Here is a 118,827-nt window from a genome sequence, read left to right as displayed (position 1 = left end):
TAGGATGGTATTTTTCTCAAATACTCCAACTCTCTTCTTCATTCTAAAATATCCTTAAAGACCCTGGCTTTTAATAGATTATCACACAAAATCAACCAAACTATACAAATGTTCTATTGAAAATGGAGATCAATCTTCCAGAAATTCTTGCTGTGCAGTAGCATTATGAACCTGTCATCCCTAGATCGACTGAATTCATTCTCACTTAGGCTATATGGGATGATCAGCAGAGTCCATTCCAACAGTAGGGGATGACAGGTGCTGTTAAGTTTGTATGAATACTTCTAGTTGTTAGTGATTTTTTTTCTTTTATTTCTATTCTTATATATTTATTTTATGATTCCACACTATATTTGTATAATTGTGCTGTCCTAAAACCCCTCTTATCGTAAAATGAGCTGACTTCAGTGCTTATTGTATAGCTTTGTTCAGGTCAATTCTGAATAGATGTAAGCCAGTGATGGAATTTGGATCAAGGAAATTCTTGGTAAAATTCCAGTTCACAGAAGTCTGGCGAAGGATTGTAGCTATTACACGACTAGTACCTACATGTATATAATTATGATTCTTTAGAAAAATAATAATATTTTGCTATAGATAGTGCAAATATTCTAAGATTTTTTCCTGGAATGAAATATATGTAGGAAAAAAAACCTTTGACTGATCATTAAGGAAGTTTGATTTTCGGGATGTTTTTCCTAACTCATTCCTCCAACAAAATTATGTATTAATTATTTTCTTAATTTTTTTTTAACCAGTTGCAACATTTTTAAGAAACAGCACCCCAAAATATATTTAGAGAAATTATTGGATTCGGGAAAGGATTTGTTATTCACTTAAAGTTCTTATTATGACAAGTCATGATCATAGTAATAGCTCTTGTAGGACAAGGTCAGAGTAATAGCACTTGTTCTTGTATCACAGCTATTGCTTTTATTGTGACTGGTCAAGGTCAGAGTAATAGCTCTTGTTGTGACAGGTCAAGGTCAGAGTAATAGCTCTTATTGTGACAGGTCAAGGTCACAGTAAATAGCTCTTATTGTGACAGGTCAAGGTCACAGTAAATAGCTCTTATTGTGACAGGTCAAGGTCAAGGAAGTAGCTGTTGTTGTGACAGGTCAAGGTCACAGTGAATAGCTTTTATTGTGACAGGTCAAGGTCACAGAAGTAGCTGTTGTGACAGGCCAAGGTCACAACTATAGCTCTTGCTCTGACAGGCCAAGGTCACAGGAATAGCTCTGTCACCAATCACAGGGTTAACAGCTTCTTTTTTACAAAATATTTGAATTGTTTTGTCTTTGTGGATGCTAGTTGTATATATTGTTGCTTATCCTAACTGATTATTGATAATCTGAGTATATATCCTGGGAATAATTTGCTGTAGAGTAGTAAAAACATTACAATGATATTTCTTGGTCTTGGAATTGCCTAGTTAAGAGGATCTCTGTTTGAGGTCATTTCAATATCGTAGAAATGTTGGGTAAGAATGATTACATAGCTAAGTAAACCCATGCATTACATTGTTAGAAACGATGTTTAAGGATGTATAGCCTTTATTGATTTAGAGATGTACAAAGTTATAGTGTTATAAACCCGTACCATTGTTCTAAGTGTCCTTTAAAAGGATTTTCATGTTAACATATGTACATTTTACAGGGTTTGCTGTATGAAGATGGTTCACTAAACTAAAGCATTACAGGAAAGGGCTGTTGGCAATTAGTGTTTGATAAGGGTAGGGGTACAAGGCTTATAGGGTTGGGGTCTACAGGAAGGGTAGGGGTACACAGCTTGTAGGGTTATAGGGGCTACAGGAAAAGGATTACAAAGGTCGGAGGTATTCACTAATTTCATTAGGGTAGCAGGGGTTGTGTTTAAGCTGTCCCCATATCCTTTTTAAGCACAGAAAGTGAAAAATGGACCTCATCTTCTTGCTGAAAGTCCATAAAGTATACTAGGCTAGGCTGTTAGGGATTAGAGTAGGGTAGGGATAGCTAGTAATGGGTTACCAAGGGGATAGTAGGGATATGACTGATATATGATATAGGTATAGAATTACTAACAGTAACTAAAGGGATGGGTTACTAGGGACTATAATAGGGGTCCTGTCAGATGTGTTGTTTATCAGGATTTTAGTGTTATATAGATAAAGAGAATACATTTGTAAAAAAAAATATGTGATCAACAGCCTCCATGTCCTATGCGTGGATAAAGGATTCTTGATGATATAATTACCATGCAAACTGAACCATATTTAGACTGTGTCCCATTTGTAAGAAAGGGAGATAACTGAAGAAGAAATAATTGTTTTTGTAAGACAGTCCTGTTGTTTCTCTGTCCACTCTGCTCTGTTTTTGTTGTTCTGTCGTCTGTCCCTCTAACCAGTATTATCCTCTATTAGCTGGTAACTATGGCTACATCCAAACCAAGTCCCATACTTTGTTTCCATGGTAACGTTCATTTCTACAAACCAATGATTCCTTTTGTTTAGAAATTCCTCACTCTGTTTTCACTCTAGTCTGTGCTGAAAAATGTGCAATTACCAATACATTATCTTATCCACGACATCACAGTATTGTTGGTAATATCTATTATTGTTTACCTTCTGTCTGTCACCAATGGCATCCCTCGTAGTCATTTATCTTTCAACATTGTGATCATTTATCTGTCACCATCGGCAACCTTGTGATCATTTATCATGTAATCATTGGCAACCCTTGTGATCATTTATCTGTCACCATTGGCAACCCTTGTGATCATTTATCTGTCACCATTGGCAACCCTTGTGATCATTTATCTGTCATCATTGGCAACCCTTGTGATCATTTATCTGTCACCATTGGCAACCCTTGTGATCATTTATCTGTCACCATTGGCAACCCTTGTGATCATTTATCTGTCATCATTGGCTACCATTGTGATCATTCATCTGTCACCATTGGCAACCCTTGTGATCATTTATCTGTCACCATTGGCAACCCTTGTGATCATTTTTCTGTCACCATTGGCAACCCTTGTGATCATTTATCTGTCACCATTGGCAACCTTGTGATCATTTATCTGTCACTATTGGCAACCCTTGTGATCATTTATCTGTCACCATTGGCAACCTTGTGATCATTTATCTGTTATCTGTCACCATTGGCAACCTTGTGATCATTTATCTGTTACTATTGGAAATAGTGTCAACCATTTACTGTTGTTATTGACATCCATATTAATACTATGATCATTTATATGTTGCTATAGACAACTTGTTCAAACATTTTTCGTCGCTTGTTTTTACATTTCTTTTTCTTGATATTACGCAACCTATGTATTCTGACATTTCTACTAAGTTTCAATAAAACCCTTCATTTTTCTATGTCCCCATTAACTACAAAACCTTTGTATTCTTACGTGAACTGCATCTCACCCCCATTTATGACAGAACTTCCATGCACCATTTCTACTCCATCTTCCAATGTTTGAGTATAATTCTAACACTAGACCGTTCACAGTGAACATCCATTTTCTGGTTAATGATATTTGTACAGTCTTGCTTCATATTATAAAATTACAATGACTATATGTAACATAACAGGACTGGATTGGCTATCAGAGTATGCTCTGTTGGTATAGAGCCTCAGTATAAAATGGAGGATCTAAGTTTTAACCTGGGCTAGCTACTCCTCTTAAACACTCCAGAAATATAATCATTGAATTATTCTTTCCACATATTCCATGGTAGTAATTGTCAGACTGGTGAGCCAATTCTGCTATATGTTGTATTGTTTTGTTTCCATCAGGACAGTGTTTCCTGTTAGATGTGTAACCATGGATACAGTAGATATAAATATATATATATATATATATAAGTTGCTTTTACGGTCACAGCTTACTTTATTTTATGTCATTTCAATCTATTTTGCTTAAATGAAATATTTTATTGAAGATTACTATCTTGTCATGCCATTCTCAGTTTAGATGGAATGGACTATTATATCCAACATGCGGACCATTCCATTTGTGATATTAGGGAGATGTAGCTCTATGTACTCATACTTGATGATATTATGAGGAAGAGATTATTCTGACTTCTTCATTACTGCATAGAAATAAAATATTTTATGATATTTGTTTGTGTCGTGTTATCAATCCATCACATCTCGGAATTTGAACAATTAAAGCTGGCCCTGATTTCTCGAAACAAACTGAAGTCAAAAATGGACTTAAGTCAATTTTTTTAATGAGAAAAATTAAATTTTGAAGTAAGTTGGTGCTTTTTGTTTCGGGGAAATCGGGATCAGAAAACAAATGTGGAAACTGAACAGTGCAAAAGGAATATAGGTGAAAACATCAAAGGTTCAGGGATTGTTGAGGACATAAAAGCCATGTGAAAAGGACCACATTCTTTTATCTATTGCAGGAAACATTATGTGTTCATGATAATTGTTCATGTAATGTTATTCTATCGTCTTTCCCTATTTTGACATCCATGGTTTAGCTGATACAATGTATATGCAGGACACCGTTCAAAGGCTACTGGCCTTTACAAGAAGTTGTTTTCTTTTAGATCTGCGTTTCATGATCACGTCATCATTACTAGAGTTACTCCATCCAGAGAATGATAGCACAGTATCAATGAGCATTCACAAGCCCAATACTGGGGCCGAATTCATGTCCATCTAGTACATGCATCCTTTGGGTGAGCGATTGGCTTTCCACATGCCCTTGAATACCTCCGTTACTATCTAATACCCCTGGGATGACTCCAGTATAATGTAGCCGATGGATGCCTCGGTGATTATCCCTGCCCCACAGGGAGACTTCGTAACCATTGACAACCCCAGGGGTTCGATAGCGTCCTCTCCCCGGTAGATACCCCCATCCTCTGTCCGGGCCTGGCCTGTAATTAGGGTACGGTGGGTTGGCACAGAACAACTGTATACACCGTAGGTGTTGTATACGCATACAGAAGGCACACCAAAAATCACCGTAACTGGTACCCGTCAAGGAAGTAGGCTGACTCGGAATGGAAGGTGCTGAAACAATAAGATAAAAATAATTGTAGAGAATATGGATTTCTCATCACTGCACTTCATGTGGGGAATTTGTCTATAGCGCGAGAGAGAACTTTCAGTATAAAATACAGAAGATTGAATGAAATGCTTGATATCAAATTTGTCATTGACCAGCAACGCCGTCGACATTGCAGAGCCCAGGGCCCATTTCTCAAGTTGGTAGCGTCATTAGATACATGTACGGTTTTCGAAGTCATGAAATAAAAAATATACTATATTCTTATTCTTATATAACATCATATGACAGAAGACCACTTAGTCTGAATTCATATTACAATTGTACATCTTCGTTCTATCAGAAAACAACGTTATTTAGATAGACGTCTAAAATTATGAATACTCTAAAAACAAACTGATTTTGGAAATGAAGAATCCTCATAACTGCAATTTCTGTGGGCAGTTATAGTCTAAAACTATTTAAATAAAAGTCGTAAGGACACGCGTGTATAAAGAATGTCCTTCCGTTATCTTTCTATGACTTCATAACCCCAAAAGATAATGAGAATAATGCTTATTATCCCCCGCCAACTTCGTTGGGCGGGGGATATACAAATGGGTTCCGTCCGTCCATCTGTCCGTCCGTACGAATGGTTTCCGGAGCATAACTCTAAAACCAGTAGAGATATTTCCACGAAACTTCATAGACACATTGATCTTATGGTTTAGTAGTGCCTTTTGCTATTTTAAGGTTTTCACTTTTTGTACTTTTTTCTGTAACCATGGAAACATTGCTGAAAATGGCAGATTTTTGTGTAAGAATCGTTTCCGGAGCACAACTCTAAAACCAGCAGAGATATTTCCATGAAACTTCATAGACACATTGTTCTTATGGTCTAGTTGTGCCTTTTGCTATTTTTAGGTTTTCATTTTTTGCACTTTTTCCGTAACCATGGAAACATTGCTGAAAATATCATATTTTTGTACCAGGTTCGTTTCCGCAGCATAACTGGAAAACCGGTTGAGATATATGCACGGAACTCCAAAGGCACATTAGTCTTATGGTCTAGCAGTGCCTTTTGCTATTTTAAGGTTTTCACTTTTTGTACTTTTTTCTGTAACCATGGAAACATTGCTGAAAATGGCAGATTTTTGTGTAAGAATCGTTTTCGGAGCATAACTCTAAAACCAGCAGAGATATTTCCATGAAACTTCATAGACACATTTTATGTAGGACTTATAATTTTGTATTATGCTTTACTTTTTATTTAATATGCATGCAGTAAAACTCAGATATATCAAACTCAATTACTATGAACATTCACTTAATTCCTATGTAACTCGTCGCTGTTTACAGCGCTGTAAAACAAATCAAAATCACACTGTTAGCTGCTGAACTTTGTTAAAGCTAAGATCAATTCTGGTATTTTTCAAAGAAGCAAATGTTTTCAAAGTTGGTTTCACTTTGTTAGAAAAAAACATAAATATGTTTTGTATATATTCTTCAATTGCAGTTGGGTTTTAAAATACTTTCCCTATACTCTTACATGCATTAATTGATTTAGCTCTCCATTGGCGGGGGATCTGAATGACTATGTCCTTGTAATTGAATTCAAAGAACTCAAGCGAGTACTAATTCGGCATAAATTTCCGTGATTTTACTTACTTTTTTACAATAAAACAAATTGAGTTGTGGTGCATTGATATCTTATCCAATAATTCAGTTTGGCCAATGACTGTGTCGCTTTTAAAATTCCCCGCGAAAACGTTCTTTATGTATGATGTCATAATACTTGACGTACAATTCTTTAGGTCTATGGAAAAATAACCTCAAAGATCTAACCAGTAGAAATGAGTGTAACATATGAAATTAAATTACAGTAGGTTGATTCTTTTGAACTTTGACGTACGCACGCTGCATGCTACGGTCCACTTCGTCACTGTTACATGTTTGGAACACTGGTGTTTACCTAATGTGACAGACAGTTTTGCCATCACCGATTAATTTCGTTATCTAAGTGTTAAAATCAGATCATGACACTTTCATAATGTGTGGTTGTTTTTTTGTTTTTTTTTTCAACTCCAGCCTTATTATCGGTAATTCCAACATATTAACTCGGAATCCAAACCATTATTTATCTTTTTGCAAGTGGACATACCTTTTTGTTCATTTTTTTTTTATTTCTGATCAGCGTCGAATACAATATCTGACATAGTGTGATATAGTATCTGACTTAGTGCGATATAGTGTCTATACATGTTTCCCAAACACACGTTTCTCCCAATGTACCATATAATTCTCTTTGAAATATACCAAAACTAACAAAATAATTATTTGGAGATTAACAATTTAAAATTGTGCATATCATAGTCAACCCTCAGTAACTTGAAGTACATTGTGTGTAATGCAAAACAGTTGATCGGGGCCAGCAAATTACGTAACACTAAAATCGAGTTTCCTGAAGGAGGTCTTTCGTGTTCGAGTCAAGGAGGTTGAACTGATACTTCAGAACTGAATTGTGACACTTACCGTAGTTATTGGGATAACCATCACGTTCCCCTAAAAGACAAGCTAGCACCAGAAAGATGGTGATGCTAAAAGAAGCCATGCCTCTTCCCAGGCATCCACTTCCTGTCAAAGATTCCCAACGTTTTGGACAGTCAAGTATTTTATTTTATTTATATCCATTATCACTGTCGTTTGGCATTTGAATTTAAGGGGTAGTTTCCCGGAATCTTGAACATCGTTCATTTATGATGAAGTTTATTTATCTTATTCCAATTGGTTATAGGCGAATTCCTGCTTTCCGACAGGTACTGTAGATGTATGATCGGTAAGAACGTCTCTAAAGCACAGATACATCACTCCGATATTAAAACGATATTTAATTGGTCTGAAACTAGGTGAACTGAACTATATGTGGATGTTTTCCCGGAACAAGTTACAACCGTGGATGATTTATAACGAATAATAACCCCTTGTTTTCGTGTACTGCAAATAAATCAAGACTTATCTTATTGTGGATTCAATTGCTAAAATGCAGTTTGTTACTTTCTTGTGGGTAAGCTTCGAATAAATTATACTTTATAAGTTCTAGAACCAGGACGTTTTGTCATCTCCCTTGACAGGAATATAAGTCTTCTTTGTTCTATTCTACCAATAAAGATTATAAACCGTGTTTTATGACGTCATTTTTGATTGACTAATGTTTTTTGTTGTTGTTGCTAGGGTTATTTACGCGATCTGCTATTTTATTGTCGTTATTTCGAAGTTGTCGTTATTTCGAAGTTGTCGTTAATTCGAAGTTGTCGTTATTTCGAAGTTGTCGTTATTTCGAAGTTGTCGTTAATTCGAAGTTGTCGTTATTTCGAAGTTGTCGTTAATTCGAAGTTGTCGTTATTTCGAAGTTGCTGCTGCTTATGTACCTTAATCGCTGTTTATGTTGTTGTTTTGGCGTTTGTGGTTGATGGCGATGATGCTGCAGTGCAATTACCGATTCGACTGCTATGTGTTGTTGCTGCTGTTGTTTATATTGCTGTGCGCTGTTGTTTTCATGGCTGCAGCCACCGTATACGTCGTCCTTGTAGACACTGCATGTTGTTGATGTGGGTCACGATCATGAACATAAAAACGTCACATATTTATGGACACTCCATTATCTAAATAAACATGGAGCACATTTATTATCCTATAGATGTTGATAGTGCTCGACTTTTGTACATAAACTTAGAAATCACTTGATACCTATTATATATCTTTATATACCGTTGTATCGTAGTGGGAAAGGTCAAACACTTACAGTCGTCACTGTCAGATTGTAACCGCAAGTCGTAATGATATAAGAATCGAGTAGCGACTAGAAAGTAGGCCGAAAATTGGATAGAATAGATAATATAACGGAATATACATGAAAATGTTCATGATAAGACAATATTTCGAACTTCTTGGAACTAACAAAACATTATAATTATATATGTGGAATAATATAATTTGTCTAAAAATTAATTTTGTATATTGATTAAACAAAATATTGAAACATCGCAATCAATTACATTCATTATCGGAAATTGCCTCATTGTCAGTGCTATAGACTTTGCAGCAGGTTGCTGTCGATGAAAAGAGTTTTCTATCTAACGTCAGAATTAATGAAGGTGCATATTTCTTATTCTAAGACCCACGAAGTTAAAATTATCAAGACTGAATCAGACACATAGCTATTCAAATCTCTGACTGAATGAAACACGTGAATGAATGAATGAATGAATGAATCATGATTATGAATGAATGAAATGAATAAATGAACTAATAACTGATTTAATGTTGGATATCCCTGTGAAATATGAAATGACCTACTGTTGTGTCATGATAATGATATGACAATGACTTAATCTATCTACGGTAATCCCATGGGTTCTACTTTCGTTTCTCTCACTTCCCGAGAGGTCAGGAAATACCACCTGAGTCATACGTACTTTCGAGGTGTCAACTAATGTGCTAATCAGATTTTAAGTGTGTCTTATCACAGCGACATAGATAGTAAAGTAAAATAGATAGGAGCCGAATATTTTACTTGTAATATCGATATTTCGTTAGAAAGATAATAGAGATCTAAGCAGTATGTTACAATGTATTTTAAGAAATTTATTTTAATGAATATACACATGTGTATCAGTAAACGATATTTTTCACATGCGCTATTCGTATTATGGCTTTTTGGTGAAGTTGTTTTGACAAGATTATACATTGTATATGTACATCACAGTTTTGATAAAACAATTGTATATCTGTCGGTATTATTATGTGAAACCACAAGAATTTTGGTATATATTGTTAGAGAAGAGAAGATCTAATGTAAACTTCCATTTTTTGTATTGATCGGTACTGCTAGCACTGGCTGACGTCACTTCATTGTTGTATTATTGGGTGCAGTGAACTATTAAATCACGTGATCACCTCTACTTACAATTTACAAACACACACAGGAAAACCCGGAATTACATCCCCTCAGTCGGAAGTCAAGGAAGACTAAATACAGGTGTCTGAAATGTGGAGAGGGATCACCATCCATAACACTGTGTAACCCCCGGGACTCAGGATGTTTGTGACCCCCGGGATACTTCGTACTAGTATTCTAGTACTGGTGTTGTATATAGGTAAATTTACCTGTACAGGTGAGTCGGTATACACTACACAGGTGTGTATTATTTACTGTTAGCCGATCGCAACTTGTAACATTTCAACGGATTGGTAACATGACGCCATACTACTGTACATAAAGGTACAAGTGATGGAGCCGACAAAACAAATCAGACAACAATATAATTACATTGTATCTAATGTTTATACCTTTCTCTGCCCTAGTTTATAGGTATGAGGACGAGTATACATGTAAACACATACTATATTTATTTATGTATGTATACACTGCACTGATTATAATGATACACGGCACACACTTGCCTAACTGAAGGGGAACACTTGCTACAAAATGTAAAGAAGTATATATGCATGCATGCTGACCACAGGATATCATGCATCTTTTTATACTGATTTTCTGTTTTCTTTTATACTGTAACCACATATACTGGCATACATTACTGAACATGTCTGTACTTTTCATCATAATTCCTTACAGACCCAAGTTGTGACATAATCCACAATCGATTTGTTCATAATTTCTTTAATGTTTATTTATCATCATTTACACCTGTGGTAAAATGTCACCATGTCTTCATAATCACAGGTCCCTGTGATCATACAGCCATGTGTTCATATATCACATATACATGTCAACCTACATCACAGGTCCCTGTGATCATACATCACATGTTTCTGTGGCAATACATAACAGGTCCCTGTGGTCCTACATCACCATTCTCTGTAGTCATACATCACAGGCCCATGTTGTCATACATCACAGGTCTTTTTTTCCCTACATCACTGGTCCCTGTGACCATATATCCCACATTTCTGTGGCAATACATTACAGGTTCCTGTGGCTTTACATTCACATGTCCCTGTGGTCAATCATCACATGTTCCTGTGGTCATAAATCACAGGTCTCTGTTGGTATACATCTAAGGTCTATGTGGTCATACATCACAGGTCCCTGTAGCTATACATCTCATGTCCCTGTGGTTATACATCTTAGGTCTCTGAGGTCATACATTAAAGGGTCACTACCTTTCCGAAACGGCTTTTAATTTTTAAAATAGGAATGTAAAATGAGATCAATAATTTTGTAGAGTCGCAGAAGTTATTAACTATACGTTTACTAGCACACTTATCATCACCTTCAGAACTGTTTAATTAGAATAAATAAAATGTTAATTTTCATAACGCGGGTCGTTTTATGTTTCCCGCCGTCGTCCTAAATGCCGCGCGGTAGTTGACTATCACTGCGCCGGACGGCAAAACAGCGAAATGAATCTCCACTGTTATCGTACATTAGACAGGAAATCTTGCATATGTTTGGTGCTGTAACCTCATCTTAAGCCATCGATATATATTTTCTTTTGTTATTAATGTTTTTAAGAAACCTTTAAATTTTTCTCCGGAAAGGTATTGGGCCTTTAAAAAACCATGTGATCATACAGACATGTGGTCATACATCACAGATATCTGGCCCTAGATTATAGATCCCTATGGCAATACATCACAGGTCCCTGTGGTCCTACATCACAATTCTCTGTAGTCATACACCACAGGTCTTTGTGGTCCTACATCACAGGTCCCTGTGGTCATACATCACAGGTCTCTGTTGGTATACATTACATGTCCCTGTGGTCAAACATCACATGTCTCTGTGGTCATAAATAACAGGTCCCTGTTGTCATACATTACAGATCCCTGTTGTCATACATCACATGTTTCTGTGGCAATACACCACAGGTCTCTGTGGTCCTATATCACAATTCTCTGTAGTCATACATCACAGGTCTTTGTGGTCATACATCACAGGTCCCTGTGGCCATACATCACATGTCGCTATGGCCATACATCACATGTCTCTGTAGTCATATATCACAGGCCCCTGTGGCCATACATCACATGTCCCTGTGGCCATATTACCCAGGACCTCATGTCTTCATCACATGTCCCTGTGGTCAAACATCACAGGTCCCTGTGGTCCAACATTACACGTCCCTGTGGTCCAACATTACACGTCTCTGTTGGTATACATTTAAGGTCTATGTGGTATACATTTAAGGTCTATGTGGTCATACATCACAGGTCCCTGTGGTCATACAAGTCACAGGTCAACAGATTTAGTGTCCTGGCAACACCTGTTTGTGATACATTAACAGACCCTTGTGTCTTACATGAACTGACCCCTGTGTCATACATCAACACTCTTTTCAAAATTATACAAGAAAGTCTAGGACATCTTCTTAAAGATGCTCCATCGCTGACAGAGCATGAATGATATTCATCATATGAACAATAATTGGTATTTAATCATGTATATATATATTTCTAAATTAACACAAAAAATAATATAAAATGATATATTTTGGCTTTTGTGCATGCACAATCAGTAGTGTTATGGAATTTTTTTTGGGATGCAATTAATTATTTGTTATATTTTTAACTTGAAGTAAAATTAGAAGCTCAGACTTTTCAATGGTGGTCATAGTGTAAAGTAAGTAATTTTTGTAACCGAAGAAAAATAATAAATCGTCTGCTTTTGTTTTTGATAGTAAAAAAAAACATTTGTCAGTGGTGGAGCATCTTTAAGTATTTTAGCTATGCATGCATCTGCAAATGTAAAATCAATAATTTTCAAATTTTAAATCTCTGTGATGACTGAAAGTTAATGTGGCTGGTTTTATGTAGGACTTGTTTATTGGTATCCATTAAAACATTTATAGCATTTTATTTATATACTGGGACTGACACACTTGTCAGGAGAAACATTGTAAAATCCTCTAATGTAAACTAATACATGCTGAGACCATTAAAGTCAGGTATATGGTCCCACCATAGTCTGCAGGTCACAGGATTATATCTGTATATATTCTCTTGTCACTTCTTGTGTATAAACAAACCAAGACAAAATGAAGTCTATGTGGGTATAACTGGCACCCAAAACATGACCAATATGACGTCAATATATGAATGTTGACATGGTAATGTCAACTGATCACTATAAAATGACTGTTCCATCTTGTGGATTACATCATTGTTGATAAACGCTTTTCCTGGTCTAACGTAATATTAATACAGATACCCCCCAAAATAAGTTTAGAATAAAAAATAAAGGTATTAAGTGGAGTGTAAGATTTACTTGGTATATGTGATACCTAGGTAACAGGCTGTTTATTAACAACAAGGTCACAGGGACCTGGTTTGTATATACAAGACCACAATGGCTTTTTTAGTTACAGCAAGATCACAGGGACAAGGTTTATGTTTACAAGGTCACATTGGATTAGCTGTTTATTTAAAATAAGAGCGATGAGTGTTGTCCACAAACAACCAGATATCACACAAGTTTTGTTCATAAAAACACAATCACACAGGGGCTTGATTGATTTATTTACAAGATCACATAATATTTGGCTTGTTTTACATACATCAAGATCACAAGAGCTTAATGGTTTATAAACAAACTTCTTAGACCACAGAGGTCTTGATTATATATAAACTTCTTAGATCACAGGGGTTTGGTTTATATACAAACTTCTTAGACCACAGGGGTTTGGTTTATATACAAAGTTCTTAAACCACAGAGGTTTTGTTTATATATAAACTTCTTAGACCACAGGGGTTTGGTTTATATACAAACTTCTTAGACCACAGGGGTTTGGTTTACGACTTTGTGTACAAGATCACAGTGGCAGCCGGCTTGGTTAATACACAAACATAAAACTAAATCACACTAGTGATTTAATCTACAAGAATACAGTGAATTGGTTTCTATACAATAAATCTCAAGTTAGATTATACACCACATGATCGAAGATCACAGGGACTGGATTTGTATACTATTATAATGCATCATCCATCCTAGATCATGGATATGAAGTAAAATGTGACGTCGTGTGACGTCAACTAAAATGCGCTTAAGATTAAAACTTCAATTCCACAATTTGCTTTCGATCCTTATAATTAAATTCCATGTTGTCCGTGTTGGTAGTAATTAAACATTGTCGTTTACAGTACCAATGAAGTCGTCTGAATTGTACAGATGTCCGACGGGGTTGTCTGGTACGATGCACACACACGACGGTCATTGTTACCGTTACATGGATACCAGAGTTACCTGGGACGCAGCAAGTGCAGACTGTTCCTCTACAAATGGCGGCCATCTTGTTGTAATACTTGATCAGTCTACCAACAATTTCATTTCATCGTTACCATTTTCTTCAACAACGTACCAGATTTGGATAGGGTTCACCGACAAGGATCAGGAACAACTTTGGAAGTGGGTCACAGGTAAAGGAATTGATTGATGAAGTAAATATCTACGTCAAAAAGGTTAAGCTTATTATAAATAGAGTTTTATACTAAATGTAGTCATAAATGATTTTGCAATTTTCTATAAAAATGATAAAGTTGAATTTCAAATTTTCAATGGATTGATTTCATATTCTGACTTTAAGAACATAATATAATGACCTAATAAAATTACATGTATTAATTAATTTCATTTCATTTTAAGGATTCGTTAAATAAGTGCATTCATGTCAAGGAAAAAATTGCGAAAATGACATTAGTATGAAAACCCTTTAAAGAGTTTTTATATCAAATAAAAACATGTTTTTATTTCGGAATGTTAAAAGCTAGAAATAATTATTGTTATCTTAATTATAACCCTAACTGCTAAACTGATGGTTTTCTGTGTTTGTCACTAAGGAGCTTCCTCCAGGTATGATTCCTGGAGTTTGGGTTACCCAGAACTATGTTATGGAGGAAACAGTGTTTGTCCTGAAGACTGTGCGTACATGCGAACATCAGACGGGAAATGGAGAGAAGATCATTGTAACAATAACAATGTGAAATACCAGTATGTTTGTCAGTACGGTAGGTATAATTGATCCTATAGTCAAATTAAAGAGTTTTAAATGAAACACAGGTTTTGAGTTAAATAAGTTAAGTTTACAAAGGTTGAATGTACATGTGTATATATTTATTTAGAGGAAGTTATAGCCATATAATAGGGAGTGTACTGGATTCAAGTTGTCCATCTTTAGACACAGTGATCAACCAACCACTCCTCCTCCTACTGGAACGATTTTAATGAAACTTTATGACAATAATTCTCTCTAGTGTAGATGTGCATTATCTATATTAGAAGATACCTACACCTTTTTCAGAGTTATGCCCCTTTGTTGCAAAACACTATAACTACACTTCATAAATAACCAGAGGGATTCTTATACAGTGAAGATGTGTGTAATTTGTATTGGAACAAATTAAAACCCAAACACACCCCCACTCCCTCCTTACACTCTCAACAGAGTTGTGCCCCCTTATTTATATAGGATCAAGTTACCTCTCTCTTTTATAGCCCTTCGTTACAAAGCAATCGACCGACTACATGTACTGTACTACTAATAGAGTTATAATCCTTATTCACATTTCTTATACACTGGTAAAACATGACATACCAAAATGATATCAATTTGTTTTGTTGTTTTCGATTAAAAATCAACTTTTAATTAGAAATTATTTTATATTAAATCATTGGCATGTTTGAGAGTGGGTGGGGCGGGGAGGAGGTGTTAATGTTATGATTAATTATGTATTTTATAAGAGTGTGAAACAGTGAAAAAAAAGTCATTCAAACAATATATCATCATGAAAGATAAGGTTAGATACTGAAACAAAACTCATGTACACATTTTTTCAGACATGGGACCAACTACTGCTTCAACAACGACACCAACAACGACACCAACAACTACAACGACTACGACACCAACAACTACGACTACAACACCAACAACTACAACCACCACACCAACAACTACAACCACAACTCCATCACCAACAACTAAAACCACTCCAACTACAACTTCAACATCTACTACAACAACGACAACCACAACTACAACGAGCACAGCTGCTGCATCTGTAACCTTGACAACACAAGTGACAACGACAACCCAGCAAACTGTCGTTGGAATGGGTGAGTACAATGTAACATATTATATATACTTTATATAACCGGTATTATAACCGAAAGGCCTAGGCCTGTATCATGCTGGGATGAAGGGCTACCAAGTTTGTTCAAATGAATGAACCTGACAGCCATTCAAGGTCACAGGGGTCAAATAGGCTAAAACTTTTAAGCGACTTCTTGTGAATAACAAAGAGGCATAGAGACCTGATATTGGGCCTGTAGCATGCTGGGATGAAGGGCTACCAAGTTTGTTCAAATAAATGGCATTGCCTCAATTGTTTGCCACTACTATATACATTGAGATGTTGTATTGTGCCAATAGTCAGATGACTAATACCAAGTCTTTTTCAACTAAAATATATTCACATAACCATGGGTAGTTTATAATTGTGTCTCCGTTACCATGAACGTTTTTTAGATCTGTATCTGTATTAATAACCCACTTTGAACTTTCCAGGTCAGTTACAGAAAGAAGACAAAGTATTATCAGCAGGTAGGTTTGGACTCTGGTAAATATGGCGGCCCCGATTGGCAATAACTCAGAACTTAACATTTTATATACAATATATCACTTGTATCTTTTAACCATAAATGTAAATATAACTTTACATCTAAACAAGCCCATAGGTTTTCTATTGATGTTAAACTGGTGAGTTACTGGGTCATGGCATAAACTGGTGAGATACTGGGTCATGGCATTTGTTTTTGTTCATCCATCCAACTGGCCATATCACAAAGGTATAAATATGTATCTTTACAAAATTAATCTGGGTTACTATCTTAAATATGTACTGGAACAGATTTTCTTTAATGAGGTCAAATGTCGTAATTAAGGTCATAGTGACCTAGTTTTGGTCCATCACACACATTTCATCTTCTTAGATTCATATACCAGGTATGACGTTCTATAAGTGCCTTAATATAATAAAGGAGATTGAACCTGGACAAGTGTTTTCTTAATTTGATGTCAAGGTCAAAATACTGGTCACAGTGACCTAATTATGGTGTCTTAAACACGCCATCTTGCTATAACGGTAGATAAAGCCATATGACAAGTATGAAGTTCTAAAGCCTAATTGTAGGAATTAGAGCACGGACAAAATAATGTGCAGAAGGACAAGCGAATGAACATAATGCAAACCTTCAGTCCCCCATCCTATATCAGCGGAAGACTACAGAAATAATATAATAATGATATTGGGATGATACAGGGTGATTCTTTCTAAGTCCCTGTTTTATTATCACAGGTGGTCTAGCAGGACTGGTCGTTACTCTGATCATTCTCATCCTGCTGATCCTCGCTGTCCTGCTCCTGATTATCAGACGACGGTAAGTTATTATAATATGGTATTTTGCTTAATGACACTCCACCGCTGACAAATGGTATTTTTTCACTATTAAAAACAGGAGCAGACGATTTAGTATTTTTCTTCAGTTACAAAAGTTACTTACTTTACACCATTACCACCATTGAAAAGTTTGAGCTCCTAATTTTACTTCAAGTTAAAAATATGAAAAATAATTAATTGCATCCCGAAAAAAATCCGTACCACTATATCCTATATGAAATGAACTACTGAATGCGCATGTACCAAAAGCAATCTAAATTATTTTATATTATTTTTTGTGTTAATCAGACTATTATACACACGGTTAAACACTAATTATTGTTCTAATGATGAATACCATTTTTGGTCTGTCGGCGGTGGAATATGTATTTTGCTTAATGACACCAGAGGGTTGATGTCTTACAGATTTTTCTTGTTTCTATTTGCTAAAAATTCCAATTTCATTTCAAGTTCCTTTACATGTTGATTGACTTCACAAGTAAAAACTTCAACATGTTTTGTTTTTGTGGAGTAAAACCAATTTGATTTAACTTTTTAATCTCAGAAACAGAAAGAAGAGGTTTGAAGCAGAGGAATTTCAAGTTAGATTCCAGAACCATACTTATGATACAAATCGACTTCCCAATTCTTTTGTCGATGAACAAATGGAGACTAGTAACATTCAACATACCGTCGAAAATATTTACGAAACACCAGGACCAAAAGCGTGCAATGGAGACAGCTTCCATGATTTTAGTTACGAAAAACCAGTCAACCGTGACACTTTAGACTGCATGGGTCCAGATCCAATGACCCATGACCCTGTAGCTTGTAAAGGAGCGGACAGTTACTACGATTCAATGAAAGAGGCTGATATGGTTGACCTACCTGACAAACATTATTCTGAGGTGGATTTTGCAGGATGTGACGATACTCAGAGTTGCGATGCAAGCAGTGTAATGTCTGATCCTACTTACTCTAACGTACCTCAGAAAGAGGCTAGTCACCATGTTGTGGAAAATCGCAGTAATGAAGAACTTTTAAGATATTTTGAGGAGTTCAACAAAGCTCCGACAGGATACGACAACAATTTGTATGTCTGTGATAAAAACAAGTCCCTGTGATAAAGTTGATACATTGTGGGTTTACTCCTGCCAGATTAATTATATTGTGATTCATGTTTAAGGATACATTCCTGCCAGAATTGAAATTTGAGGATATATATTTTTTTAAGTGTATACTAGTACAAAAGAATTGCCTATATTGCCACATCAATAATGCATATTACTGTAGAATTCTCAAGAGACAATTACTCTGTATATAATATTGTCAAATAAATACATCTAGAGGTAATTGAACATCACTACAAAATATATTTATAGACTACCCTTCACTACACTATAAATGATTTTCCATGACTGTGGAAAGATGGCCGATCATGATATGGGATGTGTTGTTACCAGGTAGACCAACGGTAACCATGGTTACCATTCTCAGATCCATAGTGCTAGATGATCAACCATGATAATTCATCGCAACAATCATATTTCATGTTGATCATGGTCAATATTGGTCAGTATCTGGATGCAATATTGTAATAGTGTATGTTTTTGTAACCATGATTTCAATATGTATTTGTACCATTTCAATTCTTATGTAGTAGCAATATTTACAAAAACCATGCATATTGATGGAGATTAATTGAAGAAAGAGAGGGTTTCAATATACATGGATACCAGTATACTTTACTAGGAATTGTAATTAAGCACTTTAACTTATAATATAGTATAAAATATTTCCAAAATTATGTTGGAATTTTCGAAAATATATTTTATACATTGTTCATCGAAAAATAAGAGATGCAACTCCTGAGCCAGGTACTAAATGGTATATTCTAGGTTCATCTGGTGCTGCTGGTTGCCCAGCAATATAAAATATATACCATTTAGTATCTGGCTCAGGAGTTGCATCTCTTATTTTTCGATGATCCTACTATGTTTTTAAGAGGGCTCTGTATTCATTAGGATCCTCCCGATGACCAGAAGATGAACCACAACACACATGAACTTATAGCAGGATGTTGGTTCTTAAGAATTTCTTCTTCTGGAGTTTTTCTTTTTGTTCACCTTTATACATTGTTGTTCTCATTTTCTCTCCATACATGTATTTCTAACATTTCTTCTTAGGAAATAATTTGGAATCTCTAAACCATAAAGGAAAGTACTTGTTGTGGCCAACTTAAGGCCAAGTAGTTTTGATGTCTTGATCGACATATTACCACAAGCCCTTCACCTCTGGGTTGCAAGTTCGAAAACTATCTGTGGCAGTTGCCAAGTCCTGACCGCAGGTAACAAGTGGTTTTTCTCGAGGTTCCTCGCCACTCCTTCACCTCCTAAAACTGGTTTGTCCTTAAATGGTCCTGGCTGTTACTAGGATGTTAAACGCTTCACAATTCTGAATCAGTAATGTAATTACTGAATATGTATATTATTATCTCGTATTTATATCTGATGTGTTTGGTATATCACTTAAGTGTTACATGGAATTTACATAAACCATTATAAATCCAATAGAATGTCACATTAGATATATAAGTCCTTGTGTTCAGATTCTCATATACATGTATAATTATAAGCAATGAAATGTATTCAGCTAGCAGTTACCGAATGATAATAGAATGCCAACTGGACAATTTGAAAACAAGGATAAATCCAACTTGAATATTATTTCTTATCATAAGGGATTTCGCATTCCTCATGAATAAACATGTCATTATTGTCCAAAACAGAACTTTCAACAGCCATCATCAATGTTTGTTTATTTGAGTGGTCTCACAATTATACTGACTTTATATGATAAAAAATTGAATGGCATTCATGCACTGATAACTGCCACATTGTGTTTGGCAAGGCTCCATAATAAGGCAGTCTAGAATCCCTGGATATTCCAGGGGCTACTTTCACTGTTGTAATGTCCACACCTGGATTATGTCATTGTGTAAGTGAAGGCTCTGTGTGAGACAACAGATGAGACAGGTAGTTTTCTCATTTGATGTACATGCATGTACATTAAAGGAAATCAGGTAACAGTGGACTGTATGGCTTTGAAGGTGGGCAGTCACTGTCTGTAATTTTCAAACAAAGTTTCTGCTGCCCAAAGATTGATCAGTTTTTATCTCCTGATCATGAAATGCCTTAATTTTAGTTTCACTATGACATAGTCCAGGAGTAGATTGGCTACTGTTGTAGCGGAAAAGATATCACCTTCTGAATGACTTAAAAATGTTATATCTTTTCCGCTACAACAGTAGCTAGGAGTGGATATGTAACGACACTGAGAGTAACCCCTGGAGTTTTGAGGATGATAGTAGAGTTATGTAATAATGATATTCATGACACCATGCCCCTATATAGTTATTACACAATACTATTGTGTCACCACCCACTCTACGGTACATACAGCTGTACTGACCAACCATCCTCATACGTATGATCAGGACATCATGAATAACTTATATATATTTTTGTAAAATTAAATTTAAATTCAATGAATCAAAGCATGACTTATCGAGTTTTTATTCATAAAAAAATACTATTTTATACATCTTCACATATTATTACTGTATTAAGCAGTAACATTAACCAGATGGATTTTTATCACACATGCTTATTCAACTGACCTATTTCTAAGCAAAACATTCTTTGAAAGATCGACAAAATTTTTAACATTTCATGACTATTCTGAAGTACATGTACTACATGATAAATCTTTATGACCTGGTTTCTTTTCGCGAAATGAAAGACAGAGGTAACTTTTAACTGCGACTCTTGTCTTTCTTACTTGCGAAGTACGTACTGAGTTACGTCCAGTCACCATGGAAACAAAAAAAAGAGTTCAGAGGTCTCCCAAGATGAACCTTGCTAGCAAGTTAGGTTAACGACAGTGTATGACAAACAAGAGAAAATGTACTATTTATAGTACACTAAAAACTATAATCATTAAACAATATGGCTGCCAGATATTGCCATCAGTAATGTTATGACTTCAAATTTAATATATCTAGTGTACACGGACCGTGTATACATATGTAATATACTGCATAGCCAGTAATTTTTGTGGCTCAATATTTTTGTGATTTGGACTAAAAACTAGAAAATTAATTTCAGCAGATTTGACATTTCGCAATTGGACTGCAAGAGTATATACCCATAATTCATCTATTTCTTAAAGTTTTGTGAATAATATTTTTGCGATCATATCATTGTCTTATGGGACCCCAAAAATATCAATCCTGTGGAAATTAAATTGGCTATTCAGTAAAACATTTCAAAGAAGAAAAGATGTTTTTTTTTAAAGAGAAAATCCATCCAAGAATGAAACCTGGTACAATACTGCAGAAGGACTCCACTTCCAACTTCACATTCTTAATGAAATACTTATGTATTACTAAACAGTATTCTTACATAAGGTACGTGATCCAAGGTAAGTAATAATCCACAATGCTTCATTATGGTAATACATGAGCAACACTCTCACATTATATACTCGATAGATTATATACATAATGTATAACATTCACATGTTGATGATTTAGATATAAATTTGTAATTTTGGTATCAATTTATCATACATAAATAACACATAAAATCATAATCATCAGTTTTTAAGTTCTGACATATTGAATCTATTTAACACCATGAAAAAAAATCTTTTTAACACCATGAAGAAAACAAAGGAAAGGTTTGAATGACTATGAGACTACGGTATATACAATTTGTCCTTGAAATCAGATGATTTTTTTAAACTCTGGATCTTGGATATCCAGACCTTCAAAATTGCGACCATGGTAATCAATGTCTCCCAAAACCCTAGTATACCAATATACACTAAAATCTAATGATTCCTTTCTGAATCATGGCGGCCATATTGAATTTCACAGGAAATCCCTACTGCACATCTACATACCACCAGCTATTACCATGTACAATACCAAACCAATTTGCCAAACGGTATTAACTCTCTGGAGATTATTTATGAGCAGACAGACAGAGATTATTTTAGAACTCCCACATCTAAGATGTGGGCCTTAAGATTATATAATTATTGATGAGCATATTACATTAGATTTGGTGTACAAATAAATGACGACAAGATTTCATTGCTACAACTACTGGTAAAATGACAGATATCAAACTACACAAGATTTCACTGATACAACTACTGGTAAAATGACAGATATCAAACTACACAAGATTTCACTGATACAACTACTGGTAAAATGACAGATATCAAACTACACAAGATTTCACTGATACAACTACTGGTAAAATGACAGACATCAAACTATTTCACTGATACAACTACTGGTAAAATGACAGACATCAAACTATTTCACTGATACAACTACTGGTAAAATGACAGACATCAAACTATTTCACTGATACAACTACTGGTAAAATGACAGACATCAAACTACACAAGATTTCACTGATACAACTACTGGTAAAATGACAGATATCAAACTACACAAGATTTCACTGATACAACTACTGGTAAAATGACAGATATCAAACTACACAAGATTTCACTGATACAACTACTGGTAAAATGACAGACATCAAACTATTTCACTGATACAACTACTGGTAAAATGACAGACATCAAACTACACAAGATTTCACTGATACAACTACTGGTAAAATGACAGACATCAAACTACACAAGATTTCACTGATACAACTACTGGTAAAATGACAGATATCAAACTACACAAGATTTCTTGCTACAACTACTGGTAAAATGACAGATATCAAATTAAAGTACTCAACACTTCACTGATACAACTACTGGTAAAATGACAGATATCAAACTACACAAGATTTTACTGATACAACTACTGGTAAAATGACAGATATCAAACTACACAAGATTTCATTGCTACAACTACTGGTAAAATGACAGATATCAAATTAAAGTACTCAACACTTCACTGATACAACTACTGGTAAAATGACAGATATCAAACTACACAAGATTTCACTGATACAACTACTGGTAAAATGACAGACATCAAACTACACAAGACTTCACTGATACAACTACTGGTAAAATGACAGATATCAAACTACACAAGATTTTACTGATACAACTACTGGTAAAATGACAGATATCAAACTACACAAGATTTTACTGATACAACTACTGGTAAAATGACAGATATCAAACTACACAAGATTTCACTGATACAACTACTGGTAAAATGACAGATATCAAACTACACAAGATTTCACTGATACAACTACTGGTAAAATGACAGACATCAAACTACACAAGATTTCACTGATACAACTACTGGTAAAATGACAGATATCAAACTACACAAGATTTCACTGATACAACTACTGGTAAAATGACAGACATCAAACTATTTCACTGATAAGACTTCACAACTACTGGTAAAATGACAGACATCAAACTATTTCACTGATACAACTACTGGTAAAATGACAGACATCAAACTATTTCACTGATACAACTACTGGTAAAATAACAGACATCAAACTATAAATTGTGGGTACAGTTACTATGGGAGATAACTTTGAAAATGGATATAACTGAAATTGTAGAGAAGTGTGTGAACTGTGGCTAGAGCTAAAAAAGACGACAACTTTGTGAAATATTTGTAAAGTGGTATACCTCTGAATTACAATAAGAAATAAAATGGGAGATAACTCTAAATTTTAGCTATAACTGCATGTATAATGGGATACCGTATTCGACCTAATAGGCGCACATGTCCCTATAAGCGCCCCTCCCCCTTTTTTGAGACCTCGATTTCATTTGTCCATGCATAAACAAAGACCAAAACTATACAATACTGTAAAGATTTGCAACAATTTCGTCTTTTTAGCACCTTTTCATTTTTCGATTTTTCAAACGCCCTGGGCACTTATTGGGTCGAATACAGTTTGCTAAAATTGACAATAGTAACAAAAAACATGAATTTAACAAACATTAAGCATGCTAAAATATTATAATAAAATATTATTTAAAACAAAACAAAGTGAATGCATCTAAATTGATTTACATTGATAGGAAAAGCACTTTAAGTCTGCTTCAAGTTTTCACCAAAAATATTTGTGCCTGCACCACCTGTCCGCCTATACACTATTTGTGTCTGTTCCTGAGTTTTTTCTGCTCCATTTTTCCATCAAAACTATTGTGTCTGCTCCAGAGGTATTTGTGTCTGCATGCTCCAGAGGTATTTGTGTCTGCTCCAGAGGTATTTGTGTCTGCTCCAGAGCTATATGTGTCTGCTCCAGAACTCTTTTTGTCTGCCCTAGAACTATTTGTGTCTGCTCCAGAGCTATTTTTGTCTGCTCAAGAACTATTTGATTCCGCTCCAGAGCTATTTGTGTCTGCTCCAGAGCTATTTGCGTCTGCTCAAGAACTATTTGATTCAGCTCCACGGCTTTTCGTGTCTGCTCCAGAACTATTTGTGTCTGCTCCAGAACTATTTGTGTCTGCCCCAGAAATATTTGTGTTGCTCCAGAACTTTTGAGTCTGCTCCTAGCTATTTGTGTCTGCTCCAGAACTATTTGTCTCTGCTCTAGAGCTATTTGTGTCTGATCCAGAGCTTTTTGTTTCTGCTCCAACTTTCTACCTATTTGTGTATGTTCCAGCTTTCAAAGAATTCATTGTCCCTGCTGAGGTGGGTTGAAGAACCACTGTCGAGTTAAAGTATTGGAAGGTGACGGCATTTGAACTTCTAATGAACTGGGATCATAATCACTGGCGACACGACGGTTTACCTAGAGGGAAAATTATATTCATTTAATACTGCATTTTCTTCTCTCCAACACTTGACAAGTTTATCCCGCAGTTGCTTGGGAAAAAGTTATCTCTGTCTTTTACCAGGGTAGAGAAAAGACAGCTCACATGCGCTTGACAATGATGTCATCGATACTTGTGGAGACTACTGTCAAGGACATCATCATTTTTTGAAGATGCATTGCGACATCTCTGTGATGTTGACACTATAGAAATAACTCTAAATAACTGAATTTTTCTTCAAAACATGGGAGAAAAAAAATTAAACATGGGTTTATCAGTGGACAGGGATATCTCAACCCGAGTGAAAAATGTTGGCTGGTCAACTCGGAGCTTGCCGAGGGTTGGCAGCCAAAATCTTTCAAAATAGTCCCATGTACGAGTCTATTAATCTATAAGTCCTTTGTCACGTGCCATTGTATAATTATATGTATGTTAGTTTGTAATTTGGATTTCGCGCCATTTAAGTTTCTCTAAAGAGTCCGAAAGGTAAGTCACACATGCACACAGGTGTGAGTTGAAAGCAGAGGACACAGGTAAAACGGTAGCGAACAATAGCAGGGTTGGAATTCAGAGCGCGAAATACAGCTTGCGGTAAGTAAATACATTTATATGTCCTTGTCATAGTATTAATTATAATGAGGTTTCATATATATAGGTATTTGCTATAGTTTATAAGTTATGGTTAGGTGTAATTCACCCGGCGTTTGTGCTTGCGTACACGGTAACGTGTGTGCACGGGCCATGTGTATATGCGTGAGTATGAGGCCGGGTGTGTTTTGTAAAGCATTGTTAGGTTGTTAAGTCAGCATACGTGATATTATTTACCATAAATGCTTAGAAATGAGATGATTATCTTAGTATTAGTGATATAGCTATATAGTATGCCTTTGAGATAGTCAATATTAAGATAAATAGCATTTATTTGTATAGAGCAAACATATAATTGTTAATTGGTGTTATATCATAACATACGTATATTATAGCTTTCCACCCATGGAGAACTAGAGAACTATCCAGAAACTGATGGATACATATGCCATTAAGCCATATCGTCGCTAGCCAATGTGACCTCTACATATACCAGAAGATCTGTGTGACCTCTACGACAAGTCGCGGGTCTGTATGACCTCTACATTTATCAGAAGGTCTGTGTGGCCTCTACGACTACTAGCGGGTCTGTGTGACCTCTACATTCACCAGTGACGGGTCTGTGTGACCTTCACCTAGTTATTTCCGAACAGTGGATTGTACCAATGGAAAGCAACCATATGATGATCATTTTTATATCGTTGTAAATAAACATCTGTACATAATATATCATGATAACGTTAGATGGAGAGAGCCTGTTGTATGAGTGTGTGTTATGTGCTGCTATGACTGTAATTAGTATTATTTGTTATAAATAAACTTGTAAATATTGTATTCTGGGAGTCTGACTGATGTTTAAAGGAAGGTTGAACAATTTCATTCGGTTCTCGTTACATCCTTTATCAGGAGTGACTAGAGTGTTGGTCTCTGTCTGTCCAGATACTGGGTTTACTGATGACAACTTGAGAAAGGATTTGGGCCAAAGGTCATTATTGCAAAAATAAAAAATAAAATTTCATCAAATTTTGGTTTCCAGATGATATCATATAGCCCGTTATTTTTGCAAGTCAAAATATTTGCAATTTGAAATGAAAATTTTAGCACGTCATTGCACTTCATTTAAGTACAGCGCTAAAATTTGTCTGAGCGTAATTGTGTATACCAATTACATCGAACATTTGAGTGAGCTAATACAGTATGAGATAAAAATTTGTAGATAGTTAGATATAATGCAAACCTCTCTCATCATTATATCTATTTCATAAAGTGAGGCTTCTTCCTTGAAGACTTCTACAAGTTTTTGTATAAACCAACTGCCGTCCTCACTATCAAGGTAGGAAACATGTCCTAAAAAGATGAAAAAGAAGAAAAAAATCTTAAGTAAACATGACCGCCGAAGACAGATGCATGATGTTATCAGTGCAAAATCATAACTGATAATTGAAACATGCACTTTTAATTTTTCTGAAACATTAATATCTAAAAGCATTATTGTACTTTTAAAAGAAGATGTATACAACAATCCTATAACTCTAAACTGCTAAATTACATATTTGTAAATCGCTGTGAAAGAATCGTTAGACATGAAAATATTAATTTATGTTGCACTAAAATAAGTCAGTTTACAGATAATGTCATGGATACACAGTAGAAATAGTTCAGATTAAATCTGGTCTTGAGCCAAATTGAGTCATCAAAGAGGTTCAACTGTCTGTCAATAATAAACTAAAATTTTCACTATTTTGGGTCATCAAGAGAAATATTTTGCTAGTATGACGGATACCTTGGAATGTGGAGTAGGCTATGTAGAGATCCTTGAAGGAAGGGTTAGTCTCTGGTAGTGTTAACTGGGTGGTGGGACGGACGTCTGGTACATTGGAAGGGGGGTGAAGTGTGACGTCTGCCTGTGCTACTGTAGGCTGCAACTCAACAGTACTGAAGTGACTGCCAAAATCTCGCTCACCTGTGGAGAAAGAAACAACGACTTACCGGTTTTACTGGCGACAATTCAATAGAAGTTTACAGCTCATGTTTGATACATGTATTACAATGTATAAATATCAATATGAAACAGGGTTTCAATTACTCAGTTTGTTTTATTCTGATGATGGATTGCAGAAAACCTACATCAATGTCACTGATTATACACGCTTCCTGCTAGGTGGTTACACGTACCATAGTGGCAAACCATGATCATACATATTTATATTATTACAAGAATTCCACGGAAGTGGATGTGTCGCCTGGACAGCATCACAAAAAAACTTATTTACAGTTGAAAATATTGTTAATAATTAGGTGAAGTTAACAGGTCTGTAACTCTTGCAAATATTGATGGATTTTTACCAGTATCAAATCCATCTAAGATCTCATTGATATAAAGCAATATATCAAATTTAGTTGAAATCAGACAATGAATACTAAAGTTATTGAGCGGAAACCATGTTTTGACGATTTTAAAGTCCCATAACTCTTGCAATATTGACGGATGTTGACCAATATCAAACTCATTCGAGATCTCATTGATATAAAGCAATATACCAAATTTGGTTGAAATCGGACAATAATTACTAAAGTTATCGAGCGGAAACCATGGATTTATCTATTTTGACAATTTTAAAGTCCTGTAACTCTTGCAAATATTGACGGATTTTGACCATTATCGAACTCATGCGAGATCTCATTGATATAAAGCAACATACCAAATTTGGTTGAAATTGAACGATAGATACTTAAGTTATCGCATGGAAACCATTTCCCATACGCCGTCACCAATGCCGACGCCTGACTTAGTGATACCTAAGTGTCGCCCTTGCGTTGCAGGCGATACAAAAAGTGGTCAAAATATTATACACTCACGCCCTCTACAGGAATTCAAAACAAATAATTTTGGTTTTCCAATCATAGGTTGGCATGTTTGAGGGCCAAATATCTTGAAGACGTCACTGAGAAGATTAACTGCCTCGCCGTCTATTCCATACACATTGTCGCTATCGCCATGGCACAGGAGGCACACGACAAGGGAGTCCACTATCGTCAAACCTTCATATCGGGTTAATTCTGATAATATGCTCTTCATTTCCTAAAACAATAAAGAAAAGTAAACTGCCACACCTTCATGTCAGGTTTAATCTGGGTTTTTTTTAATTCCATACACACTGAAGATAAATATCATGGAACCCCTTTAGATCCAGTGAAATTGCCATTTGCTTTAAATAATTCAATTTTGCTTGCTACGAGCATTTTCATTGGCTTAAAAATTTACTTTATCAGCCCATAAAGGAAAAAATAACGTTGCTTCTGATTGGCTGAGATGACGGCGTAATGATTTCATAGACAAAAGAGTCCCAAAATGAATCTTGAATATTGAAGAGATTATCTTTAGTAAATTGAATTATAAGGATTAACTTGAATAGATTTTTTATGTTATGGAGATATAACACAAAAATCTGAGTGTACTCTCATCATAAACCGCTTCGCGGATTATTTAGAGTACTCTCAGATTTTTGTGTTATATCTCCATAACATAAAAAATCTATTCAAGTTAATCCTTAAATATTGTATCTATTCAAGTTAATCCTTAAATATTGTATTAAGATTAACAGGATACTGAATCTAATAAGTGCACGCCTACCTTCCTGTTGAAATGTTTAGGGGCTAAATGTGAGAGAATTATTTTTGAGATATGTAGTTGCTTCTGAATATTTATCAGTTAATTCTTAATTACATGAAAATTGCATGATATTTTCAACCTAGTGGAGAAAATTGTTAAAATTGTACCTTAATTTTTTTGTTTTGTTAACACTGTGATGTCATGAGGTTTTATTGTATGGGTAGCGATGCAATACAGCCTCAGGCGACATGAGTGTATTGCCCTGGACCAGCCAGTACTACATATGTAGGTATGACAGACCAGCCAGTATTACACGTGTAGGTATGAGAGATCAGCCAGTATTACATGTGTAGGTATGAGAGAAAATATAATCATGATTCCAGACACAGACAGATTATAGACAATAATATTTCACAAATTACATTCAAACCTTAACCAATGCAGAGGATGAGACCATTGCCAAGGTCATTCTTTTCTTCAAAAGACGTGCTAAAAAGTGGTATCACTGTTAGATAGAAGGGTTTCGAAATATAAATATGACATGGGTAAAGGATGATTTACCGTCGATTAGTCCCACCTTCTGGTGATTGTGACTTTACAAAAATCTCATCAAAATATGATGTGACAATCACTGGAACCTCGGATTAATCAACAGTAATTCGTACGTTACCCACATCGTTATAGTATCTTGATATTGACGTATTGTCTTTTCATTCTACTTACTGCTCCTGTTAAATCATTCTTGGTCTCTACTCCAAAACTGAGAGAAGTAAACAGATCACTGAGTTGGTCCCGATTCACATCAGTCCCTTCACAAATAGGCATGTTCACATAGTTTTTGTTGTTGATAATGAAACACAGGCCCCTGGGAGTGGATTCCATTTTGTATCGCTGAAAAAACAAGAAGCCCAGAGGGCCTGTATCGTTCACCTGGTTTTTTTTTAGTAATTATCACAAAGACTCTTACAATTAGAAAAATTAGCAAAATTGACTCTAAAATTTGTTCAATTTTAAATCACAGCCATATAATGATGCTATAGATACCATACAAATATGCTATCCAATACATAGGTTCAGAGCAGAAGTAATTCATATGAAAATAGAAGCCCAATTGACCTTTTTGGCCCCGCATCTAAGGCCCCGGGGGGTCAACCCTATCATTTGTACAATTTCAAATCCCCACCCTATAAGGATATTACCATTGCATTATGAGTGCTCTTCCATGCTTAGTTGCAGAGAAGAAGTAGTTTATATGGAAATAGCCAAATTGACCCCTTTTGATCCCGCCCCTGAGGTTCCTGGGAGGTCTGCCCCATCATTTGCACAATTTTTAATCCCCACCCTATAAGGATGCTACCATTGCATTATGAGCCAATTCCCATGTTTAGTTGCAGAGAAGAAGTCGTTTATATGGAAATAGTCTAATTGACCACTTTCGACCCAGCCCTTCAGACCCCGGGAGTCAGCCCTATCATTTGCACAATTCTGAATCCCCACCCTACAAGGATGCTACCATTGCATTATGGCTGATATCCCTACATGCTTACTTTCAAAGAAGAAGTCATTTATATGGAAATAGCCAAATTGAGCCCTTTTGACCCCGCCCTTCAGGCCCCTAGGTGGTCAGCCTCATCATTTGTACAATTTTGAATCCCCACCCTATAAGGAAGCTACCATTGCATTAAAAGTGCTATCCCATGCTTAGTTGCAAAAAAGAAGTCGTTTACATGGGAATAGCCAAATTAACCCCTTTTGACCCCGCCCCTCAGGCCACCAGGGGTCAGCCCCATCATTTGTACAATTTTGAATTCGCATCCTTTAACAATGCTACCATTGCATTAAAAGTGCTATCCCATGCTTAGATTCAGAAAAGAAATTGTTTATATGGAAATAGCCAAATTGACCCCTTTTGACCCCGCCCCTCAGGCCCCCAGGGGGGTCAGCCCAATCATTTGTACAATTTTGAATCCCCACACTATAAGGATGCTACCATTGCATTATGGGTGCTATCCCATGCTTAGTTGCTAGCCAAATTGACTTCTTTTGACCCCGCCCCTCAGACCCCTGGGGGGTCAGTCCCATCATTTGTACATTTTCAGGTAGTAGCACACAAGGATGCTACCAGTCAAATTTTGTCGACATGCGAGCAGTGATTATGGAGAAGAAGTCGATTGTTGACGGACGACAGAGGCCGGACGACAGACACCGGACGCCGGACGCCGCGGTATCCCATAAGCTCACCGAGCTCGGTCCTTCGGACCAGGTGAGCTAAAAAATGGACCAATGCTTGATGATTTTTTTTTGCATTGACAAATGTTTTGCAAACACTCTCAGATATCAACAAGGGGACCCATGTGGGGCAGTAACTAACTTCCTCACTTTGGTTTTTAAACAATTTATAGTTTCTGTAATTTCAGTCCCTTTTACATACCCTATTTTCTGGAGCCATCTGATATGCACTCATGACAGGTTCTACAATAAACAAACATGGATCTTAAATTATTTACCACCTGAATGTACTTAAGTATAGTATTTGCTTACATGCACAAAATATGAAATGTAATGTATTGTGTATTTGCGGTAAATTTTGGTTTTTCATCAGCTAATTCATTTTTTTATATACCGTATTTGTCCTCAGTTATAAAAATCACGAATTTTGTGTTTATACCAAATTTGTAAAGTAATTGGTAGTCTGTATCAGTATACGTAATTATCAAAGAATTGATTTTCTTTATCTAATGTGGGTTGGAAATAATTCTGAGAGAGATATGTACATGTATCCTTGAATAACTTCAATTGCAATATTTTACTTGATGAATTTGGTATTGATGCAAATGGAACTACAACTTAAGAAAAATACAAAAAAATCTGCCTCAGTGACCACCTCTGTATATATAGACCACCTGTTTATTATTTAAGACCACTCTCTTAGGGTATCAAATGACCGCTTATGGCCAAATTTGACCTGTGTATAAAGGCCACTTGGTTATAGGGACCACATTTTCCCTGTCCCTTAGGTGGTCTTTATAGACAGATTTGGCTGTGTTTAATGAGGATAAAAATGGTCAATGCACTTTCTTTTACTCCCATTACAGTAATTACTGTTGCTTACCAGCTGTTGTCTGGGGCTCACCTCCATCGACAACTTCCATCACATTTTCACTCCTCTGACCTGGGGTCACATGACTCATATCTGACCCCTGATTGGCTAACTGTTGAGACATGCTGGCACCAGAAGGTGCGAACATACTACTATATGGGTTGTTGTCATCTGACGGCTGATGTGGCATGGTCTGATATTCCTGTGGCTGTACACCAGAAGGTTGTGAAGGTTGGATCCCGTTGTTTACAGGGTTTACCGCTGGCCCTTGCTCACGGGTGTAGATCGTCGTAGGTGTCGATATAACAGAAGCACCTTCGCTATGACGCTCTAACCTGACAGGGGGAGGTATCCCTCGTAGTTCATACTCTTTGTCCTCCACACTATTGGCCAAATCCTCATGTCCCGACTCCCGTAAACATTTCAGAAATACTGAGTAAGCCCTTGGTCCTCTCCTCACCAAATCATCTAATAGTCTTCTCACCCTATCTGATCGTGTCCTTTCAGCCTGGAATCAACCATGATATCCAAACATATAATTTGGTGATATGTTCCTTCATTAACATCTCAAGCTTTGAAAAATAATTCTGCATTGGGGGACAACAATATTGTATCATGTCATCTTAGTTCTTTGGACCAGGTGAGCAACAAGAAGCCAAGGGCCTTAATTGTTAAAATTATTAAGACCAAACAAGTGAAAACAAATACAAAACCTACAAGTACAATGTATATAAAGTTTGAGAAATAATGTCAACAACATTTCGTTACAAACAGTGACAGATATGCAGATGATGGACCATGGAAGAAACAAATTCAATCTGATATTGGTGAGCATGGGTTATCAATCAAGGTATATCAATCCAGTAATTACCTGTATATATTCTAGCATTATCGGAGTGAATATGTGTTCAGACACCAACTGGTCCTGTAGTTCGCAACTGGGGTCAAGGTCACGAACGAGTTTAGTCCGCGTCTTCTGTAAAGCTTTCCTGTGAATTTCTTCCATTATAGCCAGCTATAAGTTATTGGTTAACACCTGAAGTAAGGAACAAGAACATAAGGTTTGGGGTTAATAAAAGGATGCTGCATATACTGATCTCATCAAAATACTATACACTTGTTTAATAGCAAATTGAATATACTAGTCAGAACCCTTTTTGCAGAATTGTTAAGATAATACAAGAGTGGGAATCACAACAAAGTGGAGAACTACCGTCCAATAAGTCTGACTTCAATCCCAGGCAAAATTCTCCAAAGAATCATTAGGGACAAGCTCGTAGACCATATGGACAGGAATCATCTCTTCACAGAACATCAACATGGCTTTAGATCTGGTAAATCCTGTACTACCAATCTATTGGAGGTCCTTGAACACTGGGCAGAAGCCATAGACAAAGGGAGTAATGTCAATTCGATTTATATAGACTTCAGTAAAGCTTTCGACAAAGTCCCTCACAAACATCTACTTAAAAACCTAAAGGGTTATGGTATCACCGGAAAAGTACTGAAGTGGATTGAAGACTTCTTATCCAACCTACAACAACGAGTTGTTATTCATGGTGAAACTTCTGGACTTGTAGATGTGACTAGTGGTGTACCACAAGGTAGTGTCTTAGGTCCTGTTCTATTTCTGATATATATCAATGACCTACCCGAAGTAGTCCAACATAGCACAATAGAATTATTTGCTGACGACTCTAAAATTTTTAGAAACAACAATAACCCTACTGAGTCTCAAGAACTTCAAGCAGACATAGACAGTGTAGTCACTTGGACTAGAGACTGGAAAATGGCCTTGAACACTAAAAAATGCAAACACCTCAATATAGGTAATCTAGAACAAGATACGCATTATTCCTTCCCACAAAATGAACAAATAGAGAAGGTACAGTGTGAGAAAGATTTAGGTGTACTTTTCGACAACAAACTTAAATTTAGTCAGCATGTTAGTCAAGCAGTTAACAAAGGAAATCGCATACTGGGGCTAATATTCAGGACATTTGTCTATATAGATATTATTAGTTATATAGTCAGTTACTGACCCCCTATAAAGGCATAGAGGGTCAGTAAGATTTATAGGGGGCGAGGGCGTAGCCCGAGCCTCCTATACTTCTTACTGACCCTCTATGCCTTTATAGGGGGTCAGTAACTGACTATATAACGAATTTATCGCATCGAGGACCATTTATTTGTTTCATTAGATCTTTGTTTCCTATTTGTTTTCTCAGGAATCCGATATCAAACCTGAACCATGCTGGCGAAGTATACAACATCGCCGCATTTTTAAATATTTGGCATACAGTAGGCCTACGTATTTATTTACATGTATGTATTTCTTTCCGGAATCTGCAAATAACTGTATAAGGAACCTGAAGAACAATAATTCGACATTCCTAGTGCACAATAGGCCTACCTCAATGCGACATCAGACTGGTTGTATATTGAAAGCATCACAAACAAAAGTGACACAAACATCCATCCAACATTTATAGCGCAGACACATGATCATCTCTGCATTCTCGCTGAGATAATCACTTAAAGTAATGCCGATAAATTAGCTGAAGAGTGAGGGTTGATAGATCTAAAGATACGAACCCCTCCATTTGTTTATGGTCGCAGTCAAGAAAACGCTTGAATTCTTACGTTTGACTTTCACCGCGTCATCAACTTTCAAACTGGCGTAGGGGAAGCAACTCGTATTTAAAAAAAATGCGTTTCATTTATTTTGAAGTATAGAAACGATTTTAAATGAATTTTACATAAAAAATAAAAAGTAAAATATATTTTTACGGTAAAGAAATGGTATATTTAGTTGAAGAGAATGTGTTAAAATTTTGAAGCGAGGGCGACAGCCGCCATATTGCACCATAATAAAATTTACTGACCCCCTATAAAGTATTAGGGGGTCACCACGTGACGGCTCTCCGCCAATCATTTGGGGACATTTCTGTCCGAGGTGCGATAAAACTATGTTCTTAACCCTGTACCAAAGCCTAATTTTAGACCTAACTTAGAATATGCAACCCAGGTATGGTCTCCACTGCTAAAAAAAGATCAGATCGCTCTTGAAAACGTCCAACGAAGAGCTTCTAAAAGAGTTCACTCTATTGAAGATCTACCATACCATTCAAGACTTAAAAAGTTGGGACTTCTCACCTTAGAATATAGACGTAAAAGGAACGATGTGATCGAAGTCTATAAAATTCTGAATGGAATAGATAAACTAGATAAAGACAAGCTATTTACAATGTCTTCAGCTAGTACTAGAGGTAATAGTTTAAAACTCTTTAAGAAACAGAGCAGGACTAAAGTCACACAAAGTATATTTAGTCGGCGAGTGGTAGATTCGTGGAACTCCCTTCCAAACTTCGTAGTAGAAGCCCCTACTCTGAACTCGTTTAAAAACCGACTTAACACTCACTGGAATTCAGCACCATGTAAATTTTACCCCAGTTTTTATATGGCACAACCGGACAATAACTTAGTAAATGAACAAAACGCGCCACAACTAGCTGGAACCAGCTAACTACGGTGTCTAAGAAGAGGTAACAGGTAACAGATAATTTTGCTACAAAATAAAAAAAAATATACTGGTACTTACTTTGTATATTCATTCAGACTCTTGATAATAAATTATCTGTTCTGTTTTACAGCCATTTTTCACTGCAATCACAATAAAAGATTGATAAGATACATTTGTATAAGGTGACAATCATGGACTCTGTTCACACTTTCCTAGCTTTTATCATATTCAAACTAAACCTAGAACTGTAAGCCAATGGCTAATTATACCCCTCGCTATCTCTCCTTTGAGATCATGACATTTAAATGACATAATTCTTTACCATATTTTGCTTCTATGGTAAAAATAAATCTCCCTGGTTACAATCGCTATCGCAATCTCCACTCCTGGAATATTTCATAGCAGAACTGCAAGCATTTCAGGAGATAAAAACTGAACAATCACAGGCCTGCAAAGGCTAACTTCAAAGCCACACAGTCGACCAGTGTATTGTTATTCGATTCTTTTGATGTACGCACATGTATGTATATCAAATGACCAAAACTACCTTTTGATCTGTGGTAGGAAACAGAACCTTCAGTTTTGTCATGAAATATTCCAGGGGTGGATATAATGACAGTGATAGTAACCCCTGGAGTATCGAGAATGGTAGACTAGTACAATAGGCGAGATCCTATGACTCAAAAATAGAATTAACAATAGTTTAATGAGAAAATAACAGATTTAATTGCGGCCAAGACACAACGTGCTTATGTAGAACAGCAAAACATTGAATTATCTAGACTATATGATTAATCTAAGGGTTTGTGTGAATTTGAATTACTTACCTCGTATCGGTATGTACGTCGTGTATGTTGATCCAGTACCGTTAACGTTTCCTACATATAACAAGCTGGTCGAAACGGTACGTCAAGTGCTACGTGCATGTGGTTTCATGATAATTCCTAGGCAGGGGGAATCTACACTGTAATATAACTCGTAAGTAACCGTACAGTATTCTAGCGTAAAAAAATATTAATTTAATAGTAACTGTAGCTGAGCCAGTTATGAACAAATAAAATCAGATTGGTAGCTGCCGAATAAATCATCACACTAGACTAACCACCATAATGAGCAGCTGGATTTCCCAGAATTGTTTTTGACAGTCATAGTTATTGATACGCTTGATAAAGGAAACACAGTCCTGTTCATTACAAACATCTTAGCGACTTTTCTACTTTCGTTTTGGTAGATTGGATTTTCCGAGAATGTAAATACAACTGTAGATGCACCACATTGAAAAACTCCTTAAAGACAGTGTCGTTAGACATGACGTAATTACCTTACATTGTTGAAGTAGCGATAAAAACTACTTGTAGATCTAGAGGTAAGTTATGTGAAACGAGGATTTTCTATCAAAATACACTGATATTTAGCAGTTCATGATAATTAATCTATAAGTACAAATTAAATTAAAGGAAGCGAATATATTTTAGTCTGTTAAACGTGTAAAATACAAACAAAGTTGCTATAAAAATTACAATGAGTACATTTACAATGTAGCTGATAGTGATAGTAAATACTTGGGTGTCACCATGTACCTCCTCTGATCTTCACATAAGCTTTAAAGGATTTGTGCAGTCAAAAATGATAATTTCAGTTTATGCTGGAAATGGCTTTATTAGCACATGTAGAAACCTCTCATGTGTATGTTGTGTTTTCCCCAACCTGATATAATGATATATAATATCAACACTGTTTTTCATTATAAAGGATGTATAGCTGACACCAATTAGAATATGGAGAAGATTCATAAAGATGCGTTACGGAAGACTCGGATCAGACTCGTAGGTGACCTTCACCCTGATGCCGAACTATGGGACATGTTGGTGGCAGAGGGTATTTTTACCCCTATAATGATGGAGTACATACAGGTTCAGTATCATTTATACTGAAGGTTAATTATTTTTGCTGACAAATAGTATTTTTTCTCAATAAAAAAGAAGTACTTATAGCGCATGCTCCAAAAGCAAAATAAATTATTTTATATAATTTTTTTGTGTTAATTAGACATATGTACATGAGTAAGCGCCAAATCTTGTTCAAATGATGAGAATATTTTATGCTCTGTTGGCGGTGGAACATCTTTAAGGTTCAACTATATTTTTAAACTTTTATAGCCATGTCTGTAAGTTGCCTCTTATTATACAAAATGAATATTTACTTTTTGTTAACTTTTAGGCTGAAAAAACAAGAGCAGATAAAGTACGGAAACTTTTAGATGATTTAGTGAGGCGTGGCCCAAAAGCTTATCAGAAGTTCATGAAATGTCTACGCAGCTCTGGACATGAGGATTTAGCAAATGCGTTGGAGGACAATGAACTTACATTGAGGGGCCTGCCTGTCCCTTTCAGGGCAGAGGTGCCACCAAGACATTGTGAAGTAGTACCACCAGTCCAGACATCTAGTCAGTCCAGTGTTAACAGAGGACCAACTACTGCCCAGGTACAGAGTCTCATGAATCTCTATTTTAGGTTAGCCTCTGATGTTTACCTCCAGCAAATAATGTTTTGTTGGCAATATGTCTAGCCAGTATCAATAGATTTTGATAGAGTTACAATATGCATACATTACAATTTGCTAACTTTATACTTTTTACAATCAAATATGTTTTGTATGCTTAATTTAGCTGTTCTGTTCCAATACAGATTAAGTTCTCACCAAATTACTTCCTTATCATACCAGAGTTTGTGGTAGTTTTAGTCCTAATTACATTTGTAGCTACCAGAGGAAAGCAGTGGGACACATCAGCCTTCAGCAGAAGATCAATCAGGTCCAGCAAGTCTGGCCTATAGTTTGGTGATCCCTTCAGGAGCTGAAACAGTACCAATGGTTAATCTATTAGGGAATTCTTCTTCACAACCAGGGGGTCACATAGCAACAGCCCCACAATCAGGGGGTCACATAGCAACGGCCTCACAATCAGGGGGTCACATAGCGATGGCCCCACAACCAGGGGGTCACATAGCAATGGCTCCACAACCAGGAGGTCACATAGAAATGACCTCACAACTAGGGAATCCCATAGCAACAACCTCACAACCAGAGGATCACATAGCAACAACCTCACAATCAGGCAGTCCTATAGCATCAGGGAATACAGCTGGCCTGTGTGGAGATGATGATGTTGCTATGGAGACAGCTGATGCCCAAGTCCCAGAAACTGGTGGGTATAGCTGGTAATTTGTGACCATTTTTCTACAGGTACATGATTTGTGTGTTACAGGTATATTACTAAGAATTATATGTACACATATGTAGTTATCTTTGTAAAAAGACATCTTTACATTAACTCTCTTTGCATCCTCTAGTATTATACACAGGACAATGATATTGATCAAGTAGTTATATAAAACATTATTTATATTGAATGAATTCATCACTAGATATTTTGCAAGTCTAGATTTCCAGTTTGCTAGTAGAAATTTTTGCCACTCACAGTGAATTGCTTTAGTGAATAAAGAAGTTAATTTCGACCCTTGTAATAAGATTTATATCTAACTTGCCTAAAATAATTCTGACTGATTATATTTATTACAGTCTTTCTATGTGTTTTGTTTTAACAGCATACCAAAGAGCGTTTGCAGAAAGACCTGTAAGTGAAAACTGCTAGTATTATATCATACAACTCGGGGAGGGAGCCAGAGAACTATATTAGGGTTTACAAATTCCCTTAAAGTCCCATTAGGTTTTTGCAATATATTTAATCGTAGAAATTACAGAGTTGATATCCTTATGGTGATATTTCTTAATTAAAAATGTCCTAGTTAATCCGGATTGTAGCAATGATGGGGGAATACCAGGGGATCCCGTTGTTACGCTTTGTTGGTGCCACAGTCCACACGTGGGTAAACATCACACATGAGAACTGCTTTGTATAACCTTTGACTCAAGGTATGTTTGTCAACTAATAGATGACGCTAATGCATTGTCATCTTATTTTCGTCATTTTTATAAATGAGTCTCTATGAGCATTAATTAAAATCCTACTTTAAATCATCAAATCCTTTAAAAACTATTATCAGAGATTGTTCATATGAAAACAGTTAGAGAGTTAACCATGGAAAGTCAATTACTTGGGAATAAGCAAGTATTAAGTGAACAACCACTTTTGTATGAGAACATAAAATGCACCCTACACAGGTACATTGTAAGAGCGAAGCGGGTACATGCACTCGCTTAAGAGGCATCTGAGGGGTATTCTCTACTTAGTAATACTTCACTCTATTGTAGTTTTAGCGTACAAGTGCATGTTTAAAGTCATCAGAATGGAGTATATAGTTCTACTGAAGTATTGTGTTTTTATTTTGGAAAGAAGAACCAAGAACTTTTATAAGGATGATCATTGTAAAACATTTAATATATCTAAACTTGTTCTAAATTTCCCCGTGGTGTCGCTGGGATTTACCTGGTGATCATCCGGGTACGTACAAGCACATAGGCTATTTTCAGACATACACATTTACGTGTTCTATCTATATATATTTTTAATATGCATTTTTGTCGAAGCTGTACATATTTGAACAAAATTAAGTAAAGATAAATTCATCAGGATCATCGATATTTAATTTGTAGAGCATTCATAAAAACATAATGGGACTTTAAGGGATTCCAGGAGTGTAATATTAAGGAAATTATCGAAAAATACATAATGTTTTTAAGAAAATTCTTACAGATAGGAAGTTTCTTGAAGCCCAAAAAATCACCCTGGATTCCCCACTACAACTCACAGTTCATAACTGCCTAAACGAATAATTACTGTATCTTTTTGGTATTTCTTTTAACTACCTGTTATAAGCATTGATTAATTTGTGGAATTGATGTTTTAGCTCTGCTCTAAATGGAGTATTTTACTTGTAAGTGGGATGAAGTCATTATAATTTCTTTGCATTGATCCTACCAGCATTTTGATTGCTTAGGACTTGGTATGATTTTGTTAATGCCATACAGTAGCAAACACTTTTGTTTACCTGCATAATTAGACATTGTCCATGGGGTCCCAAGTAGCCCATTTTAACACAATTTCACCTGCGTATAAAGACCACTTGGCTATATCGACATCTCTTTATTGACAGGTTTAACTATAATTAAGTTTGTGAAATTCAGTACATTTTGTGTATATGATTAAACAGATTTAGTTCATTGAAATATGTAATAATGACTGACATAATTTGCAGACTTACAAAATGGAGTCAAACCCTCGTGGATACTGTCTCATAATTAACAACAGGGACTATACTCTGGAATCTCTGATGGATCCAAGAGTCGGTACGGACGTTAACAGGGACGAACTATGGAGTCTTTTTAACTTTCTAGGCTTTGAAGTCGACGCAAAAAATAACTTGACAGGAGAGGTAAGATAATTGTGCAATCTTTGATTTCTGAATCATATCTGAACGTTTTCTTTTTTGTTGTGAATGTTTATGTATATAAGCATCTCTATCACATAGTCCAACTTTTGTAGTTGAGTGCCGTGTCTTTGTATCATAATAAAGCCATATTGTGTGTGACCTACACTTGGAGAAGTGTCTGATCTAGATCTGTTGACTAAATTCAGTGCCTATTACATAGAAATAGTGTACAAGTTCTAAAATAGATTTTTAGGCACATGTCTCAAAATGAAGAGATATAGAATGTTTCCCATGCCTGTCCCAACGCTTCTCATTACATCCCGTTTTGGTGTATGTGGTCTAGCATTTACACTAATACAGATATTTCTAGAGTTTTTTTCTCAATATTTAGGAGATGAAAACTACTTTAAAGCAATTTGCTGCTTATGGTGGATTGCCAGCTGTCGACTCTGTGGTGGTGGCGTTCCTTTGCCATGGTAACAGTGAGAAGTTGTATGGGGTGGATGGGATACCTGTGTATGTACAGAATGATGTATTTAAGGTGTTCAGTCCACGGGAGTGTCCAGTCATGAAGGGAAAGCCCAAGTTATTTCTGATGAACTCATGTAGGGGAGGTAACTATACAAATCTTACTTCTTCAACTCAAAGAATTTTGTTTGTCTCAGAGTTTACTCTAAACCTCTTCACTCATTTAGTATCCAGATAAATTCAAGGTAATTAAGGATTTATTTTTTTTTTCTGTTTCACACAGACCAAAGAGACGTTGGATGTCCAGCTGATAGTACCAACGGAGGAAGTACAGAATCTGATGCGGTTGAAGTTGATACTAGACCATTGACTGCACGTTCTCAAGATAAATCACAACTAATCCCAAACTTTCAGGACCTGTATCTCGCCTATTCTACTTTCCACGGTAACGTTTTATTGATTACTATTGGTTTATGGGCATATCTAAGCCATCATCAGAGACTTACAGGTGATTGCACTACACTATACTTCACTTATCTAGTGTATGGGTATAGTGTGGTACAATCACTCGTGAGTCTCCGATGATGATCTAAGCATGTGAGATGCTATTAATTAGTTACTGGTTAACCACCTACATAACTCTGTCTCTTACTTGTCAACCACCTACCTAACTCTGCCTATTACTAGTCAGAGAGAAATACAACTTTATGGCACATACAAAGAGGACTTTAATTCACCAAAGTATTTTGAGATTCATTCATCATATTGCAGGCCATGTTTCCTACCGGAACAGAAATGAAGGAAGCTGGTATATCCAGAAATTTGTGGAGGTCTTCCGGGAGCAAGCAGCTTTGTGTGACATCAACGCTATGATGACACAGGTTTGTATTGAGCTGGTGGTAATGAACGGAATTGTAAATCTTCTCCTTACAAATATATGCCATTTTGTGTTCATTTTTCTTGTTTATTCTAATTTGACATACAAATTGTATAACGTGTAGCATATATATATATATATAAAGTAATGCCACCGCATCTACTTCTCAAAATGGCCATGACAACCAATAATAACCAATATGCAGATTAGCCACATAAAACATAGATATATATTATCTTGTATATATAAAGTTTGTACATCACTATTAAAACACTGATCATTGAAAATTGAAATACCTGGCGATAGTTTGTTTGTGTCACATTTCAAAGGACAAACGCTTTTTGGAAACCCAGAAACACCACTCTATTTGTCTTTGACACAAACAATAGAGCTGGGTCTTAATGATCTAAGACAATATGTAATTCTAAATTTATTTCAGCTATATACAACTACTTCCATGAATTTTCACTAAACTTATACTTACTTGGTAGCGTGATTTACTAGGACAGCCTCCCTATATATACGATGTGTTATGTGGTATGTGTAGTATATGTTCTGAGATGCTGCAATCTGATTATAAAATCAGCTGTTTGTTTTTCTGCTTACTTCATGCTACGCAATAAGGTTGTAGCCTAGCAAGAAGTAAGAGGAGAAACAAGCAGCTAATTTTAATCAGATTGGTGAAGCTGTGGACGGTGGTATATTTGTGTTGTGTCTCTATGTGATAGTGGGCTTTATAGTGCTCTCTCACTGAAGCACCTTACCCAGTCACATTATAATGACAACCAGTCCTCCCACTTCGTTGGAACTAACACTTTCACCAGTATACTTTTTGTTCAAGTTTAATATAAGTACTTTTTTATTTGGATGAAAAATTTTACAGTGTCAATATCATTAAAAAGAAAATGATTTACCCTTGATTAATTGTTGTTTTTTTCCCCAGGTAAATCGGCGAGTAGCTGGTATGTACGATCCACAATCTATGGAGGTTCAGGTACCGGCCCCTTCAAACACACTGACCAAGGACTGGTATTTTAACCCTCCAACAAATATTTGAGGTTCATCATTTTTTTAACCAGTACAGTATGTTACCTGTACAAAGTTAATAATAATGATTCATAGTGTGTGTAAGTTTCTACAGCATATTCAAATTACATGCGAGTTTGTACGTTTTATAATGCAACAGGCTTGGACATGAACTGAATTATTTATTCCTGCATCAAGTGACTGAATTTCATCTGTGAAAGAATTATGTTATGAATTACATACAGACTTTGTGATACAGTTGATTATGATAACTGCTGAAGGTGAAATTTAGTTAGCAAAACACAGCACAGTGTCATCTTGGATGACGTGAGATCTAGATCCTCCATGAATGAAGTGATAATTGGGATATGTTTATCAGCCACGAATGTGAGACATAGATACAGAATGGATTGTTTTCAAACCTTTGTCAAATGCTACACCAACGCAATGTGATTGATACTGATGAAAGGTTTGTCTACAAGATTTAAAATAGTTTCATGAAACATGTTGACGTCGGATACATGGAGTTAGTTTTAGTATTACGGTGTATCTTTTTACTGGACCTAATCCAAGACATATGTATGTTGTCAAATCATTACTCTTCTTACTATTTATATGAATTATTAGGTCACCTGAGACGAAGTCTCAAGTGACCTATTCTAATCGCCTTTTGTCCGTCGCCGTGCGTCGTCCATCGTATGTCCGTAAACAATTTACATTTTCGACTTCTTCTCCAAAACAGCTGAAGCAATTTCAATAAAATTTTGCACAAACCTTCTAAGGCATAAGGCCAATCAAAATTGTGAATTATATGGTCCCCACCCCCCAGGGAGCTATGGGAGGGTCCAAAAGGGGTAAAATTGACTAAAATTTCAAAAATCTTCTTCTCCACTCACAGATGTGATGGAATTAAATACTCTTTATAGATAGAAAGGTCCTAAGGTCCTTTACAAAAATTGTGAATTATATGACCCTGGGGTCTCAGGTTTCCCCCCTGGGGAGGGGGTAAAGTTTACTATAGTTTATATAGGGAAAACACATTTTTGAGTATTGTTTGATCATTTGTAATAGGAAATGAGTCAAATATTGTCAGAATTATCAGTAAGAGATGGCCATTGAATCCTATTAACCAATTTTCCATGACTGACCCCCAGGGGCTTTAGGGGCGGGGTCAAAAGGGGTCAAATAGGCTATAACTTCAAAAATCTTCTTCTGAAATTCTGGAAATGGTAGAATCACATACTCTTCATAGATGGAAAGGTCTTGAGGTCCTTTACAAAAATTGTGAATTATATGACCCTGGGGTCTCACGTTTCCCCCTGGGGAGGGGGTCAAGTTTACTATAGTTTATATAGGGAAAACACATTTATGAGCATTTTTTGCTCAATTTTCATAGGAAATGAGTCAAACTTGTTTAGAATTATTAGCCTGAGATAGCATTTTAATATCATATCTATATTGGTCCTGGTCAATATCCTCTGGGCAGAGGGGCGTGGCCAAAAGGTGCAAATAGGCTAAAGCTTTAAAAATCTTCTTCTTAGATACTGGAAATGGTAGAATCAAATACTCTTCATAGATGGACAGGTCTTAAGGTGTTTTATGAAAATTGTGAATTATATGACCCTGGGGTCTCACGTTTCCCCCTGGGGAGGGGGTCAAGTTTACTATAGTTTATATAGGGAAAACACATTTATGAGCATTTTTTGCTCAATTTTCATAGGAAATGAGTCAAACTTGTTTAGAATTATTAGCCTGAGATAACATTTTAATATTGTATCTATATTGGTCCTGGTCAACCCCCTCGGGGCTGAGGGGCGTGGCCAAAAGGGGCAAATAGGCTAAAACTTTAAAAATCTTCTTCTTAAATACTGGAAATGGTAGAATCAAATACTCGTCATAGGTGGACAGGTCTTAAGGTGTTTTATGAAATTATGAATTATATGACCCTTGGGTCTCAGGTTTCCCCCTGGGGAGGGGGTTAAGTTGACTGTAGTTTATATAGGGAAAACCCATTTTTGAGTATTATTTAGTCATTATAATAGGGAATTAGTCATTACCCCTATGTGATGGCCATTGAATCTTATTACCAAATTTTCCATGACTGATCCCCAGGGGCCTTAGGGGCGGGGCCAAAACGGGTCAAATAGGCTAAAACTTCAAAAATCTTCTTCTGAATTTCTGGAACTGGTAGAATCAAATACTCTGCATAGATGGGAAGGTCTTAAAGTCCTTTACAAAAATTGTAAATAATATGACCCTGGGGTCTCATGTTTCCCTCTGGGAAGGAGGTCAAGTTTACTTTAGTTTATATAGGAAAAACACATTTAGGAATATTATTTGCTTAGTTTTCATAGGAAATTAGTCAATCTGGGTTAGAATTATTAGCCTGAGATAGCATTTTAACATCATATCCATATTGGTCCTGGTCGCCCCCCAGGGGCCAGAGGGGTGGAGCCAAAATGGATAACATTTCAAAAATCCTTGTTCTGAATTCACAGATTTGATGGAACCAAATAATCTTCACAGATTAAAAAGTCAAATTTATAAAATCACTGACTGACTTCAAGGGCCTGATGAGCAAATATATAGGGTTTATATGCATGTCTTTGTTTCATTCTGTATCTGCATGAACTCAGGTGACCGTTAAGGCCCATGGGCCTCTTGTAATATGATGAGACTCTGTGTATGTCAACAAACATACAATCATTGTGTTATGTGTACAGAAGTAATTCCTAAATACAAACTTTATGTCCACATTATCATTGTTTCATGATGAAATAAATACTGGTATGTCAGACAATGTTGTTATGGCCTTTTTATCACACACATTGGAATCGATGACCAGCTTATCAGGGCAACTATATTTGCTCACTTCAACACTTGTTTTTGTATTTTGCATCATTTAGAAAAAGTCAATTAATTGTGCTTTATTTAACTCATTCATGCTTTTTGTTTTTAATTGCAAGTCATAATTAGGATTGATGACATCACAACACCAAGTGTAGTTATATCCTGATGAAGCACCTTATATGTTGTCTGAGAACTCTGTTTATAGCTGTGGTCCAATCAGGACAGCCCCCCCCCCCCCCTGTATGTGGTCCAATCAGGACAGCCTCCCCTGTATGTGATGTGCTGCATGCATCTGTGGGGATTGCATGTTGTTTGAGGCTAAAGTATATATGTTGTTTCTCTTGGATGGTACTGATGCGTCATGGTCCTGTCTTCGGGTGAGGTTTCCGTTATTGGTTGTTTCAGCTCTGTTAACTATAATGTCCGGAGGTCCTCCGACTGGGGTGACCAGGTCCCAGCCCGGAACCACTCAGCTGTCAGCTAGTATATTGCAACAATGTTATTCTGATAGTTAATGTTCATACACAACTTGGTGTTTCTGGTGTTGCCTTCTCCACTGCTCATTTCTCTCCTTTCATAGCACATTGATGCCACATAGCTTCTCTGCACAGCCACCTTATCAATCTCCTTTTCTCTATGCCAGTGATGCCAATGATCCGCAGGACCCTCTACATAGACTGGCAACGAAACCACGACAACCAACCTCTACAGGAAAACGCCAGAGTCTTCCCCTTCGTTGCGGGCAGTCTGATACCAACTCATAGGCGTTGTTGATACAGTCCTCCCATCTATGCCATTATCAGCTCCACCAGCACAGCCTACTTGGACGATAAAGACCAAATTACTATGTCTGGCTTTTAATTGGTGACTGCTATTTTTGATGGAAACGTCATCCGGCCATTCAGATTTGCCCTCAACTGCCAATCTCCTGATGTACCTAGCACTCCACTGCCTTCCACATTGCCTTTCACACTCTGTTCCCCAGTCTTGACGAAATTGATAAATTTCAAGCCGCTTTTGTCCCTCCTTAGTCTCATTCTGCTGCTCTCCAGGGTGTCTAAAAGTACATTAAGAACCTTGTCATGACGCCAGATGTATCGTCCATCGTAAAAACATTTCCCCAGGCACTTAACTGGCTTCTCAGAAATTGTTGGAATGGCTTCCTCTGCAGTCTTGAATGCTTCGTTCTTGATCTTTCCCTTCTTCAGAACTATGCTTCTGGATGGTTTTATCTGCATATGGGCCCAAACTACGATATTTTCAATTTTCTGGTTCCATCTTGCCTTTATGGCTGTCTTGGTGCTGATGGTCATGTCATCCATAAATGCCCTTACTGGGGGTTGTCTAACTGCAGCTCTCATCCATGGTTCCCTGCTCATCTTCTCCACTGATTTTACCATCAGGATCATGACTGCAACAAACAGAATCACTGTAACCGGACAGCCAGTGACTATCCCGAATTCTATACGTTGCCTCGATATATGCTCTAAATAGCTTTCCAGCAGATGTCGTGTCTTCTCCAGAACGTGATACCGTTCTAGTGTAAGTTGGACCAGCTTGTGTGGCATTGAACCTTATGCATTTGCTAGATGTAGCCAACTGACAGCACGCTCCCCTTTCATCACCTTTGCTTATCTGATTAACTGTCTCAAGACGAAGGGAGGTTCCACACATTCTGACACACCAGGAATCCCTCCTTTCTATACAGAGATGTCGATGTAGTTGTGCAGCATGTAATCGGTCATTCTCTTCGCTTTAGTTCGATCACAAGCTATAGTCACCGTAGTAAAACTAAAGTGTGATCGAACTTACTTTAGTTTCATGTTGTGCACATGTGCACAGAAACAAAAAATTGTAATGCGCATGTCTTATCGACTAGAGCTCAACCACCGATTTCCTTTAGTCGTTCAACGTTAACTAAACTTCTTTTGCGCATGCGTCATTTTTTGAAAACATGGCAGTGATTGGTTGTGGCTTACACGCATGTGTAATCTCAATAAATAGAACAGCATGGCCATAGTCATTAGTCAGTGATCGAACTCGCTGATATCATTACTTCTTTGAGGTTAAATAAGGATATGACCCGAAATTGCTACAGCGTCTCAGATTGTTCCTCGTTTGATATGAAACATCCCTCTGTCTGGTACCAACAGTTAACAAGCTTTCCTCCTCTCCATACTATCCTAATGAGCTGCCATAGTCGCTTTGTCAATCTCGGACATTTCTTATATACTATATAATGTATGCTGTTGGGACCAGGTGATGATGCTGTTCTTGCTTTCCTGATGACATCTTTTATTTCCTTTAACTTTTGGTTCAGACTCATCAAAGAAATGTTCTGGTTCATATGGCCGAATGAGCTTTTAGTTGTGCTCCAGCACCTCATCCCTCTTAGGATCGCTGTGTCTCCCTCTCTGCTTTCAGTGTTGCAGACCCTTTGCTACCAAGGATGTGTACGTTGGAAAGTGATGGATATGAATCTTGCACGTGCGCTTTCTCTATCCGTCCTTCTTCGTCTACTCCTTTGATCTCTTCTTAAAAGTTTCATCCTTTCTCTGATGTTTCTGCGAAGTTCTGACAATGCAGGTCTCTCTTCTTCACTTGCAAATCTGAATGATTTTGCTAGCCGTCTCAGATCTTTCCTCATGACTGTTATTTCCTTCTGCCTCCTATTCTTAGTGATAGTCTTCTTTGGTTTTTTTCTCTCTTCTGCACCATATTTATCAAGACTCACAATATACATTACTGATGTCATGCCTTCGATCTTCCTATCGACTCCTCCTGTCAAATATGTATTTAGGATTGTATTCACATCCACATCAAACTTCTGTCGTTCTGCTTTGTTTGCACTTGATGACCACTTGATCTTTGCTTTCCTGCTATCAGCCAGGTTTGGTTCCTGTAACCTGACCTCGGGGATATGTTGACTGCTGCTGTTTTCTAACTACCTCCTCCTCCACGTCTCACTAGGTTTAATACCCTGCGCGTTTTGTCAACGCATAATAGGTGCTCACCCAGTGTTGTAATATAAAGACTTTTTTATGTACTGTATAATGTATGAAATTATCCGCGCGTGAACTAACAAGAAGTCAATTCGACTCAACTGGTCCCACGTTTCCGTATAATATTCGGAACAAGAAGAACTGAGGAAAAACAAGAGGATGCTAGAAAGGCGGATCAATGGTAGTCAAGATTAAATAGAATACAACCGTAGATTCTACTAGAAAATTGATGTTGATATAAAAAGAAAAATGTGAAGATGATTAAAATAAACAACAAGATATAGAAACTAAACCACAAAATACATTATATTAATATAAACCTTGACACTTCTAACGAATGGAAGGATTACAATACATGTACCTACATGTTAATAACTTACAGATTCTAAACAGCTACGCAATGTGTTTTATAGGGTAAAATATTGGTCTTATCTTATTTAAGTACATAAACTTTTAATCGTCAGTTTTGTTAAGCAGGCTAGTCTTTTCTCACAAAAAAGCATTAACCATGCTGCTCCATAATGCTATGGTCCTATGACACAAAACAAGGTCATACAGACCTACATTACTTTCGTTTACTATATATATAGATTCTCTATATTATTTTACTGCTTCCGTTTCCGCCGATAGAACTAATTAGGTGTAACTATTTTTACTTAACTGGAAAAACCAATCTCCAGATTTTATTTTCAAAGCGACTGCAGGCACTTTTTATTTGTTGCTATTTACTTTGGAACCACTGAAAGGTAATGAACATCCAATTACACACTGTATATAATGTACATTTACTATTTGTAAAACAAATATTTTTAATGTAAACCTTTTGTATTTCATAGTTACTTTCGTTTTTGTTTCACAGGTAATACCGGTAAATATAAGATGTTGATTATCCTAACTTCGCCATTTCAAAGGAAACTCATGATCATTGATAGGGCTTTATCTCAAACAAAATAACATGATCACACAGTACGTAGTTACCTATGTCATATTTATATGTATGTGAATGAATTATGGCAACTGTCATTATGTGATTACACTCAACACAGCAATCTGATTGGAATACTGATGATCTTTATTGTCACTCCGTTTATTGAGGATCTGACAACACGCTCAGGTATTTCGGATTGACCAATCAACTGACAACCCACAAATTTCATTAATAGTTTGCAAGAACTGTCAGAATCATCTTTGTTCATGAAGCAATAATGTATCCTGGTACGAAATGTAGCAGCAATATTGTAGCTCAAAAGACTTTAAGACAGATGATGGTGTCGTCCGGCCGAAAGATCAGAAACATATATACATTTGTACATAGAGATTGGAAACTCCTTCTTTGTCTTTGTTGACAGGCAGCGGGACCTCCGGTTTATAGGCATTTTCCCTTGGCTAACTTCTTTCAAGTGTATTCTTTTAAACATGATATTTTTGCATCAATACAAAGTTTAAACATTATATCATGGTTTGATGTGACCAGTTTTTCCAAAAGATGTTATTTAATATGTTTTTTGAAAGCATGAAAATCGGCAATTTTACCTGGTTTTTCGAAAATCAGACATTCAAAACCGAAAGTGCATTTTGTTTTATTAATATATAAGTTAAAATATTATTTTTTCTTTCCAAAATCATCCTCAAACTTTTATAACATTTCAAAGTTATTCTGCTGTGTTAAACTATTTAAAAGTTTATCTAAAAACCCCTAAGCACATACAGAGGTACATCTGCTGATCGTAAAAATGGCGGAGTTGCCAGTCTCTATGTATATGTTTCTGGAAGATATAGTAGGTCGGGTAGGTATATTCGTTCTAGGACGAAATGATGAACTGATGTAGTACCGAGCTCATCAGAATGTGATGGGATATCTCTGCGGAGTGGTGATAACGATCTGTATTTCAACCAGATAGTGAAGGCAGCTGCAAATATTGCATCATGATCAATTTTATCATTCTATTTTATCATCACAACAGTCAAAACATTATAACAATATTCATTCAAAAAGTCGAACTCTCAATTAACGTAAGCACTGTCAAACATTTTCAGTATGGTATATCAAAAATGACGTGTCGCAAAGAAAATGGACAAACTACACAACAAGGCACTTCAAAAACTTCGGTCACATCTTGTCAAAAGTATCAATCCAGATATGGAACTGAATGATCAAATGGCCGACGAACGCATCTTCACAAAACAAATGATTGAAAAAATCCAGGTAATTCTTGTTTTTATTGCTTCTCTAGTGTTTAATTCGATTTAATTGATTTTATGTGTCATGTAATATCTCGTTATAACAAGATGTATTTCGTTGTAACAAGATAACGTATATCGATCTCGTTATAACAAGATGTCACTGAGGTCGTTTAAAAGTTTTCAGAAATACAGGTGGAATTACTTACTGAGCGCTAATAAGTTTTCGGGTTTGTATTTTTCTATGTTTCGATTTATGAATTATTTATAATTGAGGAGGCAGAAGAGTTTTGATTGATGATGAGGGTTATGATAGAAAAGTAGGGCGATCATTAACAGTTTTGATGAGGAAGATGAATGCTCCGAAAACGAGGTATCTGACTATAGCTAGACTTTTAGTAAGTAGTGTAGATATCTACCTCGAAATCATGTCTTCCGGTGACCATTTTCGAAATAGTATTGGAATACTTAAGGTAACCGATATAAAAAACAGAATCACAATTTTGTATCGTAATCCGAATTTATTACAGAGTGGGCAAACGCAGAGTGCCAGATGTCGTATAATGCTCGACATGTTACCTCAACGTGGACCGAATGCTTATCGGATATTCCTTGAATATCTGCGTGAATCTGGACATAAGTTTGTGGCAGACACAATTGAACAAAAAGAGCGGGAACTTAGATACCCAAATATGGTATGCTCAGGACCAAGTACACAGGGTACTACTCAGGGACAAAACCAAGGCGCTAGTATAGATGTCGCCGACATTAGTTCAACCCAGAAATCCGAAGAAGACTCTGCTGTAGACAATGACAAGAATAATCAAAGAAAGGTTTCCATCGTTTCCCCACAACAGCACCAGTAAAATTTGTCCACAAAAAGGTCAAAGTTCAAAGACGTTGAAATCAATGACGGTAATTGCATGGGATCAAAAAGAACTTTAATCGTTTACAAGCGATGATGGCGTTTTCAATCTACTTATCTAAATGTGTCATAATCTAGGGGTGTAGAGATCGTAACCCATGAAAATCCAGGATGATATTAGTTGCCAATTTTCAAATCTACATTAAAAAAAAAATAATGTCTATATTGTAATGAACTATTAAAGGTATGTATATTAATATTATTGGAGTTACCCACATTTATTCATGACATTTAAAGTGTCACTAGAAGGTCATTCCGTCTGATATTGAAGCAATAAAATAGCATTTGCAATCAAAGCTTCAGTAAACATTAGTCATAACGAACCTCAGAAGACCAACAGAATCACTTCGTTAAAAACACCATCTAGGAATTCACCCTGCAAGACAAAGGTGATAAGTCCCATCATCCTCTGGTATAGTATGTCCTGAATGGTGTATCAAATACAATTTTTTCTCTTTGTTTCATTATTCTGTGACTCCTTTATCAACATAAACTAATACCACACCAGGTACAAATGTATAATAAATGTTTTATTTCTGAAAAATACATTTGTTCAGGGATAGTATGCGCCCCTGATTTATTACAAAAAGGTATCACAGAAGAAATGGAACAATCTGATCACATTAATTACTTAAGGCATTCTAATGGACATTCACAATCATATATTACTGCTTACACACACACATATATATACACTATTTACAAATGTAACTGGAGATAAAAAATAACAAGTCGAGAGACTTACTTTTGCACAATCAAATTTTACACATAACTTGTTAATCATATTTCAGTGTTTTGTGCCAAAAAAAAACCCAACTTAGGCTTAAAAATAAAATAGACTTTACACCAGTTACATTTACATATGTTGATGATAGAGCAATTACTACAAATGTACTAATTCATCATTGCAGTTATCTCTTCAAAATCACTTTTGCACTCATGAACATATGATTCCACTACAACAACATTTTTAAGAAACTAATTCAGTATTAATTCTATTGTAACAACATTACAGAAAAGAAACTATTGGCTCTGAATTTTCTCTGATATGCTGAAATTATGAAAGTTAACATTTTCAATCTTGTACCTGTACATAACATACCTACATACTACATAACACATATATATACCTACAAATAAATACTAAGACATATGACAGTTTAAAGCATACTTTGATTGTCTTGTTAAACGATGATGAACAATGTCATGGTGAACAGGAATGAGTTGTGAAACATAACAAACACACATACTGTATTTAATTAAAACAGCAAACAGTTAGCAAATTATTGCCAAAAACAGTAAGGTAATGAACACTAAGGAAATGAACACTGAAGTTAAGATATTTTGTAATTCAATATATTGAAGTGACAAATCTTTGCCTTAAATTAAATCATATTATCATATATATTAACATTGTGATTAGCATAAGACACTTTACACACAATAAATATACAAAAATGTTATTTTAAATCATTATTACCACCAGTGGGCGTCTTGCCCTATATATAAAACAGAGTTCATATGACATGAGACTGAAATAAGGTATTATATACATATTAGAACTTGAGTAGTCCATGTTTCTGTATGAGTTTATATTGGTCCGGTATTTCCATCAATGCATGTAGAGCAAACGCTGCCTGAGGATTTCTCGAGGACACCATCACACTGTTAAAGTCTACAAACTGGAAATTATCAAATTTTCTGTGAGGAATTTTATCATCGAACTCTTTCATAACTTCCCAGGGTCCATCCCCTACGCCAACCATCACGATGGAGAGTGGCCATCTTGAAGCTTCCACAATAGCGTTTATTGTGTCCTGTTCGTTGGTCACCTGACCGTCTGCTACAATCACCAGAATGTGATACTGTAATAAAGAAACACTCATAATCCATCTCCCCTTAGTGCCAAAGTAAAACCATCAATGTTCTTGTCTAAACTCTCATATAAAGTATTATGTAAGAGACAAGGAAAAATGAACCTAGTTATCTCCCTTTAATTGCATATGCCTAGAAAATGCTCATATAGTTGTCTCCCTTACTGATAAAGATTCAATTCAAAATATTTCATTGATCAACAAAAGGATTGGATAACAGGCAGTGTCTATATTGATTCTTTCCTTATACTGTTCAAGATCGATTATTATCAATTATTTCATGTACCAAGTATATTTTTATGTTACTTTTGATCAAGTTTTGTAGACAGTTGTAGATATAGGATGCTGTTATAAATGAGTCTAGCTGTCTACTCTGGGATAAAGGGGCCATGCTAGCTTAATGAGGTGATCAAGTGACAATATCCCATTAGACTCACTTTCCTTCATCAGCAAATTCTTGGAAGTTTTGTTTCACGATTAATGTTCAAATGTTCACATTGCAATCCACTATCAGACAAAACTAGAGTACTTACAGACTTTGTTTTCTTTACAATGTCGATAGCTTGTCGAATAAGAGGAGCGAAGTTTGTTGGACCACTCATTCTCACGTTTGGTGTTATCTGGTTGTAAGCTTCCAGGACGTCATGGAACCCATTACAATATCCCTGAAAATAAAAAAAAACAAAAGGTTAAGGTAAAATAAAACAGAAAAGTATTCTTTTACTTATAAACCAGCAAATGTTAACTACTTTTTTTGTTTTGTTTGTTTTCTGCACAAAGCTTTTCGATTAAAATATTCAAAAGACTCAAGATTCTCTAAGATTGATTACGTCTTGAAAACTTTCGAGAGTCAAGACATTTAAAAATTGTACGAGCATGTACTTTTTAAGCAAATGAATGGATATCCTATTCATACATTACATTACTATCTGTATACATACTTCAGTCCGAAAAGCAAATACACCATGGCCTCTAGTGGACACATCTCCAAAGCCAAACGCAGGGATGATACCATCATCATCAAATGGTTCTAACGTCTCTCCGAGGATACAAATAACCTGTGGAAGGAAGGAGTAATATATTTAATATACAAATCTATTCATATCAAATATTAATATTTAATTAATGTTTTATTAAATCTTTAACCACAAACAGCTCAATTTTTTTATACAAATATACAAAGTTTTACTTTGACTCATTAAAAAAGAATATATATATTTGCTTTAGAAGAATTATACAGGATTGAGTCACGTCAGATATACATTTCAGATAAAGAGTTATAAGTAAGTATAATAATAATGTACTTCATTTTCTGTTCATTACAAACACAGCTTACATTAAGTACCTGAAAATATGTATTATTGTTAGTAAAAATAGATTTACCATTGTAAATAATATATTATGGATTATAAATGGTGACCGCGATATACAGATAGAAATTTTAAAGAACTATACAAGCATACAAAGTTAATTTGAGTTTCCTCTTTCCATATATACAATATCATATTTCACCACAAATAAGACTCCTGTTGTAAGTAAGACGGTTAGGTCCACCACCTGTTTTCATAACCTTTCATAATTAGGGGATTTGTCTGCAAAAAAGACCCCCCACCACTTTTGACCTTTATTTATTCCATGGGTGGGGTGTGGGTGTCTTATTTGAAGTGAAATATGATATAATCAAGTTTGATTAACTTGTACTTTGTCCTGTAAAGAATAATAGGTTATCAGTGTTTACTGTTAAGCCAGATTTATTGATATACAAAAATGTATGCGATTTTATTTTGAAAATTCAAAATAATGCTGGACAACTCAGATGAACATAGATACAATTGGTATGTTAAGTAGAATGAGAAGATTTGAAATGATTCAAGTGGCCAGACTTGTGTTCTTCACTACGGTTATTGTAATAGGACAGATTATTGAGGAAAGTTTCTTTGTGTTAGCTGATGGCTATCTGGGTGGATCACATACAGGAAGACTGCATCACATGCTTTACAAAGCATTCTAATTGCTGGGGGAAGTGTATGTCAAAACCATGACAGTAAAGACCAGTTTGTTTCTCACACAGAAAACACAAACCATCACGAGTAGGAAGCATCAAACCATGTACCTCAGATTTACAACTCTTGATAACAGAGCCAACACTTTAATATTTCAACTGACTAAAATATTGCATTAAATTCAGTACATTTTACTCTTAATAATTTTTTCCTAGAATATTTGAAATAGATAGGATACTGTCAGTATTATCATTTAATTTCAGTGTAATTTTTGACAATTTTGTCTGCAGTATAAGTTAGTTTGGTAAAATATATAAATGATATAACCATTCATCATTATAAGACACAGTTTGACTATTCAAAACAATCCAGTGTGACTATTCAGGAATGATCAAGGTACAATGTTAGGTCATACACTTCAAAAACTTAGGCTTTGTAACTAATGAACTACAGGTAAATAATGAACAGCTAGATTATTTGAGTCATGAAATTGAGCAAAGTACTTTATTTTCTCCTGACCATGCATGTTCATGAATTTCTGCTAGGAAATTGAATGTAAAGCAGAAAAAAGATATTCTCACCTGCTGGTAGGGGTTCATGAACATTGGTCCTATGGCATGAAGACTTTTACCACCAAATGACATTTGACCCGAGTGCATATTACTGACGGTGTAGTCTATGCCTGTGAAGGTCAAGAAGACAAAGGTCAAAGGTCACAGTTCTAACTTAGAATTATATGAAAATATATACTTTTTCTGCACTCATGAAGAGGATGACTTCATGCAGCACACAGCAGGTAAACAATCTGTAATGCTACAAGTGTAACAAAGTTTAGAAAACTATGAAGCTCAAATTGGACATGCAGCGTTGATTGCGATCATATAACGTACCCTACTAGTACTTAATTCCTTTGTTTATCAACAGCCTAAATTTTACAGTAAAGCCAAACCGTCAGCAGCCAGTTACAGTCACAATATTCTTTCATAATGATCAAGCAATGCCCAAAAATGCAACTATCAAGTGACAGACCCCCAATGTGTGAATTAAATATATTGCCACTGCCTACCCATCCACTAAGAGCCATACTTATAACACTTCCTATATCATAATTGCAAACATTTCCCCTGTTATGCATGCCAACATTGACTACAAATCCTCTTTTTAATATCAATATGTTTGTCTATCAGAGTTACTTCCCTTCGTTTTACTCTGTCAGTACTGATGAAGCTAGTGAAATGAAGGGAAGTAAGTCTGATAGACCAGAATGTGATTGCCATCTATGAACAATCTCACTGCCACTGTCATTATTGCCAACACTGTGGAAGGTGTTTTGTTTTGGACTGGGGCTTACTAAGGACTGAGGAAAACCTATGAAACATTGTAATGTTTAAAACAGATGAGAAACTTTACTGTTCCAATAGCTAACCAACTCCTTTCTTTTTTTATCCGGTACATACAGGTATATTTGATAGCAATATTAACGGAACTTTGTTACGAAAACTTTCAAATGAGGCCACTTGATCAGGTTGTTGAAAAAATGAAAGCAGAAAGCAGAAGAAAATATATATATCTATCCAAATTAGCGAAAGTAACTGGATTCCATAACTATACATTACTACTCTGTTTACATATTTTGTTGAGGTTTAGTACTAATGCCGTCTTATATTACATATTGTCTTACTTAAGAAATGAAAATCCTAGCTAATATAACAATGGCTACAAATTACAAGATCCTTCTTAAACAAGAGCTGTTGGAGAACAGCAAAGCTCGCCTATTCAGAAGAAGTTGATGTTCAAGTATTTACTATTTAAACATGGAAATATGACAAATTAACAGACTCAAAAAACCCCTAAAAGCCCCCAAACTGGTTGTATTATCACGTTCATGCATCCATACACATTAGGAAATAGGAAAATAAAATCATAAACATTTATGATGACTTATGCTTAAACAATAGATAAAATAGAAACTTGCTCAAAAACTTTAACATGGAAATATGACAAATTAACAGACTCAAAAAACCCTAAAGGGCCCCAAATTGGTTGTATTATCACGTCAGCATCCATACACATTAGGAAAATAAAATCATAAACATGTATGATGACTTAAGCTTAAACAATTGACGAAACAGAAACTTGCTCAAAAACTTAACGTGAAATGGGACGCCAACACTGACGCCGGGGTGACAACATTACTCAATAGGCGAGCTAAAAATGTGATATGCTTTTTTATATCAATGATAAATACTTCTTATATAGAGTGAAGATTTTCTTAATATAATAAGTATTGATTTTTTTTTTTTATCAACGGATGACATTTGATGATTTAAACATGATGTCAGATGATTTATAAATATCTATAGTACGTTTTGAAAATTTAACAATTTCTAATTATGGAATCCTTTTTCATGCTTCATATATAAAACATACAAACTGAACTGACACAACACTAATTGATGGTTTATGAGTATGGTAGCCCATAAACAAGCAAAGACAAAGAAAATCCACATGCACAGTACAGTGTATCAAAGTATAAGCATTCTAAAACGGGAACTGAAAATTGAGATGAGTATTGTTTGTATCAGTAACTAGTCAAGCCGTCAGAATTAGTTTAGGTATAGGCTATAAACAAACCAGCATGTATACATTAAAACACATCTATAGCTGCATACTCTTTGATAAGGATTTGGAGTTCCAGAGAAAGTGTCATGCAAGGACCGGCCGCCAAACGTTTGTATGCCTTGCTGCAAATTACTGGCCGTATAATCAACCCCTACAAAGCAGATTGGTTATTAAACAACAGAAAAATATGGTAGCATCTAATGGCATGAGCAATTGACATCTGGGAACTTCTGAAAAACAATTTAACAATATTTTGTTTTTATAATGACTTCAAATACCTGTTTCTACTGTCAGCTTATAATTAACACTGTCTTTTATACAGCTATACTGCAGGTTATGGTTTTCACTCAGTTACATGTATTTAATTAACTGAAGCTGTTTCAGTATTCAGCATCCCTAGATCGGGGCTTGAATAATGAATTATTATGAATATCAATTCAATTCAATTCAATACTTTTATTACACTCAGATACACATTGTGTATAACAATGGTCAAGCTAGGAAACATTCATTTTTTTTCTGCAAGCTTGGTAGTACCGAGTAAATATATATATAGCAGCGCCTTGTCAACATGTCAGATTACCTTGACATATAGACAATTCAAACAGGTATGCTAAATATTTACTATATATAAGTAACTAACCCTGAATAACATTTACCTGTAATTGATAAACCAATAACACATTTACCTGCAATTGATAAACTTATAACATAATTACCAAATATCAGATTGCATGATTCTAGTCCGGCTTTCCTTATGGCTGTCTGTACCTCCTCTAACGTACTGAACTTGTCAAGGATAGCTTCATAACTACCTCCGCCAAAAAGGTTAAATATACTGTTGTTCTGGAGCTGGCTAAGGTCAGGGTAAAGGTTACTCTGAGTGCAGCTCGTCTTCTCTCTCGATGACATTGATGCTGTGGAATATGTCTTTTTACTGCTGCTGCCACCACAACAAGTCCACAGTATGTATACAATAATACCAAATATTATCAGACTGATTATTTCCATTGTTGTTCAGATATTAGACTCAGCTCCTCTGTGAATGTGTTTGTTGTTCAGATATTAGACTCAACTTCTTCTTGAATGTGTAGTGTTTATCTGAAAGTAAACAAACATTTTATTGATAAATAATTTACATGATAGCTGATCTCACTATATCTTGTGTTATAACAATGTCTGTGGTTAGCTGAAATGGTCCACATACATGTATTTGAGAAATAAAAAAGTTCCCATGAAGATAATAAAACACACCAAATATCCTAACACCAGGTGTCCCTGTTGCACCACCTCTTCATTTCATATTCAGAGCTTGGAACATAACAATGTGTAAGATACAGTACCTGCATAGTGTATCATTACTACCTGCAACATGTTAATTAACTTGGTTGGACGAAAATGTCAAAATGAAACCCAACTTCAAAGCTACATAGTCAACTTCAGTGTATGTGTACAATACAATTCTTTTGATATATATAGCGTTTAGTCTGTTATACGGTTAACAAAGAACCAAACTGAAACAACCTGTCTCATCTGTTGTCGCATACAACAGCACAAATCTTTCAGTTTTGCTATGGCATGTTACAGTGGTGGATATAATGGCAGTGATGGCAGAAATCAAGATACTAGGCTATCCAAATCCCTTGTGATAGTAAACCCTGGAATATCGAGGATGAAAGCACCCGTGATCTGACAACAAGACCATAGGGATGCTAGATCTAGGCCTACTCAGCTACTTTTAAAATGTTACCGAGTGTGTTACGGAAGAGATAATCTACATCATGACTCCAAATCAACCATGACAATTATTTTGTTTTACAGCTTACATATGTGTATCACTAACTTAAATATACTTACATTATATGTTTCCAACAAGCAGGCGCTAAATTCTATGGAAAATCATCAACAGAATCTCGAATATATACAGAGCATTTGACTCATCGCTTGTTGTGATTGCAGCATTTACAATCCACGTCAATGCAACGCTCGATAATAACTCTCAAACCCTGTTTATGACAAACGCAGCAATAACTCGTGATCAGAAATTTTTTGGAAGCTCTCTATATTTATCCACCTCATGTATGTTAACAACCGAGGACGAAGGAAACCCTCGTGGGTGTATTTTGGTGTAAGGACACGTCAGTGTTAAAATGTCAAAATCTTTGTTTTTCAAGAGATTCTGTGTTCAACTTATTAGAAAGTGTCAATTTGAAAAATTCAGCACAGTTCATTGTAAGTAATAACTGCTAATTGTTAGCACCAATTTCCATATTTTCCTGTGCAGGGGTTCGGACCACTTTCACAGGGGATCGTTACAGTAATGTACAGACCTTTTACAGTACCGAATCCATTATATTATATAACGGTTAGTTTCGATAGAGACTGATACGACAGTGACTTAAACTTAATCGTTTATCATATGGTTTCTTATCACAGTCAGGGGTTAATATCATAACAGAGTTATAGTACTATTCATTACCGCAGTACGGGTCCGTTCGAGGCTTGTACCCATTCTCTTATCACAGGGATTCGATAGATCATAGAGTATTTTTAATACCGAGTCTCGTATCACAGGGGTTCGTTTGATATTTGTACGCATCTATTATCATGTTATCACATTGTCAGCTCTTTGTAATTTATAAAATGTATCAGAGAGAAATGCCATGCAGTGGCGTAGGAAGATGAAACGTAATGGGGGGGCAAAGGTCCTCCATATTTCGTAACACCACCCCCCCCCCCCCCCTCGCGCGCCCCGCACCCACAGGAAAATACTTGATATACTTTTTTTTTTCATTTATCATTACATATAATCCTTGTAATCATCTACAGACAGTCACGGGGTCTCCTCCCCCCTCCCGAGAAAAAAATATTATGATTTTGTATCTTGATAATTTTTAAGCGTTCTTAACACGTTAATGTTTCCTGCATTTAGAAATGATAATTGTGAGTGTTATCTTATTATGCAACCCTGCGCGATCTGAACATACCGGATTCACACCATCGGCACATTGTTGTGTAACTCAAAATAATAATGAATTATTGATTGTCTTACAAAGACATATATTAACAAATTCAAATGTGCATTTCACTCGACGAAAATGGGGGGGGGGGTGCAAAAAGACATGTTTGCCCCCCCCCCCCCCCCGCCCTGGGGAACAGGGGGGGGCAATTTCCTACGCCGTTTCCTACGCCCCTGCCATGCCTCTTATACTGCTCCAATAATGTAAGTGGTATACACATATATAAAGCACGACGAGACACTTGATCGTTACGTCGTGCCCATCAGATGTTTCTCTCAATATCGACGTGGAACATTATTGGATTACCTCTTTTATAAGACCAATTCAGACTGTAAAATAAACACTTGTGTGCCGTGATCTCTTCTGTCTGCAGGCCGGTCACCTTGGTCAGAATGCTCAGTATATATGAAGAGTCATAAAGATACAGAAACCATAAACCAGACCCTGCTACATTTTATAGGAAAGCTTCGTTTTTACTCGACATCACTGCTAATGTTTTCTAGTAGTACTAGTAATACTTACTTATGTGATTTTGTTGTCTTTAAAGACTTTTGTTTCAATTTACAGACAGACAATTGCATGTATCTTATGTAGTTAATGCTAAGAAAAGTGACGTGAATCCCTACCACCATGGTCTGGATACAGAATCTCAAGATACACGTATAGAGGGACATAACAACAAATTAAAGGTATATATGAAATGTATTTGTCTAACAGCCAACCACGCCCCAGGGGTTGTGTAATTTTGTGAAAGTACTGTAGTAATGAAGGCGTGTAACTTTGTGAAAGTACTGTAGTAATGAAGGCGTGTAATTTTGTGAAAGTACTGTAGTAATGAAGGCTGTTTAACAGTAATTTATTATTTGTTAGGTAGACTATGATATATTATGTATCTGCTATGTATATATGCTAACATGGGTATAACTTACTAGAGTAATTTTATTTTGATTATTTATTTTTCATTTATAAAAACGGTACATTCAGTTTATTACATTGTTATAAAAAAATAGCAAATGATATTAAAGGGGCTCATACACTTGTAGAACAATTAAATGAAATTACAAAAAGTGAATTAACTTCCACTTATTTTACAGAAGAAACAAGTGAGCTTGCGAGAGTTGTGGAGTTCTGAGGAATCCTTTCCTTCTGTTCATGAATTAGGGAAGAAAAAGAAACGAAAAAGGGAAAAGAGGACAGAAAATGTCGATATACAAACAGAAAATCAAAGTGATCATAATGATAATGAAATGACAATACATAGCAAAGCTAAATCAAAAATAAGTGATACAGCACGCGGAGGTGATCGTTTCTCACACGGCGAAGACTTAAGATCTGATAAGTTTGCAAATAGAAGTGAATTTCCTGGTCTTGGTACTTCCGGGTTCAGCCGCCTGTCTTTACTGGAGAAAGAGGATGATTTGTGGACAGATCTGGACAGTACTGAACATTGGAGACAAAGAAATCGTATTTATACAGAGGACTATCCGCGACCAGACGTTCACATGTCACTGAGTAGACGCTCTGATAGGAACAAGGAATGGTTACAACAACTTGATAAATTTAATAGGAATTTTAATAATAATAATAAAAAGACAAAAAAGTAATGTTTGAAATAAAAGTGCTTTGTTTATTTTTAGTTATTGAAGTGATTTATTACTTATACCAGTATCATAGTCTCTCCATTCTGGTCTGTATCAGTCACTTCAGTGAAACGAAAGGAAGTAGCTCTTGATAAACAAGAATGCAGCCGCCCAAATTTACTTGCGCAATATATCAACACATTGTTTATGAAAGGCATTCCACAGATTGAGCCATAAATCAATTAAAAAGCAAAAGAAATCAAATATAGAAACCTACACAGGTATTATATTTTCAATCTACAATTAATTTGAGGTAATTGAAATTGAGGCTTTAAAAAAGGATAAGTGCTTGAAATTGAGGCTTCAAAAAAAGGAGGTACTTATATGGAGGCGTTTATCGTATTCGACCCAATAAACGAGGATCCTAATTAAGAACTAAATAATGCGCATTTAAATGAGACGAAATACACTTTATACTGATTCTAAGTTGGAGTTGACAGAATCGCTCTTGCCTACATGCGTCATGTCATATTTAACTATCCATAGCTGCGACGCGACAATAAATGGCTCTACAAAGTTATCGAAAACTTACTCATTTAAACCTGCCCATATTATTAAGCTATTTTTTGGCCTAATATATGTTAAGCAAAAAAGATGAAAATAAGAAAACCTAATAATATAGGCAGGTTTAGCGGACTATCGAAAACTATCCTAAGAACCTACTTCAGTTGCTACAGACGTTTGGGTTTAATCTCCAATATGTGAGCCGATGGTACATGTACAGTATATCATTGATGAGAAAGGGGTTTTTAGACATGGAATATCGAATTCAGCATGTAATAAGAACATCCTTACCAAATTTTCCCATGTCCGTAGTGAGAAGTTCCCAAAAACTCTAGATCTATGACAGACCAATCTAATTAGAATTTGATGTTCATTACCGTATGAACATCTAACCACATCCCATTGGGGGTCACGTCAGGGTTAAAATTTCCCACATAAATTAGAAAAAAAGACAAACCAATCATCTTTCGGAAAATCTGTCCTGTTCATACGGAGTAGATAATGAACATCGAATTTTAATAAGGTTGTATGACAGACATAATGTGCTACAACAGACTCCGAAAAACGCCTCAGGATACATTTGATTTGATTACGAGATTACTCACCGAAACTTTTCGCGTTCATCAGATTACAGGGATCTGAGAATTAGTTACTGTTTATATCAATTTGACCCACCAGAGTACCTATTGACAATTTTTAGACGATTTAAGAGTCTATGTAAAAAAAAATCGGTAAAATTTGAATACGCATAGTAAATAAATAATCCTTGGTAGGCTAGCCTACTACAGGGATCAATCTAGGTTTGGCCGGAAACTACCCTTGTTCAAAACAGGGGAAAAGTTTGGCGAAATATAGGGGAATTTGAATCTTCTTACTATGGTCCAAAATCGTACTCATTTTGAAGAAAAAGAACTGTAAAACAACTAATTTTATTTTGATATTTTATAAATCAAAATTTGAAAAATTTGAGTTAATCATAAAATATGCAGTAACTGTATGATAAATATGAAGAAATCTGCAAACAAAAGTCTAAAAACATTTACGAAAAAAGTCACAGAGGAAATTGTGTTACAAAAACGGTCATTTTTTTAGCTTCAAATGGTGAATTTTTACATCTTCAGGGGAATTTTAGGCCAGAGGGGAATTCATTCCTTGAGGGGAAATTTACTCATGAAACGGTAATAAATCAGAGCTAGATTGAATCCTTTCTGGTGGTGTCCATATTGATTATAATTTTAATTCTCAGATGGATCCCTGTGGGTCAGATGACTAGAGTTGAGAAGACAATCATTATCAATAAATATTGTTAAAGGGTCAAGTAAAAACGACAGAAAATATATGTTCAATGTTCCTAGTTTTAATAAATAAATGTTTTCAACATATATATTTATTGCAAGTGTTACGAATTTCGATCAAGCTGTCTTTTGTGACTAGCTTTGGCGTATGTTACTTTCATCCATCCTGGCAGGTATGAGCGAATTGTCTTTTAATGACGAATCAAATTAAAAAATACACTGTAGAATCTTTCAACGGCGGGACCGACAATGAAGTCGTGCTCTCGGAATTCCATACATGAGATAATCATGAGAAGGGAGACAACTCTCACTACCAGTTTGTTTAGGGAACTCTCCTATATCTGAGATAAAATCACACCCTTTAGTGTGGGAAACGGAGAATTCTGTCTCTCGAAAATCACCAACACACTGATCTCCCTTCAGAATATTGTCCGATATCTGTTTGTTTAGCTCAATCCTCCACCCGATCCACTTCCGCTCATGACTGCAACATAAACAATCCTTGTGGCCGGACACGATCACCGGAAATGACGAGTCCTGTGCGAAATATCGTCTATGTGTCAGATTTAATGCCTGGATACCCCTGCTAAGACACTGAAAGTCAACATCGTTGTAATCTATGCTTTCTAAGTCAGGCGATGTTGTTCTGTGCACCTTTCTCGCGAGAAATTTAACTTCCGGTAATTTTGAAGAACTTCCGGTTCCAGTGTCTGACCCACAAACTGACTGTATAGTAGCATAATGTGGCTCTTCGTTGTCCTCATAGTAATTACTCATTCTGTAATATAAAACATTCACGATTAACAGTATAGTTCATTACCCATTAAGATATTTTCCTTGTCCCTAAATGTAAGACATTACCTTGAGTAACACCTCTTTAAATGAGCACTAACTTCTTTGAATTATTATTTTTTTTTTTTTTTTGGGGGGGGGGGCATGCCTATAGATGGTATAACTTTGGCTGAACTTTGGCTGAAAACTGCATCAAAAGGAAGCCTGTCTTGGCTTGTAAAGATGCCTCTTGAATGTCATGGCTCATAGTAGATATGGTTGTCCCTTAGTGGATAACTTCTATACTTATAGATACTTCTTCCGGTGTGACGTATATATACATTAGCATCCTAATTTGTTAACCTAATATTGATAGTTCTTCTCATATTTTTTTTTTTTTTTTTTTTTTTTTTTTGATAAAATATATAGACACTATGCCTCACTTGTAGCTGAAATATATTGGTACCTTAGATGCACTTGATCGAACTTGTCCTTTCGTTACTTATATGAGAAAAAAGTAAACGAAAAAAAATATTTACATAATTTCGATAAGGGGATATTGAACCGTTAATTGTCTCTTGGTCAATATTTAGCACATATGATCCTGTACATAATGTAATGATGGTTAGAATTAATTGGGATGGTCCTACCAATAATTTATTAGACAGATATTGAGTCTTTCCAATGGTTGTTTAGGGGATATTGAACCGTTAAATGTCTCTTGGTCCATATTAACCACATTTTGATCCTTTACATATTAAAATGATGGTGTGAATTTATTGGGATGGTCTTTCCAATGATTGTTTAGGCGGCTTTTGAAACTATTGGTCGTTGGCGCCGATACAACTGATTCTGGTAGTGAGTTCCATTGTGTAATGACTCTGTTACTGAACACATTTTTGCTGGTATTAAGTCTAACTTGTCTCTTGTATAGTTTTTTTGAGTGTCCTCTGGTAGATCCATATCGTGCGAAGGAAAACATTCTTTGATGGTCTACAATATCTATATTGTTGATGATTTTGAACACCTCCACCATGTCTAATCTAATCCTCCTGTACTCTAGAGTTGGTAGGCCGAGACGTTTTAGTCGTTCACTATACGGCAAGTCTTGCAATGAGTTCACTCGTTTGGTTGCCCTTCTTTGGACTTATAAGACTTAAAAGGAGCTGTATGTTTTAAGGTTTTAGAGAAAATAAACAATCGAATTATGTTGATGTATTTAAAGATATCATTCAAAACAAAAATGAATTTTATATAGAACCCGCCTAAGGTGAAGATTATATGGGGATCACTGTCGATGGAAAGAAATCAATTTTATTTTTCGTGAACGCATTTTAATGTTTGCCACATTAATTTAGACTCTGTACGATCTGCGCGAAGTACCGTTAGACATTCCTAGTTCAAAAGAAATAAGCAGAATTCGTTTGCCATTTCACGATTTGCCGACAGAAATTGTAAGTTGTAATAGATTAGAGCGAAATCAAAGACTTTATTATGTGATTTGCTACCATATTTTATCTGATAATGTGCCTTCACAAGAAATGTAATGCAATATTATAGTAAACAAACAGTATCTAAAGTCTATAGTGTCTGGAGAAAACACCATTTTATGAAATAATAAAACATATTTATAGGCTGCATCAAGGATTTAGAAGTGGTATACGTCCTTAGCCTGTATGTATGCAATTATATGACCCTATAACTGTTACTAGGACCTTATACTTACAAACCAAACAAAGACACATTCACTTCTGATCATTGTAATATACTTGGTAGAAAAACGAACTTTATTCTGGAAACTACAAGCAAAATTACTGCAATGCACACAATAAGCTATCATTTAAGTAAATGGAATTTGAAAATTATAAATAACAGTATTTCTCTACATATTTATAATTGCACAAAAAAGGTTTATTTACATACTAAAATGTTTTATACTAGAAATCAATTAATTGGTTCTCACCTGAACAGGTCAAGATTTTCGCTGATGGTCCTTCGTGTAAAAAGGAAACTATGATGAGTTTAGCTCCGACTTGTTATACACCTGACTCTTCGATACCCAGTGAAATATACAGGTAATTAAATGACACACAAATTACCCGTCATGGATGCAATATACAGGTGTGTCAGATTCCTAGGTATCTGACAGGTGCGATAAGATGTTAGTTGCATCTCCCCGGTATCTACCCAGACGACTAACGTCCCGGCCCATGACAGGTGTGAAAATTTATACCCGTCCCTCACCAAACTTCCGCGTGCCCAAACCTCATTGTTAGCTTTACCTAAAACAATTGAAACATCACAAGTAACTATAGCAATAGCATAGATATAAAAATCAAGTTTCAAACCATTTTTAGCAATTTCTAAAATGTATGCATTCTTATCTTTACTTAAACTTAAATAAAGATAACAAAAAAAGAAAAAGCTTCAATGATTAAAGAGAAGTGGCGATAGCTTTGTAACAAAGCTAACTATGCTTTTTATCACAGTTCTGATGGATTACCTCCCTTTCAGCCCTCAGATAGATAAGCAAACATTAGGACATATTGACTGTCTGTATGTAATGTCTGATCGTTTCTATTGTTTTGGACTTTACAGTAAAAACAACAAATAGACTCCCCATCAGCTAAGCTGGCGAAGTCAACACATACCCAGGTACTTATCCCGAAACCATTATGGTTAGGCTAAAAGTTGAATAAACATTCGACGAAGGCAGATTTTAGTCAGGTTTGTTGATAACGTAACCTTAAGATGTGGTTGTATGTAAATAGTCATTAACAGGTCATGTAGACATTAGTGATCTCACGCGCGTTATTCAATTTGTATATATCAACATTTTTCTACTTTTTTTATTGTACTGCGAATTTAATGTTTAACAATGATATCTAACTGTATATGGTGGTGAGTCAAGCTCTGACCTATTTGATTACAGTGCTGATTCTAAAATACGAAGTCTAGTTGATATTAAATACATTAAAATGTTTAATCAATTACGTTCTTGTCATTTTGGTATGAGGAATTCGGAGGACAACTTTTTAGGAATAGGATTAAAGTTGTATTTTACTACATAACAAAAAAAAAAAAAAAAAAATAGCCATAATAAAAGTTGCTCTAATCTGCTCTAAAAAGTTGATTTTGATAAGAAAAAAATCGTAGCAAACATCGCAAATCGCATGCATTGCGGCCACTACCATTCCCAATCGGCTTTTAGTTTTAAATTGAGATGTAAAGCGAGATTGCAATTGGTAGTTTTGTAGAGTCCCAAAAGTAATCGTTAATACGACACTCATCATCACCTTCTGAACGATTCAATTAAAATAAGTAGCATATTAATTTTCATAACGCGGGTCGTCTCACGTTTCCCACGTGAGTTGATTATCACTGCGGTAGACCGCAAAACAGTTAAATCAAAAGTGTTATATAAATATTAATCATTTGTTTGGTGTTGGATCATCGATATATATATTCTTATGATATTATATTTTAAAAAAATCCCTTTAAATTGCAGTTTAGAACAGATGCCAAAATTATTGACGAGCGAGTTTGATTAGCGCATAAATTCAACATAATTAACAAAACAAGTAATAAGCTACATATATGTAACTGTTTTTCGAATTACCAGTTTGACTAAACATCCTTTTTAGAATACCGTATTTTATTTATCAAAATAATTACAATACTTTGTACCACAGGGACTTGATACGTCTTCCAAGACCAGCCCATAGTTAATTCATTTCACATACTGGCGCTATTCTAATATCATTCTTTGGACTGTGGTTTATATCGATTTGTGTCTGTAGTATCTGTATTCTTATGCTTCGGAGTTTGTCGAAGATTTCTAATACACTGTATTAGATACAGTTGCCTTGAATGCGACGTTTTCCTGGGCCTGTATCGTCAATATTACGTCTCACTTCGGGAAATATCATTATTAAACTATATATACATTTGTATATATATATGAAAAGGTTACAGATATTAGAAGGTTCCTTCACTTAATTTGGCTCATATACTCCGTATTGCTTTCCTTTGGGTGAATTTTAACTAAGGAACGTTGACGAAAAAGAAGCCTGCGGTGCTATAAAGAACAAAGTTTTTGACAACCTTTATAAATACTAATACATAAAATCGGTGCCGTATTCTTCCCTCTTATCTTGTCTACAAAGTTAAACCTGCTCCGGGGGACGGGCGAGCTGACGTGCAATTTGTGACAGATACATTTATATGATATCACCCCGGGGTGAAAGGATCAGGAAGTGTGATTGATATACCCGAATATATACCCAGACGACGAAAACTCCCACACGAGGAACAGAATACTGTACGAGAAACCGGTACAGTTCAACATCGAAGGCTTGGCTCGGCACCACGTATACAGTAGTCTGGGATTTATTGTGCTTCTCATCCGAGATACAAATAAGGTGTGCTTTTTTAATTCAAAATCAAAAATGGGATTCGTAAGAAAGAAGAAAGAAAAGAAGGATCCGAACAGACCTGTGTATAGTTTATTGATAAGAAACTTTTCATCGTCGGAGGGAAGCGATGAAAGTGAAGAGGAAGAAGTGCAGGATGAAATACCCAAGGAGGATCAAAATAATACAAAACATCCGGATCCGGATGTAGAAAATTCTGTAAAAGATCCGGATCAAAGTCAGAGACCACCTGTTTTACGGACTGCAGGTCATGCTCATTCCCACAAAGGTCACGGCCATAGCCATGGTCACGGAGAAGGGTGCCCGATTCATGATCACGATTTTGACTATTTTAAGAAAAAGGTTGAAGAAGAGCAATTGCGAAAGAAGAAGAAGAAGAGCTTCCAAAGTTGGAAGAAGCAAGTAAATGTATGTATTATACAAAAACTTTTTTTTAATTGTTAATTTCAATGTGTTAAAATCAAGTTTATGTTATGTTTTAGCTATTTTACAATACTAGAAAAATCGACGGAATGTTTACCTCCTTACGGTTGTACTCTGAATTCTGATATCCTTCTACTTATTAAATTTAAAAACATATATCAAGTTATTATCCGTATTTTTACGTGGATAGGTTTCTTGACCGCTTCTCTTTATCATCAACCAATATGTTTGTTACATCTAAGAAAATATATGAAACCGGTGTGTTTCATTCATTGAATCAAGACTAACTAGCCAAATTATGAACACAATATTGTAACTGATTCCCATGCCCCTGTGATTTGTGTAGCAACGTGAACTCTTCAAAACCATGTGGAGATATGTACTTGTTACCACAGTAACTTCACATGAATTTCAAGTCTATAATATATATTTGTTTTTCTCTACCACATATCTTTTGGATTGATATATCTAGAAAGCCATTCCGATCCATCAGAGTTACTTCCCTTTCGTTCAAGTATTCATGCAGGAATGAATATCCACAGTGGATGAAACGAAGGGAAGTAACTCTAGGGGAATATTGTAACGGGTTCTTGGGTCCCTTAGACAAAAAGAGATCTAAATTATTATGTCTATGTATATGCCGTGTAACTCATAATGTCAGTTTGAATTGTCACCAGGAAAGATCAAATACATGTAGCTAATCCACTGTTCATTTGTGGCTATTGAAACGTTCCGAATTTCCCATATGCATATGACTATGGTAGGTAGCATTTAGACATGAACCTAAAATAAGTTGTTCTGTATGCTTAGATATGGTTTTCAGATGTTTATTGAATAAAACAACAGGAAAACGTGGGAAATACCTACCCCAAAAATGATAAAAATAGACCGTAATATTTCATTTTTGGAACACAAAACGAAAGCTGGTCGAAAGCGAGGTTATAATGAACAACAAACTGAATGACACGACAAGGAATATTAGTTTTCCACATTTTAACATGATTTTCTAATGACATATGAAGTAGAAGCCATGTTTGTTAAGATTCGTAATAAAACAATTTGTATTTAGCGTACTTGAATGATAAGTCAGTTAAGTCGAACGAGACTTTTAATTCGGACTTTCCCAATCGCGCATGTTACTGACTCTTGTCGTAATCCGTTTTCTATCGCAATTCGTTTGTGTTCGCTTCACCCACGTTTTCGATCTAGCATTTTGTTTACGTCCATTAAATTCATGCAGTGTATTTCTAAAGTTCAGCGCTTCTATTTTTATCACACTGCACAGTCTGCAAAATTCGACCGGGCCGGTTCAAAACACAGAAAGATGGAATTTCAATTATAATTATTTTATTTGACACATTTGCAAAATAGCTGATATATTTTACTTAGTAAGGTATCTGACATGTCTTAAATATGTATTTTACTCAATTTTACAATTTATTTAGGTTCATGTCCCTTTAACTCTAATTTCCATGTTCCTATTACTAGAATAAACTCCATATCTATAATCTTGATGCAATAAACTGATTCCCATGTCCCTATGACGAGGAACTCATTCATAAACAGGCTTATGACAAAATTCAACGGTAGACATTGGTTATGATTAGATATTTTTTATACGTTTGTAATTTGAAATTATCTGATCTAGAAGAGGCGGAGTTAATATCCGTATACAATATACATGCACGTACATATATTTCTGGAAATGTAGGACTTTTTATGATTTTTTATTGTAAATCACGCCTTCAAATTTAAAAATCAAAATCATATAGAGCTCCTCTGCCTTCATGGGTTTCAAAACAATATTTTGCGTATAAATGTAAATATCGAGCGTCGTGGAAGCTGCTTCGGATTTTTAATGTCGCAATCATTTCTTATTGGACCTTAGAATTGGTGACTGCTTGTGGATTCTTATGGATTTTAATTCGAATGAAATAATTTGTTTTAGCATAAAGACGGTATTAGATGCTTATATATATTTCAGAAAAAAAAAGAAGAAAAAAAACACATGAAGATAAAGAAAGTTGTGACAATTCGGGCGTAATGGGGCTTATCGTGGTTGTTAAAGGAGAATGGGTATTGCGTATTTTCGAGCGTTATAGTTTTTGGATGTTCGAACACAGGGAGGTTGGGTTGCGTATTTTCGAGTGTATAATGGAGCTTTTGAGACATGTGTGTGGCTCTAAAAAGAGCCTTTAGGGGCCGAAGCCCTGTGGTACTGACAGGATCAGACATTCTAGATGAGGTCGATGCTATCGTCGTGACCTTCGTCGCCGGAGGAGTGATGATCATCTTCATCATTGCCGAATATCTCTGTCCTGAGTTTGGTGACTTGGATGGCTTGCCAGTGAGCGTAGTCGTGGTACATGTTCCTCATCCCCTCCACGACGGCCAGCCTAAGTCTCAGGGAGTAGCGGAAGGCGCGTCGGTTCTGTTCCTTGGCCATGTCGTATCGGTCTTGCAGTCCCTGTAGTTTCGAGTTGAGGAGAACGATCTGCTCGCAGGCTCTTCGGAACTTTCTCTCGGCGTCGACCAAAGTGAAGCGCATGTCCAGTCGTCCAGGACTCTCTTCCATCAGGCTCTGAAGTCCGGCGGCGTACAAGTCTCCGTGGCTGTCAGACATCTTCCGAAGGCTTTGCGAATATTCTTCAAGTATAATCTCGGAGATACCTTGTAAAGTATAGTTGAAGAATGTATTTGCTTAGATAGTATTCTATCTAAGATGGTATTCTTAGAGATATATCTTGTATAATGTAGTTGAAGAATGGCTCGGGTAGTTGTAGTCGATTGGAAGGCGATGAGTGGAATGAAGATCTGAAGGCATGGTGCCGTTTTATATAAGTAAACCAAACATCTCTCAAAATGTCAAAGATGTTCGGGGTGTCAGGTGGATTTCTGCTAACTCGTGGTGTCACATCGAGTACCATATAACGGTCAGTCGTTCTTGACCACTCAGTAACGGTCTAGAGCTTGGTATGGTCACCCGTCGTTCAATACACGCTGGGTGATGTAGGTAATTAGCGATGGGTCTTCGCTACGCGCGTGACACGTACTAATGAACAATGGGCCTTGTGTAAACAACATCCACGTGTCGTACCTTGAAAAAATCACTTCCGAGAAAAATAATTACAATTCAATACAGAATGACACACTTAAAGCTGTTGCAAAAGAAATATACATACATACCTAATATATGTAATACACCAGCATTATATATGTATCTAATGTATATATTTCATAACATTAGTCAAACAAAAAGAAAGTAATTTGTTTTCCTGGTTTTGAAGTTTCCATGCATACATGAATCAATTGGTTAGTTGAAATTTTAAATCAACTTTTTTTTTTTTTTTTTTTTTTGACATGGGGAAATTTCGATCTATATTCTACTTTATTTCCTGACACTATATATTTTTCTGGTATTGTGTTTACACATATATACATTTTTGATGCACATGATCATTTTATATATAAATTTGGCATTTGTAGCCCAAAACCCTTCTTATTTCTTGATATGTTTGTAGTTTTACAAATATTGCTTTTACACGCAAAAACTAGACACTACAAGTATAACTACGTTATTTGCTTTAAATAATGATTGTGTTTCCGTCGTGTGACATTAAAACTAATAGCACGAAGACGCAAAACAGAAAATAACACAAGTGTAACAAACATAATTTGTAATTTATCCTCTTCAAAATCACAGAGGGGGACATGTTACATACAATGACAACTATATGCTATATTAACTCAATTAAATTGGTCCTTATTGTATCTAAAGAGAGTCGATTAATTAATTTGGAATTATCTATGTAAATACTATTTAATAGATTGATAGATCATACACATATCATTAAATTTATTATTGTATATTTTGGAAATGAGGTCCGAGGAGGGGAGGAGGAAGAGGGGTGGAGGAGGAAGAGGGGTGCTGGCATTTTGTAACGCTGTCACGAAGACGTCGTCAGATCATACGTATCTAATTCACTTATTTCATACAGATATTTACATAATCTGTGTCTCTGTTTCATAACTATTTACCTGTCTATACCCGCTTAACGAAAACAAAACGATTGAGATACATATATTTACTATTGAATACATATATACACATAGTGTTTATATATGGAATATAATTATGAAATCCTAATGCAACTTTTGATATAAGTATCTACAACACACCATCATCCTCATCATCTGCAGCATCAGCGTCACAACATCATCCACCAAAAACACCACATCAAAGTATATAACATCCAAATACACCTCGTCATGTTAGTGGGACTGTGTGTGTTTAACATAAACAATTCATTTCTAACATTTTTTTCTTGTTACGATTTCCAGACAGAAAATATTTTTTTCTTTAAATGGACACAGGAGCAGACATATTTTGTAGTATATCAGAAACGATGTTATATAAAAAAAAATCAGGATGAGACTCAAATAAAACATCTGTGTATCAGCTGATTACAATTACAGTAAATAACTTCATTTATAATCAAAATGCATTTGCCCTTATATGTAAAAAAAAACAAATATGTTTTATAGAAAATAACGAAAGACAGAGCAACTTATATAATCATATATAGTGATTCATGTACATTTTTATACCTTAGAAATCATCTCTATCAAAGTGGATTTATTTTATTTTATGAAACCTGATGTAAAATGTACATTACGCTATAGATAGGCATTGCTTTTTAAAGGTTTAATGTGAGAATGCAGACTTTATGATAAAGATACTCCACCGCAGGCCAAGGATTTCTCATATACGTCCTTGCACATGGGAATGGTATTTTTTCTCTATCAAAAACAGGAACAGACGAATTAGTATTTTTCTTCAATTACAAAAGTTACTTACTTTACACCATTACCATCATTGAAAAGTTTTGGATTCTAATTTTACTTCAAAATAAAAATATTAAAAATAATTAATTGCGTCCCGAAAAAAATCAATTGCACTATGCCTTATATAGAATGAAGTACTGATTGCGCATGTACCAAAAGCAAAATAAATTATTTTATATGCATTTTTGTGTTAATTAGGCACATATAAACACAATTAAACATCAGTTATTGTTCAAATCATGGGTATCGGTTATTCTCTGTCGGCGGTGAAGCATCTTTAATGTTGATTGTTGATACAGTGGTTTTATTTTTTAATGTTGATTGCCGATAAAGTGGTTTTATTTTTTCTTAAAAAGTCTAACTATAAAAAAGAGAAGCCAGATATGTCTATGTTTTTACATAGTGTCAATAAATGACACTTTCATAAACAAATCCGAATCTATCAGTTAACATTTATTGGTCAAGAGGTAATTAATCTGTCGATTATTTAATGCCGTACAGAACTATTAAACTTCTCAATTCAATTCAATTTGTTTATTTCCGTAAGCCTTGCGAAAGGGGCCGCGGTGGCCGAGTGGTTAGATGTCCCGACGTATAACCACAAGCCCTCCACCTCTGGGATGCGGGTTCGAATCCCATGTGGGGCAGTTGCCAGGTACTGACCGCTGACCGGTGGTTTTTCTCCGGGTACTCCGGCTTTCCTCCACCAACAAACCTGGCACGTCCTTACATGACCCTGGCTGTTAATAGGACGTAAAACTAAACAAACAAAAAAAAGTAAGCCTTGCGGCTTATAAGACACAAAGTACAATTTTAATACATATTGAACAATTTAAACATGTACAGGAGAGTGATTGTATACAATAAAACACAAACATTAGTACACAATTATCATACATCAGATACTATACAGTTACGGTGTATTAAGAGACTGAGAACGTTTCTGGAATGCAAGTTTTAAGAATTTTCCGAGATTATTTAAAACTTTAACATTATTTACACTGAGTAATTGAACAAGTTTGAACACACTTGGATGATAAAAATAATAAGGTTTCAGATATCTAACTCGTAGTTATGAAGCTTCAAGATTATTAATAAACCGAATGGCAATTCTAAGTACCATAATAGTAAAATGCCATTCTGTATTGAATAGTGATTATTTTTTCACGGAAGTGATCTTTACCTATAGACCAAGGTGTGACATGTTTACGGGTGACGTGGATGTTGTTTACACAAGGTGCAGACTGACCGTTACTGGACCACTGTTTTTATTAGCACGTGTCACGCGCGTGGCGATGACCACCCTAATAACTCTCAGCGTGTATTGAGCGACGGGTGACCGTGTCAAGCTGAGAGCGTGCATGTAGACCGCTACTGAGTGGTCAAGAACGACTGACCGTTATATGGTACTTGATGTGACACCACGAGTTAGCAGAAATCCACCTGACACCCCGAACATCTTTGACATTTTGAGAGATGTTTGGTTTACTTATATAAAACGGCACCATGACCTCAGATCTTCATTCCACTCATCGCCTTCCAATCGACTACAACTACCCGAGCCATTCTTCAACAACATTATACAAGATATATCTCTAAGAATACCATCTTAGATAGAACACTATCTAAGCAACTACTCAAGCCATTCTTACTACACTATATAAGGTATCTCCGAGATTGTCTTTGAAGAATTTCGTAAAGCCTTACGAAGATGTCCGACAGCCACGGAGACATGTACGCCGCCGGACTTCAGAGCCTGATGGAAGAGAGTCCTGGACGACTGGACATGCGCTTCACTTTGGTCGACGCTGAGAGAAAGTTCCGAAGAGCCTGCGAGCAGATCGTTCTCCTCAACTCGAAACTGCAAGGACTGCAAGACCGATACGACATGGCCAAAGAACAGAACCGACGCGCCTTCCGCTACTCCCTGAGACTGAGGCTGGCCGTCGTGGAGGGGATGAGGAACATGTACCACGACTACGCTCACTGGCAAGCCATCCAAGTCACCAAACTCAGGACAGAGATATTCGGCAATGATCAAGATGATCATCACTCCTCCAGCGACGAAGGTCACGACGATAGCATCGACCTCATCTAGAATGTCTGATCCTGTCAGTACCACAGGGCTTCGGCCCCTAAAGGCTCTTTTTAGAGCCACACACATGTCTCAAAAAGCTCCATTATACGTTCGAAAATACGCAATACCCCATCTCCTTGTGTTCCAACGTCCAAAATCCCATTACGCTCAAAAATACGCAATACCCAATTGCTCTCTGATCCAACATCCAAAAATCAATTACGTTCGAAATAGAGCAATACCCGGGAATATAGTTTTTTCTTACGAAAACCCCGGTGTTTTTTTACGAAGCACAATTACACGTTTAAAACTATAATTTTTAACAACCACCAAAATCCCATTACGCTCGAAATAACGCAATAGTATTTTTATACCTAATAATTGTCTTCTTGTGATACGAAACACATTACATCTCAAACATAGACAAAAAAACACCTGCTACGCTCTAAATTATAATTTATTCCGTTTGAAATGAAACACTTTATTGTATTTTTTACATGTGGACTACTATAACATAAGCGACAAAATAACATGCTTTTCTTAAAATAAGCTAGTATATATAAATTTACCATATTACTTCCATATTACACCTAACTTATTAACAATAATTCTTTCTTCTGATGTTGAGCCTGTAATTTTTTCGGGTTATTTCGATCAAAGTAATCGTTTTAATCGTTCACGGTATCTATTTGTCTATTGGATGGGTTATTAAATGTAATAATATGATAATTTCAAATCTTGTGGGTTTTTGAAAAAAAAAATTAATGTGTCTTTCACTCTAAAACAATGGCCGGAACCGGAGTCTGAGATCGAAATCCCGAATTTTATTTTATTTTTTTTCTTAGAAAAGTGGAAAAAAAATAGGGTCGGTCGGGTAACCCTATAGAGACATATTTTTTTGGCCTAACATTAAAAACATACAATATTTTAATACCATAACACCTCTTATTTAAATCTAATAAATATTAAAATATGTCATATGCAAGGATAAGCTTAATAAGCGATACTACGTCCTTGATAATTTATGTTTCTGTTTATATTCAACATTTATTTATTTTATCGTTTTTATTCAATTCGTGGTTTTTTATTAGCTCTTCATCGCTGCATAACAATATATTAATGTTAAACAAAATAAATTTCATATAAAAAAATCTGCCTGTTGTCGGTTTCGAACCCATGTCTTTTTTTCGAGTCCATTGAAGCCATGAATCTTTATCACAAAAGTGCTTTGGTGCTAATCACATAGCGCCCATTGTTCGCAAGCGTTTGCCCGCTGTCCACGTAAACATGGCGGACAAACGGAGAACAAGAAAGCGAACAGAGAAGGTATACATATTTTACCCAAATTTTAAATTATATTGGTGAACGAGGGCTATCAGAACATATCATTGCAATACAATTCACATATGTATTTCAAATTTGTTCAAATCTTGTGGCGAAATTTCAAGTATTGCGGGAAAATCTGCTACAAACCGAGACACCTCATTTCCGATGTTTTCTCAGCAGATATTTCATCTTCAGTGTGTTGAATATACTGTCAGAAATTACGTCAGAAAATGAATGATGATGTGAATTGTCTATCTCCAATATTGGTTTCCTGTATCAATTGTCACCTCAGATTCAACACGTAAAATCAAAATACCAAGATTTTCTTCGGACTCGTCTGGATTTTAATATCTGCAGACAGTGGTAGAGTTACTACAGACTGCACTATACTTAACAGTAACGGTACTAGCTATGGTCAGTGTACTGAGTACTCCAACAATGTTAGAAATACCAGAGACATAGATAGTATCTTTTGAATCAATATTTCGTGTCTAACAATGTCGAAATATTGGCTATCATTCAAACTTTCTTGATATCTTCCATCTAATATTAGGCCTATTGGATTATGGCCAGTGCAGACATAATCATTCAGGCTATAAGTAATAATCATTCAATGTATTAAGACATTTTTATGTTACTAAATAAACGTTCATGTGTATTTCTCACTTTCTTAAAGATGATTTCGTGATGCCTGATATTTATATACCAAATATAATTATTTTCTTTGTCATAATTTCTAAAGTTGTAGATTTATTGATTTTACAGGACAATGAGAAACCTTGTACTAAAGAAGAATATGCCATTGCAAAGCATTTACGATTCAACTGTCCTAACCGAGATGCTAAATTTATTCCGATGGGAACTGTTGTCAAGACTTTTGTTGGTAATTATATATATTATACACTATCTTAACTGATGCAAAGAGCAAGTTTGTGTAAATGGAAATTGTTATCAGTTGTGATTGGAAGAGAGTAGACTATATATACAGTGTTCAAAATTAACGCCTGTCCGCCAGCCGTAACCGTCAAATTTATAGTCGGGCAGACAATTTATACTGTGTAACTGGTCCTTTGATCGTGAACTTTTGGTCTAGATCAAGGATATACAAAACAAAAATGGCAGTAGAAATGTAGAAAGGTCAAAAATCAAAAATCAAACTGTACAAAACAAATTTTCCTAAGTAACACTATTAAATGTAACTTCGTAAGGACCATTAACTTTCAGTTAGGACCGGTAACATTTAGGGTTAGCCGTCATTAAGGACCAGCAGGAATAAAACCTTAGGGAGAACACTGACTATATATGGTAAGATAATGTGGGTAACCTATAACTTTAATATGTGTATCTCTAAACACTTCTAGATAGAAAATGATGTTGTCAATGGTGTCAGCAAAAATGTGTAGTAGGCCGGATGTGGGATGGGAACAAATATTAGTTATAGGTAATAACCTGAAGATAAAGCAAAAATGTGTAGTAGGCTGGATGTGGGATGGGAACAAATATTAGTTATAGGTAATAACCTGAAGATAAAGCAAAAATGTGTAGTAGGCTGGATGTGGGATGGGAACAAATATTAGTTATAGGTAATAACCTGAAGATAAAGCAAAAATGTGTAGTAGGCTGGATGTGGGATGGGAACAAATATTAATTATAGGTAATAACCTGAAGTTAAAATCAGGTTATATACTATCTATACTGATTGTGGATTCTGTAAATTACACTATCTTATTTGTTGTGTAGACAGAACTGGGTATGGATCTATATTGAAGGCTATTACCAATTGAACCTGCATCCTTTAATTGCTCCTTTAAATTAAATAGTGATATACATGTCACTAATTCCAGTTAAATACAATAAACTACTATATGACTGTAGCCTTCAGGGAAATGTAACACAAGGTCAATTGTTTTTCACAGTCTTGCACTATATACAGGAACCACTGATTTCTTGAGTCAGTTGCTACTTATCATTAGCCAATAGCCCAAGGATAAAACATGTACATCATAAATGTCGGCGCATTGCATCACATCTTCTACCTGTAACTGTAACCTGAGGGCACAAGCACGACAGATCTTCAAGACAGTCTAGATCTCCACATATATATCCTGGTGTTATGTACAATATTAGGCACCGTTAGTTAGCTGACTGCAGCTAATTGAAGTGTATCATAATTAACAGTAATGTACTATATAATGTGCATTTCTTATGTAGATGAAACATTTGCATTGTGTATCTGACCAATGCCTTTTTCTGTATTTGTGGAAAAAAAATATTATCATTTATACAGTTTTAATAATGATAATACATATACATGATGCCCCCTTCTCAACTTTATAATAATTCATGAAACAACAAATTAAGTAAGACAATATATATATATATGGAATAAATCAGTTTTAATACCTGCATAGTAATATTTTGTTATTTGGTGCCATCCTAAGATTTTTTTTGACAACAAAATAATGTGTCAACCAAATGGTCCTCAAATATAACAAGAATGACCAACTGAGTTTCATTTCAATTTTATTCTTCCTTTTATATCCTTTTACATGATATCTAGCACAGAAAATAAAAAAAAAATACTTGTAGATTTGATATCAATCATGCTGTTAATTTATTAGTACAAATAATCTTATCCTGTCTCCTTTGTTCCAACTGACAGGATACAATGCATAAAACATTCTCAGTAAGGCTATGTTATCACAGACAGTTATGTATATATAATGAAAATCTGCTTATTTCAGCATCAGATGCAATTGACTTGTTGCTGAAATCAAAATGGGCCCAACCTAGTAAGAGTGATATTCTGTTATCAGATAGGAAGTCATGTGAACGATTCTGTGAAAGGTAAGTCAATACTGATGTGATGTACCATAATTTCCTGTGTATTCCCCGCGAGCTATACAATTTTTTACATAAAAAGATGTCTAATGTGGGTTATCTGCTGATGCGGGCTTTTTATGGAAATTGTTACAAAAATAAAAAAAAAAGCAGTCTATACATTGTAAGCTATTTTTAACAGGTGAATATACTCAATGGCTAAGGTACGCTCCTACTATATTACAATATTTTCACATGCACTATCAAACAAATACTATACTAATGAATTTACATTTTAAAATTTTTACTTTAAAAAAAAACCATGTTCCCCTCTCCAAATGAAAGCATTATAGCATATAGACTCGCATGCCATTGTTAATACAGTGTACAAACTTTAAAAGGAATACATCAATGTATAATCCGCGGGCAATCTGCCCGTGCAGGTTATCTGGAATTTATTTTACAAAATCATAGAAAATGCATGATTTTGCTTCCTGTGCGCTATACCCCGGTGCGGGTGATATGCAGGAAAATTACAGTATATCAAATTTATGATTGACAGTTTCATCATGTTAACACCTGTTTAGCAAGGAATGAGATTTTTTCGGGTTTTTTTAATATGCTGTATGCAGTGTCATGAAATAGAATATTAAATCTGTGTATATACTTAATTTTATAAAGCAAACATATAATGTATTCCAGAAGTCTTGTTCTTTAAAAACAAATCTTAAGTCACTATCTAGGCACAAATTATATTAGGTATAGATTATACGGTATACAGGACATTATGATTAACTTTAAGCATGCTTAAATTGTAGCCCCACAATAATCTTTTCAGCATAAAATGGAAAATACACCATAGATATATCTAGGTACAGCTGTATGTATTTTATGTTGTTAAATTAATCTTATCTTAGTTACAAATAAAGATTATCTCTGATAGCACCTGTTTGGTATACCGGTATTTGATGATAATTTTAAGTATTTTTATCTGTCATTTCAGATTGCTACAGAAGGGACTGTTTCACAGAGCACTCAAGTTAGAGAGACGGAAAGATAAAATTCTTGACAAAAAGAAGAAAAAGAAGAAGACAGATGAAGTGGAAACTGAGGAAGATAAGGTAAAGAAGAAGAAATAAATCAAGCAAAACCAAGAAATATTGATGTACATATACTTGGTTTTGAAGTGGTACATGTAACTAAATAGTGATTTTTTTGTGTCTCTGCATGATGTCTAACTCATGAATAAAATGATCACAATTTAAAGTTTTTGTAAATATGTAATCATATTTTATCTTATATGTATAAAACTGGACCTCAATAGCAAAGTTGCCATATATAACTTTGTCAAATTTATTTGCCCAAAGATAGATATGAAAAAATTCATTATGGTATTTAAAGGATAAAAAGAACACGAAAAAAGACAAAAAAAGTAAGAAAGACAAAGCAATAGAGGAGAAAGAAACAGATGAAAAAGAGGAAGAAAAGAGTGATGACAAAGACAAAAGTAAACAGGATGAAAAGAAGGTATGAGATAGTATATATCTGATATTTGATGACAGGTGGATTGAGAGATATTAACTGGAATCTATTGCTGAGTTTGTAAAATGTCTGACATTCTACTATAGCTCTAGCCTCCACCTCTGGGTTGTGTTGAATGTGTAAAATGTCTGACATTAATGGGTAAAATTTCTGACATTCTACCACTATCTCACCACTTCTGGATCTCTCTGGCTGTCTCCAATTTGCATTCATATTAAATGCAATTCACCAATTAATATCGTTAAATGCTCACAAATATATATTAAGGTACACAAGACAACACCATCATTGTAATACCTGGTATGTATTTAGGAACAACATAACAGCATCACAACCAATGGTTCTATTTTATAAGAGAAATTACATAAATGTCTCCCACTAACTCATCTGATCTTACAGAATTCTTAAACTTCTTTTAAGTGCTGTTTCTTTTATTTTTTTTAAGGATGAGGAAAAGAAAAAGGATGAGGAAAAGAAAAAAGATGATGAAAAGAAAAAGAAGGAAAGAAAATTAAAAGTGGACATGCATGATGACCAGGTTTTCTTAGATGGAAATGATGTAAGTTAGATTGGAAGTCTTTTTGGCTGTATTTAATTAAACTAAATCTAATTATAATAGAAATAATTAACATACCTTGGTAATTTTTATGGTAAAGGCAGGTAAACTTTGGTATTTGTAGAGGTAAAATGAATAGTCTAGTTCCAAAGTAAGAATGATTCCAAAGTAAATTACATGTCTAGGTATGGAGTGGTAAGCCATCATTGGCTGGACATATATCTTACATTATATTGATTGATTTGTATTTTAGTTTGAAGGGAGGATAAGATATTCAAAAATATAGTTAATTATGTTTTTGAAACACAACATTTAGATTTATTAATACCATGATGATATGAAAAATAGAATATACTGGTCTATCTTTATTGTTTATAGAAAACAGAAATTACCAACCATTTTATCCTCTACCAAAGACATTACATTCATTTAGGTTGACATTTTTCTTACCTGTGTAAGGTGAAATATTGTATTGATTGATTTATTAATTACAGGTATACGTCTGGATCTATGACCCGGTTCCTGCAAAGACCTTTGTTATCGGGCTTTTAATGGGTATGTTTGCGATGTACGGTATATGAATACAAATGAAAATGAAAATTTGTCTTACAAATACACCTGGCCTTAATTTCTCAAAGCAATAGTGATGACTTAAGTCCATATCTAGGTTATTTCTGATATGTAATCTATGTTAATAATTCTATACTCAAGATCATCTTTGACTGAAGTTTGTTTTGAGAAATCGAGGCTTGGTCTCTATGTTCCAAACATTGGCCAAATGGTAGGAACAAGCATTTGCTTCAACCATCAGCCAATCTATTTATGATGAAAAGGAGTCATAACTATTGAGTATGAGAAAGGTCTACCACTACTTGTATTTTACAAACAATTTAAACTGTTTTAAAAGAAGGCCATTTACACTTTCCCCTTCTTGAATGTGCATTTTTTTTTCATCATTTATGTCTTTAAGTTGTTGGAGATGAAGCCCTCTATATTTATTTTCTATTGTTCATGCCTTTCAGTGGTTGGTGCAACAGTCCTGTATATATATATTTTATCGTTAATGTTTTTCAGTTGTTGGAGCGGCAGCCCTGTATATATATTTACTATCATTCATGTCTTTAGCAGTCTTGCATATATATTTTTTATCGTTCATGTTTTTCAGTTGTTGGAGCAGCAGTCCTGTATATATATATTTTATCGTTCATGCCTTTCAGTGGTTGGAGCAGCAGTCCTGTATATATATATTTTATCGTTCATGTCTTTCAGTTGTTGGAGCAGCAGCCCTTTGTGTCTTCCCTCTATGGCCAGACGAGTTGAGAGTCGGTGTATACTACTGTAGTTTAGCTGGGGCCAGTTTTGTTGGCTTTATTTTATTCCTCGTATTAGGTAAGAAACATAGAGATGAAACGACCTGGGCTTTTCCAGAATAACCAAATGGAAGATGGGCAATGCCAGTTGTTCATGGATTGTATACAAACAGCATTATTAATAATTATTGATGGCAATTGAACTATAAGACAGCTACAAAGTTTTTGGGGCCGCGGTGGTCGAGTGGTTAAGATGTCCCGACATATTACCACAAGCCCTCCACCTCTGGGATGCGGGTTCGAATCCCATGTGGGGCAGTTGCCAGGTACTGACCGCTGGTCGGTGGTTTTTCTCCGGGTACTCCGGCTTTCCTCCACCAACAAACCTGGCACGTCCTTACATGACCCTGGCTGTTAATAGGACGTAAAAAAAAATAAACAAACAAAGTCACAATTAAATTTTCAACTTGACAAAGGTAGAATAAAAACAACACAAAAAGCAGCCTTAATATATGCAAGTGTGCCTGAAAACATGCCTAAGTTAAATAATGTTTATTTCCTCCGCTGTTACATCTACCCATTATGAAATACCTACAGGATGTTGAAAATCATTTTTGCTAATGTTTGATCGGATGAATCATGCTGTTAAATATATTTGTATGATTTATTGCAAGGTTTATCCAATTTTTAGTGTTTATACAATGTATCATGTTGGCAAAGAACGTTGTACATTACGTAAATATGCTGATATAAGAAAAAGTACATGTCAGTCAGTTGTCTAATGATAACTTTTCTCTTACAGTTCGCTTCTTACTATTTTGTGCTATTTGGATGTTGACCATTGGAAAAGTTCATTTTTGGTTTTTACCAAACTTGACGGAGGATGTTGGATTTTTCGATTCATTCAAACCTTTGTATAAATGTGACATGTATACTGGAAAAGAAGATGAAGATGAAGATAAAAAGAAAAAGAAAGATAAGAAACAGAAAAAGGAAAAAGCAGTAAAGGAGAAACAAGAGGCACAGGAACAGGGCTTTGAATTAGTACAAAAAGAAGATATAGAAGAAAATGGAGATGAGAAGAAAATATCAGAGGATGAAAAAGATGTGGATGAAGATGAAGAAATGAATGAAGATGAAGAAATGAATGAAGATGAAGAGGAGGAAATTGATGAAGAATATGTTGATGAACATGAATATGAAAGTAAAAAAGAAAAATAATTCTTCGTTGCTACAACATGTTTTAGAATGTTAAAAAATTAAGTTTTTAAAGATTTAAAAAACACTGTGCTATATGGTCATTTTACAAATAGTTGTAGTTAAATCAAAAAGTCTAGTCAGCATTCAGTAATTCATAACAAATACAGGAGTTTGGAGGATATAAAATGTCTATATTATAGAATGGAACTTACTTTTCTGAAGTCATTTGGACTTTTAAAAGTCATCAAGATATTCCAAGCATTAATGATTTATTCAAACTCAATGTTTTCCGCTGTAGTTTGACTCTACGTTGTACACATATGTATTTAGATAGCATTTGTTTACTCATAAACATATCATACTTTGCTTTCTGTATATTTGAGTCAATTACATCATACATTTCACCTAAATTTTCTAAAAGCTTTCCAAACAAAGTTATCTACCTTGCATTGTATCAGAAAGTCTTGCAAAATATAATTACCTCCCCTGTATTACTTAAACTCAAGCTTAGATATTTATTTTTGTAAAAAAAATACCCAACTCTATTCATGTTTATTTTATTACTACAGGGATTACATAACTTAGCATTGGTAAGTAAGATCTACACATCGTATTTACCAGGCTATGTTTAATAATATCTATACCGTATTTTCAGTTTGAATTGAAGGACAATTTAGCTAAGGACATATATAAGGGGTTGTACATCTTGTTGATATTGGTCTCGTGAAAAACATAACCATCTTCCATGTTCCAGGGGTTTCTATCACTGTTGTTACATAACAGTAATTCACATAAAATATTTCTTGTAATAGAGGCCTACATTATACAACGGACATTTACTTGTCCTATTTTCCTTCCTTATTTCAGTGTAACAAAATTTGTCTTTTTTTTTGTTTTGCCTAAAATAAGATTTTATACGCTATGCTAAACTAGACTTTTGCAGTACTGTGATCTGAAACACCAAAGGAGATTTCTTTCCACATTCAAATTTTGCAGAGTTACTTGCCTTCACTTTACTCTATCAAAAATTCTCATGGAATGGTAGTCAACGGGGAGGAGAATGCAACATACTATGTAGTGTGTCATGACTTGTGGTGGTTATTTTCAATATACATCCATATAATGTAAACCTAACGGGCATTATAGTGGTGGACTGAATAAAGCCTTAAAGCCATGATGTGTTCAAAAGTTCTCGTTGATAGATATCATTACAGGGGCTTGATATGAATTGAAAATTACAGTTCAAACTTTATAGAAATACTTCATTTAATTTGTGACTGGAGAATTTTTGCCAAACCCTTGTATCTATCATGGCAATTTTTGTTTTGTATTTATTGTTGTCTGTTACAACTTGTAACGTTGTATTTGAAGTCGTGGCGATATGGAAGAGATGTTTTGTTTATATTGAAGATGTTTAGCGACAGGTGCTTTAATGACACATGAAGTTAAAGTGAAAGTGAAAGCAGATACATCATAGACTCTGTATCAAAATACTAGTGCCTGTGCTCTAGAGTTCTTGTTAACAGACAGTTCTTTAAATGTGTAATTGATTTATTTTTCTCTGTCAAATATTAAATTTAGTGTTACTTAAGTTTCATCAAGTGCAATATCAGGGCTTAAAATGTATAACATATTAACTGTTAGATGTGTGGAAAAGAGTAAGCCCAAGTTTCCTCTGGACCTGACACCGGACTTTTACATTTTAAAAATATCTATAAATATGACATAGGCTTTTGTTAGGGTAAGAAGAAACTCAGAATATTAAATATTCCTCTATTCTTTATAAAAAAAACTCCTTTGTAATTTTTTAATCATTATTTGGATTAATAATATAAGTTACTGTTGGTAGGGATAGCATCAGGTCTTGTAATGACCTAAAATAATTCAATGGCCATTAAATACTGTACAAATAGACCAAGGAGAATACCATGCGGTATATATGGTTTAGCATTGTCATTTTTAAAATCATTGTTTAATGTTTTTGTCATGTTGTCGTATCACAGACGATTAAATTTCATTTTATGTTAAGGAATCTATTAAAGAGTATGTTATTGGAAAATCGTTTTTGTTTTTGACTTTTCACTGTACCTAACAGAAATACATAATTTCATGGTTTATGAGTTCTTGATGACCTGTGGGACCACAGTGGCGAGTTGTTAAGATGTCCCTATATATTACAACAAGCCCTCTCCACTTCTGGGTCACAAGCTTGAATTACATGTGGGGCAGTTGCGAGGTACTGACCACTAATCAGTGTTTTTTCTCAGGGTACCAGTCTTTCCGCCACCTCCTTAACCTGGCACATCCTTAATTGACCCTGGCGATATTTTGGCACATGATGGCAGACTTGATTGTCTTTGGTCTATTTTGGACAACATGTACACATTTAGTAGCCAATGTAAATATAAAGGTGAATCTGTCCGAAATAATTTAGCTAACCACGAGGTACATGCACTTTGAAAGCTCGAAACCATGAAACATCCTCAATTTTCGAGTGGTTACTACCACTGTCAATATCAACCACTAGACTGTCAGGCTAAAGTGAAGGCTCTGTGTGCGTTAACAGATGAGATCGGTACTTTTACATCAAAAGAATTGAATCATGGTACACTGGTTGACTGCATGGCTTTGACGTTCAGCGTCATTCTCTACAAATGTAATCTTTAAAGGAAGACTCTTTGGGCCAGTGATGGGTCAATATTTCTCTCCTGAAGTGCCGTTTGGTTATGATACATTCCAATAGATATTACGACAGTGATAGTAACCCCCTGGAATATTGAAGATGACCATGAATTAATTTACCATCAAACACTTTATGTTGTACAGCACACTGCCATTAGTAGTATTTTCAATGATGAAAAGACAAAATATTTCATTTTATATTTTATTGATGAGCACACACAAGGTCGGGTATATATATTTCATTCACTAATACTTGTAATCTTTACACAAGGCACAACCGACAACAGATAGCAATCAAAGATGTGATACTATAGTTATAATGACAATAAATAGCTGACACACATTCTACATCCAAATGGTGGTAACTCTATAACAATACTACAAACAATCCAACACAGAAACTCAACAAAGGGTGAAAACATAATACCGTCAGTGAAAAGTAAGGTGACTTTGAATTTTTTTTTGATTTTCATTAAATGCCTTTTACATGAAGTCAGTATTAATAATTCAAAGACAAAAATGATATAAATTAAAGATGTTTCTAAGTGTTAATAAAGAAATAATTCAATTTTGCTTGTTACGAGCATTTTCATTGGCTTAAAAATTTACTTTATCAGCCCATAAAGGAAAAAATGATGTCGCCGTTTGTAACGTCGCTTCTGATTGGATGAGATGACGGCGTAATAATTTCATAGACAAAAGAGTCCCAAAATGAATTTTAAATGTTGAAGAGAATATCTTTAGTAAATTGAATTATAAGGATTAATTTGAATAGATTTTTTATGTTATGGAGATATAACACAAAAATCTGAGTGTACTCTCATCATAAACCGCTTCGCGGTTTATTTAGAGTACACTCAGATTTTTGTGTTATATCTCCATAACATAAAAAATCTATTCAAGTTAATCCTTAAATAACCTTGGAAGAAAATGCTGAACACTTTGCTATTATGATATATAGATGAATATTTACAAAGAGGTTTTGTGTTTTTGACATTTAAGCACAGATTATGTCATGGTGGTATTGTTATTTAAAGATGCTCCACCATCGACAGAGCATAAATGAAACTCATCAATTTAATGATAATTGTTGTTTAATGGTGTATATAAATGTCTAATGAACACAAAAAATTATGAAACTTTTTTTTTTTGCTTTTGGTTCATGTGCAATCAATACCTCATTCCATATAAGACATAGTGCCACAGAAATTTTTGGGATGCAAGTAATTATTTTTGATATTTTTGTCTTGAAGTATAATTAGAAGCTCAAACATTTCAATGGTGGTAATGGTGTAAAGAAAAATAACTTTTGTAACTGAAGAAAAAATACTAATTTGTCTGCTCTCGTTTTTCATAGCGAACAAATGCCATTCGTCAGCGGTGGAGCATCTTTAATAAACAAAAAACTGTATTAATTGTATCTATAATGTAGTACAGACAGTACAGATCCACAGCATACATAGACAATATATAAATTGTTTAGATACGCCCCTATGGAAAGATATACTTTGGATATCCATTAATAGTTTTCTCCTTAAATGTGATTTATACGCCCCTATGGAAAGATATACTTCAGGTATGCACTAATAGTTTTCTCCTTAAATGCGATTTATGATAATTTTCGAATTTTCGAATTGTGAGCAAGAAACCTTCATTTTCTCATGTATTATCATAATTGGAATTTTCGAATGGTGAGCAAGAAACCTTCATTTTCTCATGTATTATCATAATTATAGATTATTTCATAGTTTCTTTAAAAATGACAATATATACAGATGGTATATATAGTAGGGTTTTAAAAATATAAATGACATTTTATAAATAGACAAAAATTTGTACAACTTCCCTCTAGATTTTGTGATATATACAGACAAAGATATGTACCTCTGTGTCACATTATACTTTAGTAGAATACATTAACTGGCACAATCTAGCTAAACCAGCACCAAAGTGAAACTACAAATGCTTCAAAATTTTGACAATGTTGCTCCAAAAGTACTAGTGAAGAATGAGTAGGACACAATCACTCTTGGTTAAGATTATAGGCAGAATGTCACCATGAATTAATGTTGATTGGTTTCAGTCTCCGAGGAAAAGGAGAAATGTACTGGTCTGTGCGTCCATTAAGGTAACTACCAGGCGCTACCAGGGAACCCTGATCAAAATGTTTTAAAATAGTGATACAACTCATACTAAAATTGTTAAATAACTTTCAGTGTGTTTCTTAATTTTACTTTTAATAAAGCCAAAATATATCCTTGTTTAATAGATATCAGGATTACCGCGTAAGTCGTGACCTATACTCCAGAAAATGTGGTACTAAAAGTGCTGAAATACGTGTTTGTTTTTGGTAAACATGTATCATTATTTAACTTCTTATATTTTATATCCAAATCTTTTTTTATATTTTTTTAATTTTTTTTTTAAATTTCTATTTTGTCATATTTACATGCTTGCAAATCTAATCTGTGGACACATCATTAATTCCTAGCTATAACACAACATACTATACGACTGGCTCAGGTTATTAAGGAGGTGATCAGGTGCTCACATAGACATTTAAATTCATTCACAAAAACTTTCCTCACATACAGGAAGATATTTTTTTTTTATATTTTAAAACACTCAAATTTAAAAAAAACAAAAACAAGATGAAATTGAAAGCGTTAACAAAATTTATGTCACTTCTTTTCCGTCCTTCTTCCACAATGAATAAGTCTAGTGATGTTTAAATAATTTTCTGAACATTGGCAAAAAATCTTTTAGCACTGATAAATTATAAAAATCCTCAAAGAAATAATGCATGTACAGTGTGCAATGTAATACGAAACATTTGCCGTCAAGGAAGCCTGTTGATACAGACAAAATAATATATTAATGCAATATTGTATAATGGATTCTTAAAACATCATGTACAAAGCTGCACTTCAAGAAAATAAATGGAAGATTTACTAACGCCATAACCATTCAAATTACTATATACATTAGCACTGAAACTTAATTAAAATTTGTACAAAATAAGAAAAAGCACTAAATAAAACTGACAGACATAATTTTGAAAAGCAAACAAATTCAGCACCTTTAACTTCAGTTCAAAAATCTAATTTGCATAAATTCTTAAAAAACAATTCATTAAAATCAAATAGGTCGAATTGAAATTAAACTTAAAGTAAAATTATTTAATCCTTAAAATTTAACAGAAGTTAAAATTATTAATAAATATAAAAAAAGATGTAGCAATACTATCTTAACTCATAGTTGGTCCAGATGAAATTACCCAGAAATCTTACTAAACATTTACAACAAACACAATATTAACACATTCACACATTCAAACATTCAAGAGATATTTCAGTAATTTTGTTTCATCTGATCAACAGACACTTTCTCTTTCAATTTATATAGAATTTGAAAAAAGAAAATCAACAAATAACCATAAAAATTAAGATGTACATAAAAGTTTCTTTCCAAAGTAAAAATACAGTAGTTTTGTCAAAGTTCACTTAACACCAATTGCACAATTTCTACGTACATTTAATTTTCCAATATTAAAATTTCTCATAAACTATTGACTTGAAGATGCTCCACTGCCGACAGAGCATAAATGATATTCATCATTTGAACAATAATTGGTGTTTAATCGTGTATATATATGTCTAATTAACACAAAAAATAATATAAAATAATTTATTTCGCCTTTGGTGCATGCGCAATCAGTACTTAATTCCATATAGGATATAGTGACACGGAATTTTTTCGGGACACAATTAATTATTTTTTATATTTTTAACTTGAAATAAAATTAGAAGCTCAAACTTTTCAATGGTGGTAATGGTGTAAAGTAAGTAACTTTTTTAACTGAAGAAAAATACTAAATCGTCTGCTACTGTTTTTGATAGTGAAAAAATACCATTTGTCAGCGGTGGAGCATCTTTAAAAGGTTATAATTTTGTAAGACCATATTCTTAAGTATATTAACAATATATCTGTATTACAATGATATATGCCCTAGTATTAAAAATGACTTTTTTATGTAAATGATAACATTCAAGTTCCCTCATTAATTCCTACATCCATCATGATATATCTAATAAACTTCAATAACAACCACGTTTAAAAATGGGAAAATCATTCATGCCATGAGCATTACATTATTCACAAATATCCCACAATTTAGTATTACCTAAAATCGACTATATGTAACTTCACAAATATCTCACAATTTAGTATTACCCAAAATCTACTTTATGTAACTTTGCAATAAGTGAATACCTAACAGTCCTACTATCCAAAATAATAATCAAATACCCCCTCACATTTGAAAATTAGAATAAGATGTAATATGTGTTTATTTTTTTTGTCCCTACCTAGTTATAGAAAGTGGAAGTATACATTTACCAGTGTTTGTCCTATCGTGTCCCATTCTCTTAAATGACCCTGACTGTTAAAAGGACTTTAATTTAATAACCCAAAACCAAATGTCGCATTCTAATTTCATCAGGGTCGCCGGGTCGGGTATTTAAGTTCAAGACAATATATTTTTTTGTAGCCATAACTTTTGATGGAAACAATATGGTACATCGTGACATATATAGCACAAATATCGGCACATATGGACATAAACAAAACAGGACTTTTTGTTCTGATCTGCATTGATTAGCTTAAAATCATTTAAATATCTACAATCCATGACTACCCTTTGTTTACATAAACAATGAAACTTAACATACATGTTTATATAAAATAATACACACCATGCATTGATAAATGAGGTCGTTGAAAATAATAGAATGCAACTCTTCCTAACATTGCGGCATGTTACGACAATTCCAAGGAAATTATGACTTAATTTTATCATTCTTATAGAGTATGCCAATCTATAACAATAGTAACTTGACATATTTCTACATGCCAATCTTTAACAAACAAAAAAGAGAGAATTTTATTATTTTATCTATAGTTCATCAATCTTAAAACTTGATATAAAGTCATAAATAAACAGTTACTTTTACAGTCATCTATTAAAATCTTAATGTCACACTCACCAATTAAAATTTTAATAATTCACTAATACAACAATAATTATTCTATAGAGAATCATAGAGTATTAAAAACATTACAGCACTTTTAGGGGTATATAACTGTATAATTATCCCAGTACAATCATAGCACTAGTAGAAAATTTAACACTAATCCTGGCCAGATCCAACCACAAACAGAAATACCACACCGTGTGATCTCATAAACACATCTCAAGGGATTATCATTTTGTGGGTGACAATATATTAATAAAGAGCCATGTTAAGGGGGTGAAGGAAAGCCAGAGTACCAGAGGAAAACCACAACTTATTGTCAGTACCTAGCAACTGCCTTATGAGGGTTTGAAACTTGAAAATAAAGAAATATGGACACATTTATTACCACTTTGCCACTGCAACTTCATAAATGGAATTCAATCATGCTCTGAACAGTAAACCTATCTTTTATCATTCAAAGTACTTGTCACTCTTGTTACATTTCAAATAGTGTAAAACCCTAGAGTAAAAAATATAATGGCCACAATTGCAAGAATTAAGAAAAATACATTTTAACATACATACTGTACCATTAAATTTTTTTTTTAAAAAGAAATTTCATGGAGATTTTTAAAATCCACATTGATCTGATTATTTGTTATTAGAATTCTAATATCATTACAATAATTTCTTGTCTTTATCTTCTTAAATGAAAAAAAAAAAGTTTAAAAAGTTTAAATGTACATGTATTGTTTTGAAATGATGAGGCCACACTTAATTAACGATTTGTTGCCTGTTCTCAGACAAAACAATCTACATTCTGCTATGAACATAAGGTTTAACCATTCTTCCACTTAATAATTAATGCATAGCATAAAGGAGTGATCTCTACAAACCGAAGCGTGGCAATAATTGAGATACTTGTGCACCGAATGTATATAAAAACATGTGTAATTTTGAATTTTTTTTTCTTCTAATAAATATACAAGCTTCAAAAATATACTGCCCAAAATAAAGATATATCAAAATAAATTGATGACTAGAATTTAAAATACAGTAGGACAATAAAATAATTCCTGAGCATCTTTCATGTAGAGGCCTCTAAAAATATACTCTTGCTTAAAGTTAACATATATAAGAAACAATTATACATAAAGCAATACAATAATAATTTTCTGAATTTTCCGTCATAACTTTTTTTTCCAAATAAATTTCTTAAACGATTATTTTGAAGTTTGTTTCTTAAAATTATTTTTATTTGGTTTTCTCTTTTTTCGATTTTTTTTTTAAACTTTTTATATCCACATTAAACTTTATGGTTTATGCAAAACAGATCATTTCATATTTCACAATACAATGCTGTTAAAGTGTATCTTCTTAATTGAACTTGCAATTTGTGTAATCTTTTTACAGAATTATCTAGATTACTTTTGGTTCATTGTGGGCTTCTGTGGGTTTTTCTTAGAAGCGTGCACTGACAAATCACAGAGTAAAAGATTACATTATAATTATTGTATAAATTCCATTCATATCAAGAGCAAACACATCTTAAAAATCTCCTAATAAATTGATCATCAATAAAAAATTGCTCTATTATATTCTTTTGTAAAACAGAAATATTGTCTGTCATACGCAAGAATGATTTTGTTAAAGAAATCTGTTCTTGAGAGTAAAAATAATAATTTCTGATCAAATAACTTCAACTTTCTGATACAAAGAAATGATATAACAATCAACATCTACTCACAAGGGGAGATAACTACCCCCAAGGGTAGATAACTGCTACAACAGGCAGATGACTCTTTGTAATGAATGAATTCAACAATATACTGTAAACACAAGTTTTACAGCACTTCTCTCTTAAAGTCTCTTGGTCATGTACATGTATTGCATCTTTTAGAGATTCAAGTTCCAAAAGCACATATTGTCTTAATTCCTGCAGTGACTTAAGCCATTCCAAAACATGTGATGTGTAACATGTCCATGAATGACATTATTATGCATTAGGCCATGTTTGTTGTACTTACATACTACAATAGCAGTAACTCAAACATAAACAGCTTCAATGTCAAAATCTAAAGTTTGTGTTGAAGAAATTGACCCTGGAGTGATTTGGTTTCTCGAGAAGCCAAGACCACCTACTAGCTGTTTTATGCTGAATTAATGGTGTCCTTTGGTGAGAAACTTTGCCCTTATTTTATAAGATACCAAAGGACATGCCTCCGGTACATTTTGTAGTATAGACTAAACATAAAGTAGCCTCTCTTACTACTGTAATAGAGATCAAGGCTTCAAAATGAACTCTGTCAATGACTAAGCAACAAAATTTAGCAAATAGTTGATAAATTACTTGTGGGTAGCTACAACAATAAACACATCCTGTAAGGATAGTTAAGTTCTTCTTTTATAACAGATAATTGACTCTTAACAATAAGTAAAATTTTGGCTTAAGTAATTTGAAAATTAGATTACCTGGTACATATATAACCACTTAGCAACATATATGAACAAAATCAATATACACTTTGTATATCAGTAATATTTGTCCTAACTCCCCCGTCAAGAGAAAATTGCTAAATTAGCACAATAGATACAACTATCTAAACCAATAAAACATGCCGCCTAATTAATTACAATCCTTAAGTCTTCATGCTATTGAGTTCCTGTCCCTCGTCCTGGTCATATGCTAGTCCTTTCTGGCCGCGACCTACGCCGATCTGTGCCACGATCTCATCAAATGTCCTATTCTTTGTTTCTGGCACCATGATTATGATGAAGATGATGGCGAGCACAAGAATCACGATGAATGGGAGGTACACATATCCCTGCATGGCAGCCTGTAAAAAAGAAAAGCATTGTACAAGTCTCTGTATATATGTCATAAATGTACAAGTCTCTGTATATATGTCATGAATGTGTGTTTACTTTCTGAAGGACATATCCATTGTTAAACTCGATTTCACCATGGAATTCAAGTTTTTGTTTAGGATCAGTTCAATAAAACATCAAAATACTTTTTGCTTGCTACATAGTTTGATCCCACTGACTCGTACATGTCCTCATATGATCACATTATACATGTACTAACAACAGGTTGAGAAGTCCCAGTTGTAATATGGTAAATGTTAACCACCAGTCTTGGCCGGGGAATGAATCCTAGAAATTTTCTCTTATTGGTAAATGCTCAATTAAAGTTAAGGTGTGAGTGAAAATTTCAAATACCATTAAAATAAGACTACCATTAAAATTTGAACATTTTTGCGGTATATTACAGCGTTTTCTTACCTGCATGAACCTGAATACCAACATCAGTGTGAAGTTGCAGACCCAGTTAAAAGCCAGTGATATACTCATGGCTGCTGCTCTAGGCTCCTGTCTGAAGATCTCATTCACAATGATAAATGGGATAGGACCTACAACAAATACACACTGTATGTTATTTCAATGACAATTATTGTAAGCAACAATCTTTGAGCTATTTCGAAATGTATTTCAATCTACCTGAACATAAAAACATCAAATCCTTACAAAACTATAACCATTTTCGATCTTAAATATGACAGTATGAATAAAAGTGGCTTAGGAAGAAACTTGATAGCAAAACAGACATAGGTAGAACTGGATGGCGAGGGTTAGCAGTCGGCAAACCCGGTAAAACTTAAATAAATCTCGTCTTTACTTACCCAAACCGAGAGCAAAACCAATAACGTAGGTGTGCATAGCTGCGATACCTACATAGGCAAATGTCGCATGGTTATCCTGCAAATATTGGTAAAGAAATATTAGGTTATAGCAGTAGTATATAATGGTAGCATTCAAAGTAGTAAAATCTGCTTACATAATCTCCCAACCTCCAAAAAAAAAAACTGTGATGTCAAGCGACAAGTGTCAAGTTGACAAAATCAACTTTTATTTGATTGATGGTTGATATTTATTATTATTTCAAAAATTATTTGATCAGACTTTTGATGTTTGAATTGCCATAAAGAATTTTTAAACTAACTTGTATCATCATATCTTAATGAGCAGCAAACAAAAGTTTCAGATTTGTCTTTTAAAAATTACGAATTGATGTATGAAAACATATGTTAATACTCTTAACACATGCATAGCCTCAAAACTGCAAATTTTATACTTTTTGAAACAGGAACAGTCTTAAACCGATGTTTGGCTTTAGCACATCTCATAAGTCGTATTTAAACAAAGAACTTACAACAAGGTTGGGATCATTCTGGAGATTGTGGAAGATTGTTAGGACGATGAATGACAAGGCCATTCCCATCATAGGGTAAATCATTAGTGGACGACGTCCGAGTTTCTCCATCAGAGGTACGGCCACGATGGTGGTGAGAACATTGATTGTGGAGGTACCACATACTACCCATTCAATGACATTTGTTGGTACACCCGCGTTCTTGTACATAAAGCTCGAGAAGGACATTACCTACAAAGGGAGACAATCATATTTATATAGATTGCTGATTATGATGCACCAATTAATCGTCATGGTCAATATGCAAGGGTACTTGTACATGAAGCTATTGAAGGTTTATTATCAGCTAAAACAAATGTTATGACATACAATCTCTATTTGCAGGAAATAAATTTTACTTTATTAAACAGATAAAAAAATTCACTTGTTTCCATAAAAACCTGCATGAAGCATCAATATTGACACTAAATCTAGATTCAACAACCATCAGTAGAAAATATTTTTCACTCTCCTTTTCAAAGAAAATTGGTAAACATAATGTTATTGGTCATGATACAGACAATATGCCATCCTCTCCTAGGTATCGACTATCTTAACTCTGACTTACAGCATTGATACCAGACCACTGTTGTGAGATCTGTAATACACAGGCCATGATGACTGGGATTCTCAGGTCGGGGGTAGTCAGCAGTTTCTTGATAGAGAAGCTCTCCACACTCTGACTCTTACGAGCCTCAACCTTCATCTCATCTATCTCCTCCTCTACATCTGAATAGCCTCGCAAGCTCTTCAGGGCTGGTAACAAAACAGGCAAACTGATTTATCTTTTATAATGGATGATTCATACTGCATAACCTTAAACCTGCAGTTAAATGTATATTGACAAATCACATCTTTATTTGTAACTAGAATTCAGTATAGATAAAGATGAACATGTCTAAATTTGAAAGATGGCAAATAAAAAGTTATCTTCATCTCCCTTGTACTACAGTTATCTCCCTTGTACTAAGGTTGTCTCACTTGTATAAGAGTTATCTCCCTTGTACTTGCACAACAGAAGATATTAATAATCTCACCATCTCTTGCTTCCTGTTCCTTGCCTTGCTTAATCAACATGTAACGGGGACTTTCCGGGCAGAAAGGCAGTCCAACAAGACAGACAAATGAAGGAATGGCATTGAAAACGAACACCAACGGCCATAAATCAGCAGTACCTGGAATATACAGAATAGTCAGGTATAAATTCAAGTTTCTGCAAATTACATATCCAAGTTCTGAGAGGAATACAATTTCTGGCAAGTATTTTCTATGAGAAGAATTTTCAAAACATTCTTTTTGATCATATTCTCATTACATCACCTCACAATGATTATCAAGAACACATGTTGTGACACTTTTCCTGAAATACCTAGATATAAATGATATTTGATAGCACATTGCCCCTCACTAGAAGACTGTGTATACCTACCACAGAGCTTGGACACTCCCATGATGTTACTCCATAAGATTCCAACCGTGATAAAAAGCTGATGACAGGTGCCCACAGCGCCACGGATACTGCGGGGAGAGATCTCGGCCAGGTACATTGATGCCAAACTTATATTGATACCTTCAAAATGTTCAACATACACGTTTACTTTCCAAGAAACAACTGTTTTGTATCACCACAAACTTTATTCCACATCATTTGAATATGATAATTGTTATAGAAAGAAGCTAAATTTGAAATTTATGTTATTAAATTTTTTCTCTCTGTGAAAACATGGTTACAAAAAATTCTTATCAAATTACAGTAAATGCTTGATTTTCGTTAAATGTGCCAAATTGTACCATGTAGGATAATCAGCAATAAAACATTAACTTGAAAATTCTTATCTGGAGTTCATGGGGCAAGGGCATAAAATCTTAAATCAAAGTTCTCTTACCACAATGAAGCCCAACAAGGGCTCTGTGAACGATCAACATCTCAAATGATCCAGCAATAATCGGGATTCCACCAAAGAGTGCCGCCAGGAACATAATCACAGTGATCAGCAACATACCCTTCTTCCTGTACGCCATTGGAAAAATAAGGTAAGTATATATATTACATCATATTCCGAAAGGATAAAAGATCCCATTTTCACCTTTCAGAGAAATTACACATATGGATTATGCTTTTTCATGAAATTAATCAAAATTAACTGAAATTAAATGAAATTGATTGTATGAAGCCATTTTGTTAGATTTTTTTCTTAGACTTTACTGTCCTTTTGCTTTTATATTTCAGGTAAATTCAAATCATTAACTAGACTTGTAATGTGAACTAAATTATAATCTCCCTTTGGAAATGGCCATGGTTGTATTTACCTCTATTTTAAATTACAATGTAAAATAATTCCAATGGCACTGTAAAACCCAGTATTTATTTCACCTTAACATCAAGGTTACAAAACTTTTAAAAACACCAGTGCACTAAGCATTGACTTTAGGTAATGTAGGTATCCTCCATATTCCATCAATATTTCTTCAAAGTTCAAAATAGTTTGCCAAGATTTATTTTGATAATTTGCTTGATAATTTGCTTCAATGTTTTTGGCAGATGCTGAAGACTTGCACGGACAAAGATACAGGATTGACCTTTTGTAATAATTGTTGTCAGATTTCAATCCTAATAAGAAGCTGTTTTCCCTACAGTATCCTGAGCTTACCTGCCAAAATGATCTGCCACACTTCCGGACACAAAAGCTCCAATCATTCCAAACAAGACAAAAATAGCAACAGTGACGGACCACAGGATCTCAATGACTGGTTCATTGTCTACCATCTTCTTTATAATCTGCATTTCTATTTGTTCTAAACTCATGTTGGACATAGCGGCCATGCCTCCAGATGAACTGTTAGCACCATATTCTGGCCCTTTGCTGGCAAGGTCGGCAATAAAAGTCGCAGACTCATTAGGTGAGAGCTCTGCCAGAGGGAAAAATCCTTTTCTTTCTAAGAGTACCCTAGCGTAAAACTCACGTATAACCTGCAAGATGGAATTTTTAAAATTAAGAATTATGTTATTTGCTAAATCATACTTTTTATGTAATTAATTTCATTAGTGAACATTCAAGTCAACGAAACAGTAAATTAACAATTTTTTTTTTATTTGTATTTATTTCCTTTTTTTTTGTTAACCTTAACCATATTCTAAAAACTTCCAAGTACAACCCAAAGAAACCTTTCACAAGATCAATTCCAATCTCCCCATTATGCAAGAGTCTTGACCACTTGGTAAACCGACCTAAATATCTCTATTATATTACCATTTGGTTTCTATGGTAACGACCTGGTGGTAAATGAAGTAACCTTCCAATAAGACCCCCTGTTGGTTTCTGTGGTATTTTTATTGGAACATGGTTACCTACATGGTTTCAACGACTTAACAGAATCTTTGTGTTACTAAGGTCCTCTTTCGGTAACTTATTTAGATTCCCAGGTAATAGCTTTCTTTGCATGCTAAATAACATATGTTGTGGTACTTACTGGAGCAGGGTTGTTCACATCTCCTATGTTGTACCCGTATAAAAAACTGTTTCCAAATACTGTGAAGAATATACTCATCAGTAGCTTCAAGGTCATCTTTGCTTCTCGCTGTAAAACAAAAACAAACTGTCTTAGAAATTAAAACATAAAATTGATTCATACCAAGTAGGTATTTTTGAAATTTTCCATAGATGTAGGACATTAATTGGACTTCTTCGATTAACATTCTTGTAAGAACCAAGGAATGGTGTCAAAGACATGAATACCCAGGGAAACGTATTTCAGACCATGCAAAGTATCCAAAGAGTATGTATACCCATAAAGCGACTCAATAATTGTCACTTTATGATAATGAAATGCTGAATAAAGAAAAGGCCCATGACACATGTTCCACTCACTTGGATATTTAGTTCCATCTATCCCCCTCACACGATGGTGATTTTAGTTAAAATTAATCATTCTGTGCTTTATGATCTATAATGGATTTACTATCTTTCCAATTGAACAAGGAAAGAAACAACATCTAATGCAAAGATTTTCTTACCCAAATAATATTTCTTACTAAGGTTGCAGACCACTCATTACTTAAATAGTAAGTAAATACTCTATGATCACAGAACATACATTATCAATTTATCATAAACTAAGCAGGCTTTTAGAAGTTTTTGGACAGAACAGTTTTAAACAATCCCATGAAACTTTTTCCTTCAAATTTTGTAATTCAAAGGGGTTAAAAGATGCATGTCAGATCTAATAAATTAAATGCAAGTATGAACACTGCAGCATTTACACCTATCTAATCCTCTTTTTATTGCATTTCTAACCATGATCCAGACACTGTTTTATCCTCGACAGTTCATGGTCTCATTCTACACACAGCATTACTACGGTAAACCGAAATCTCCTGTGGCATTCTAAACAAAGAGCGTTCTGAAATGTCAGAAAGGTTTGTTTGTGAAAGTGTTACATCATACCATGGGAAAGTTTGTCCATAACCGTGTGACCTTTTATCAATAGCTGGCTTTTCATGAGTGTTTACTATAGGTGTTAGTGAACTACTGGTTTAGTACCAGGACTTTACTGAATGTGTTTAGGGATAAACAGGAGCTACTACTGTCACATGGATAGATTTTGTTATTTGTATCTATAGCATGAAGCCTGCTGTATATTTCCGATTTTCTGGAAGAAATTGCAGTAGTAATTTAAGATGGCCATATTTAGAAGTATCAAATTAATATATACTAATGTAAGATGGTCATATTGTAAGATGGCCATAATTAAAAGTATTAAATTAACATAGTAAGGTATGATGGTCATATTTGGAAGTATTAAATAAATAAACTTTAGGAATTTTGACTACACTTTTGATGATTAGAATTGGGTTCATAACAGCCAAAACAATACCATACATCTGATTTTGTGATACTCTGTAAACATAATGATGCCCTTTGATAAAAAAATACATGTGGAAGGAACTTTTGAAGCATTAATATCACAGGTTTACGACGCACAAAAAAATTAAAATACTAAAAATATTTTTAGTATTTTTTTTTTTGGCGTGTCGTAAACCTGTGTTCATATACATGTAAAACATAGAAGGATGTTCATACATATATATATATCAAGGTTTACGTAACCCAGACCATATTTTACACTGTCATTAATGTCCATATATGATACGTACATTTCTGACACTGGTTTTTACCAGGATTACGGGTACTTTAATAGAGGTATAAGAATGCCTCCTACCCCCATCAAACCAATGATTTGATTTAACCGATCTAAATGTATTAAAATGCGAAAATATGCGAACAGAGTAAGCTAGAATACTTATAAAATTATAAGTACATATTATATGCAGATCAATTTTTCAATGGTAAAGACAAGATTTGAATATGTGGCAATAACTTTCAAGGATAAATTTACGTTTACGAAAATCTAAATGATTCTCTTCATGATTGAAGGTTTTTTATGACGACTACCTTGGCTACATGTATAAGAAGCTCTAATACCCAAAAGACATTTTCATTACATTTAAATATCAATCTGGCCACATCTTGTGTGGATTCAATATGTGTAACTTGTACAGAAACTTCCATTAAACATATGTTACCCTTCTGGTGGCCCCAATTTTTTTATCATTAAGAATAGATTTCAATTCTTTCCTTCTTTATAGAGCAATATAAAATATAAATTCCTAAGATCCTGTGATAACTGGGACGCTTTTCAGTGAAGAATTCTATCATTTTTTTTAGTATACCAGTTGTATGCCCGAATTTCCAAAACTTTTCACGGATGTGATTAATAATTGTATATGAATAGTCGACTCGATCTTCTAGTCGTTATCAGACCATGATCAGCTTAGGACCTTAAGTACCTGTTCTAGTCATCTTTTCAATTTAAATTTTATATAGAAGCGACACTAAATTAACATAAGTACACAGGTCAGCAAAAAACTGAGGACGACATTTCACTTCAATGGAGAAGAAAATAGCTAATACATGTAGGTCTCAACTTTATTGAATTTCAGAAACTTGATTTTAAAATTTCAAAGCAGAGCATCACTCAAAAAATATTTATGCTTATACAATGAACAATGACTAAATCAAGTTTGCATCATAAAAGACATATATACTGCACAGATCTGGATTGACATTGCCATTTCACAGAATTTTTAATAAAACTTCAGGTCCTTGAATACTGATTAACAATTCATCTTTTTTTACTGCAAATACATGTGTATTCATATTAAATGATTTTAAACTTTCTTAATTGTATTGCTTTGATGTTGTGAATAAAGTTTGAACAATCTATACTCTTTGACCATGATTAATTTATGATTGGTCAAAGTTTACAGGTCAAGAGTCAATTTACTTTCCCCGAGTCAATGGAAGCCTCCAGCCTGTCTACTGCCTAACTCTGGCTATTACCTTGTAGGTAAAATGTCTCTTGTGTAGAACTGTTACTAATCATAAGAACATAAAAACAGTAAACGATATCATGTTTTAAACATTTATGAGTCTTAAGTACTGTTCCAATAAGCTATTGTAAAAACAAACATTTCTAGACAAGAAGAAATTACGAAGTCACAAACCGTGAAAGTACAAACCTCATACAGTTCATGTTATAGTACACTATAGTGTATGAAAGCTCACAACAAAAGATCACCGCTCTCAAGACCAAGATCAATACAGTTTCATCAGAATTATTTATTGAATGGAGCACATAGTCTACAAACAGATCAATGACTACCGTTTATATAGGACGACAGTTCAAACTAAGTGTAACATGTGTGTGTATGATTGATTTTCCACGTCACCTAAGTGCATCCTGGGTCAATGGCCAATGGGGGTGTGTACAGTTGGAACGATCTGATTGGACAGACAGACACACCTTCAACATGACGTCAGTGCAATTTGCTTTTATCAATACATTACGCAAGAAGCAGGCACCTGTATCAAATTATACTTTTCAAATTAGCTTTTCAAATTGAGTTGGTGTTAGATTTCAGATAGCTCAAAATGGAATCTCATGGAATTTTAATTCTTTACATTTTTTGTCATCATGTTTAGGTAACTTTATGGGTAATATCATATCAATGTCCTTTAACGTCACGACTACCAAGGCCTTCATTTGTTAAGAAAATATACATTTGCCCACACATTTATATAACCTGCATACGAGTCTCAACATAATAACATTAATTGCAATACATGGAAGGTATTTACCAACAATTTGTTCAACTGGAGGTAACTAATTCATATAAACCGTCTGGCCTTAAACGAGCTCCCTATAATTATGTATTTTTAATAAAATTTTAATTAACCTCTCTAGCGAATTCATTATAGTTGAATCTCTAATACAACGTGTATTGGTAACAGGTAATGCACCCTATGACTCGAGTGAAATGTGTACCTGGTATCTAGGTACCTGGTATAGTAAAGTACATGTCCCTCAGGCTGCCAATCGTCCTATCTGATGTAATCATGTGTTCTGTTGCCTTATCTGCAACTCTCTCCTATATGGAACACTTTCAGAGTATGTATATTTGGTTAATCCAGGGAGGAGGTTGGGTAGTATGGGGAAGTTGTAGGTGATGGGGTGGGGGTGGGGGTGGGGATTAACTTGTCATAAACATTCCATCAAGAGGGAGGCTGGGTGAGGGATGGGGGTAAACTTACTTTAAAAGAGGATGTGTAGGGGTGGGGGTAAATTGTCATAGACGATGCATTGAGAGAGCGGAGAAAGGGAGGGGTAAACTTGTCAAATTGTTGAATACTTCAAGTAGGATTAATCATTGTTATGCAAGTCTGATATTTTACTATTTTATTTATAGTTTGTCCCTAGTCTATGTAACATTAATCATGTACATATATATCTGATATAAAGTTCTACCTTTTCCCTCCACACTACAATCTATATGTGTATACAGCACTAAACTGTGCACAACTTGTGAGAATTTAATTAATTAGCTTTGAGGTTTATACACCTGTGGACAGGTGAAAAAATGTCTGTTCCTTACCTACAGTATACACAGTCACATGTATCTGCTACGGCTTCATGTAGACGACTACAACTCTACCGTATTTGACTTAAAGGCCCACTACTTTTCCGAAACGGCTTTTTATCTTTAAGATGGGAATATAAAACGAGATTGGTAATTTTGTAGAGTCGCAAAAGTTATTTACTTACCGTTAATACTACACATATCATTACCTTCTAAACAATTTGATTAAAATAAATAAAATGTTAATTTTCATAACGCGGGTCGTCTTATGTTTCCCACCGTCGTCCTAAATACCGAGCGGTAGCTATAGCTGATTATCACTACGTCAGACGGCAAAACAGCGAAATTGCTCTCCACGGTTATCATATATTATGCAGAAAATCTTGCAAATGTTTTATGTTGTAACCTCATCTTAGGCCTTCGGTATATATTTTCTGATGTTATTAATGTTTTTTAAGAAACCTTTATGTTTTGCTCCCGAAAGCTAGTGGGCCTTTAATGAATTATTTCAGCAAATATTTTGCACACTTAGAATAATTTGCTGACAAGTTGAGTCTGACAAGTTAATTAAGACATTTACATGCATCATGAATGATAAAGTCAATGGATTACACGCTTCTTTTGATAATTTACATGAATATGTTATCCAGGTTACAAATTTATGTTACAGAAAATTTCTAAAATCACTGTTTTAATTGAATAATTTGATTTATTGAAAGAGGATATAATTTTCAATACAATTTTTTTGTGAATACTTATATGCTAGATTATCTCTCCTTTTCTTTGTAAATGTGAGCCATCTCCAAAAGAATCCTGAATATTTACATAATATTTTATGCAAATTAACCAAAATCATGATTCTCCATTTCACAACATTCAAACAGTCAAAGACTGTCCTAATAAAAAGAGTTGATTATCTAGAGGAAATATTGTTGTTTTTTTTTTCTTCTTTGGCACATTGATACAAAACATTGAATGATATCCCCTGAGAAGCGAGATTACATAACATTAAACTAATTTGATCAAACCAGATGGGGAGCGATGGTAATTAACTAGTTCTTTATCAGAAACTACTACAGCTTTTTCTAGTCAATATCAAAAGGCCATTCATATACAGTGTACAACCACCATCAATCCATTAGCTAATGCTGGGTAACCAAAAGTGCATCATCTATCACTGAACTTACACAGCACATTATTTAATGTATCACATTTGTTAGATCTGCCTACGGGGTGTTTAATGAACGACATGTAAACTTGATAGGGTTCATGTTTAACCAGATCTGTTATGCGAAACACAATTTATTTCTGTTCCCATGAAGTCATTATTGTTAAATGTGTGATTGAGTTTCAAAGAATCAACAACGTGAAAGTCTGCAGGCAACATCTCCAGTAAAATAGCGGCTCTAGATCCAGTACTCCATACATCACACTAAAATGTCAAAGCCACAAACTACATGTAGTAAAACATTTGTTATTGCTTCCAATTGTACAGTGAATTATTTTTCATACTTAAATTTCCGGGTCTTTCATGCTTTTAAAATTAAAGATGATAAGGTTTCATACTTTTTAATTAAAGCATAAAAATAATCTCTTGTACTAAATGTATATGTTGGACTCATTTATTAAGGATGAAATAGTACTTTCAGACCAGGATAATTTTAATGATATAACATATTTTGATCAAAGTACACTAAAACACTTACCAGGTTTTACATATTTCTGATCACATACGTCAGCTATAGCAAAATTAGCTGTCATTGTAACTTATTATTTGTTTCGAACAATAAAAGGAACCCACATAATACCATGATAAATCAATAATACTGTACACCAACAACACAAATCACTTTTAACGAGTCGTTACGACACTAATACTCATACTAAATACTGATGCAGGTGTTGCTCTCTACAAAAAAAAAAAAAAAAAAATTCCAAACAGATAGTATTATAAATCTGAACTTTAATATCCGGTACAAAAAAAACCTAAACATATATATACCTATAATGGTATGTATTTGTTATTAAGAGCAAAATGTCAAAAGGTTTGATTTTGATTTTTATCACTATCTCTAACTTTTGATTCCTGTCAGGACTTGATAACCTATCTTTTAATTACAAAATGAAACATATAGAATATGTACATATTAATTGTTAAAAGTAGAGATATCTTCAAATAATTAAAAGGCCCTGCATGACCGAGGTCCAATTAAACTTTTAACAAATTAAAGATAATTCTAAGTACAAGAATTAAATTATGAGAGTACTGAAGACGCTGTGTAAATAATTATGTCATCTTGACCTTATGTATATACACAAGAACTTATAAGTATGTAAATAAAATATCTTCAATTTAATGTGCTAAATATCAAAACATCATTAAAAGCAACTCCTTAACATTATATTCAATCAAAATATTATCTCATTTGACAAAAGATTCATTTAGACTTCAGAGCTAAAAATTTTCACTCATGTGTCCCTCAAAAGTGTCAAATGAAACCTTACTAAATAGTTTAAGTTCTTTTGCGATATTTATGTACAGGAAAAGCAGTGTGAACCAGTACATATGATGTACACAGTTAAAACTGAAAGTCTGATGTCAGTACATTCAGGTCTGTTGGCAATATAAAAACAGCTTGGTAATAAAAATCTGAATTTCACATAAGGATATAAAAATGAATTGCATAACTTCAAATAAATAAGTAACACAGATCATCATACCAGTTAGAATTTAATGCTATGGGAGATAACTCATTGAAATAAAGGGAAGTAACTTGTGTAAATAAAAGGTAAAATGTATAAGGGATTGTGTATCAAAATAATTGAGATTAGGTGTTAATCTGAATGAATACAATCTATAAAGGTGAAATTCCCTGATACATTCTCTGTTCTCAATATTGTTTTCATGCATATCCTTTGGAAATATGACCGTACAAATGAAGTCAGTGTTTCCATGGTATTTAGATGTGAAGTGTGATAAATATACAAATACAGAACAGACATACTAGATGACGCAACAGATCAAGTCCCTAACACATGGCACAGCATTGTATCACCTGTACTTCATCAATAATAAAGCTCTCTATTGCTGAATCACAAAATCAATATGATGCAATGCTTTTCGTTTTTTCTTAATGAAGATCAGTTTAATGTGTCATGCTTTGTTGTTCATGCACATCATTAAATACACTGTGGTCAGTATACCACCTACGGGAAATCAGGGTGCATGCCTATTATCATAATGATCATATCATCGTAATTCAAGTTTTTGCATTTATAAAAAAAATCCATAAACATTTAATTAAAATGATTTAGTACAAACCTTATAAGTTGGAAAATCATGATAATATGCTGATCATGGTAATATGCACGTACCCGGCTGTAAAAGTCATAAGATAAAGACTGTTAAAAACCAAGTTCTGATAAAACCTATAATGACATTACATTTGGTTCAAACTCCAGATGAGTCGAATTATTTTCGTTGGTCCGATAAATTTCGAGATTGTAAATGAGTTGGGACTGTAACATGATTGGTATCAGTTAACAATCATATTTCCACTGAATCTGAATTCCTTAACACATTATTTTTCAGCCAATTACTATAGATCTACAGAGGGCAAATGTAAAAAAAAAAAAAAAAAGATTCTATCTCCAAATTATAAAAGAGAATACAGTAATACACTGGTAGTTTATTTTGGGAGACTGGTATATTTGTCTCCTTGTGATAGTGTGTGTGTTTTGATAGACTGGTATGTTTTGGGAGACTCTGGTTTGTTTGTCTCCTTGTAATAGTGTGTGTGTTTTGGGAGACTGTGGTATGTTTGTATCCTTGTGATAGTGTGTGTGTTTTGGGAGACTGTGGTATGTTTGTATCCTTGTAATAGTGTGTGTGTTTTGGGAGACTCTGGTTTGTTTGTCTCCTTGTAATAGTGTGTGTGTTTTGGGAGACTGTGGTATGTTTGTATCCTTGTAATAGTGTGTGTGTTTTGGGAGACTGTGGTAGGTTAGTATCCTTGTGATAGTGTGTATGTTTTGGGAGACTGTGGTATGTTTGTATCCTTGTGATAGTGTGTGTCTTTTGGGAGACTGTGGTATGTTTGTATCCTTGTGATAGTGTGTGTGTTTTGGGAGACTGTTGTATGTTTGTATCCTTGTGATTGTGTGTATATTTTGGGAGACTGTGGTATATTTGTCTCCTCCTGATAGTGTGTATGTTTGTTTTAAGCGAAGGTTTGTTTGCGTCTCACAGACACTAATACAAATGTAGTAAGTATCTTAAGGTCATGTAAAAAATAATCAGTATCATGTTTAAAGAAATATTCTTGACTCCAAGTAGTTTTTTCTTGACAATGCCATAAATTCTGGATATAACTGCCACAGACTCTCCTTTATTCACATTTTCTATAAAAAAATATATATAAACACATACTCATGTGTCTTTATATTTGACATTACTCATTTGTTGTGGACATGACACACATGGCTAGTTTGTTTACATCATAAACAAATCAGAGACAGATGGGACTTTCATAGACCTAAGGTGAATATAATTAAGGACTGTTTGCTATAGGTAGGTTGTAGAGGCCTCATACTTTCACAGAACAAGTTTCAGCATATCAAAAAACAACTTTTGTTTGGGTTAAGTGCCTTACCTTTTAACTTCAATAAAATTATAGCTTAAGTTATAATCTGCATGTTGTGTAGGTCATACTGTCATAGACATTGGACCTTAATATGCTATACACATAGGGTTTTGTTGTATTGGACTTCTGCAAAAATACCTATAAAAAGCATAGTCATCTTTGAGAATAAATGCATTTGTTTTTATTACATACCTTTGACAACAAATATTTCATTTCAATATATACGTTGAACAGCACAATATGTTATATTAATGCTTCGCTATGATCTAGCGAAAATGTTTTTTTATGTTTTGAAATCTTTTTCATTTTCAAAGCTTAAGGTTTAAGATAAATATAAAAGAAACAAATTTCAATAACGCCAAAAATGCCTATTAGAGTTACAGGTTAAGAAACAGGACCAAGAAGAAATACAAAACACTGCATATTTTGAACACAAGGTCGTAAAATACTAGGTGGACAATCTTATCCATTGATTTATTTACTAACGGGTCGCTGACTACAAATATCCTTGAGTGTCTACTACACCGCGAAGTAGTAGTACGCCTCAATTCAGGTCAGTAGTACATGTACTATAGCCCAGTATATTAATACAACTTAGTACCACAGTGCTAAGTCGAATAATTACATAAAGTATTTAATTTATTGTCATTACATGTACAGATATGAAGGTTATACATATTCCATTTAAATAATCTAAATAATCTAGTCCTGCAAATTTTTTCAAAACTTTTCAAAGAAAAGGTTGTGAAATATTATTCAAATTTCTACAGTATTTGAAGACAAATTATGGTTATATTCAGAACTTATCAGAAAAAATGAAGAATCCATATTAATATCAAATGATTGGGACAGAAAAAGCAAAATTATGGTCCCCTTTAAAATATCAAGTTGCAAGCTAATTGAATGTATTCATAATTTAAGCTAAAATCTACTTGAAGTAATAAAGTTCTTATACAGTAATGAGTATAAATGTTTTAGCAGATTGTGTAGATAGTATCCTATATCATTATTGAATGACTATAAATTTAGGCTCATGTAGCTGTATTTAGTCCATGTTTTCTTTTTACACTGAGAAATCTAATTCTGATCCTGTTCAATTCTAATTTAATTCAGAATATGTCTGTAAATCACCCTGGATACATTTAACAAGTTTGATCTCTGTACGATTACACGATCCTATAACTAAACTTACAATTATAGCTAATCAAGCAATTAATCAGAAACATATTACATCAGACTGTATTTTGTAGATTTAGATATGACATGAACATGTGTATGGAGGAATGGAAACTTTTCAAATTACATAATCCTTTATTCCAGTTATAAGTTCTCAGGCTGATGTGAATAAGGATACACAAACTTAAATGATTCTATAATTAAATATCTTGAAATTGGAAATTATTAATTCCATAAGACAATACAATATTAATGTGAAGGTCATTTTTTATTTAGTCACATGACACCTAAAGTATGTTACAAATTATATCTTGATTGCACGATAAGTAAAATTAATAATGGAACTAATTCAAAACCATTCAATGTATTGAAGCAGACCAATCTTTTTCATCTGTGCCAATGATATGTTTCAGTCGACTTAGACCTGTGCCAAAAATTGCCACAATGACAAAATATTGCATCAGTTCTTCAAAATTCTGAAGATTTTAAGGATGTTTGGAATTTAGCCTTTATTTATAATACCTCACATTAACATTGCAGGGATCCCCAGATTGATCTGTATAATTATAGGAATGAGAACATCAGTAATAGATCGATCAAGTTGAAAGTTACGTAAATTTTGATCAATATTTCCTGCACTTTAAGTGGGTCTAGGGAATTCTTAAATTCAAAATATCATTAATGTTTTTCTTAGAATCTTTGGGAAAGTTTAATGATTTGTTGAGTTACAGAGCCCTATCTCCAACATACCATATTCTAAATCATAATATAATGATACACGAAACCCCAGTCATTAATGTTAATAATCAACTGTGAAACATTGACAGAAAAATTCTAATCGTTATAATTATCCTGACTACTAATGAATTATAACACATCAAGGTGAATCTCGTTACTTCTCATTAAAATACTAATTAATAGTAGATGTAACAGAACCTAATTATGAATTAGCCACATCAAACAATGTTTCTCCCACTATCTGTTTCATCAAAATCAATTATCTGCCCTTTGTAAACATGCCAGGCTGCTCCGGCAGCTGGTAGACTGTATAATAATCGTAGAATATTGATCTGGTTTGCTCAGACAATCTGAAGGTGACTTTAGTAATGACAATGTATTTATCAGTGTGGAGGTCACCTTACTAGGTATAGGTCTCTGGTGGGAATTTCTCTCTCCATCACTATTGGTAAATATGGCAATGTCATATAAACCAGCATAGCAGATTCACCTACATCTTTCATGATGGGAAAGGTGTGTGTGTGTGTGGGGGGGGGGGGGGGTGCTGATTTAGAAATAATAATGTTTGGAAAATAATGTCTTTGAAGATCTGCAGCTTTATCTAAATGCAAATTTTTTATAATTGATTTATTTTCATTTCAGCTTGAACAAAGAGAATTTATGGAGTAGATAATGAACTGCCAGCCTACAACTGTTTATATAAAAGTAATAATTCTTTGTACAAGTGTCTCCATTCATATTCTTAAAAGTACAGCCATGTGCCTCCAAATATGGTAACCATATCATGATCAGGTCAAGCTATATTAATTAACAAATCCTGTTGGAATTCCAGGTGTCAAAAAGACACATTATTAATGTAAACCAACAATTAATGATATTCTACCTGTAGATTGCATACAAAGTTCTTATTATAAAGTCACCTGACCTATATAAGTTTACTGTGAATCTATTTGACCTACATGTAATTTATCATGATCAGCCACGACCTGGGCGGGGGTCCATGTTTGTTTACACTATACATATATAATACCGTATTTTTGCGCGTATAGTGCGCACTTTTTTTCATAATCTATCAAGTGAAAAGTTGGGGGTGCGCACTATACGCAGGTACAAGGCATGGCCAGGTCCTGGGTTATGATCACCGACCGGCAGGTCCGAGCTATGCAGTAACATTTTGTACACGTTGTCGTGAAATAATTATGATTAAATACTTGGATCTTTAAGTCAATGGTCAATGCATATATTCAATATAAAAGGAAAACATCTCTTGAGTTTTAATCTTTAATTCCTTGAAAGTCCGTTTTGAGAGCACGTGTGTTCATGACCGGATTCATGTTACGATCGTGAATCTTCAGTAAGGTATCTCCAAATCTAAATGGCTAAATGAATATGGCCTGGAGCTTGAAACGATGTATAAGTGTGTAATTAATTCGTCACATTAGACAGATTACCTTATAAATAAGTTTCTCCAGCATGTGAAAACTTTTGAACTTGCAAATGTTTACGGAAGTGAGTGTAATCCCACATGCAGAGCCAGCAAATTAAATACGAAACTAAAACCTTCCTACATTAACACTGACCAATCCGGCACTATAAATGATGGTATGACTGTAAAATTTACTCTTATTACTATCTTTTGAAATGGTTCTGTAAGATATCATCCTGATTTCAATACTAATTGAAATAATTGAGAATACGGAAGCGTGCAGTCAGTAATCAAATATGGCGGCCACCTGTGGTTGATTGGCCTACTCAGTCGGCTTTCCAGCTAATATCTTGGACAATGATTAAATCTAAATGCCGAACAGATACACAATAGACTTGATTGATACCACTTGGAATTACACAAGGTATGGTTAATTATTTGATTGTAGAACCATCGTTGTTGATATCCTCATTATAGTGTCACCGGCAATTCACAAGCTAACTAGGCTTAGACCTGCCGTTGTGTAAACAAAGTGTCAATCATCGTGTCAAACTCCTCTCGCCAGTTAATTTTAATGAACAGAAGGTTGTTTTAAGCACTGATAAACAATAAGAACCGTTTGATTTTGTTCTTCAAAAGTGTTTGGAGGCAATGCAAAATGTTGTGAACGAAGATACAAAAACTGAGATTTTTTTTTGTAAATATTTTTTTTTCCAAAATGAAACTCAAAAACGTACCTGCGCACTATACGCGGGTGCGCACTATACGCGCAAAAATACGGTAGTATCAGTATGTACTAGTGTGTCAAACTATTCTATTTATGGAAGTTTGGATTTAAAGAGTCATGTAGTGCCTTTTTTTTTTTTTTAAATTCCAGGTATTGAAACCCAATACCGGATAAAAGGAATTCTGGTACTAAGTAATTATAACTCAAAATACATGAAACATTTTAACCCGGGGCTGTAATTTTAATGACTGCTGAACTGAGTGATGATTTTAATGTCACAAATAGTATATCATTTCGGTACATATGATTGACATGTTTAAACTTATCTTTTCACTTTGATCTTTAAAACCAGAATATTACATGCTATGACAGTCCAATATTAAAAGTTGGCTGACAACATCTTTGAGAACATGAAAGGTAATGTTTGTTCCTGCCAATATGACAAACCAATAAAAGTAAAAACTTTAAAGTAACAGTAATCTATTCATAGTAAAAACTTTAATAGAGCTTGAGTTGTAATGGTATCAGTTATTATTTGAGTTGTATGTTCCAGGACACTTGCATCAGGATGTTATGAAATTGTTTTGAATGAGGTTTATGTATAAGAATTTAAGAAAGTCACAGAAAATGAAATGTGTAGCAATTTCACAATATTTATTGTTTCAAGATATTGATACATAGTCTAGACATTGATCAACATGTAAAATTTGCCTACACTAACCCTCTCCAAGAATGAACTTATGACAAAATAATAAAGTTTTTACATCCTATTAAGGTAATGATGTTGTAAATAAAATACACTCCATTCTATTATGGTGAACTGAACATCAGTGTACAGTATATAGCAAACTTACTGATGTGCTAAACAGGAACTCCATCCTCTTTTGTGTGTAAACATTATACACACCCATATACACGTAGTCAGGGTAATACAGTCAACACCCACATGCTACCGGTACTTCATTGAATCACGTTCATGTGCAGTTTTCAGAAGTCAAATTCATCATCAATTATTTCATCATTCAACTGCATTGTTTTACACCATTGACCCTTCTGGAGACAAGCACATGACAGTCACGGATAGTAAATAGAACTATGGAAATATTAACCTCTGTAATATGATCCTTTTTTCAGTGCACAAACGTTTGAATTGAGAAAGAAACAATATACCAATAAGGAAGACATTTAATGTTCTTATGGAAAACAACCTAGAGTCAGAGAGTGAGGCTAATCATAGACAAATTCAAGTCTTTAACGTTGCGGCCAACCATTTGGTGTTTCCCCTCATCATTTATGGACAGGTACTTCCTATATAGACCCTAAGTACATGTATTGGTAAGGAGAAAATGATTTTATGTGTATTAAGGCATAAAACAAAACTATAAATTTTGGCTTCGTTTATGATGTTCTGTTGGAACACCAGGGACAGAATTATCTACCCTTGCAACTAGGTTACAACTAAGAGTAATAAAAGTAACAGTATTTAAATCTACCATTGGAAGAAGTAGGTAGCAATTACTAAAACAAATTCTTACTTTCTTAAATATTAACATGCTAGAGATGTATCATAGTATGTAACAAATTAAATTAAAACAAAAAGGGGGATAACTCTCTATTTTTATAACCATTGTTATTTTTTGTATTTTTTATTTTTAGTTTATACATTCGGTAATCTATATTTCTTGTGCTATATTGTAAATTCTGCAGCTTAAGTAATATTGATTTGTTTTTGAAATATTAACCAAAGTATATTTTTTTCTTTCCGGATCCAACTCTCTTCCTGACAACCAACATTTTGGCTACTGTTTACATAGGCCCAACACGTGGTACAAAATGCAGCTGAATCTGGCCTGTTTTGTTAAGTCGTGTGACTTGGTCATCGTCCCACGTGTATGACTATACAATACAAGTGGTAGCATGGCCTACGTCACGGTTCATCGACAAACCACACACACTAGTAGTATAGTGGCAGTACAGTAGCATGCTAAACCCTGTTGTACATGTATTCTAATGGCGGCATGTAGCCAACACACAAGCATGCATGTTATACACAAATGTCTGTTGTACATAGATATTCTCCGAATGTGTGAATATACATTGGTATCAAAACCACATTTCCAAAGTATGTGGATAATAAATTAGACAATAGTGTATCTGAATGATCACAAAACACAATACAAACATTCGTAGCGCGGTCAAATTAGCGGGTCGAAAAGTAACGACCTTCACTCGATGGTATTGACAATATTCCTTCCCTATACTGCGCCATGTGCGTCGAGTGTCATACACAAATGTTCAGTTACTATGATAAAATTGAAAAATAGTATCAGACTCACCTCGGCCATGCTGTCTGTGCGTGATTTTCAGTGTTATCAAATCAAAATGATGACCGTGGGTACCGTCAGTGTATAATCAACCTTGAAAGAAAAAACAGAGAAATCTGATTGGTTGAACACAGACACACCTTCTACACACACGTGTGACGTCTCGCGTAGGCTATATTTAGCTAAACATGTATACCAGAAAAATATGTATATATATTTCTGTGTATGTAGTTTTTTTTACAAACCCCTACATCAATATATCATGTATATATGTTTCTGTGTATATGTAGTTTTTTTTACAAACCCCTACATCATCAACTCACAAATTTCTTCATGTTGATGACTTGAACTACACATATGTTAAATTTACGAACATGAGCGAAACTGATCAAGCAAAAATTATCCTTGGCAAACCGTATATCGATTTATCACACGAAAACTGGGCAGAAATCATGAAATATGTCTCAAAATCGATACCGAAAACGTATGCAAAAATAGATGAACATTCATAAATGACAGTGACGAATTTAAGAAACAACTAGAATATGAACAATCAGTAAATCAGACATAACGTAATACGTTGCTCGAACATTAAACTAATGTTCAAATGTACTTCACATAAATTGACTCTTTTTTCTGTATACATATGTATTTCACTTTTAAAGTTATATGTGCCGTATTTTCCATACTCACGAATCAAGACATAAAAACAACAAATATTTTACAGTACATAAATGTAATTTCTGTGTTGTAACTAACGTTTATAAGACATCTG

General features: G+C 34.7%; 8 protein-coding genes across 18 annotated transcripts; 5 read left to right on the top strand and 3 right to left on the bottom strand.

Annotated features, from left to right (window-relative positions):
• Positions 1–4,203: 4,203 nt before the first annotated feature.
• Positions 4,204–37,201, bottom strand: LOC138319335 (caspase-6-like). 5 transcript variants are annotated; one of them, XM_069262449.1, is made up of 10 exons: positions 36,939–37,201; positions 36,190–36,251; positions 33,460–33,624; positions 32,601–33,096; positions 31,920–31,960; positions 30,212–30,379; positions 28,735–28,957; positions 27,659–27,838; positions 27,113–27,222; positions 4,204–5,021 (listed from the first exon to the last, which is right to left on the bottom strand). In XM_069262449.1, the coding sequence occupies exons 3-10, from the start codon at positions 33,592–33,594 to the stop codon at positions 4,989–4,991; spliced, it is 1,386 nt and encodes a 461-aa protein (XP_069118550.1). In that variant the 5' UTR covers positions 33,595–33,624; positions 36,190–36,251; positions 36,939–37,201; the 3' UTR covers positions 4,204–4,988. The 5 variants fall into 5 exon arrangements, with proteins under 5 accessions (XP_069118550.1, XP_069118519.1, XP_069118542.1 ...); XM_069262418.1 differs by lacking the exon at positions 4,204–5,021 and adding an exon at positions 25,117–25,265; XM_069262441.1 differs by lacking the exon at positions 4,204–5,021 and adding an exon at positions 25,117–25,265 and having other exon boundaries at positions 32,622–33,096.
• LOC138319320 (uncharacterized) lies at positions 9,918–21,010 on the top strand. 3 transcript variants are annotated; one of them, XR_011207994.1, is made up of 8 exons: positions 9,919–10,169; positions 14,161–14,436; positions 14,857–15,024; positions 15,854–16,132; positions 16,584–16,619; positions 17,374–17,455; positions 18,020–19,294; positions 19,419–21,010. XR_011207994.1 is itself a non-coding variant. In XM_069262406.1 (7 exons), exons 1-7 carry the CDS (start codon positions 10,094–10,096, stop codon positions 18,576–18,578), a joined length of 1,458 nt encoding a protein of 485 aa, XP_069118507.1. In that variant the 5' UTR covers positions 9,918–10,093; the 3' UTR covers positions 18,579–21,010. The 3 variants fall into 3 exon arrangements, 2 of the variants coding, with proteins under 2 accessions (XP_069118507.1, XP_069118497.1); XM_069262406.1 differs by having other exon boundaries at positions 9,918–10,151; positions 18,020–21,010; XM_069262396.1 differs by having other exon boundaries at positions 18,020–21,010.
• Positions 37,202–37,319: 118 nt separating the features above from the next.
• Positions 37,320–46,672, top strand: LOC138319301 (caspase-9-like). Its single transcript, XM_069262362.1, has 10 exons — positions 37,320–37,477; positions 37,864–38,024; positions 38,332–38,595; positions 38,872–39,316; positions 39,717–39,745; positions 41,328–41,504; positions 41,893–42,115; positions 42,253–42,414; positions 42,741–42,850; positions 43,790–46,672. The coding sequence occupies exons 2-10, from the start codon at positions 37,890–37,892 to the stop codon at positions 43,901–43,903; spliced, it is 1,659 nt and encodes a 552-aa protein (XP_069118463.1). The 5' UTR covers positions 37,320–37,477; positions 37,864–37,889; the 3' UTR covers positions 43,904–46,672.
• A 3,654-nt stretch (positions 46,673–50,326) lies between these two features.
• On the top strand, positions 50,327–53,029 carry LOC138319291 (caspase-2-like). Of its 2 annotated transcripts, none has more exons than XM_069262340.1 (3): positions 50,327–50,470; positions 51,762–51,930; positions 52,436–53,029. In XM_069262340.1, exons 2-3 carry the CDS (start codon positions 51,796–51,798, stop codon positions 52,769–52,771), a joined length of 471 nt encoding a protein of 156 aa, XP_069118441.1. In that variant the 5' UTR covers positions 50,327–50,470; positions 51,762–51,795; the 3' UTR covers positions 52,772–53,029. The 2 variants fall into 2 exon arrangements, with proteins under 2 accessions (XP_069118441.1, XP_069118450.1); XM_069262349.1 differs by lacking the exon at positions 50,327–50,470 and adding an exon at positions 50,592–50,690.
• Positions 53,030–53,339: 310 nt separating this feature from the next.
• LOC138319266 (uncharacterized) lies at positions 53,340–61,316 on the bottom strand. Of its 3 annotated transcripts, XM_069262318.1 has the most exons (7): positions 61,187–61,300; positions 60,404–60,430; positions 60,049–60,362; positions 57,289–57,389; positions 55,646–55,762; positions 55,238–55,369; positions 53,340–54,695 (listed from the first exon to the last, which is right to left on the bottom strand). In XM_069262318.1, exons 3-7 carry the CDS (start codon positions 60,338–60,340, stop codon positions 54,387–54,389), a joined length of 951 nt encoding a protein of 316 aa, XP_069118419.1. In that variant the 5' UTR covers positions 60,341–60,362; positions 60,404–60,430; positions 61,187–61,300; the 3' UTR covers positions 53,340–54,386. The 3 variants fall into 3 exon arrangements, with proteins under 3 accessions (XP_069118419.1, XP_069118410.1, XP_069118400.1); XM_069262309.1 differs by lacking the exon at positions 57,289–57,389 and adding an exon at positions 59,380–59,480 and having other exon boundaries at positions 60,049–60,430; positions 61,187–61,316; XM_069262299.1 differs by having other exon boundaries at positions 60,049–60,430; positions 61,187–61,315.
• Positions 61,317–61,402: 86 nt separating this feature from the next.
• On the top strand, positions 61,403–63,985 carry LOC138319282 (uncharacterized). Its single transcript, XM_069262329.1, has 3 exons — positions 61,403–61,561; positions 62,917–63,038; positions 63,444–63,985. Exons 1-3 carry the CDS (start codon positions 61,480–61,482, stop codon positions 63,951–63,953), a joined length of 714 nt encoding a protein of 237 aa, XP_069118430.1. The 5' UTR covers positions 61,403–61,479; the 3' UTR covers positions 63,954–63,985.
• Positions 63,986–79,579: 15,594 nt separating this feature from the next.
• On the top strand, positions 79,580–89,153 carry LOC138319252 (translocation protein SEC62-like). 2 transcript variants are annotated; one of them, XM_069262280.1, is made up of 9 exons: positions 79,580–79,663; positions 80,429–80,546; positions 82,408–82,510; positions 83,487–83,604; positions 83,885–84,010; positions 84,471–84,584; positions 85,076–85,136; positions 85,851–85,970; positions 86,694–89,153. In XM_069262280.1, the coding sequence occupies exons 1-9, from the start codon at positions 79,625–79,627 to the stop codon at positions 87,110–87,112; spliced, it is 1,218 nt and encodes a 405-aa protein (XP_069118381.1). In that variant the 5' UTR covers positions 79,580–79,624; the 3' UTR covers positions 87,113–89,153. The 2 variants fall into 2 exon arrangements, with proteins under 2 accessions (XP_069118381.1, XP_069118388.1); XM_069262287.1 differs by lacking the exon at positions 83,885–84,010.
• Positions 89,154–89,961: 808 nt separating this feature from the next.
• LOC138319244 (solute carrier family 2, facilitated glucose transporter member 1-like) lies at positions 89,962–118,203 on the bottom strand. The gene is made up of 11 exons (XM_069262267.1): positions 118,065–118,203; positions 102,512–102,619; positions 101,692–102,011; positions 100,927–101,051; positions 100,470–100,610; positions 100,078–100,215; positions 99,609–99,796; positions 99,002–99,232; positions 98,472–98,547; positions 98,074–98,201; positions 89,962–97,625 (listed from the first exon to the last, which is right to left on the bottom strand). The coding sequence occupies exons 1-11, from the start codon at positions 118,071–118,073 to the stop codon at positions 97,428–97,430; spliced, it is 1,662 nt and encodes a 553-aa protein (XP_069118368.1). The 5' UTR covers positions 118,074–118,203; the 3' UTR covers positions 89,962–97,427.
• Positions 118,204–118,827: the final 624 nt, after the last annotated feature.

This window comes from Argopecten irradians, chromosome 1 (genome assembly GCF_041381155.1).
Source record: "Argopecten irradians isolate NY chromosome 1, Ai_NY, whole genome shotgun sequence".
In the NCBI taxonomy this organism is placed as follows: Eukaryota; Metazoa; Mollusca; class Bivalvia; order Pectinida; family Pectinidae; genus Argopecten; species Argopecten irradians.
This window is presented reverse-complemented; position numbering and strand designations above follow the sequence as displayed.

Coding starts and splice junctions, on each gene's coding strand:
- LOC138319266 (XM_069262309.1), bottom strand. CDS start 60,340: ATGGAAATAATCAGTCTGATAATATTTGGTATTATTGTATACATACTG. Junction 55,370..55,645: donor TATTTGCTTTTCGGACTGAA/GTATGTATACAG, acceptor TTTTATTTTCAG/GGATATTGTAATGGGTTCCA. Junction 54,696..55,237: donor TTGTAAAGAAAACAAAGTCT/GTAAGTACTCTA, acceptor TCTTTATTACAG/TATCACATTCTGGTGATTGT.
- LOC138319335 (XM_069262418.1), bottom strand. CDS start 33,594: ATGGAAGAAATTCACAGGAAAGCTTTACAGAAGACGCGGACTAAACTC. Junction 30,380..31,919: donor AGATGGCTCCAGAAAATAGG/GTATGTAAAAGG, acceptor TTGTTTTTTCAG/CGATACAAAATGGAATCCAC. Junction 25,266..27,112: donor TAGATATAATGATGAGAGAG/GTTTGCATTATA, acceptor TTTTCCCTCTAG/GTAAACCGTCGTGTCGCCAG.
- LOC138319291 (XM_069262340.1), top strand. CDS start 51,796: ATGGACAAACTACACAACAAGGCACTTCAAAAACTTCGGTCACATCTT. Junction 51,931..52,435: donor AAATGATTGAAAAAATCCAG/GTAATTCTTGTT, acceptor AATTTATTACAG/AGTGGGCAAACGCAGAGTGC.
- LOC138319282 (XM_069262329.1), top strand. CDS start 61,480: ATGTCAAAATCTTTGTTTTTCAAGAGATTCTGTGTTCAACTTATTAGA. Junction 61,562..62,916: donor AAAATTCAGCACAGTTCATT/GTAAGTAATAAC, acceptor TTCAATTTACAG/ACAGACAATTGCATGTATCT. Junction 63,039..63,443: donor GACATAACAACAAATTAAAG/GTATATATGAAA, acceptor CTTATTTTACAG/AAGAAACAAGTGAGCTTGCG.
- LOC138319252 (XM_069262280.1), top strand. CDS start 79,625: ATGGCGGACAAACGGAGAACAAGAAAGCGAACAGAGAAG. Junction 82,511..83,486: donor TGTGAACGATTCTGTGAAAG/GTAAGTCAATAC, acceptor CTGTCATTTCAG/ATTGCTACAGAAGGGACTGT. Junction 83,605..83,884: donor TGGAAACTGAGGAAGATAAG/GTAAAGAAGAAG, acceptor TGGTATTTAAAG/GATAAAAAGAACACGAAAAA.
- LOC138319320 (XM_069262396.1), top strand. CDS start 10,094: ATGTTTGTGACCCCCGGGATACTTCGTACTAGTATTCTAGTACTGGTG. Junction 15,025..15,853: donor CCAGTATGTTTGTCAGTACG/GTAGGTATAATT, acceptor ACATTTTTTCAG/ACATGGGACCAACTACTGCT. Junction 16,620..17,373: donor AGACAAAGTATTATCAGCAG/GTAGGTTTGGAC, acceptor TTATTATCACAG/GTGGTCTAGCAGGACTGGTC.
- LOC138319244 (XM_069262267.1), bottom strand. Junction 101,052..101,691: donor GTGGCAGATCATTTTGGCAG/GTAAGCTCAGGA, acceptor AATGGCGTACAG/GAAGAAGGGTATGTTGCTGA. Junction 100,216..100,469: donor GGGAGTGTCCAAGCTCTGTG/GTAGGTATACAC, acceptor TGTATATTCCAG/GTACTGCTGATTTATGGCCG.
- LOC138319301 (XM_069262362.1), top strand. CDS start 37,890: ATGGAGAAGATTCATAAAGATGCGTTACGGAAGACTCGGATCAGACTC. Junction 38,025..38,331: donor TAATGATGGAGTACATACAG/GTTCAGTATCAT, acceptor GTTAACTTTTAG/GCTGAAAAAACAAGAGCAGA. Junction 42,851..43,789: donor TCAACGCTATGATGACACAG/GTTTGTATTGAG, acceptor TTTTTTCCCCAG/GTAAATCGGCGAGTAGCTGG.